Source organism: Fringilla coelebs (assembly GCF_963513975.1).
Source record: "Fringilla coelebs genome assembly, chromosome: 6".
Taxonomy (NCBI): Eukaryota; Metazoa; Chordata; class Aves; order Passeriformes; family Fringillidae; genus Fringilla; species Fringilla coelebs.
The window spans coordinates 20533784-20677962 of NC_140034.1; the positions used below are offsets into that span (position 1 = coordinate 20533784).

At 35.9% G+C, this 144179-nt stretch overlaps 1 protein-coding gene across 1 annotated transcript; it reads left to right on the forward strand.

Moving 5' to 3' along the window:
* Positions 1-267: 267 nt before the first annotated feature.
* CEP128 (centrosomal protein 128) lies at positions 268-91421 on the forward strand (the record flags this gene model as incomplete). The annotated part of the gene is made up of 23 exons (XM_084207070.1): positions 268-411; positions 1753-1839; positions 3218-3344; positions 4259-4380; positions 7568-7659; positions 8352-8424; positions 13662-13778; positions 20897-20983; positions 22446-22520; positions 23755-23890; positions 25590-25750; positions 30915-31265; positions 34060-34710; positions 38315-38479; positions 41270-41446; positions 42998-43057; positions 44732-44924; positions 66278-66327; positions 69013-69036; positions 81462-81539; positions 83344-83457; positions 87090-87195; positions 91297-91421. 23 exons carry the CDS (start codon positions 268-270, stop codon positions 91401-91403), a joined length of 3297 nt encoding a protein of 1098 aa, XP_084063196.1. The 3' UTR covers positions 91404-91421.
* Positions 91422-144179: the final 52758 nt, after the last annotated feature.

Sequence of the window (144179 nt, forward strand, 5' to 3'; positions counted from 1 at the left end):
CATATTTGCATATTTTGATTTAATTTGCTCCTAAGAGGCTCTGCCTACTGCATCCTGACCCTGCTTCATAGTGTCAACAAAGGTAATAACTGAGGAGCAGTTGGAAGATCTGCTTCAAAAGTACATCCTGCTGACCCAAACCCAAAAGGCAAATGTAATCTGAGTTTATGAAGTTGTTTTGGGAATATTGTGTAAGACTTCAGTTACAGACAGGAATTAACACACATTTACTTTTTCTGATCTTCCTGCCTAGGCTTCAAGACACTGATGGCAGATTCATCCAGTGATTCAGACAATTTATTTACGGGTCGGATTGGAAGGCGGCCTTTGAGAGCATCCCACAGCAGAGCTCAGAAGTATGGTGCTGAAGAAGTTACAGAGAAGATCCATACTTTAGCAAGCACTTTGCAGGTTGTTTACAAAATACAGCTTTTTAAGTATTTATAGTGCCTGCATTTCTGTAACGCAGGGTCAAATTTTAATTTCTGAAGTCGTGGAGTGTACTGTACAGATAGGAAACATTGCTTTCTCTGCAAACCAAAGATGGTTTTGGGAAATAATTTATACTGCTTTGGAGTTGAAAGTGTGTGGCTTGTCACACTTTTATACAGCTGCTATATCAGACAGCAGTAGAATGGTATTAGAAGCAATGATGTGTTGGGGAATACTATTTATAAAGTTAGGAAACTGAGTAAGGGCAAAACAGCTTTGTTAGATTCTCACAAAAGGCATGAAATTTTCTAGCAGAAAGTGTCAGTCTTGTCTTGGTTGTCTTTGTGGTGTGAAAAATTTCCAAATTTCTGATAAATATGTAAGTTGTCAATTCTTTCAGAAGAGAGGTTACATTTCAAATATTTTCTAGATGGGAAAAAGCACTGTGAGAAGTAATTCTAAACTTGTAAGAGAGCAAGAAAAAGTGGAGGGTGCAGAGGGAATATCTGTTTTGCAAATGGGAGGAGACATTTGGCTATGCTGACACCATTAGTGCTGGAGAATTTACTCCCATTCTTCTCTAGTTGACAGTTCTGAATACCTAGAGTGGGTGGGTGTATGTTTTATTACTTATTGTTTGAATAGCAATATTTTTGTAAAATATATGAGAAGAGAAAAATAAATATAGATAGTAAATTTAAAATTCAAAACTTCTTATCTGGAAAATAAACATCAATCTAGAAAAAATAATAAGAATACAATCTGACTACTTTTTAAAAGGGATTCTTTGGTATTCTGATTCTGTCAAACCTCTTTCTAGCTGTTCTTCTGAAATTCTGATTTTAAGCTAATTGCTTTTTGTGGACTGCTTTTCAGCAGATCTTCCATCTGATCCAGGTGTTTATCTGGTCAGAAAATACTCATGCAGTGACCTTACGTAGCATGTTCACCTTCAAAAACTTGTTATTTCTCAGATAACTATTCTGTTCTACAAGCAGCTAATGTTAAGATTGTTGGATTAAAAAGTTTTTTCTACAGAATGGCTGAAACATAAAAATACCTTTTATTTGATGCTGAGGCCTTACTGTTCTACTGAAATTATAGAATTTGGTTCGTTTTTTTTTTTCTTCTTCATTTTCCTCCCTTTAGCCATCCCTTCAGATTCTGGTTACTTGAATAGGATTTTAAATGCTTAGATCCTTTAGAAAGCATTTGTGTTTCCATTTAATCTTAGAAATCAGTAAGAATAAAGACAACAGTAGTGTTTGATTAAAGGAGGTTTCTGTTTTGACTTTTTTTTCTAAAATTTTTTTATTTAAGGATACCAACAGAAATCTAAGACACGTTGACCATTTGCTAGGACAATACAGAGAATACAACAAGGAACAAACCAAAGCAATAACAACTGTGAGCAACTTTCAGTTTATCTTAACTTTTTTGGTCTTTTTCATTCGTAGAATTCATAGCTTGGTATTGGTAAAAAAAAACAACTTGGTATTACTGGACAGGATATATAAGGAGTTAAGTAGCTCTAAACAGAAACTTTTAATATTTATTTGAGCAAACTAAACCATAATATAGTAATATGTTGTGTAATGAAACTCTGACAGGTTTTGTGGGCTCATTACTTCTCTGGTTTATAAACATCCTGTAGATTATGTTATGGTACTATTCAAGTACAAGATGTGTAGCTGAAATAGAGTATTAAGGAACATCTTTCTTTTGCAGGAAGAAGTGGTAAGATAAAAGCTGAATTACAGCAGGGAATGAGATTGTGATCATACTGGTGTAGCTTTTTTTCCTGTAATTCTACAATAGTTTCTGGATCTGTTGACCAGCTTGCTCTAAATTGCAGAAAGGACGAAAATTCTAAAATTAGTCTTCTCATTTTAGAAACTCAAACTTCTACAAGCTTGAAAACAGGTGTCTTAGAGAAAACAAACAAATTAGTGCTGCTAGGGCAAGAGAGATTTACAATTTGGTTACAAACAAGCTGCAGCAGGTGCTGCCTTAAAACAGATACATATGAAATTTAGAGTATTTTACATGTGAAGGTAGAGACAGTGAAGAAGCAAATGTGTAGAAAAGAAAGCTTGTTTTCTTCAGAGAAATAGATCCAACACTATATAATTCTGCGGGAGTAAAGCATCTATTTAACCATTGTTTACAAGCTTCTCGCTTGGAAAAAGAGAACCTTTAGAAATTGATGTTTTGTGGATTGTAAAATAAAGGTGTAACAAGGCAAGTGGCTAAGAACCAAAGTTAACAAATGCAATTGTAAAAAAAACGAGATGTAAGTTTGAAAAATGAAGAACTAATTTTTGAATATAGCTAGTTCTCTACTCTTAAATTGAGAATGGCTTCCTTTTCCTGAAAGTAAAACTTCTAAAAATAGGGGTTTCTGTAAAGCTGCTTAGGGAAATTTGATAGCCTTGTAAAATTGATTCCAGGTAGGGCTGGCGGAAGAATTCCAATAAAAAATAATTTCTTTGAAGTTATTTTCTGAATTTTGCGGAACTGTTAATGAGCATTGCTGACAAATAGGTCTTATTTTGGTTGTAGAAGATAAACTTTTGTGTTTTCATGATGGTGCACCATGTGGTGCACCACTGTTTTAAGAAACTTGATATTTGAAGCTGCCAATGTTAGAAGCATGTTTTGCTATAATTACAGGAATGTGATATATGAGATATTGAAGAAAAGCTGTTATTAATTCATAGCTGTACTTGGCTTAAAAATAGCTTAGTTTGTGTTCATATTTCAATAAATTATAACTTTTCTACAGTTAAAAGAAACACTGGAGCAATCTATAGGTCAATTGAGGAGCCAGCGACTAGCACGAAACTCTGGAATGAGAAGTGCGTCTCTTTCAAGCTTATATCCCAGTGACCTGGATGGAGAAGAAACATCAGGTAAAATACTTGAAGGACTTGAGTACCCTTGAATTATGTCATATAGCTGTGTTATGCAAAGAGGAAATCAAGAAAAATGTGTAGAGGTAGTCTTATGGAAAGTCATCATTGATTACTTTGGAGAAACTGAATTTAGAAATTTGGGAGACCTGCATTAAGTTATGCAGTTGTTTATGTGGTAATTTTTTCCAGCTTTCTGTTTCTGTATTTTCTGCTGATATCCCAGGAGATCTAAATGAAATGTTGATTCTTTCAGCTGAGGAAATTAATTTTCCACTGCATGAGTTGTAGGTGCCTACAAGTTAAAGCTAAATCCAAAAGATATTGCAGCTTCTGAAGCTTGCTTCACAACAAAAAGGGAATTTAAATTCTAAATGCATGAGATTATGGATTTTTGGAAACAGTGGAAAAGAAAAAAACAGATATTATTTATGACACACAAAAGAGTAGGTTTTTTTCCTTGTATGTCTCACAAAATTAATTAATATTTTGGGAAAAGGTATGTTTGGGAGGAGTATTCTTTTGAGAGATAGTATTTAATATATTTTAGTAGAAAGCTCTAAAAATCTAATTTCTATGTAAAAGCTGTGAAATATAATAGTTTGAAGCTCTGATTCACGTGGAGGAAAAAGTGGTTGGTTGGGCAAATAAAATTTGAGGAAAAACTACTCCTTGGAGAAACAATTCCTCTCTCTAGAATACTTGTATGTCACGGGTAAGAAATGTTTAAAGTCAAGAAGAATCCTAAGAGTCATATGCATGATATGTAATTCAGTAGTTGTTTTGTCTGTAATGTGACCTAGAAGGATGTTGTCAAGATGAAATAAGCCTTTTTTGTGAAGCAAAATGAAAAATTTCCCATACAAAATTTTGTTTTCCTGCCTTTTTTTTTTTTTGTATCATATCTCCTGCAGGCAACCGCCACTTCCTGCCCACCTCCCCTTTCAGGGATTACGGAGACTCACAGGGCAATAAACACCGAAGGTCTCGATCTGCAAGTGTTCGATTTGTCAGTGAGGCACAGAACGTGGAGCAGGTACAGAGCACTAATGGGAGTTGCTGTTCCAAACAGGCAGTATGTTTACTCTTTGAGAGTCAGAGAATCTCAAAGACTCTTTGCTTTTACATTAAATGAGGTGATTCTGAAGATGCAGCTAAGAATGTTTCAGTTATGATTTGTGCTTTCAATGTTACCTGCTTTTTTCATTAGGCAGTTGCTTCTTGTATCTGTCATGAAGTTTCATGCAAATCATTATAGAGAAAAAGGTGCAGATGGTAGTGATATCAAAAGTAAAATATGAAAATAATCTCCCTACTTTTTAGGCTGTTTTATGACAAAAAAAAAAAATCTCTGAATAGCCTGTTTAGTCTTGAGAAGACTGAGAGGGGATTTCAGTAATGCATATTAATATCTCTAACATGAATGTCAAGAGGATGGTGCCAGACTGTTCAGTGGTGCCCAGTGACAGGACAGGAAGCAATGGCCATAAACTAAAATACAAGGATTCCACCTCAATGTGAGGAAGAGCTTTACAGTGGGTATGGCAGAGCAATGGCACAGGCTGCCCAGGGAGGTTATGGAGTCTCCCTGTCTGGAGACATTCAGAACCCACCTGGACAAGTTTCTGTGTCACCTTTTCTAGGTGACTCTCCCTTGCAGAGTGTCACCATTGAGTCAGGAATGGATGAATGAGTGACACACTCTAGATCTCTTCAGGAGGCTAATAATAATTTTATTAGAAACCCATTCCTTTTTATACACTGTTCAGACACTGGTGGACCTGATTGGTCCTTTAATCAACACACCTCACATGACTGGCTAATTAAGGAGATACCCTTTGGTAAACATATTATGGGAAAACAACTGTTCAAAACATCAGCTGCAAGATTGTTTTAATTCTTTCTCTCAGCCTTCTCAAAACTCTCCAGAACAATTCTTGGGAAATTTTATCTGGATTTCTCTCTCTGACCAGGTTGTCAGTATCCACAGCCGGGGGCTTGGATGGGGTGACCTCCAGAGGTCCCTTTCAGTCAGTTAACATTCGCCTTCGTGCTGAAGTTCAGTGAGGCTGTGGAAGGGAGTTATTCTGCCTTACTTAATGGTGTAGTAATTGCTTTTAGTTCAGTGTAGCTTGACTTGATTTTGAACCAGGTAGTTCTTCATCTTAGTTCTTGGTCTGACCTGTGAGTGGGATAATTTGAGCCTGTATTTCAGGGAGATGATTGGAGGAGAAGATGTGTGTGCCACAGGTAATTTTCATGTCCCTTAACCGGCTTCTGCTTGCAGACTTCAGAAAAAATTAATTCATTGCCTTAATGGGTAAGATTATAGTGTTCCTGTTATCCTACAGGTAGAAAGGAGATTTCACTACCTGTTTTTTGCTTTTTTCAGACAGGGTGGCTAGACTTGCTTGAGTGAATCTGTGTAGATTAATATTAAAGAAGCTGATTGTAAGGTATTCATATTCACTTTATTAAATCAGCCTCAGTTTCCATATAATTTTAAACTTAACTACAACAAGTTTTCTCAGTTGACATTTTGGGAAACGGTAGAAATTTTAGACTTTTATTTAACCCTCTTTCATTGTCTTTTCAATCTAGTTCTTCCCCCATTCCTTCCTCTCCCAAGCTAATAATCCTTGGAAGGAAATAATATTATATGGAAATCTTTCCTCCCAACCATCCAAAATCCTTAGGACTATTTTAGATTATTTTTAGATATTTTATAAATATCTTGGAAATTTTATTTAAGAGATTTCCTGCAATGCATACAGAGTTCTTCATATTAAGTAACTATGTAGGCAAATAGCTTTTGTTTTTCTAGTTTTGGTGATAACTACTGATTTATTCCTTATTCTTGCTTTTCAGTGAATGAATGTGGCTTTTTTCTTTTCATTAACTATTTTGTAAGAAGAGTATAGTGCTTTGAGGAACGATGAACTAGAAGTAGCCATTGATCATGATTATAGGCAGAAATTACACCAGAGATAAAGCTGTACTGCTTAAGTAAATTTGTGGCTTTTTCTTTTTTCTGCAACCACTGTCTCTTTATTCCCATTCTGATTTTTCCTGCTGAAGTAATTTTTCAGCCAAATGATCTTTTTAAGACATTTAAATCCCTCTCCTTCTTAGCACATACATTTTGAAAATACATGTTATTTCAAAGCCTCTCAGGTCAGGTGAGAATTTATGGTTAATCACACAGAGGGGGTAGTAATGCCTGCGTCTGAATGTTGAGGGTAGTCAGCTTGGTTGTGGAAGATCCAGGTTTAAATCTAGGACACAGAACAAAGGAATATTATAAATTAGGGTTTTTCATAACGATAGTCCTGGCCATGGAGTTGTTGACAGCAATAGTTTGCATTAGGATGGATTAACTGTCACTTTCTCTCCCATGAAGAATGAATGACCTCTTCATTTTTATTTGGTCCCTAAAACCTTGTTGATAAATTAGGAGCCTGCTGAATGGGGAAAATTGGAGGTTTTTCAGAGAAAAACTCCTTTTTCAGAAAGTACTTTTCAGAAAGTAGATGTATGGTTTTGTTTTTTGTTGGGGTTTTTTTTTCCCCCAAGGTCTGAAAAAAGATTATGTAAAGTCTTGGGCAAGGTAAAATACCTATTCTTGGTAGTTCCTGAATACATTATACTGTTCTGCTTGTTTCATTTTGAGTTCCTATGTAATCTATTTAGGGTAGCATATATAGCTGGGCAGAGCTTAGTTTTACCCATACTAGCATCTATTAACATGAAATATCTCTCTCCTGAACATTACTTGTTCAGATATTTCAATTTGCTTTGCATTAAGTTAAAGAGGTGGTAGTATAGTGTCTAAGCTCTAAACCACTGAAAAAAAACCATAGTTAGGAAACTTGGTTTAGCAAATAAAGTACTGAAAGTTAAACTACAATGAGCAAGTATTGTGAAGGGTGGATTGAAATAGAAGTTCCTAAGCCTCATCCAGTGGTCCAGGCTCAACTACATTTCATGGAGGGTTTTTTTTTTTTTGGTTTTTTTTTTGTTTTGGTTTTTTTTTCTTGTTTTGGTTTTGTTTTTTTTTTTTTTTTGTTTTTTTTTTTTTTTTTTTTTTTTTGTTTTTTGTTTGTTTTGTTATTTTTATCTGCTTTATTTTAAAAAATGTGTATATGTGTAGATATGTATTTTTGGAATATCACAGATAAAAGCATTCCTAAGCCTTGGCATAATTTGTGTACTTTCACTTACAGCTGCATTCTTTCCACCAGTCTCTTCGAGATCTCAGCAGTGAACAAGTTCGCCTGGGAGATGACATCAGTCGCGAGCTTTCAAGAAGAAATCGGTATAAACAGAACATAACTCCGTGTGGAAAAAAATTCTTAAACTCTTATTTCAAAAAATAATTTTGGGGAGAATGAGTGATTGTACAACATGTAGATGAAAGCAGGATTATGAACTGCTTGTTTTATGTCATCTTCTGCAGTATTTACAAATGTAAATAACACCTACCAATTCTAATTTGTATAATATATGGGGCTTTCCTCAACTTTTTCAAATATATGCACAAAATGACAAGGTCTAGGAGATTTCTTTTATTATAGCTTTTCTCCTAGTTTGCTCTTGTTACTGAGTCCCTTCAGGGCAAGCTCTCCTGCAGGCCATAACGTATATACTTTCTCAACATGTGGTGCTTTGTTCAATAGCAATAACAGGAGTTAGACGGTTAATTCCTAGGAGGAAAGGACTGTTCAAAAGGACTGTGTAGATGTGTTCATAATTTTTTTCTGTTGACCTGATACGTAGCTGATACTTAGATGCTCTGTTTCTTCACATGAGGATTGAGAATGCTTTCTATCATGAATTTTCCACTTGAGGCTTGTTTCTCATTATGCTATAAATTATTATGAATGGGATGTAGAACAAAATGAAGTAGCAAAATTCTTGGGGGAATTGTTGCTGCTTAAAATTATCATGGGTGTTACTTGTTACTTAGCTTCTGCACTGTAGAATATTGTCTTATGTTTTTCTATGAAGGACTGATGCTGAATTAAGGAAGACTCTAGAAGAATTGTCTGAAAAGCTCACGGAATCCCAAAGACAAGAAACGGTGAGTGTGACTAACATGGAAAGGATTATTTAAATCTAGTATTCTAAACAAGACGTGGCTTCTAGTTTAATGTATCTGTTGGTAATTGGTATGTCATACTAATATGTATATCTGAACATGATACTATTTGGGCTGCTATGGGTTGTCGAAATGTTACCCTTCAATAATGAAATCAGCAAGACAAGTTTTATATTTCAGGTTCTTGTTTTAAGTACAAGTGTTTTACAGATATGTGTATTGTGAATTTTTCTGTTTCAAAATTCACAACCTTGGAGAAAGCTGCTTTTTAACTTTGAACATTGTTTGAATGCTGTTACAGCTGTTGAAGGTACCTTTGGGAAGATACAAGCTTTCCCATGTTATGATGATAAATACTATTGTTTCTTCTTCCTCCATCCCTCCCTTCCTGTTCTTTTCAATCCTTACCATGTGTGTAGCAAAATGGAAGGAGTCTCTTTGGGCTGTACTCTTCTCTAAATGCTTCCTGACAAAATGTAGCAAAGAAGGCAGGACAGCAATGACAGTCTTTTCTTTTTTGTCTCCTGTATCTGTTGGAAGCAGACTAACTGCACTCTACCTTACTTAAATCTGAAAGAGATCTGGTACTAAGATCGAAGTCAAACACATATTGCTGTAGGAACAAGAGAAGTTGAGAATCACCCTAGGTAGTTCTTGACTTGAGTGTATGCTTTGTGTAAGCATTTACTGTGATACTAGTAGCAAAGCTGACTTTTCAGAGCAGGTGTTATATGTGCATATTTTCCTCTAGGTGATTCATCTTGCTCTAAAATTTCATGAATTGGTACTAAATGCTCTGTCAAGGGCTGTAGTGATGTGCTTGTTACTGATAACAATATTGTTGGCATGGACCACTTGTTGGTACCAGCAGACTTAATAAATATCCTTGTGTAAATTCATGTTTCTAGTTAAATTAGACATTGATTCAAGAGACACTATCTGTACCAGTCATGTTCTTGATATGATAGGGTCCATCAGGGAAGGAAGACTTGCCTTGTCATCCTTTGTAGTCTGACAAAGCAATATGATGGGATTGTCTTTGTTAGAATGTTAATTTTGATTTCTCCAGTAGCCTGGTTGGATAAAGTAAGTTTATCTGATAAAGAATTCTTGATACTTGGAAAATGCTGTGTTTTTCTTGTAGCAGACTTCTCAGTATACTTATTTTTTTTTCTCTTGCCTGAAGTTGTTCAGGAACTTTTGTCCTTAGTGCCTTTAGGCTTGGGAGTGTTTATCACCTCAAGGATTGCCATCCTTGTATTTATATTCTGCTGTATGTTTCTTGGCAATAAATTGTCAACTAGAAATCTTGATAATTTCACAGGATGAGCTTATGGTAGAAACATTCTTTTCAGTTCAGTGTCCTTAAGTAATTTTTTTTTTTTGAGACATATATCTAAATTCTTACAGTTTGGTATATTTGGGGCTGTTTGAAAATTGCCTGTATGTAGATGTGTGATGATAAAGGTCTAAGTCACTGCAGTTCTTCTGAGTCACTAGTTCAGAATTTATTTTTATAAAGGTTTATGATTCTTAGAGCCTTTTTGATGCTGCATTTTGAGTACTTTAGGATTCAAGCATCACAATCAAAGCACAATATTTTACCTGGAAAGAGAGCTTTTCCATGCCAATATAAAAAACAGATGACATTGGAGGCGGTGACTCAAGCATAGTTGGATCCCTGTTTCAAGTCAAGCATTCTTCATGGCCTTGTACCTGAGAATTTATGTGCAGTTTTGCTAAAAAGCCTTTCTGGTTCTGCAGCTCACTATATCAGAATCTCTTTCTTAGCTAGACATTTTGTGAGATTCCTTTGTTCTTGAAAAGGGTTTGGATGTTTGTTAGACAGGCATATAAGCAATGAAAAGAATATTTACTTTATGGTTATATAACATAGCCCTTTGGATATTTTGTGAGAATTGCTTGGATAGAAGCGCATCTCAAATAGCACAAGATGCTGATCTTTATACATAAAAAGCAACTTTGTCAGAGCACAGTTTAGTTAAAATTCAATAGATGCTTAAGTGAGATGGTGCTGTTATAAAATGATGGTAGACTGTCTCTGGAAGAAGGCAACAATGTCAAGTGAAATAGGTCTTAAGTGGAGTTACTGTGGTTATGATACCTCATAGAGCCAGGATTATTGTCAGATAATGAACTATCCCTCAGAAGATCTGGTATAAGGATTTTTGGTGCTGCACTGGTGACTTGTAAAAGGTGGAACACACATTATCATTTGCCATGAGGGAAAAGTTTAACAATATTTAAAGTTATATCTCTGAAAAAAGTTTGCTCTTTTGTGATTTTAATACTCCTGTTTCAAGTATACTTTGATGATAAAATGGGTCAGAACAAGAGCAGCAGCAAAAATCTGTTGAAATAGATTTCTATTAGCAGGACTTTTGCACTAGAAATAACAGTGGAAAGCTGAAAAGCAGGTCAGAAATTCAATAAGTAGGATGGTGCTTTTTGTACAGTAAGCATCCAGCATCTTCCACGAGATTATATTTAGCTGCATGACTTAAATGTCACCCTAGTTTTAAAAAGGACAGTCTGTTCTTTGTGTTTAAATGTGGGGGAGGGGAGGAACTTTTTGATAGCAGCAAAATCTATGAAAACAGATTAAGCTACCTGAAAGCTGTATGTGGAGACACAGCTCTAGTACCATCATTATTATTCAGATAGTCTGTTGCTAAAAATGCATGCTTGAAATCACATTCTAATATGTTCTGAATGCAGTAATTTAGTGCTAGTATTTCATGTCATTGTGTAGAGCCTCTATATTCTTTGTACTGCCCTTTGGGGAAGCACTTGTCTACACTAAGATTTTTGATAACATTCAAAGGTCAAGGTACATACTTTAATGGTAGAAGTGTTGATCTGAGTCAGGTCATTTGGGACAAAGGAAGACAAGTATGTTTTTAAGTTTACTTAAATATGCATGTACTATTTAATAAATTAACTGTTTCTAATTTTTTTTTAACCCCTACTGTTGTATGCCACAGGCTCTGTGACAATCTTAGGAAAGTCAGAGGCTACAAAAACAGGGAACATAATTCTTGTGGGACATTAAAGCCTTGCTGAAGTGCAAAGGCGTTACCAATACTATACCAATATACAAAGTATGGGAAACAAATCGGAGTTATAAGTAGCATCAAAATGTTTGGTGGTTTGTGTTGGTTGTGGGGTTTTGTTTTTTTTTTTTGGTTAAAGAGGATTATGTCTGTAGCTGAAATTTCCATGACAAATATTATGATTTATAATCCATCTGGTTTAGTACCTTGTTAGAAATAATACAACAGTTGTATCCTGGAGTGAGTTGAAGGAAGTCAGAGGCAAGGCAAATCACCTCATAAAGTTACTGTCTTACTCATTCTGAGTTGGTGATAATTTGTAATCAAATCTGAACTTGGTGGGAATCTAAAGCCTGTCTAGTGCTGCCTTGTGTCATGTTATCTGCTGTGCATGCTACACCCATGACAGTGAAGAAGTTACTGAACTCTCCTTTGGAATGTCATCTTTGGGGGTGATGTTATTTTTGAATCTTCCGTCAAGTCAAAATTGTATGTTTTCTTTCTTAATAGTGCACTATAATTAGGGCACTAAATTAATGCTTAACAGCACTAAAGCTATTAAGAAAGTGCTTCACTGAAAAAGGTTCATGAGAGAGCTGAGAAAGGTTGTGTCTTCAGAAGCACTTAGTCAAAATTTTTCAAAAACTGTTAAAACATTACTGTTTCATTTCTTTATGTTAGATATGTATGGGGAAAAAGATGACAGTTTATTTCCTTGGTTTCAGCGAAGATATAACAAGTTTAGTGACTGTTATTTTTTGTTCCTACTACTTATTATCATTGTTTCTGTTAGGTGGAGTATTTTATGAATTCTGAGAAGTAAAGCTAAGTGGTACCTGTCAAAACAAACATTGCGATGTGGTCTTTATCTTCTTTTATACATTAGGTTTTAGTAAGTAATTTTTCTGGATTATGGCTGCAGAGCTTTCACAACTTCATGAAAATGTGTGGTTTGATGCTGTACCAGCCATCTCCTGATGGTTTTAGGAAAAAATACAATATTCCAGACTGTAAGCTGACTGTTCATCTGGCTGCACAAACTAGAAATGTTTTCTGAGAGATGTATTCTGTTGTAAAGAAAAAGAATGTTTTGTTCATTAAGCCTTGTGAAGCCCAGATCATAAGTGTAGCCTTGACTGTGTTTCTGTTACTACATAAGTTGTGTTGCTCATGGTAACATTTTCTATGCATGCATATGCCTAGTGCTAATAGAAGTGTGCTTAATGAAGAAAGATGAGAACTTACCTCCACATACATCAAAAGCTAATAGTCGAATGGTGCTTTATTTTTTATCTTTTTTTATCTCTATATTTCTCTTTTTATCTAATTATAATTTGGTAATGGATATATTGCTTTCTAGTGTTTTAAAATAATTAGTTTTAAGGTAGGGAGGAAATTATACATAAGTATTTTTCTTACTAATCTTTTACAAAATATATTTAATTTGCTGCCTCAAGAGGGTGCTGTCTGCTAGCAGCTTGAATTGCAAAAGTGAAGAAATTCTGGTATTCTAGTCTGATTGAACTTTTATGTTCATAATCCAAGTTGCTTTAATAAACACCTGTAGTTGTTTGTATTAGTTTTTACATGGATTCACAAAATACTGGGAAAAAAGCTTAAAGTGATGTAATAATTTTGTGTTGTTACAGTCATTCTTATGTATTTAGTTCTTGTTTACTACTTTTTACTCACAGATTTTGGATCATGAAAGAGGCAAATACTGGTCTGTTTTGCAGGCTGGAGATTACCCTCTGGAAGGAAATGTCCTTCCAGAGGGTAATCAGGCTTGTGACGGGGAAGCTATGACTTCTGTATTGCAACTTCACATTAGGCTGCTCTAACCTTGATAATGAGATATTTAACCCTTGAGTAGAACCACCACTGCAGAGAAAAATATGCATACACATGAAGGAGAATACTGCCAGCAAGATAACTGTTTGGTTCCCTGCCTGAGTACTTCTGGAGTACTGACTGCTATAACTAGTTATTTTCTCTACCATTCTAAATCTGCTTTAATAAAACACAAACTATGTTCTCTTTTCATTTTGCCCCATACATAATCTGTTTACATTTTTGCCATTGATACTTTCACATATATTAAAGGGCACACTGATTTCCTACAGCATGTGTTTTTTCCTTTTGAAGGTATCAGAACGGGTCGAGAGAAGACTTCAGGAGATAGAAGAAGAGATGCGTGCTGAAAGACAGCTCGTAGAAAGGCGCCAGGACCAGCTGGGCCATGTGTCCCTTCAATTACAGGAGGTATGAAACAAAAGCTTCCCTTGGATTTAGGATTTAGTTAGGAATGTGTTGCATTTGTGAGCCTTTACCTGTCAAATTGGCAGAAGTGCTCTTATCTTGGGCACATATTTTAACTCTTGGTCCAGCTCACATTGTTTTGATGACCATATAATACCAAGCACAGTCTCAGTCCTTCATTATATTGTCCTGACAATATTTAGACCTTTTTGGTAACTGCCACAAATCTTCTAACAACTTACCCCCTATGCCCTTCCTGAAAACCTAAGCAAACAAAAGCAAGTCATTAGCTGTGTTTTTTCAATTAAAAGGTTTTATTTTCTAAAAGGTAAACTTTGCTTGCTCATGCAAATGAACACTTTAATTTATTCCAACAAGCAATCTAAAGCACTGTAGTGGCCAAAAAACTTTTTACTGCTTTTCAGTTTTATTCAACAATACCTGGTGAAATAAAAAATACTGTTTAGGAGACAAATAGAAATGTTTAGAATATAAGTTAAAATTTGAGACAACTATTAGCTTTTTTCTTCTTGTTTTAGAAAACATATGAAAAATACTTCTTTTTGATTTTACTTCTGTTTGGAAAATCTGTGTCGTAACATAGTGTGACTTTTTATTTCACTCCACTTAAGATAAAATTTGCAATGTCATCTCTATCTGTGCAATAGGATACTATAATTGAGAAGAAATATGCAATTTCTTGATTTTTACTCTTAGTGTTTGCAACATAGCTTTTTGGAAGGCTTTATACTGTGCAGTGATACTGAGGAACCTTGCTCATGGCGCTATGTATTTCAGGTAAAGCTAGAGATTGTTCAAAGATGTCATATTTTAGAGGATGATATGCTGTTTTTTAATATAGATAAAAAGTAACATTTATCAAAAGGCTTGCAATCCTTCTGCCAGCATTTCAGAAAGAGTTATTGTTTCATTTTCCTTCCAGTTTATTCCAGTTGTGCCCTAGTTGGTGAAAAGAACTAGAGTACTGAATTTCAGTTTTCATTGCTCTTTAATATGCCTATGTCCACTTCTAGATTCTTCAGTTGTGCCTTCAGGCTGGGGAAGGGATGCCTAATACAATGTATTGGTGTGATTTGATAGTGTTATCGGCAGAATGGAACATTCTTCTTTTATCCTTTTTAAGGGATGATGTCTTGTATTCTCTAAAGCGAGAATTGACACTAAAGTGATACGTTGCCACTGCCATAGTTGCCTTAGAAAGAAAACTTGAATTCAAGTGAATGGGTTCAAATGTAGTTCCGATAATTTCCATATGGTCTTACATAATAGGAAGGACCGTATTCTATGTGATTATGAGCCTCCAGGCTGGGTGCCTTTATTCTTTGGTAGCTCACCATTTGAATTTCATGCAAAAAGAAATACTAAGTACATCCTAGACCTTCTATTCCCCTAAGATGTCCAGCTGTGAATTGAGATGGTTTAACAGTTTCTTCTGTAAATTCTACTTTATTTTTGTAAGTTATTTTTCCTGAGAAGCCTCTTTCTAAAATCAGTTTAAGTTGCTGTGTTTTAGAAAGAATGTACTTGAACTGCCCTGTGTACTTTTTCATAGCCTAGTGAGAATAAAGTAAATAAATATTTTGCTACAATTGTTATTTGGATGACACGTTTCTGCATAATTTTGAGCTTGTTATTTTGTTATTCTCTTTCTTGCCCTTTGTAATTTGAATTGTGAGTTAGATAGACTCTAAACACTGACAGTGGCTTCAGCCTTGTGGTAATCATTGCACAGACACACTGTTCTATTGAACTCTACTTCTGTTTTCATTTATTTCTCCAAGATGCTTCCCCAATAACATTACTGGAAAGGAGGGCAGTGTTTGGACTGAATTTTGAAATCCTGCCATTTAATATGGCCTGAATGATTTACAGAGAAATACAATTTAAAACATTTGTGTCTGTTTAATGATATACTTTTTTCATTAGTTTGCCTGTTACACATTTCAAACCAAATCAAATTTTACTTTTGCATGTGATCAGTAGTTACTCTAATTAAGAAATTGTGTGACATTTGTGAGGATTAAATGCTATTTTTTTTCAGTGAAGTGCAATGCCGGTAACTGACCACTACGTGTCAGTGTTTTGCCATAAGAGAATCACCTTCCTAAATTGCAATTATTAAATTATATATTTTCAGGATCTAACACAACATGATGATACGTTTATTTTGGCCTTTCTCTTGTCTGTCTTTTCTTTCTCTCAGTTTTTTGTATAATGTGCAAACTTCTTATTTGTATTGTAGTATTACATATTACGTCATAATCATAGATTGATTATGAACCAGGAAGATATCTTTGTGTATACTGACCATTAAGAAAGCTTGATGCATAAAATGTTGTATCTTTAAGTTTTAAATTTGAATTTTAGTTTTGAATCTTTAACCTGTCTGTGCTGTGTGAAGTTGTAGAAAAACTATTTTCTGCACATTTTATGTCTCTCTTACCTTAGTGTGTATCAGTACATTTAATCAGCAATTACTGCAAATTAGAAAATAGCATTTAACAAACAAATTCATGCAAATTGTATATCTTAATTTTTTCTATATTCCTGATATAAGCATGTTTCTGATTAGAAAGAAGAACAAATATTCTTTTCTTGCCGGGGGCATTGACATGTATACATGAATTGCTTTAACAACTGCATTTGTTGTGTAATGAAAACTATCTTGAGATTCCTCAGTGCTTCTTTTTTTTTTGAATATAAAGACACCATCACCTCTTACTTTTTCCTTGCATTTTTACATTTGTTGTCTAAAACAAGATCAAGTATCATTCTTAAAAATGTTTTCTTTGCATTCCTTTCTGTGCATTGGGTGTCCTGGATGGCTTTACAAAATTTTCTGCTTGGCTTCCTGGATTTTGGTGAAATGTGTCCATGTGTTCATGCTTGGCGTGCTTTAGGTCAACAGAATCATCATTATTGAACCTTTTGAATCCACTGACTGGTAAGGCAGTGCCTGCAGTTATGTCTTAAGCTAGCAACTTGGGTAGGCCAGGAGGCATTTTTTAACTTTCTCTTAGTCCAGCTGTATACTTAGATTTTGTTTGCCTCCCTCTACAAATACCATGAACTGCAAGAAGCTGGTGGACAGAGAGTGGGGTAAACTGATGGTCAGAAGTGTTATTGAACATTTTTTTGCATTTTTTTGCGTATTTTTATCACTGATCTTTTTAGACAAACATAAACATGATCTGTGCTCTGAGCCACCTGAATATTTTAGTGCATTGTTGATACTTGCTCTTTGGCTCTGTGCTATGCAACCTTTGGCCAATGGTTTCTGTTTTGACTGTAGTTTGAATCTGACTCTTGCCTGGAGCATGAATAAGTCTCATAGATATCTGTCACTGAAATAGCTAGGTAGTCCCTTTTTAACTGCTTGGCTGGTATGTTTAGGGAACATACTTGGAGTCATGTTCATCACTAGTGTAGCTAGTTAAGGAAAGTATTTTCATTCAGATTAGGATGTGGTACATTTTTGCCTTGCTCTAAATTATAGCTTGCGGCTGTTCTGCTTGTATGTTTGTGATAGTAGGAAAAACTCACTGATCAGTCTCACTTTGAAAGAGCAAGTTTCAGTTTGTGGTCTGTACACAGCTTTCAAAAAGTCTGGTTTTATTTAAAAAGAAAAAACAATACAGCAAAACCAAACTGAGACCAAAACCTAAACCCTAAGAAACGTAGGCTTAAGTTGCTGTGAAAGTTATGATTTGCTCTTGGAAGGTTATCATATGTTGGAAAGATTGAGAACTTGAGTTGTTTCACAATCATCCCCGTAGTTTTCCTCATGTATAAGAAAAAGTAATCTATGAAGCAGTAAGTTATGATTTTGAAGTTTTGGGGTTCAATAGATGCTCTGTGTATGTGGAAGAGGTATGTTCAGTTGGGATATACCAGTTATATTTGTATTCTAATGCTGTCTTATGCTAGTGAGCTCTTTATAAAGACTGTAGGAGTTGCCCTCCTTAGTCATCTAGCCTGACCACCTAGCAGGCAGTGGAACGTGGAGCTGGTCCTTCCCAAAGCCATGCTGTGAAGACCTCCATACAGGGAAGTTCTCTGTCTCCTTGTGGCCTCCTTCAAGGTCTCATCAACCTCACCAGTCTCTTCCAGACTAACCTGTACACTAATGCTTTCAGAGGAGGATCTTGGTAGGAGAATCCTGTTGACTGTAGGCCTGTTCCCATTCCTTGGTGCTTCAGCTCCTCTGGGCAGTGTCTGTCTGCTGTTTGGGAGCCATCAGGGAGGAGTTTGTGCTTGAACTGCTGTCCTTAGCATCCTTTTTCCTACTTCCCATATTTGACTTCTTCAACCCCTTCTTTGGGGACAACAAATGAAATCAAAGAATCAGTTGGATCTTTACATGTTTTGTGGGTTGTTTTTTTTTTTCTTTTACCCCTCCCAAGAGGAAGCTTGTATAGTGATCTTTAGTGGAGAAAAAACAAATGTGGCCCAAAAAGAGGATTATATTAAAAAGAGTACAGAAAAGAGGCAAAACACAGAATTAACTTTTACCTGTACACTTTCTGAATTGTTTGCAACAGCTGATGTTTGTCTGGCTGTGTATGACCAGATGTTTCCATTTCCTTATGACATTTTGACTAACTGCTTACCTGGCATCTGCTGGTACAATGCATGTTTCACAGTCCAAGCAGTGCATGTAATATGTTTCAGTTATTGTAACATTACTTCTTTTTTGCAGTATTTTAACTCTGGGGTATCTATCTATATCTCTCTCTATATATGAGCTGTTATTTTCCTTAAAATGAAATGGCTATGGGCTATTTTTGCAATATGCAGAAAATAAAATGGAAGGTTATATTTATAGTATCAGTTACAGTAAAGGATGCATTTCTGTGTGAAATTATTTCTATTTAATAGCCTGAATATCACTCAGGGAAGTTGAAATGGCATATTTATTTCCACGGTTTCTTCTGGGAATTAGGATGTGCTACTGATGCAGAGATATTTTTTGCTTTCAGCAGGAATAATGTTTGAAAATTTTACTAGTATTCCTTAATCCAGCCCAGCTGTAATATTTTCTTTATTATTCTGACCTCTCTAGCCAAATCTGTACATGAAAATGTGCACATTTGGTACTATGTTAACTTAGTGCCAAAAATAAAGTTGGTCTAAAGTTGACTGTCTGTAGCAAAGCTTCTAATTTTGCTAGTAAATTTTGCTGATGGTTGATTGCAGTTAATAGACATCATATATTCCAAGTAGGCTGTTCTGGACCGATACTTCTGGTCATTAAAAATAAATAAAGAAAAAAAACACAAGCCAAAACAAAAACCCTATGAACTTGGGTAATGCAAAACCAGCATTAGCTGAAGAGATGATCTTAGGCTTTTGTTCATGTTGCTTTTTGGGACTTCTTTCAGGAGCCTTTTTGAGTAAAATATGTGCAGTGTTGAGTTTTATAGTTGACTGGAATGATAGATTTAAATCTCTCTTGAATACTTAGGAAAGCACCTTAAATGTGTTACATTCTTCTATCATCTGATTAGGGATCAGATGACTAAAAGTATAACTCTTTATGTGGCATAATATTTTCAGTGGCATAGTTATGATTAATGTCTTTCATGGTCTCAGATTTTTATGTAAGCTGTTCAGGCAGAAGAGTAATCCAAACTGTACAGAAACCCTTAAGTTTTCTGAAGTGAGGGTTTAAGAGGAAGGTAAGTATATAAAGCCATTTATTTTCTTCAGAAGGCTGCTTTTAAAACCAAAACTTCTAAAGCTGAATGCCTGGCTTCACTGCAGTTGATTAATATCTGTTTTCATACACTGAAATTGCTCTTCAGTGTACAGTGAAGAGCAAATGTTCAAAAACTGAATGAAATGGCACAATTTATAGGGACCGATTTCAAGGAAGATAAGAGGAGATTTTCCTATAAATGTAAAATGAAAATGCTGCTTGGGAATGACAGACTGGGAAAAAGAAATTTCTTTCTGGAAAGGCTATGCATTTTCATTGCTGTTCTATTGTTGTTTTAGCAAGTAATTATGAAAGGAATAGACGTACTTATGCTTCAAGATATGGGATGGAAGTAAAAGATTTGTGCTCAGGTACCTAATTAATTGATCTGTGACTAGTGTGAAAAATCCTTGGTCATGTTGCACAGATAAAAACTGTGATTTATCAACAGTTACAGAAATTCATGGCAAATTATCAGTATATGGCTACTGATCTCTTTCAGCTGATGTTTCTAAGTGATATTTAAAATGACCTGATGATTTTACTGTGGCTTGAGATATCTAAACTTGGGTTGTTTATGTTGCAAATATTACATGTCACTAATATCTGTCATGTCTAGTACTTCCTTTGCAGTGATTGGCTTTGTTTGCAAAGTGTTGGTTTGCAGAGGGACTAAGATTTTGTAATTAATATTTAATGCACTTTGATTTCTGTAAGATAGTTTAGAAAGTGTCCACATGTGATTTTAGATACCTCACTCTGAGAGGGAATGGGAAAAGTCCCCATAGATTTGTTTTATTTTTTGTTATTGTTGTCAAGGAAGAGCACATCAATGTTGATAATTTTTGATCAGGAAAGTTTCAGTTGATTCAGTTGTAGTTCTACGGCTTTAAGCATCTGTCCAGATTCAGGAAAAAAATAACCTTTTCCTTTTTTTTTTCTTTTGACTTCTCACACAACCTTATGGTAGTGTTTTCTTTACTACAGTGCATTGAATTTCTTAACATGCACACTTTATATTAGAGAATATATTCTTTTTCTCTGATATGTGCACAGCTAATCTGTAGGGGATCTCTTGAGCCTTTTAGACCTTAATCTAAAGGTGTTTGGGGTCAACTTGAGAGTCTGGAGCTCTATACATCGGAAGGATGTTAGTGCTGCTTTAGACTTTGTGTTTGTCCCTGTTCTCTGCATGGGTGTGTTTATGTATGCATGAACTTATATTTATCTTTTCATAACAATATACATTGGCTTTACGTGGAAATATTGGATGCAGACAGAAAGCATTTGTCTAGATCTTCTTTCTTAAATGTATCAGCAGATTCTTTATTTTGACAGCCTTGGAATGATAGCTTCTGTAAATTTTGTGATGAAGTTTGCAATATATTTTTTTCCTCTAAAGGTTTTAAGGAAGCAAGATGTTAAAGCAGATGAAACAGAAGAACTCATGAGAAATAAACTTGTGAAATATGAAAGCGAAAAGCACCAGGTAAGATGTAATTTTTTTCCTTTTTGTTTGGTTTTAAATGAGAGTATAGTGTCATCTGTTACAGTATATGCTTCCTTTTTCTGAGAAACCAGCAAAGCAAAACTTTCTATGCTCTTTAAGAATTCAAAGTGTGGGATTTTTTTCTGCATCAGAGGCACTGTGAATATAGCTATGCTCAGCTTGTGTCTCTCCTTCAAAGCTCTTCAGTTATAGTACGTTACTTCTAATGACTCTTCCATCCTGCCAGGCAGACAGATTTATAACTTGAGCATAATCCTTGATTTCTTTCTCTGTTTTGTCTCTGAATTTGTATGTAGTCTACTGTTGCTCAGAGCAGCTTTTCTTCATCCCTGCAACTAACTCATGCTGGTTTTTTTGCACCATAGTTGTTATTAATTACTCTTACTAAACTGTTGCCATATTTCATTCTTTCTTTTCATAGGAAACAAAATTTCTTGTATTTCTAATCTAGCAGGATGCTAGGGTTGAATTACACTTTCCCTGTTTGTTTTTTCCACTTGCATGAAGTTTAGCATCTTTCAAAGATATACCCCTTTATGCTAAGCCTTTACGTAGTGTAGTGTTTTACGTTATGTTGTTCTCTTCATTCCCTTAATGTTGGTCCTGTTTACTTTGCCCATTTGCCAGGCTTTCAACATCCTCCTTGAGATTGCTATCTCAACAATAACAATTTCTGCTGTCAAAACCTCTATTTATTTCCAAGTGGATCTTTGAACTATTTATGGAAAAAGTCAAAAAATATTTTGAAGCTTTTGCTTTAGTTTCTTTTTTTTTTTCATGGTCATCGGTTTGATGACTATTTCTGATTACACATTTTGAATACTATGGTTTTAGGAAAACTTTCAGTTTTATGAAATTTAGGGCACTTCAATTTTTTAGTCATCATGTTTCCAGAATAATTCAAATACACCATCTTGCACAACACAGAAGCCCCACAGATTTTACCAATTACAGTTCTACCAATGTGTGTCATCTTTAACACTTCTAAGAATAAACTATTTACCAAAGGTCACCTAAAATACTAAGTCATTTTTAATTTTGAGCTTGAAAGTATGTTTCAAATCCAGGGACAATGTTTTTGAAACTTTGTTAAAACTTATCTTCCATTTTTTTGCTTTTAACCCAGTAAAAATTTGGTTTTGTGATTTCGTTTTGGATAATATAAATTATTTTGTATCTTTATGTGATGTAGAATATTGCACAAAAATTATAGACTGTAAGTAAAATTCTCTTCATGTAATTTAAATAAATATTGCAGGGATTTAGTACAAATGAAGGTTTGCTTAAAATTTTGAACAAATAAAAATACTGTGTATATTATACCAAATTTTAAATAAATGCTCATATGAAAGATTTTGTGTCAAAATTAAATGTTAAAATACACTTTTATATTATGATGCCTACATTGCTTTTCTTTCTTCATCATCTTCTGAAATGAAAGCTTGAGCAGGAATTGGAGCAGTCCCAGAAAAAGTTGAGTGAATCTGAAGGCAGTAGAGAAGCTCTTTTGCATCAGGTAACTGATTTAGTGTGGTAAAAATCCTAAGGTTTTCATATTAAGTTATGTGTGAGTCTTTTTGTTTAATATTCTTATCTCATACTCTGATAAAATTGTTTTATGAAGGAAGACATGAGGTATAGGAAGACAGGTTTAAGTGTGTATGTGGACTGAGCTCGTTATGTTTTTTTTCTTTCCAAACTTTTATGTGTACATGTTCATATGTATTAATTATAGTAGTGATAGTAATGGTATGTTTTCAGTACATAAACACATTTTGTGAAATTTCCTTTCATGATACGCTTTAGAACTTTTCCTATATTAGTAATCATTGTTCTGCAAAGCTTATGCTATAATTGGTGAAATGAGATAAATCAATGACCTAGAAGTATTTGCTACAATGTAACATGCAATAAAAGTAAATAAATACCTGAAAAAGTATCTAAAGTGTGCTTTAAATAATAGCTATTAGTGCATGTATTATTAAACTTAAAATTTGTAGGAATTTGGATTATAACTTTAGAAAAAAGTCCTTTCTCCTAAATATTTTTCCTTTACAGGGGCTGAAATAAAAAGACTGAAATAACTAGGGAGGGGGCAATTGACATTCTCATCTTTTAACATTACTTGCTTGTCTTGTGTATCTAGCAGAAGCTTGAGTTAGCTACATTACTGTTCTGAATTTAAATCATTGTGAATGGCATATAGAGTAATACGAATTAGAGGTATTTTTCTTCAATTCAACTTTAGCATGTTTGATTTTCTCTATTTTCCTACATGTTGTCATCTTTGTAAGTGCTATACTATATATGATAGAAAGGAAAAGTGTGAAGACCCCTGTGTTTCTTATGAATAAATACATTGTATTTTTAAGGAGCACAATTTAAATAAAACATACTGTTTATTAAATGTGGATAGACATTTTCACTAGATATGAAAAAAGACAATTGCAGCATAAAATATGGTAGCATTTTGTTTGGTCTAGAGAAATTAGTGCTCACCTGTGGTCAACATAAATTAAAAGGTTTCCTTTAATTTTGAATAATCAATTTGTGGCCTCTAAGGAAGTAGTTTGTCTTTTTATTTACCATCTGCAGTACTCTCAACATGTATTGATAAATTTTTTTTGTGTATAATATTTTTCTTTTTAGCGTTTAATAGAAGTATGGTATTTATGGTTTTTGTTCTGTTTTTCATTCAACTTTTGATGTATATATCCTTTTATATATACACTTTTGTGCATATATTTTAGATTGAGGACCTTCGTTCTCAGCTTTTGAGAGCAGAAGAAGACCGTGTAGAATTGCAACATCAAATCTCATATGCTGCTATGCATCACCGCCAGAGCTATCAGGAGGCACAAGATGATGACAGGAGAATTAGAGCAGGTACAACTAATATTTTGCACTGGAGACCTGCAAGCTAGTTAGTAGGCATGGAGATTAATTTTGTCTCAGAGTTGCAGTCTAATTCTTCTATTGTTTTGACAAAACCAGCCAATTAATTCCTCAGATTTAAGTTAATATGTATTGGCACCTAAATACTAACAGACGAATAGCAATGACAGTTAATTTATGATAAAATATTTTGATTTGCATGGTTAAAAAATGAGACAATTTTAGCAAACTGAATAATGTTTTTACAGAAGAAAAATGTGTATTATTTTTAAGTAATAATTTTCCAGAAACATGCATTTCAGTCCATTTGCAGTTTGCATTCTGCCATCTTGAAAATCGTAAGAGTCATTGATTAAGTAGTTAATGAGGCTGATGACTTTCTGGTAAAATTTCTAAGCAACATGTTCCTGAGGGGTTAAGAAAATTTTTCCATATGATACAGTCAAGGCTTCTGTTTGCACTATGTTAGAGTTTTAGAGTTGAAATAGTTTTATGTAGAAGACAGATACTTTAAACAATTTCAATATATAATTGCATATTAAATTACCATTTTAGCAAGGTCTTCAATTAATTGCTAGTTATCTATCTGTATTTAAACTTTTCAAACATAATCGAATAGGCATTAGAGAAAGTCTTTATCTTTCTCCTTATTACCATAGCAATGTATTACTCAAGGTAATAGAGAAACAGTGACTCTATTCTAGAGTCCAGTGTCTGTGGAACTATTTAATTGGTTTGGATAATGACATATTTTTGTATTTTTGTGCTTCAGCTTCTGAATTATCTTGGTTTTTAAAATAGGACTCTCACTCTGTATTTTACAAACCTCATACAGAGCACTTGGAAATGGGCTTAGCTTCAGAACTGTAATGCAAAATAATAATTTCAATCATGTTTATGTATCTGCTTAAAAGTTAGTTTATTTGAAGCAATATGCCTTTCATATTAATAACAGCATATTTTAACTTTCCTATTGATCTTATAAATCAAAACAGATGTAAAAATACGAAGAAAATAAAAATGTACTGGAACTGTTAAAATACATGCATATATTTATATAATTTTTGCTGTTGTGTTTCACCTTGCTGTGTTATTCCTGTTTCGTTGAAGATATATGGGAAGAAGACAAGTAGAGGATTTTTTTCCTTTTGCCTCTAGTAGTTATTTATGACTTAAGACCTTTGAATTTCTGATTGAGAGAATTTATAGCTTACTCTTATCAAAATCTTTGGTTGCAGTTTCAGGATTCAGACATAAAATTTGCAGATAATGTGAATTTCAAAATGGGAGGTGTTACTCTGGGGAGATAAAACCTTGGCCTTGAAGCTGATGGCCAAATTTCATTTTCACCAGAACTTTCCCACTGTTTCTTCCATCCTATTTTATTTTATTCAGTTTTGCTGCAGCTTTGGTTGTTTTGGTTGGCTTTTTATTTGAGGGGAGCAGCTGTATGCAGGGGGAAGAGTGGGAACCCCTATAAAATGATGGAAAAGTACTGTTTTTTTCTGTTATTAAAATGTTATTAGCTTATGATACAGGTATACAATTTTTCACAGATATTTTGGTGAAAATCAGTAGTTGTAGAATAGTCTCAAGTGGAGAAACAAATTGCCAAAAATTGAGATAAAATTAATTTACCATGAGTTGGTATTTCTACTGAATGTGTTGCTCTGGTCTTGCTGTTTTACAGTAGCTGAAAGATATGAGAGAGAGAAGCAAGATCTAGAGAAACATATTTTGGAACTTAAAACAAAGCTGAGTCATAATGCTGTAATGTCAGAGGTAGAAGAACTGAAGAGATGTATAGAGCGTAAGGACAAGGAGAAAGCACAGCTTGTAATGCACATACAGGTAAGTTGGGTTTTGCTGCTTTTTGCTTGGTGGTATTTTTATTTTTTAAATAATTTCTCATCTGTTTAACATTAGGTGATGCATCAGATTAGGGATTAACCTTTAAATCTAAGAGTAACTGTCATGCTCATTATTTATTGTGTAAAGAACTTTGAAAAGTGATTTGAGTTTGCCAACTTTTTTCTCTCCCATGTAATACCAAAAAAGGTATTTGCTATTGTCCATGATTTTATGGTTTGGATTACTTCTCTTTCCCATGTGCAAAGAAAAGTCGATCTGATTTTATCAGCACTTACCATTAATAATGGTTTTTGGAACTGCTTTTATAAGGTAGTACTTACTTGCTTATTCCCCATTCCATCATTCCTCAGAACTAAAGTTCAACTTTTAATGCCGCTGGCTGGGCTACGGGGTGTACCCAGGAGCTGCATCAAAGCCGGATAGCTCAGCTCTGAGGGGGGCTAATCAGCCCAAGCTGTGCCCCCAGCCTATGCCTTAGCAAGCCTTTAGTGATATACAGCTCAGTGATTATCAGCTCATGAGTGATTTCAGCTCTTTAGGCTTGCTAGGCTTGGCTGGGGCACTCAGCAGGCGCTCGGAAGACCGGGAAAGAGAGGAGAGCGCTGTATGAGGTTCCAAGACGATGTCTTTATTGATCTTCTTCGTAGCTCTTCCACGGAGTGTCTCGAAGGGTCTCAGGGACAGCGGCTCCGACGAGCCGGGCAGAAACAGGGGTTTATATAGGGTTAGGGAGGATTGAGAATTGTCCAATGGTAAGGGTTAAAGGAAAGTGACCTATAGCTTTACAGAGAGATAAGTCAGGGTCCGAGAGCGGGAGAGAGGGGCTCCTTTTGTCCAGTCATCCTGACTCAGCATTCTGTCTCTGAATGCCAAGGCAGGTTCGCAGGGCCTGTGCCTGCTACAAACTTTAAAAATTGAGGTACCTTGTTCTATGAGAGATTGTAGTAGTGTAACAAAAGTAGGTCACAATTTCCCTTTTTTTGGTAATTAAATGCAATATAATAATTTAATCATAAGTATTAGTAGTCTTCTGTATGGTAAGCATATCATAATGTTTAATGTGATTCTCTATGAGAAGGATAAGAGCAGCCTTTTGTACTGGAATTTTAGTTACAAGACTTTGACCATAACATGAGATCTAAGTAGGCAGTAGCCTTCTTATTTAAGATGGGAAATTTCTGTAGTTCTTGCTCTTGTCTTGATTTGTCACTGGTAGTAGAATGCCTGAACAGTAACAATTTTCTTCTGTCTTCTTTGACTGTCTGGAGAAAAGAGTTTGTTTGCAAAACCATGTGTGTTATTTCAGTAGTCAAGGACTTCACTTTTTGTTCAGCTTGTATTTTGGCATTCTGTAAGCAAAGGATTTTGTATGTATTTTCCTAATGAAGGTACTTATCTATGAAATGATATTGCATCACTTTGGAAATTCAATTGTAGGAATTTATTTTTTTGTCTTCATAGATTTGCAGGACTATACTCTTTGGTTTACTTCTCATACTCCTTTACCTTGTCTGCTTCTCTGCTGATTTAAATCAAACTAATACATCAAATGACATTTGGAAAAAAATGGCCTTCTCAAAATAAGTTCCTGCGTGCTTTATGAAATTTGGTCATTGAATAGGTTTAAAAAGACCTAAAGTGTTTCTGTAGAGGGTAAGATGAGCAGAACTCATTTCCTGGTGTCCATCAGCATTTGTATTCTAGCTGGTCAATAAAACCCATGACTAACTGTGAAAACATTCTGGTTTTTTGTTTTTTTCTGCCTGAGAAACTAATTATTTTGGTGACAGGAATTAATGGGGTAAGAACCCACATAAAACCAATTATTTTGAACTTCTGGTTGTAGAACATGCTTTCTTAAGGGTCAGAATGATTTTATAATACTAATTTCCTGCCCTGAAAATACTCATGCAATAGTGCTCAGTTGGGGTCATTGTCATTTCTCTGAGTTAGAAATCTTTGACTTCCCTCATTTTCTCAACAGAAAATACTTTGTACTTCTTATCTGCTTCCCACTGCCTTTCTCCTACAGGGGCAGTAACAGGAAAATAGTTAGTGTGTTTTTCTTTTAATGAGACATCAAGGAATGCAAGGATGTGAATTTCTAAACTTGTGTACTAACAAAGCATTTTGTCAAGCCTGTTCTAACAGCTGCTCCTATCAGATAGTCTGATTCCCAGTTGGAAGTGACCAGTCATGTTTGACTTGGGTGTGATTTATCTTTGTTTAGTGGGAGAATCTAACTTGGCTCTGATGTACATGTGATACTAGAAATTTCTTTTGATTTATTAAAATGTCATTGTTTGCAACAATTTGAGTTGTGTGCGTTGTACATTTAGCCTCCAACAGTTGCCATAAAATCACAGTGTGATGTAAAATGCAGAGGATGAAAAAGGTTAAAATATATTCTTAAGCTCATGTTTAGAAGTGAGTTCAATCTTAAATTAGTTTTTAAATATAATATTTATTTCAGCTACTCTAGTTTATGTAAGGGAGCGATTGTGAGATCTTCCAAATGTTTACAACTATCTTAAATACATTTTTCTGCATGAAGCCAAATAGATACGGGCTTGTTGTGGCTGACTACTAAGATTTAACTATTATGACTAAGAAATAGTGCACAAATTGCAAAGATGCAATACCCTACTTTCTCGAAAAGTGTTTTTAGACTCTCTAGAGTCTCTTTGACTTTTTTAGCCTGGGAACTTGTTTGATTTACTAATTACTCTTCATTTGGCTTTGGTGTTAGTATTCTTATAGTATTGTCCAGTACAGCAGTCAGTTTGTTAAAATATTTCAGTTTTTCTGAGGGAAAATTATTGATATGTTTAATTAATGTTAGAATTCTTCAGTAATATAAATATTTCAGTTTTATAAATAGATTCATATTCTCACTAAAATTTACTTTTACTTTTTCTACTACAAATGAAGCTATTAGCCAATTAAATGCCAATAGTGCAAGCCCTTGTAGATCAGAAAGAGTTTTGGCAACTGCAGCCATGTTAATACAGAAATACACATTTATTGTACATAACTAGGAATTCAGAAGTACAGATCAGTCCATTTGGGACTCCTGTTTGAAACAGAGTGTGGAGATACTTTCTCTATCCTCTTGCTTTACAGAGTTGGCTTCATGAAATATTGACTTGCTATGATGCTGTTTTCTACCTGATTTCAACTATTGGCTTAACTGTGCTGGCTTAACTTTTTTAAGCAAAGTGCAAACTCTTTGCTAAGGTTTATCTTATTTACACATATTGTAAAAATAAAACATTAAAAGTCACTTTATATTGGTACATCCATGTCAAAATCTGATTTTCCTCCTCATGCAAATAGTTCGTGTTGATAAATTAGTTGCAAGGTAAATATCTAAAACAAATGTTCCTCTTTTTTATTATACTGTAAATCAATAAATTGGAGGTTGATTTACTTCTACACGATAAGAGGAATGTTTACAGTTAATTGAATGTTATTTTATGTGTTTCAGATTAGACTCATATTTCATTAAAAAGTTTGTGGGAGCGGTAGTTTTGTTAATGAAGTGTGTACTCTGGGGAAATTATATATAACTAGTTTTTAATGGTGTAGCGTTGAGTACTGCATTAATTTAGTCTGACATCCTCTATGGTGTCTCCAGAAAGACATGAAATAGGAAGTGATAAAAGTATGTGTAATCACATGACTGAAAAAATGATGACCCATTTTTAGAAAGTCTGTGGAACAGTAAATGTAATATCTGATTGTATTTTATGAGGCTATTTTTAACTTCTGCTATACTCAATTTAAGTCTTTGTCTTTAAAGAAGTATTGTAATCTGTTTTCATTGGAAATTAAGCTTGTTTTGATTAAAATTTTTCTAGTTGTAGCTTATGAGCTTGTTTTGGTTATCTTTTTAGTACAGCAAATGCCATCTCAAAGAGATTGGTACAATTTACTGCCTCCTAGGAGGTGTTGGCCTGGTTTGGATGGAGGAAAAAACCCCCAAACAAACAAACTGACAAGGAGAGAGCCCTTACCAAGCAACCCAAGTCTCCCTCCTTCCCCCAGCCTTGTGGAAGTATCTGTCTAAATGGTCATTCTATATCCATCTGTAAAGTTGCCCATTCTTTCATAGATAAAATACTTTTCCCTTGTCCGTTCTGAATTGTGATCTGTTTATTTCAGGCTACATCCACTGTTTTTTTTCAGTCATTCAGAAATCTAACCCTCTTTAAAATATTTCAATCCTCTGAGGCTTGATAATATGTTTCACTGGCTATAGATCAGGTCTATCAAATTTATCTTTCATTACTGAAGAAGCTGAATGGTATGAAAGCAGTCTAAATAGTCCAAAATGCAGAATACTAATGTGAATTTCTGCGTGATGATCTCAGTAAAATACAATTTTGCTATTGGACTTTCAAAAACTGATTTCTGAGCATGTCCTTCCAGAAGATGTATGGGCACTATTATTCCTGAGTTTCTTATGAGTCTGTTCAGAGGAATATGATTTGAGAAATGCAGCATCTTATTTTTAAAAGGTGTGTTTTCAATTTAATTAATTTTTGAAAGGCTTATATATGCTTCTTACATTTTCAAGCATCTTTGCACTTTGTTCTAGAAGCATTTACCAAGCTACTGTATTCTCTTTGTATTCAGTACTATTAAATATACCTTTATTTAGCACACTTGCTTTCATAAAGGCAACCAGCATAAAACTGGGTAACAATTTGCTCATAAACTATAAATTCCACTAGTTGTGGTGAATGCTGTTTTGTCCTTTCCAGTTCTCCTTTTCCTCTCATCTGTTTATATTAATCTCCTTATATCTTACTGTTTGGTTTATTTCTTATTTGTTTAGTGTATAATATATAGCCAATGATTGATCTCAAACTTACAATACAGAAAAATAACAGGAACAACCAGAAGAGGACCAAATGCAGAAAGAATTGAATAGTATGTATTTTATGTCTTTGTTGGAATTCTTCACCATTGCAGAGGGAGACATTCTCTGGGCTAACAGGACTTTCCTTGATAGTCAAGAAGATCTTCTATGCTGTTCATATTTAATAAAAATGTGATTTAATGTTGCTGGATATTGTTTGATAAAGTTTCATACTGCATATCTTTACAGAATATTTGTATTTTGCTATGATGAATCCAGGTGTTAACATCTGACCTGGAAAACAGGGAGAAGCAGCAGGAAAAAATGCTGGACCAGCTAAAGGAGATACAGAATTGCTACAAGGCTTGTGAGAGTCAACGTAGACAAATGGAACTCCAGTCTGCTGAGTTAGCTCAACAGGTTGAAGAGAGTACCAAGGAAGCAGAACGGTACCTCAATGAATTCAAGCACTCAGAGGCACTCAGGCTGGAGATTGAGAAAAAAAGAGAAGATTTGAAGGTGAGAGCCCAGGAAACCATCCGCCAATGGAAATTGAAGTGTAAGAAACTGGATCGTGAGGTAGAAAAGCAAAATCAAACTATAAATGAACTGATGGACAAGAATAGTCAGGTAAGATTTGTTGATTTTTTTTTTTTTGTACCCTTTCCCTTTGTTTCAAAAATAAAGAGAAGGATTTTACATGCAAACTGTGACTTAAACTTCATTCCGCTTTAGGTTCTGGACCTCTTCTCTATAATTTTCAGAACTTTTTCTTTGAAAAATAAATTTGAAAATTAATTGTGTAACATTTCTGGGTTTTTTATTTGTCTTTATTTAGTGTGACAGACCACTTATTCCTCTCTTTTTCTTCCTCTAAAGTTTCTCAGGAAAAAACATGGGTTTTTTGGTTTTTGACTTAGAAGAATTCCTTTATTTGTTCAGCTGCTCACACTGTTTTAAACACAAGCACTCACATCAGTGCTAATGTTCATCATCCTCTGTCAGAATAATGGTAGAAACCACCATTCTCTTGGCAATGAGTCTGTGGGTCTCTATTTTCCAGTGGGTTGAAAGTTGCTTGTTTCTATAGTGGCTGATATAGTGCTTAACTCTATGCTGTGAGCTTTTATCTTAATTTACTTGCCTGTTGGGGCAGTCTCTGATATTGTATGGCTTTTGTTTTACAGTGCTGTACTCTCTTTTCACGTATTTTCTCATGGCATCCATCCAGTTTAGGTTACTGGATGTGATGGTCTTGAGATGGCTCCATCCTCTGCTTTGTCTTGCTTAAAGATTGGGGTTTTCAAGGGTTAAATGGGATGCAGTATGGGATGTCTATTAATCATGTATTGTTTCTGATCCAGTAGTGTGTTCTGAGATTGTTATGTGAATGCAGGCATAGTCAAAGCACAGGAGAAGTCACAATTGGGACTATTACTGAGTTGAAATTAATTAAATCTAGCAAATCTAAACTTTGATTCCTGGTGTTGCTATTTCTGTCCTATTGCCTATCATATTCCTTAGTTTGTATTATTTATTCCTCTTTCCATGCTTCAACATTTCATGGCTTTAACAATTCATTCTATAGTAATCTTGTATTTGTTAGCCTTAGCACTTGTCTGGGAAAGTAAGATTCTCAAAGATTTAAGAAGATGATCGATCTTGCCTGAGAAAATAGAGGTTGTAAAGAGAGGAAGAAAACCTGAATAATTTCAAAATCATGGGTGTATATCAAATGGACAAATAAGAAGCAAAAAGTAGAAACAAATTGTGAATAAGAAGCAGTAGCTTCCAAAAATGTTTTGGAATCACTGTTCATGTAAACACATAGGCTGGTCTTTGTAGGGGCACTTGATAACACTGTCCACATTGACATTTGCTTTGTTATGTAAGATTCCTTGATATGGATTTTATCTCTTTTTATGTGGCAAGTATATTCACATGCTAAATGCCGTGGTTAAACTTTGGCTTAAGCTCCATTTAAGAAATGCTGTCAGTATTTGTTCTTTTAAAGTTGTGACCATCCTGCCAGTAAGTTTGTGGTAATTGTCACTGGTGAAGAAAATTTATTTTAAGATATAGAAGATCAAACGAACTGTGTGTCATTATGAAGGAGAAAAAAGTACAAATGATGTTTCATGTTCTCAATATAAAGTTGGTAAACAGTTTACTTATAGGGATATAATCAATCTAGATGCAGCATTTAGTATAAACTTGAGGTAATTAGATGAACATAATTTAACTAGCTCTGAAATACAGATAATTAACATCTGAGACAAAAATCTGTAAAAACAATAAAGGAAGAAATGACAGTTTGTTGTCTTTTATTTCTGTTCGAAGACTTCAAAGGGTTGATGGAAAATTTTCAAAATTGGGTTGCAATCATAGCTTGCAATTTTGAGATTTTTGAAATATTGGCAGACTGATGTGCTATAGAAAGATTGTTTAGGTTTCATTCTTCTGGAGTTACTGGGATAATTTTATTGAAGTTTTGCTCATGTGGTTGTCCTTAATATTGTTGACAGTGGAGTTTCTGACATCTTGTGAAACATGTGTTTTTTAAAGTATGTAATGTAGCAAACATACTCAAAGTAACTTACAGGTTGTAGTTTGAAATTTTACTGGAGTTTTGATTTTGTTTGGTTTTTGGTGTTGTTTTGGGTTTTTTAAGCCAAACTCTTCAGTAGAATTACAAGATAGGTTTAGGAGTATCTTTTTGTCTGGTAGGTTTTTCTTCTGTGATTCTGTGGTAATTTTAACATGAAATATATCAATGTTGGAAAAAACACCCAAGCCCTGAAGATCCTAGGAAAACACTGGAATTTTTATTATTTTATTACATTTGATTGATTTCTGTTTGGGAGATGATGTCGTTATTTCTTAGCCTTGATGCATAAGTGAGCCAAGCTTTTAACTGCTACTAATTAATCTACTGGGCATAATTTCAAAAGTAAGTTAAACTCGGTATACTTTCTATGTAATATTTTAGAAAATAAACAAAATAAGTCAGCATATGGAAAGGACTGTAGGCACAGTGTATATGTCCAGTAGTCATCCGTGTATGCTGCTCCATTACTCTATGACCTCATTTTCTCCATCTTGCTATTTGGAGGAACCAATAAGGAAACACTTCTCAGTCTGCAAAGAGAGAGTGTGAGAAGCAGAGAATTAACCAGAACTATCCCTATTTAGAAAGCTATATTATTTAAGGACAAGTCCAAGTTTGAGATTGCACATGTTCTGTGTGTAAATTTAAAGAAACAGTAAGTCCATTTGAACTGAGTTCATAGCAAGCAAAAATTTTATTTTTTTGCATACATATGTTAATTGTTCCATAGACATTCCTGATGTCTAAGGACATCCTTCCAACAATTGTCTTTAATTACTTCAGATTAGAATGGATTTTTTTTTTTTTCTTTCCTAGGCCCTTAAAGAAAAAGATGATCTCAAAAGTCAGCTTCTCTCAGCTATAAACCAAATAGAAAACCTGCGGAAGGAGCTGAATGATGTGCTTACAAAGAGAGCCCAGCAGGAAGAACTCCTCCACTGTAAAGAGGTAAAACTGAATGAAATGGAGTCACACCAGGTATCTCTTGAAGAAGAGATCAAAGAAGTTCAAGGTACTGTAAAAAAATTGGAGAATGAGTTGAAAAAGCAAGTCTTTCTACAAAATCAAATGCAAGCTGAGAAGGAACACTTGAAGACAGAACTTGCAACTATTAACTTGTTTCATAAAAAAGACCAAGAACGACTTCTAGAAATGCAAACAGATGTAAAACATTTAAGCGCTGTACGTGTGGAACTAACAAACAGAATTGCAGAAGAGGAGAAAGCCAAAAAGGAATTACTTAAGAGCCTCTCAGACCTCCAGAAACAGCAGGAATCTGGTCATGAAGAGATGATTTCAGCTAACAGGCAGCTGAAGATGGAAAGAGAAATTCACCAACAGGAGTTGGCAGATCTTAGATCAGAGTTACAAAATGTGAAAATCAAACATGAACAAAATGTTCAAGAACTCACAAAACTCCTTAAACAAGAAAAAGATGATGCAGAGGCTCAGATTAGAACGCTAAAGGTACTTATTGTGAAGAATTCCAATGTCAGACTTTCCCCCTTCTCCCACACACCCCACACACAGCCCCTGCCAATTGAATGATGAAGGTAGTAAAGCATGGGCTTTAAAGCACTTAACACACATGTTATGGCAAGCCATTGTAAAAGTTTAAAGTTCAGGGTAAAAGTGTTACCAGTTTTAGGTCAAAATCTTAGTTCAAAAGTAGTAAAATAGATATGATCAAAATAAAGGGAAATAGATGATGCTGTAATGTTTTAATATGGCAGGTAGGTGAAGTCCCAAGTGACTGGGAAGGGGGAAGCATTGTACCATACAGTCACCCCAGGACGCCATCTTTTAAAAGAGTAGAAAGGGAGGACTGTGGGAGCTACTGGCCTGTCAGCCTTTTCTCTTTTCCTGGGAAGATCATGGAACAAAACCTTTAAGAAACTACACTAAGCTACAGGGAGGACAGGGAGATGATTTGAGGCAGTCAGCACAGCTTCACCAAGGGCAAGTCCTGTCTGATGTACCCAGTGGCCTTCTCTTATGGAGTGTCTACATCAGGGGACAAGGGAAGGGCTACAGCTGTCATTTATCTGGACTTTTGTAAAGTGTTTGACACAGTGCCCCACAACACCCTTCTCTCTAAATTGGAGAGAGATGGATTTGATGGGTGGACTCTTAGATAGATAGTAAATTGGCTGAATGGTCACATTCAGAGGGTTGTGGTCAGTGGCTGAGTTCAGATGGAGTGCTGATGTACAGCAGTGATGAGTGATGTCCCTCAGGGATCTGTGTTGGGGCTAGTGTTTAGTTATGTCATGTATCATTCATGACTTGATAATCATTCTTAAGCAATTTGTAACATAGAAACCTTTAAGTGAAGAAAGCAATAAAAAAGCCCCTAGGTGGTTTTTAGTAGAAGGATAATTAATATCAAATATTTTGACAGCAGTGCTTAACATTGGAGACCTAATTTTTAGTGTGTATATCATTATTGAAGTGGTCTGTCCAAAAGTGTTTTTTTCTTTGGCAATGACATTGAAATTAAGAGTGTACATTTGATATCAAGTGGAAAGAAGGAACGTGTATTCTGGATGCTAATAAATAAAAATAAGTTGACTGGGACTGCGTTTTTCTATGAAACAGCAAATCCTACAGTTAGGACCTTTTTAATTTTACTGATTGTGACCCTAAACAGAGTATTAAAAAAATTCACTTCCATACTTCATTTACAGTTCCATGACTTCCCCAGAATCCTAAATTGACATACATTTTTAAAGAGCAGAAGGTTTGAGGGAGATGAATTTTCTAAGATATTATAATAGGCAATTTTTTTAGAATTGTACACAATGATAATGCACAAGATTCTTTTGATTAAGAGACTGAAAATGAAACAAAATAGAGAATCATATGCATCTCTAGGAAGATCTGATGAGAACATGTCATCCTGTAGGTGATTTAGTTACTTTTTGTCTGAACTCATCGTTGCATTGCATTTGGGTTTTTTTAGCCTATTATTTTTTTTCAAGCTGCTAAGATTTTGTGTCTAGCAACCAGCTGTCTTTTACAGTAATAATTGACCTTATTTATGCCCCAGCTGTGTCTAACCTTTGTAACTGTTTTTGGAAAGGAATATAACATATCCTGTCCAAAGATAGTTAAAGCTTTAAAAATAAAGGTTGGTTGAGAGAGACTTGAGAAGTGAAGGGAAATTTAATATAGTTGTAGAATCCAAAGCCTTAAACTTAAAGAGGATGCATTTATGAGTTACTTCCAGGAAATCAAGGGTAGACAGTCCTGTGTTTAGAGAACTAACTTCTGCATAGATTGTAAAAAGAAGTGATTTTTTTATTTTAGTTGTTCTTTCCTTTCTTGCCTATTCTGTATGGTACTTTCTGCCCCACTTTTGCCTGGTTTTCTGTAGTGCAGCATTGGATTGAAAAATTATTAAGTAGTTAAGGATTTTTTGGGGTAATAGGAAGGTACCATAAAAATATTGTATGATGCAAGAGAACTGGAGAAGAACATAGTTTTCTGAGATACCAGTTAAGAAGGATCTTACTGTTTCATTACTGAGGTTCTGATGTTTAAACTTTTAATTTGGTTTCTGCTAGAACATCCTAAAGGATTCCCAACCAATGCCTCTACAATGTCTTATTATATTTAAGAGGATTGATAAGCATAGGAATTCAAGTGGTTTGCTTAATGATCCCCATTTGGCTTTGTGCTCCAAAGCTGCAGATCTGTCGCCTAATTTTAATATGTGCCCTCATTTGCTTTAAAAACATGCTTGTTTTTTTAGAATGATGACATACAAAATTTCCTACTTCCTGACAGTATGGAAATTTTTGAAGTATTAATTTTTAATCTAAACTTATATAGAGATATGTATCTGTACATATAAAATTGTGGATATGTGTATATTTCTCTTTAAATTATTTTCTATACATTTTCCAATTGTGCCATCCATTTTTTTCCTGAAGATTATGAAATGTTGAAATTGGGTTCAATAAAGATCAATTAAATTATAGTCATATCTACCATCTTGTCCGTACTGGAAGTTATTAACTTTCTCTTCTGTGTCTCAGGGGTAATATAGGTGAGGGATTTTTTTCTTGGATTCCCTCCATCTGCATAGATATTATAATGCAATTACCTTTAGTAGGAACCGAAAAGTTGATTTTTATAAGCATAATCACAGAAAATGTTTTGGGCATTGCAGGGTTGTCTTTGTGGTCTTAAGTCTTTGTAGACTGTGAATGCCAAAATTCTTTCTCAAGTTGTCCTTTGGAAGAGTTTTTGTAATCTGTTTAGTGTCTAAATTAGTGTCTAGATCTAGTGTCTAAATTAATTCATAAAACTTGTGTAATTGTGAAATAGAATTTTTGCTTTTCCTCAGAAAGAAATTTACTTCACAAGTTTATTTTTGTGTTTAACTGCATCCCGCACTTCATCTAATATGAAACTGGTTTTGAGGAATGTGTGTGTTAATTTGCTTCTTTGTTGTATTTTTAAAAATTTTCTAGATATTGTAGAGCGTTTCTCAAATCTTTCATTTTTAGTCAATTATTTTTTTCACTGGAATATACATTATTTACTCATTGTTTTGGGGCTTTCTATATCCTTACATGTTATCTTCATTTTTCTCTGCAAAGTTTCATGAGTAGCATTAATTGTACAAAGTAATAGCACTAAACCCTCACAAATCTAGAACTTAAAAATACTAGATCTTTGCTGTTGTTTCCTTGCAGATATAAATTTAGCATTGGTTCCTGAAATTAAATGAGTTTTAGACTTTCTGATTCCAAATTATTTTAGTAATGGAAAAGCTGCATAAATACTAGGCTTCTCAGGATGATGTAAGCTGATAAGTGTAGCAGAGCTGAAACGAAGAACCTGAGACTTCTATTTTCTGTTTTTAAAACACTGAATGGTTCTGAAACTCTGTGATGCCTGTTTTCCATGTTCAGATAAGTCATTGCACTTAGTAGAGCTTAATTGAATTTTTTACATTTGTCATTTGGCAATAGCGTTCCACTGATAAAAAACTTTAGAGTTTGGGTGTGTTTTAAAATAACCTATACAGTGACTTTGTAATCTTTTTTCCCTTTACCATCAGATGGAACTTTTAGAAGAGAAAAACATAGTCAAGGCTCAGTGTCGACAACTGGAAAAAATAAAAGTTGAGTGTGATAAATTGACAGAAGAATTAACCCAAAATGAGGAAGAAAATATAAAACTGAAACGGAAATGTGAGTTTGTAAAACAACAACTGGAGAAAAAGGTAAAATTAACTGATTTTAACCATGATTTGTTTCTCTGCTGATAAATACCTAAAATAAATGATGGATTATAGAAATAGGTGGTAAACCTAAAAAACCCCAGCGTGTATGTATTAAAAAATACACCCACTTGTGCTATAGTACATGGTTTGTTTATGAATGAAAGAAGACAAAAATGCTTTGACTGGATTATGAACTGTATCCCTCCAAAGATGTGCTAATATTATTTAGGACTAGAAATATAAATCCTGTTGCTTGCCTGATGTCTAACATAGGCAACTAACAAATGTTTAATCTGCTATTTCTAGTTTTCTTCATATTTTTCTTTAAGATGCAGTGGAGCTATGAATAATTTAGAGGTAATTTGAAGTAGATATGCAATGTATGCATAGTAAAGGAAGTTCTAAATAATTTTGGGGTGGAGGATTTTTGGTTTTTTGGGGTTTTCTTTTATAGTACAGAGTTAGAAAAATGTTAAATCTGGCATTTATTTAGCTTGCTAAACTATCAGGATGTGGTTTAAAAGCTCAACTTGTCAGACTAGTAAAAAGTACTTAAAATGAAAATTCAAAAATGTTTTTTTTCTATGTTGGCATTTTAGTTGTATAGTATCTATCATTAAGAAAATGTGTTTATAGGAATGTACGTGGGCTTCTGTAGTCTGTTTTGTATTAGCTCCAACCTTACCTAATATTGGGAAGACACTGAAAAAAAAAAAAAGGAAAAATACCAGAGAAGGTTTTAAGCATGCAATCCTGTGGTCTCAACTGTTGAAGGTAAAGGCAGATGGAGACTTCTATTAGCTTGCATCAATGGTTAACTTAAGAGAATAGTTGCTATTTTGATTTTGTGGATTGTCAAAAGGGATGTTAGAATGGGGGAAATAATACTACTTTTTGAGAAATCTCATGCTAGTGTACAATTGTGGCAACACAGCAGAAGCTTATTTTGTTACAGACCATTTTATTTCTTTTCCATGCTTTTTATACTTTTAATATTCTGTTCTTAATGCAAATACTAATTCAAAGGGGCATAGGTAATATAGCTAGCTTAGATTTATTTTTTTCATGAAAGTGAAGGAGCAGAGCATAATGGTTGGTTTCTTTCCTTTTCCTTCTGTGCTCTTCTGAGTCAGTGACTTTTTTTCTCCTGTAGGCTCTGGATGTAGAATGATAAAGAATGTTGGCACATTCAGAAAATCAAGCAGAGAAGAAGTAAAAAAAAATAAAGTTGTGTTCTGTTTTAGTCATGGTCTTTGGGAATGAACTTTGACATGTGTTGGAATGCATTCAGTGAATAGTGAGGTAACAGAATACAGATACTGGAAATACTACAGTGCAATCTGTAATGCTTTCAGAATACTAGTCTAGGTCAAAACTATTATTTCAACTGCCATCTTTCAGCTCCTGTCTTTATAGTACAGAAATACTGCAACCTGTCCATTTTAAAAAATCTTATGATTTCTTCAGTTTGAAATAACTGCTGTCCCCAGTATTTTTGTATTCATTAAATGAAAAAATCAGACTGCTTAACACGTACTGGTGTTTCACGTTTGCAGGCCACCTACATTAAAAACACCTGTTTTACTAGTAGAAATAAACACCTATATATACATATATATCCTGAAAGGAGATAGCAAGGTGGATGTTGGTCTTGTCTCCCAGTTAGCAAGTGATAGGACAAGAGCAAATAGCCTTAAACTGTGTCAAGAGAGATTGAGATTGGATATTAGGAAAAATTTATTCAGGCATTGGAAATGGCTGGTACATGTGGTGTTCAGGGATATGGTTTAGTGGTGGACTTGGCAGTATGGGGTTTTTAGTTGGACTCTGTGATAACTGAGTTCCAACATAAATTATTCTATGATTCCATATAAATCCCATTCATGGAACTTGGGTGTTAGGCATTACCTAACTCTGCATTGGTGTCTCATAAGAGCAGTGTATGAAGATTTTCAACAAATAGACTTCAAACAGTTTTACCTTGTCATTATGGAGGTCCACAATTAATACATTTTTAAAATCCTTGCGGTTCTCACCATTCTTGGTGCAGCTCAGAGACATTGGAATTTGCCTGTTAAAGTGTTTGCCCTTTGCTGCATTACATCCTCCTGATGTCAGCAGCAGACAGGTGTGTTTCATTTTCACTTATTCTCACAGGATAGGTGTTCCTACACCATTTATAATGCATAATTCAATATTTTGTGTAATCTAGCAGCAGTTTTGTTTGGTTTTATGGCTGCTCTATCATAGATAAAAAAGAAGAGAATCTGAATTTTAGAAACATGTAACATATTTAATAAACTTTCTGACATTAGCTGATAACGTAAAATACTTTCCTCAGTGCCACTCACTCTCCTATGAGATATTCTTTGGGTAGTTTTAGCACACTGACTACCAATAAAATTTTCCTTCTGGGATCTCTTTTCTGATGATAGAGATTATATGCCTACGACAGATTCAGGGCATAAGATAATAATGAGAGTATTTACTCTGGGCTCTTTTTCTGCTCATGAGGAGATTTGTATTAGAACATCTGTTTTTGAGTTTGAAAATAGGCTTTGTGATTGTTGGGTTTGGATTTGGTAGCATTTTCTTCATAACTGGATAATGAGAAGAACCAAGGGAGGAACTTAAAAGTGCTATTAGAAGGTATTTTTTTTTCCATGGCAAGGAGTTGAACTTAGCATGACTGAGTATGGTCTGATGATGAGATTGAATGACACATGGCTGATGACATATATTATTAATGCAATTATTTATCTTTGTTTTGTTTTTCCTTTTTCACTCCAGGAAAAACAGATCAGCAATGAAGAAGATCATTTGAGAAAGATGAGTGAGGCCAGACTGCAGTTTAAAGATCAGCTACGTCAATTAGAAATGGAACAGCAATCCATTCTCTCCATGATAGGAAGTGAAATTGATGCTGCTTGTGAAATCTTTTCTCGGGACTCCATGGAGAAATTCAAAGTAATTCTAAGTTTTAAGTATGCTGCAGGTTTTGTTCTTGATGAAAATTTGTAGTGGAGCTTGTATTCATTGTTTTCACTGTTGCATAGATAATCATTCTAGTAGAATTATGGATATTTAGCTGGTACAAAGGGACGTTGCTATGTATTAGAACAGGATACTATGAGGGACTGTCCATGCATTAATTGGTACTGCTTTTTTTTTTAATTTTTTGAGGAATAGTTCTCCTTTTGATTGTGTGAAAGGACCTTTTATTAGCCAAAATTTTGAGGTAGGTTTTGTTAGGCCATGTTCCTAGAATCGGGAAATCCTTAGGAAGAAACTAAAATGCTTTTAAAACTGGGAGAAAATGAAAGACATTATTTGTTAAAAAATCACTTGGATGCTTTGTTTTTTATGTAGAGAACTGAATACTGAAAATGGAAAAAGTTTATACCTCCCTCTTTTGAGGAGCAGGCCCTTGTATCCAGAAAACTCAGACTCAAATTTTCAGGAAACTTGTAGCTTGCGGGAACTTTTTTTGCTATTTTATTACTTCTGCAACCCCTGTCTCCCTGTAGCTTTTTTTTTGAGCATTCTCATTTGTTCCCCAGGTACAGAAACCACTCTTGATGCCTCCATATGATTCTACATGACTGATCCTCTTAAATCAACATTGTACATTTCTGAGAATAAAGAGAACAGACAGTCCTGACTCAGCTTGTTGCCACACTTACAAGTGCTTGACCTAGTAGCTTTTTAGCCTTAGCTGCAACCTAGAGTACACTCAGATTATGTCTTTTTTATTGTCTTGCTGTTTAAAAAGAAAATACTTTGTAGCTCTTGGTCATTTGACTGGGCTGTGCTGCTTTTGAAATAGATTTTTTTTTTTTTCATGATTGACACCATTTCTCCACTTAAACATGGAGTTGGGGTATTGCAGCACAAAACTAGATGAGACTTCTAAGAAAATATATTTGACAAACAAGCTTTCTCCTCTGTATCCTTACAGATAGGTCTTTTTTTAAATTAAGTTTTATAATCTACTGTAGTTGTCAGATTTTTGATCATTGAACTGTGTGATCCTGGACTTGTTCCTTACCTTGTGAAGATTTTTTGGTTTCTGGATAAGGTTTTGCAGATCCTTGTTTATACAATTCTCCTTGGTTTTTTATCACTGGCCAACTTAAACCAGTTCTGAATGCGAGTTTTTGACTAGACAGTTAATGTGAAAAAAAAAAGTTAGTTTTGTGGTCCTGGTATGAATTATTTTCTTTCTTAAAGGTAAGCATTTTCCTTTATAATATTGTTCCTCTGCCCAGTACTTCAGGTATTGCTAAGGTTTCTGAAGAGTTTCACTCTTTACTTGAAGAAGTTGCCGCTGCAACTTGGGTAAGCAGGAGGAATTTGATGGATAACTTCTCTCAACACAAATATTTAAGCACTAGGCTTAATCTTCCTTGATAAGAAATGTATTTCTTTGATGAATTTCCAGTAAGCAGAAAAGATTTTCTTCCTTCTATGCCTAATTCGCATTTTATGTCTATTTCTTTGTCCCCTGCTTTTTCATAGGCAATATCCCTTACACCAACCGTACCAAACGATCCTCATCGCTGGTTAGCAGAAACAAAGGTAATGGTCAAACCTCCTGAAATTTTACTGAGTAAGCTAATATTCAACATTTGATGGTGTGGTGGGAGGTGTCCCTACACATGTCAGGGGATTGGAACTAGCTGATCCTTCAGGTCCTTTTCAGCCCTTCCAGCTCTAACCCTATATTGCACTTGAGTGAGGGGGTGAGGCTGTGAATGGATGGATCTGATTTAGTTGGAAGTCCATTTAAAATGGCACTTCAAGGGTAAAAAGAAAAATACAAAAGCATTCCTTTGGCAATTATTCTGATATTTCCAGACTGTTATTTAAACTGATAGAATATTTTTCCAAATGCTTCTATCAACAAGAAATAGCCATCTCTATAGCAATATTATTTTCACCAAAAAAAAAAAAAGGCACTGAAGTAAGAGCAGTGATAGCCTTTAAATCTGGTTCAAATTTTTTCAGACAAGTAAAGCATGAGAATGTCGTCAGCAGGATAAGTTTCTCTTACAGCATTATCATAAGGCTAGAAATTATTTTAAATAAGGCTGGTATTTATTCAGTCTAAAAATATGTTAGATTGGATTCTCAGAAAGTAAATGATTTTTCTTTCCCTGTTGAAGCTTTCAAATCCTATAATATGGGGGCACACATGCTTGAGAATATCTTCAAGGTGATGACTATAACTCATAAATCTTGCCTTTCGTTTTGCAGCTTTCCCTCAGCTCACACACCTAGCACGCTTCTTACCCAGTATCTTTTAAAAGAAGTAAATTTCCCATGATTAAAATAGATCACAAACTGTGGAAGACAACTAGTGGTTTTGCTTCATGTAGAAAGGTCAAAGCCACAGGAGAATTGACTTAAGGAAACAAATTGCAAATGTTTGCATGTAAGAGAAGGTTGGTGGCATGTGATCTGTGTAAGACATGTGGACCAAGAAAGACTTCCACTATAGATAACAGAAATAAGATTGGAATCAAAGGAGAAATGTTATGGAGGAAGTGTTTTCTTCATTTGAAAAAGTGACACTGAAATATTATTAAAAAGAACTTTCAAAGACCACCTGATAATACTTTGCAAACCTAAGTTTGTTTAGCTACTAGAGGGAAGTTTAGAATGAATGACTGCTTAAAATGCCACTTTTATTTTCTTTTGTTTTTAAATAGACTGTGTGAAAGTTTCCATATTGTATTCCATTTCATCACTTCTAGATTTACTAAATTGATCACGGCCTTATCAATGAGATCTTTTTCTCCTCCGAGTGAACCTTAAATGTTGACTTTTAGCTGACTAGAAAGGATTGATGTCACTTTTTTAGAAAGGGGAAATATTTTTAAATTCTGCCAACTAAAATAGAAAAAGGTACTCCAAAAGGAAGGCCTATCTCTTGGTGTCTATGTGTAAACTAATCCAATGTGAATTTCCATATCACCCTAGCAAATTCATGCTTCTGTTTTAAAAGAAATAAAGTAATATAAAAGAAAATCACTTTTCACGTATAATTTTCAACCAAAATATGTCTTTTGAATCTCTTGAAAATGAACTTATGTTCTCTTAATATATCTGAATGCCCTCTATTATTATTGATCAGATAGCTACAAATGAGTAATCTGTGACACCAAACATAATTTGGTCAGTGAACATTTATGTCCTCTTATTTTTATTATAATTCTTTACTTTTTATTGTACCTTCTGTTTTAAATGTAGAGTAAGCTTCAGTGGCTGTGTGAGGAGGTAAAGGAAAGAGAAAGTAAGGAAAAAAAGCTGCGAAGCTACTTGCTGCAGAGCCGAGAACAGCTCAAGCACTTCACACAGATAAAGGAGACTGAACATCAGTCTCTCTTTAAACAGATAAAAAACCAAGAAAAACTTTTGGAAGAAGTTCACAGAGAAAAAAGAGGTATGTTACGGATTCCATTTTTACTAATAAAAGTGATAAAGAATTTAAAATTCTATTAATTATAATATCTATGGCACAGTCATTTTATCAACTAGTTATTTCAAATTGTAATGGGCTAGTGTTAACCAAGAAGAATGTTTTTTTTATGGTTTTTTGTTTTCCCTTGCTGACAAAAAAGGCAAATGCAATCAGCCACGTTTCAAACCAACACAGTGGCTGAGTAACACACGAGTTTACATCATGCACAGTGGATATAGAAATTATTACCCAGCTGTACCATCTGGGACATTGCACGACCTGGGCAAAAAGGGATTATACAAGAGTCTGAGGCAGTTTTGAGTTAGACTGCTATTGCATAGCTCACTGTGTCATGGTATGATCTTTCATTGTATTCTGTTCCCTCAGTTTTGGAAGAAATGTGTCACCTTTTAGATTTTCTTCAGAACTCTTGTTCCAGCCTTTATTCAGGACTCCATACTGATATAACTGGGCGGAATAAGTATTCTCTTTCATTATTTTGTTCGTTGTCACTTTGTGCTGATTGATGTTGAGTAAGATAAGAGGAAACTTTTAGTGAGTGTAGTTACAGCTTCTAGTAGTTGACTTATTGTAAATGTTTTGTGAATTGCAATAAAAAACAAAACTGCTTGGTTTTGGCAAGAACAAGGTTAATTCTCTTCCTAGTAACTGAAATGTGCTCTGTTCTAGATTTAATATGGATAGTAATGTTGAAAACACACTGATGATTTAGTTGTTACGCTCTAAGTCAAGGACTTTTCAGTTTTCCTTACTCTAATAGTGAGATGGTGCACAAATAGCTGCAAGGGAACATTGTCAGGCCAGGGGAACTGGCAAAGGTATATTCCATGTATTAGAATATTATTCCCAGTGTACAAACAGGAGAGTTGTCTGGGAGGAGCCAGTCGCAGCTGGAGAAGGGGCTGGACATTGCTTGGTGGTGAGCAGTGATATTGTATGTCACTTGGGGATTTTAATTTTATTTCTATCTTTTTTGACATGTGCATGTCATGACAGGGCATATGACAGTGTATGCAAGAATAATGGATTTACAATCTCCATGTGAATTTAATTGGTTTGTTTTACATGCTTGTCAGCTTAGATTTTTCTTTTTAATTTGAAAATTATGATCTTCATTATACCAAATCAGTTATTTTTCTGAAGTTGTTGCAGGTAGAGAAATAATAGAATGTATATCTGTTAATCTGAGTTTTGAGCACTGTCATTCACCAAGGGATACATTTAAATGTTTAAAAGAGGTTTTTATTTTAAAAAAAGGTGCAAGACAGAGTCTGACTGTTTTTGTATCTCGAACAAATACTCTTACATACTGAAGGAAAAGCCCAGCCTCGGTTATGAAGCAAGTAATACAAGAATGTAGACATGTAGATAGTTTAATGGATAAATGACTTGAGCATGAAAATTGGAAAAGCTACTTTCCCAGAGGGGAAAAAGAAAACACATCTAAAAGCATAAAAAAGGTGTTAAGCCAAAAGGAGAAAGCAATCCATCAAAATGATAAAAAATTTAAATTAAGGATGGAGAATGCTGGTTGGCTTTTCTTACTTAAGCATAAAAAATGGAAGTATTTACACAATACTAAGGCACCCACTAATGAAATTACAGGCAAATCCCACATACAGGAATAAAGCAAATGAAAGCAGAATGTATTTAATTGATAAAAAAGGCCCTTCACTTTTTTTTTTTAAACACCAAAGATTCCTTTAAGGTATTGCTAAATAAAATAGATATTCAGTCAAATTTGATCAAATGGATGAAAATATTTTCTGTTGCAATGATGCAGACTTTAGATGGAGCATTTTATCAGATTCTGTGAATAACCATGAATATCCATGGATGTGGTTGACTGTCCCCACTGACACAAACCACTTGTCTGAGTACCTGATATAGTCTGAAAATAGTCTATTAATTTAAGTTCACATAAATCAAAACTTATGAAAATCAGAGAAGTCATATTCTCAAGAAATTGGTTGTTAATTTCCTTTCTGTGGACCTGATAATGTAATTTACTCATGGGTTTTTTTGGGGAGGAAGAACAAAAACAGAGATTTATGGTGAACATAATCAAAGGTAGGTGGCATAAATATTTAAATTGCTTTGTTGATGAACATGTTTAAGGAAGTTTTATTAGCTTAAATAGGTCTACTAAAACTTTTAACTATGTATTTTTTTGTATTTTCCCTTCTCCAAGGCATTTGTAAATACCTGGGATATTGTAGGCTTTTGAAACCTCCTTACAAATCTCTATAGAAGTATTAACATTGTCACAGTGGTACCTGTGGTGGTATAAACTGGCTGTCCATGTGGTATAATCCTGACAAATACAAGTAAGCTAACATAGAGAATCATCCATGAGAGAACAGCGAATGAAGCAAAATACAGTTGTGAAGCACAGAGTTTCAGGATTGTTTACAGAGTAGCAGAAATTTCATAGTTATCTGGTGATGCTTCAAGATCAGCTACATTTGTCTTCCATTCTTGATAACAGTTTCATGATGGAGAGTTTAGAAATTCAGAAGTCTAGCAATATTTATAAATACAGAAGAACTGAAGAGGATATGACTTCTGATTTCAGGTTTGCAGATTGGTACTTTGGATGCAGTTCACTACTTAACAAGGTATTTATCTAGCATGCTACACAATGGGATATTTCAGTAACAGCTTGGATTCCATGTTTTATCTTGGAGTGATTTTGGTCTTAGAAGCAAATTTTTTGCACTAGGTATTCAATATGTTAAGAAAATAGACAAAGGTCTGAGGAAATAAAATGCCTAAGTTCCCGTTTCTTAACTAAGAATTTAATTTTCATTCTGGAATCACTGAGCATGCCATGGTGTTCTTAAGAACAAATTAAAAATTAGTTTAGGTAATAACAATTTTATTTTTATTATTGTTTTAATGCCATTGTCAGCAATTGTACCCAAGACCTGGCACAAATTTCTTTCATTTATTGTATTTTTATATGATCTAGCCAGACAGTGTACTCTGAAAAGCTCATCATTTAAAACAGTAATAGTCTATATTTGATCCTGGGTGGACCCAATGGTTTTATAAACTCTGCTTTACTTTAATTGCCTTTACAAGAAAATCTTGGAATATACTGACATGTATATAAACTAGACATAATATGTTATATAGTGGTGGATGTGAAGTCTGCACAGTTCTTTTGTTTCAGGATAATATACTGCTGCTTCAGAGAAGATACTGATAGTCAACAAATCATGTTTAGCAAAATAAGACTTAACATGTTTGGGAAGACCAGATCTGTTATTTTTTAATGAAACAATGTTAGTATGGCTGTAGTGATGTAAAAAGAGAAGGTGCATTGCTTGTATTTATACAACTGATTTAATTTATCTCAAAATATTCTGCGAAAACTGTTTTGCACCAAGTCCCTGGTGATGCAGGATGTATTCTGTACAAATTCTCAGTGTCTACTGAAATAATTTGTATTATTGCATATTTAGAATCTCTTATGTAGGTATAACATTTATAACTATACTGCTATATATATATTTATACTGCTGAGTAAAGCTTGGGAAGGTAACAGCTGTAGTCCTGAGCTACAGCTCAGGCTACATTAGTGATTAGTGATAGACTAATATTAGATGCTTTTGTCACAAGCACAAAACTGTTCTGGGCAAATGTGTGGTGTTTTTCTTTATGTATTAAGTTTATCACTCATGCATTTATCATTGTTCATTGTCTTATATTTGAGGATACAAAAATCAAATTTTGAAATACTTACATTTTAGCTGGTTTTAGTGGTGTTGTCAGCTCTATGAATCATACAGTTACCTCTAGTTTCACCACTTTAAACAAGTAACATTTACAAATATTTTGGGAAGTGATTCCTGAAACAAGACATCAGTTAATTTTATTTTTTTTTTCTGTTAGGTTCAGTCAGGATTATCTGTTATTCAACTGCTGTGGATAACATAAACTCAAAAGAGTCTGGTATATTAAAGTAGATTAAAATGTAGGTAAAACTTTACTTTGACCAACCCTAATCTTTCAAATTATATTTCTTTTTTTTTTCTATTTTAAAGTCAGGAAGTCAATTTTTGTTTGAGTCAGGAACACTAAAGCAGAAAGAGTAAAAAATTTAAAATAAGAAACAGTATAGTACATTGAATGTAAATATACTGGCACAGAGCAATCTCTGCGATTAAACTGAGGAAAAGAATGTGATTGGAAACCAGTGAAAATCAAAACAGTGTAAAATCTTTCTAGTATGACCTATTATGTTTCATTAAATAGTAAAATATATACGCTGTTTTGAAGACAACTTTCAGCCTGATTCTGCCCTTTCAGCTTTGATTCTTTCTTTTTTATTAAATTTCTTTTTCTCATATATTGCATGATATTCCCTTGTATGAAAAAGAGACCTTTCTGTGGCAACAAGAAACATCACAAGGTATTTTCAGATCATCTTTTATTGAACAGTGAATGGGAGCATCAACTAGAGAGAGCACTCTTTTAAGCATACATACAGGAAGGAATCTGAAGGATTTCAGGGAAACTTTTTATAGTACTTGGTTTTCATAGTGAGCTTCAAAATGCATGAAGTTGAAATATCATTACCATTGAAATAATTTATTTCTTCTTAATAGTGTTCTTGCCCTTTAAATAATGCTTGGTTTTTTTAATGTGATGGGGGAAGGAGGAGGGAGGACTTCTAAGTTATTTTAAACTTTGCCAAAATGAACCTGCGTTCAGAGTCTTAGAAGAATGGAAATAAACCCAAATCATTTAGAAATCCTGCCCTGTGGAATTTTTTTAATCGGAAGACTGGAAATATCTAACTGGACATGCATTGCTGTAATTATTTATTTGTTTTCTGGAACCATTTTCATTTGACATTATCTTTTTATGCACTCATAAAAATATGGCTGCCATTGTAAAAAAGAGAAGGTAAGAGATGGGATCAAACTGTAGCTAAGATGTTTTTAAGACTTCCTTTGATTTTTTTTTTCCTGAATCATATACTTTAGATGATTATCTGAAACTTATGTACAGTTTTTTGGTGTGGAAAGCATGATGAGTCCATTAAGTTAGTGAGTTTGTACTGCTCATTAAAAGTAAGAGACTATATTGATTAGATTTATTTCTTGGTTTACCTGCACATACCGGAAACTAAACGAAAATTAACAAAAGTAACCTGGGGATGGGGATTCAGTGTATATTAAATAATTAAAATGTATTATTAAAATTAACTTTTTTTCTTTAAACCAAGCTGAAATAGCTGGTGTTCTATGAACTAGGGGATTTTTTGGTTTTTTTTTAACAATTGTTAAAATGATGGCATTGGACTCTTTATAAGCACAGTTACAGCTTAACAGTGATTTAACACTGTATAATTAAGAGAATCCTGTAATCAACTGTACAACTTTATCAGGACTCCTTGAATTAATATGAAAGGTGCTGTCATGCTTTCAGGTTATATACTGTGTTTCTATACCAAACTGATATCACCATTTTACAGCTATTAAATTTTATAAACCCAACCAAAAAAATCCTACCCCAAGCAACACAGGCACTTCCACACTTGTCTTAAATTCAATATTTTTCTCAGAAGTATGCAACAGAAGCATGCTATCTGTCATTTAGTCTTTTTTAGGTACACAATGACATCCTGGAGAAACTCTTCAATATCTGAGAAGATGTCAGTTTATTTGAATAATATGCTGTCTTATAGGATATAAAACTGAACCAAGGGCTCTATGTTCCTCTCCTGTTGTGCATATCCCCTTGGTCAAAGCCATCCTAGTCTAAAATACAAATGAATCATGTTGGAAATTTGAACAGAAATGAAAAAAAATGCTATCTAAGATTTTGTTTAGCAAAATTTTTGAGATTAGAGAAGTATTCAAAAACTTGGCTCTTGCTCTTGCAAAGATTCAATGTCTTTCAAAATTAGTGCTTGTTGTAATGGTTTAGCCTATAATTTTTCAGGCTGTAATAAAATATGATTTTCAGTGTGGTTCATTGCTATGTTAAAAGTTTTTATATTCTTTCAGCTGACATCTAAGATCTTTTTTTTTTCCTAAAGTGAGTCCTAATGATATGGTGTATTTGGAAAATTGAAGTTTAAGTGCTATATCAGTACCAAAAAATTCCTCACTTTGAGGAGAATTGGTCACCAGTAAAACCAGTTCTTAATGTTGATTAGATAAAATAAAATAATTTTAATTACAGAATATACATTTTAAGCAAATTCTTGAAAAAAAGATCTGGTTTTGGATTTTTCTATATAAAGATTTAATTAAATAAGTGATATTTAATCTGTTTACCCATTTTTTCCTTCTAGTGGGTTAAATATGACAAATCCTTGGTTGAATATTTACTCTGATCAGCAGGTTCAAGGTAATAACTGTCTATATCTAACATCTTTTTTTTCCTTCTTGTTTTTTTTTTAAAGAAAATGGGAACCATGACTGGTAGTTTTAAATGTTTTACATATTTTGTAGTTAAAGGGGAAAATCCTTAAAAATGTTTTAGAGCCAAGCAGGACAAGCAATTAACTATACAGTTCATACAGTATTAGTGATTAGAACAATAAGCTACTAATTATTTTTACTAAATAACAGGTTCCTCTATGTAGTTTTAAAAAACTACAGACACCTAATAATGGGCATATTATTTCTGAATAATATTTCTGAATCTTCTTTAGAGTGGACAGAGAGTCTCACTGTATTTTTCTTGTCTGCATCTATTATGTCTCTAGGATAAAGTCATGACGTAGTAAAGGGCATGATTTTGAACACCTCTGCCTATTTTAAAGGACTTAAGTTGCAGGTCATTAAACACTGTTAGTAAATATTGTTGCTGTAAAGTTTTATTTGTTTGCTGAAACAGGTACAGTATCTGAGTCAGAGAGAATGTGCTTGCTCGTGGTTATGGATTAAAAAAAAGAGAGAACTGAGGGTAAAGCTTGGTCTCCTATTCTTCAGCTGGATTTCTTAATTCTACACCACCTTTCTTCTTTGAGAATCATTTTTTAAAATACATCTGTTCATATTGCAGTATTTACTTTTGAGTATTTGAGCAGTACCTTTGTGCAACATTATATATTGCTAGTATGTAAATCTGTGTTTAGTGGAAAACTTTTAAATGTAAAATTTATCACCTTTTGTTTCACAATTCTAACATTTATGATTTTGTTGTGGATATTTTTTTTGTTTGTTTGTTTTTTTGTTTTGGTATACCTGGTGAATTGAGGTGCCTACCACTAAAGAAAGGAACCAAGTGCAAACCCAAGAAAGCAGATTCATTGAAATATATATTTATGTACTCATGCATATATGTACATACTGCATCAATATTGCATGTGCTTCAGCTGCCAGGATAAAAACTTTGTCTTCCTGATTTTAATTATTTTGATGCCTCGGTTGTAGAATATTACTTTCTTGATTGGATTGAAATTCTAGGAGCAGAATTTTCTGAAAATAAGGCTGGAATGTTGTCTGTATGGGAAACTGCTTCTACTTGCAAAATCAAATGATCAGAAACAGTATACCATTTCTTGCAAGACACTATATAAAATGAAAAAATCCTAGTGAAATAATTTTGTTCTAATGCAACATGCTTAAAATCCATGGAGCACATTTTTTTTAAGGAAGAGCTCTAAGGGCAGAATTAAGTTAGGATGCTATTGAATATAATGCAATGACTTTTAATAGGTGTTTGGCACTCCACAGTTTTCCCTATCAAGTTCTTAATGCCTGTTACAAGCCAGCTTATTTTTTAGCAGAAGCACATTTAAATTGGCAGAGAACTTAGTTTTTCAGATGCCTTGCTTCTGTCAAGACATGAGCCATGAGTCATGGAATTTGGGAGTAAGTTTGTTTTGCATAGCTTCGTGTCATCCTCTTGTCTGAGGAAGAAGGGACTTTCCTCTCCAAGCTGTTGGAATGTTGAGCTGATGTTTCTCAAGTATATTAAAGGGGTTATAAGTATGTTGGGCTATGTTTTATTAAAGTGGCTTCTTACACACAAGTGGAATGTGAATATTCTACTATATACATGCTTATTTTCTTAAAAGCTGGAGAAATATTAATACTTCATCTTTGGTCAGTGAGACTTATCTACACAGACTGGTTTAATGACTACCATGGACTATTCATGTATTACAGTGAAATAGAGAAAATAAGCAACAGTAGGATAAGATCTGAACTTTAGGGTTGAAATGTTTCAACTTGTTGCAAAAACAACTCAAATTTGAAAATACAAAAATACTCTGTCCTTTCCGATATATGTAAGTTATGTACAATATTTATATAGTATAACATCTTCAGGCTGTCTTCTGGTATTGTGGGAAGATTTCATGATGAGTGGAATAAAAACTGAAGGCTTTCTAAGATTTCTTTTTTGGCCATTTCAGGAATGATTGTATTTTAAAATTTAAGGTTTTTATAGTACACTGCAACTCCTAGTTTGATCTGATTTTAAAAAACTTCAGTGCGTGACTTCTAAAATAACTCTATTAAAGTAAATATTTTGTAGTAATTTGCTGTAATGTTATCTGGAAGGAATTTTGATTTCCAAATAATTATTTACAATAAAGACTCTGTTATTACTACTAAATGATGAAAATTTCCATCCTTACTGTAATTGAGAATCAATGGTATGATTATGTGGGCCATTCAGCTGCATGATTACACATTTTTCATTCGTTAATCTGTTCTTACTATAAGAATGGCCACATAAAATGCTTTTAGTTCACAAAATCAGCGTTTCATATTTCCTGAAGTGGTAATGTACAAATACAGTGTGATTGAATTTGAGCATTCTATTTGTTGCTGCTCATTAGGTTTTTGTAATTAATTTCTTTTTGTTCATTGGGAATTTTCTTGTAGATGATTCACTAACTTGTAATAATCTAACTTACTTGAGTAGTAGTGTAACAGTATTGGACAGGTCCAGGAACCACACTGCATCCAGTTAGGAGGAAATGTCAGTACTCATAGTGTCACTAGGATCAGCTGTAATCAGGGCATTTTTACAGAGCTATATAAGCTCTGTAAATGTGTGTGGTCATTGGAAGCTGGGTAGCTTCTTTCTCCACCTGAATCACCAGTATGAATAATATTTTATAATGCTAGGTCAAGAAAAAGTAGTATCAGGTGTCTTGTACCATAAATTTGTTGCATAGGGACTGTTCTCATCTGATGTGCACCCTGAAGTATGGTGTGCAAGTTGTATGTGTACTCTGGTTCCAAGCTGATTATCTGACTTTATTCTTTTTTCTGAGCAGTGCTATTAATCTTTGTCCTGTAAGAGATGACTTTTTTTTAATTTGCTCTAGAGACTTTGTTTGCACTGCCTTATTTTAAATTGCTCTATAGACTTTGTTTGCACTGCCTTAGCACAGCAAACGAGATCCAAGAGAAAGAGTTTATTCCAGAAGAAGTTGTAATACTCATGTATTTCAGCTCAAGTAAACTGGTTTGCGAGTGTTTAAAATACACATCAAGACAGCAGAAGGACACACATTTACAGTAAACCAAGTTTTTATTAAATGGGAAAATATCTGTTACTGATCATGCTAGTGCTTTGGGACAAATGAACTTTGAGGATCAAGTGTGTAGAGGAAAAGTGCAGTTGTGTGCTGCACTGTCACATTATACTGTGTGTAAAATGTTGGTCTGGCTCTGTCAGAAAACTTGACAGAGAAAGCCAGCATGATTAATTTTAAATATTACTTTGATACTGAAGGTTGTCTATGATTTGTATTTTATTGTCATTATTAAAATAGCAGGTTGTCACACAGAAAAAAATCCGATCCTTATGTCTATTAAGGTGTTTTCAAAAAAATATGCCGGCAGCAAATGTTGTTGCAGCAAAGAACAATTATACTAGAGAAAGGGGATACAAAAAGCATACAAACTTCTGGGTAAAAGGTAGAAAAAAGTTTCTGAAAAGTTTCTAATTTTCATTTTGGTTATTTTCCTGTTTTCTGAAGAAACTTTAGAACCATATTTTCGCAGTACAAAATATATTTTAGAGCAAAGGCTTAAACCTTTACTTTTGGTCTTAGGAGCTTTAATTTTTGTAATTATATTTTGTAATACGTAATATCAAGACACAAGGGAAGAGAAATTTAGCCATCTAGTAAGATTGCTGGAGGGTATAAAAACCTTATAGAAACAGTATGAATTTTCTGCATTGGGTGTACATTAAGAGAGTAGTTTTTTGTTGTTTTCTCTGTTCTCAAGAGGCATGAGCAGATCAATGCACATTATAACCTATGTTTCTCAGTAGTTATACCCTTCAGAGGCATTTCCAGGGAAGTACCTTTACTGTTTGCTTGGTACCTCTCCATTCCTAACGTAAGAGATGATGCCCCAGCAAGTTTCTGTTTGCCAACATAGCTTATAATGTGTGCTGCAAGAGGCATCATATAAAAACATACCAAGCATTTTAACACTTTAGCAAACTTCAGTTTGTTCCTTGCATTTGCAATGCTGAGATTAAACAGATGTGCAACTACTGTGTAAATAGGTAAAGGATTAGATATATAGAATACTCAATGTATTCTCCCATTTACAATGACTTTTTTTTTGGATTTTGCCAGTCATTTTGCCATTTCTTTGATTACTATTTGAATATCTCTATCTGTCAAAATTATGTCATGTTGGAAGAATGGGATAAGCAATTCCATAATAAGCATAATTTGCAGCTCTTATCAACCTTTTAATAAGATTTGCAATGTCTTTTTATAACAAATTTTTTATAGTACATTTATTATACTGCTCATACTTTATATACATTTCTCCATGTAATCGCTGTTCTGAAATTAATGCCTTCTTACCTTTTAAATCAGTTAAAACAGCAGTGTAAATTTGGTTTTTTTTGTGATCAGTCTCCAGGAATTCTGTTGATCAGAAATAGAAAATCAAGTGTCAGTTGAAAATGACGCACACTCTGCTGCACAAGAGAAAGCAAAGAAAAAAGCTCTCATGTTGCTATTCATTTATAATATAATATATGTAATTTTCCTCTTAATATTATCTTCTCTTTTGGAGTATCGGGAAGATTTCTTCCTCAAATCTATGTATAAAAAGTTCTTGAAAAAAATTACTGGACTTATTGTACTGTAGATTTCTGCAATTGATTATGTGGAAGGAATAATAAGTTAGTGCATTTAGATAGTGTAATTTTCAAAATAGCTTTTTAGATGTTAAGCAAAATGTGCCCCTCACTGAAACTTAATGTTTACCAGCTGAGCTGGTAAGTCTCAGTTGTATATCATCAGTTACCATGGGACAGTAGAAAAACAGGATTGTCCCACCAAGGAATAAACTTAAAGCCTCTCTGCAGCTGAAAACATTACAAGTAAACATTGCTATTACAGCTTTCTTCATAACTGCCAGCTCAGTTTATTGCATCTTCCTCTGTAGCATGTGTAATAGACAGTTATATAATTTCTAATTGCATTATGTTGGATTCAATGAGACATACTGACCTCTGCATGTTCGTTTGGTTGAAGTGTTTTCTCAGAAGCTGTTTGGGTTCTAGTGATACATAGGGCCATCTAGTAGCATTTAGCAAGCCGTGAATCGCACGGAGATAGGACTCTTCTTGTGTGCTTTACTCTTCTGACAAAATATCCAAGCTGCTTAAAAGATCCCTTTTTTCCTGAGATTGGTAGAGAAACTTCATTTCTGGACCAGTATCTCTGAGCTTCCCATATTATCTGTTCTCCTATGCTGTGAACATTGTAAATTGTTGTTCTGATTGTAAATTGTAAATGTTTAGTTCTGATCTTTAAACAGCCCAATTAAGAAAGGCACTTCTAGGCTTGGGAGAATTACTCATCTCAAGTAACAAGTGACCTTGGCTAGAAATGCTTTCTGTCTTGCAGCTGTTGGGCTCCTTTGGATAACCCAGTTACTTCAATTCAAATGAGCTGCACTAGCTGCTTCAAAAGCATGGATACCCTTAATCATTGACCATTCCTTAGCTGATAGGTCCGAGATCAGTTCTGTGTGTATTTGCATTAAGATCTGCAGCTGCCTTTCAGATGTAGCCAAAAGGAAATTTGCTGATATGCATATATATTGTTGGGATGATAAACATCAAAACAAGAAAATCCTAGGATATTAAGAGAGAACTCACTGGAGCAAGTGGCATTCAATTTCCTGTTTTGTCATTTACAGATGTCATACCATAATTTTTATATAGCTACCATGCCCATAAACATATCAACATAATATTCTAAAACAAGAAATGACAAATTGTCTTTCTAGCTTGCAGTTGGTAAATGGAAACAAATTAAGTTTCAATTTCTTTCTATGTGCTCCTGGAAAATGTTATTCATTATCAGAAAGGAAATGTTTCTCCATTCAGGAGAGAGTTGTAACAATTATGTATTATATGCAGTGATAAGTGTTCAACTGCATTTTCTGTTTAAAGTGTCAGCTATTATGAGGACTTTGCTTTGAGACATTTCTAGGTTTTTTTCTTTTATATAATGCTGATTTTTTTTTCTTTCCAGGTGACTTAATAAGTTTTCTAATCAAAACTATGGAAGAAAAAGCCATTGTCAGTCTCCTTGCATAGATCTGTGCTACAGGCAGGTGTGATGATAGCTCACACACACAAATCCAATCTAATCATGAGTTATTGGGTCAAATTGCAGTTTCCCATTCATGGAGACATTTAGTATCACTGCAGACAAAAGGTAGAATTCTTATTTCTGTTTCTCTCACTCCCATTAGTGCTGCTTTCTCCGTCCCTTGTTCCATGTCTCCTCCTTGTTGGACCCCTCTATAATCATATATTACTCCAAGCCATTAATTAGAAAGAATTGGAAAAAAATTGTCAACTGCATTTTTGGTATTTGGTGTGTCCCATTTTAATTTTCATGGTAGAAGCCATGCCTTTTAGATAAACTTTTTGCTTTACTGGATCAATTTTCCATTATTTTATTCATGTTTAGGGTTTGGTGTTTTTTTTTGGTTGATCATTTGTGATATCTGAAGTTCTTGTTTTCAGACAAGAAAGTTCTTATTTCTGAATTATTAATTTAGTGTGAAATATATGTATTTAAATGGGTTTTTTAAGAAATTGTTAAATAGAGGTATAAAGAAAATTCTAGCCTGCAGTGGTTTTTTTTTTTGTCAGTAGAATCATGGCTTAGTAAAGGCTTCAATAAGAAAAGCCATGGTGGTGTCATCCTACAGCAGTGAATCGGGTTAAGGTCTGTAGTGCAAGGACACTGATATAGGAGATTTCCTATTCCTGACAATGAAAAGTGGCTGCTTGAGACAAGTTGATTAATTAATGAGTTTGCCTAAAACTAAAATTCCAGTGGTCTGACTTTATAAGCTTTTTACATGCTTTTACGTCTCTGTAGAGAACAGTTGAGCAAATAATGCAAACAAGAAGGTTTGCAACTGCAAACTGCAGTAGCTCTGCAGTTGTGGCTCACTGTGAGTTAATACCTTTATTGCTATCCCAGCTGTGTTAATTCTGATGTAACATCTCTCTGGATTCTAGAAGAGACCCTTGATTCTAATCTGTCTGTGATTTAGCTTGCTTATTTGGACACTACTTCAGAGAACAAGCAATATCTGGGTTGCCATCTCTGAATTTGTCATAGTGGCAGCTGTTTAGAGATGACACTCATAATTCTAGATAAAAAAATCTTAGTAAAGATTTTTATTGACGTACAGACTGTTCTTTGTCTATGCACAAAGATGTGCTTGGCGCTTCCAGATTAGTTTATACCGATCATGCATGGCTCAAAAGCTACATATCCAGATATGCTGCCTATGATCTGCTGCTTATAGGAGAGCCTCTATTGGGATAATAAGCCACGCATTCTTATTCTGGCCTTTTACTGTAAATAGTTCTAGTCCCTTCTTCTCTTTGTCATTCTTACCACAGTTTCTCTTCCCAGAGACACCCTTCTCAACTGACCTTGTTCTTACTTGAACTTTGCTTTTTTTCCTCTCAATTCAGTGTGTTACGATGTATGCTGCTTGGCATATTAAGGAGAAAGAATATTGGAGTAAGAGGCTAGAAAACATTTCAACTTTTTAAAAACTAACTGCCTTTACTGAAAAAATAAAATTCTGAATGCTAACTGCCAACCATAGTCTGCTTACTTCAGAAGTGAGATTGTTCAAAGGTTCTAAATACTGAGTGCTGGTCTTCAAACTTTGTTGATTGCATGCCCCATTGGTAAAGAATTCTTGAGCATGCCACCTTAATATATATATATTTATTTATGGACAATAAATACATAGAAATATACAACTTGATGATCAATAAATATACGCATCTTTGTATGTTCAGCCCCACAGAGCTAAAAGACCTGCCTTGATCACATTTTCATAATGAAACTGTCTTTGCAGCTGAATGAGACATTTTTATCACTTCAAGTTTAGCCTTCTTATTTGTCTGTATCACTAACTGTTTCCTATTGAAACATACTGCAACTTACTAAAGCATCTAGGAAGTGATGCCTGTTTTGGGAAGTTGTTCTTTAGTGATTTTTTTGTTTTTAACTCTAAGCCTTGAGGTCGCTCAGGAGCTTTGGAATCCTCTACAGCATGTCCACTGGTACATAAGTGTCATTCAAAGGAAAAAAAGAATGCTTATAGCTGCTTCAAGATGTGTTAACTACATCTATTTTCACAACCCTCCCTCATACTCCTCCTACAGTAGTTTCAATTGGGAATCAATATGGTCCTAAACAAATATAATAGCCATGCTCTCTCTCCCAGCTCATAGCTTAGGCAATTGCTAAGACATAGTGAAGTTTTGGGCTGTTGTCACCTTTTGTATTCATAAGGAAGTTCATAGGAATATTTTGCATGGATTTCAGTGCACTTTGTTTGAGATTCACGTCAGAAGATAGAGAAATATTTTCTTTAGCCATGTTCAAATGAAGCACAGAAAATTTCCCAGGAATAGAGGGGAGCCAGGAATAGAACTAAAAGATCTCATGTAAGCTTTGGGGAAAAAAACCCTTCTCATTCTTTTGATAAAGGCCTCTTAAAAAAAAGCACTTCTGGACCTATAATTTTTTGATTGGTAACCTCATAGTTTAGTTTTTTGTATATATTTTATCTCATATTCAGACAAACTATTCTAGTGCAATCATACTTGGACTGTAGAAGAGGTTACAGCAACTCGGCCAAGTATCTTGTGTACTTAAGCTGTGTATTTGAGTGTGTATATATATATGTGTGTGTGTATGTGTATATATATCTCCACCCACTCTTGAACTTCTGAATTCACTGTAAGGCAGATGCTGTAGTAGTTCAGGTAATGATAGATACAGAGAGGTTATAAAACTGATTATGAGAATTTTGGACTGATTCTTGGGACAAGTAAAAAGTTGGAAGAAGTTTTCTAGATGAAGTGTGGAAGATATTCATAAGTGAATGATCTACATCAAATACCAATCAAAGTGAAAGGGAAATAACCCAGTAACGTATCATTCATTCCTAGAAGTCTTCTAAAAGTCATGATTATAACTTGAATAGAAATTCTCTGAGAATATTAAGTCACGCTTCTCTGATGTCCCACACAGCTCTTAAATGATTACATTTCCTTTCTATAAGCTATCCTTATTTCTTTTTTTCCCCCTCAATAGTAATTAACTTCTGTGCAAATAGAGAAATATGGACAAGGGCAAATTGGGGATGTGAACCTTTAAAAGTTTTGCTACAAAATATCAGGCCTGCCTAAGCCTCAGGGAATAGGAAGAAAACAGCTCTCTTTCTTGTATAGTAGAGGGTCTCTTAGGGAATCTGAACAGTGAATTGTTTCCTTCTCTTTTAAGTTATGACACTTCTATTTCTTCTTCTGTTATGATTAGGTGTGCTGCTTCAGGTTAGGGTAAGCCAATGCATCACTGTAGGTTGAAGAATCTGCTTTGAATTTACACAGTAAAAATGCAAGTGTATCCCTAAGTTATCAAAAGAATGAATTAATTTTAAATAGGTTCAAGTCTTCTGTAAAGTATATTATTTTGAAATCTTGCCTATGTAACTTGCTAACAACTACAGTAGCTAATAAATTGCTAGGAGCTGAAGGGCAAAGAATATTTCAGAATATTCTTCCTTTTTTAAAATGGTATTCTTTTAAGTCTGGAGCTCTTTTTCAATGTGGATGAGAACTTCTGATTTAGATACAGATAAACAGCTGTTTTGGTCATGGTGATCATGAGTATTGCATTACTTGCAATGGTGGGAACTGAACTAAAATCTTTAAAGACAGTGGAATGTGTTCAGTATTAATATAACAGTTTGGTAATGAACTAGGAAAGCTCTAATCAGTATTAAAAATCACTTGAGACTTAATTTTTTTCTTTCTTTTTTAAAATTTTGCTTGGGATTACATAAGCACATTCTGAAATACCAATAGTGTATGGACCTGTTCCACACTAGTAAAAATTAATGGTCTGAGAGATACCTATTTCTCTAAAACTCTTTAAAGATGCTAATAATATGGTTATGTAGAAATTCCCTTAATGGCTTGCATGTGTGGCAAGTACTGTTACAATTAAAATAGTGTGAAGCAGGTGCCAGTACTATTTTACATCTCAGTTGCTTTAGTGCCAGGGTGATGTGTGGTGTTGGTCCTGACAGTAGGAAGCTTCAGCCTCATTGAAACATCCTTTAGTATTGAGTGTTTCTGGATTGTGACAGTTGTCTCAGTACTGTGAAGCCATTAATCACAACCTAACACAGGTACAGGGCAAAACTGCAGTTGTTCTGCCTCTACTGGCCCTGAATTAATATATATATCTTGTGAAACACTTTGCTTACACTAGTTCAGCTAGAAACATCTTGATTCATTCCCAAAATAGGGCCTTCATTTCAGATTGATTGTGTGAAGGGAAAAACTTGTAAGTGGTATGTGATTAAACTTGTCTGTGTAGATGTGAGCAAGATAAGTAATTTCTAGCTGAGAGAAACTGATATATTCAGCTGATTGAAAATTCTTCATACTTGTTGGAAACCTGCTTGGCTGCCTTGTGCATCTGCAGGAATGCTGCAGTATCTGTTCAGCAGTTTTGTGGGAAGCAAATCCAAACAATGAATGAATGCTGTAGGATGTGTATTTGAGGTGAGAATGATGGGAAATACTTGACATAAAAAAGCCTTGCAATTTTTGATCAAAGCAAGGTAATATGATCAGGGTGTCTAATTAAGTGACTTCTCAAGAGTTTGATATCCACTTATATAACTTAAAAGTTTAATGTCTAGAGTTACAAACTTTGGGAAATCCAAAACAGTTTTACTAATATATAACTGAAAGCTCTGACTTGTGTTTTGGAGAAGAGCTTTTCTTAGCTTGATGATGCAAAAATTGTGCTGACAATTTTTTTCCAAACTGCTATTCTTTTCTGGTAGTAATCTGGATTTCTTGCTCTAGTGCCACATAGTAGCTGTATTTTTTGTATTATGTGAGTTGTTCTTTATTTTCCTGTGTGATCTGTAACTGCTAGGGAGCGGTGAGAGTATTCAGTCAGACCTACCCATAGCCTGAAGATATCTAGGATTGTTTACAGCATATTACCTATGAATTCAAAATGGAATTGTTGTGTGAATGTACTCATCACTGAATCACATTTTAGGATTTTTCACTGTATGAGTAGATATCTATGGCTGTAAGAATTGACTCTGTGTGCACTTCTGTATTTGTGCATTCTCCTTGGCTAGAAAAAGATGAACATGAAAATTTGGTATTGGTCCAATTTGCAGATTTTTCTCTGGCATGTCAATCTTCTCTGAGAATGTGAAGAGGAATGTTGTCTATCATTATCTTCAATTTCTAAAATGGGAGGTCATGCAGTGTTTGGTATCAAGAAATTGATGCTCCTGTTAATATAAAGTCAATGTCCTGTTTCCCACCTTTGTTATACTCAGCACAAAGATAAAGGAGTTGAATATTTTAGTTCATAAAAGAGTTTTACCATTCTAGTTAGTTATTGGCATATTAATGGATCAGCTAGAATAAATAAGATATTACTGTTGCATTTTACTCATTTCAATCAATAAATTTCTGCTCCTAAATCTTTTTTCTGACACTTTTCATGTAAAAGTAGTAAAAATTACAACTGAGTGGTTTGTGTGTGAAAAATCTTTTCAAATAACCCTTTTTTCCTCACTTGTCTGTGTGGTATGATGGAATATATAATCTTCATCTCCAGCTTAGTGTTTGCAGTGTTTTGAAACATACTGTGGTGGTTCAGTGTCAGGAAAACTGCAAGAGATAATGATTCTGACAGAATGTTTTAAATCATAACCTATATTTTTCCTGTAAGTTTGATTAGTCACATCTAACTCACTGTAGTGTAACTTCAAGGACACTCAGTTGATCTTTACTGTTGCATAGCTCAGTGAGATACAATCTTTACATGATTTGGAATTTAGACACTGTAAATAAATAGATTTTTTATGGCTGCACAAAAGTATGATCCCTAATTTTGCAGACAATGTCCTGAGCTTGCCACTAATTTTGTGAGATTTTAAGCATCTGAAAGATATGATTTTTTAATAGTTTTAGCTTATAGTTCCTTATTGGATTGCAAGATTGATATTTAGCTAGAAATGAAAAGGGAATATATTGATTAATATCTTTGTTTCTACATCTCATTTCACTTATTGTCTTATTCCATCTATTATTAATCTTTTGAGAAGAGCCATCAATGCCTAAAGGTGCCTTTTTCAATAATGCTATTTCTTCTAGTAAATTCATAAATAGATGTGTTCTGTGTCCCATGAGAATAATGATGAATTGCTTTGAAAAATCCCCAAGTACCCTGTGGTTACATTAGACCTTGGAAAAAGATGATAGCAGGATTGTTGTAGCAACCCATGCTACTGTGCAACTTCTTTTACCAACAGAATTTTAACTGGAAAAACTCAGAGGCTGTTCATAGGATGGATGGGGCCATCAGGGCCAGTGACCATCTTTGCTCTGTTGCAGACACAGTGCATTCTCTGTCTTAACTTTATTACAACATTATTTTCTGGCTCATGACATAAAGCATAAAACTTGTATTTAAATTTGCACAAGAACTTAAATATTGGAAGTATTGTACAAATGATAAAATAAATCAATAGAGCTTTTCAGATGAAGTAAGCAAAGTTATTCTGTCATGGTAAATGATGTCCAGAGGAATGATATAATGTGCTATATATGACTTTTTGTATAGCTGTTTAGTATATATGGCTTTTTTTTTTACTTCAGCTTTGGAGAAAACGTCATTATTTTACATGGAATACTAAATGGAATCATCAGTTGAAATGCAGAACTTGATTTTTGGATATATGTTCATAAAGGATGGCTCTGTACACTACAGGTGTATATTTTGTCAGTTAGCACGACTTGAACATCTGCCTGCCCTTCCAGGGACAGAGTTTTGTGAAGTGTCCTGCAGGACAACTGATTTAGGCAGGGGTAGAATAAAGTAAATGAATTCTAGATAACACTAATTCAAGATGCAGAGCTTTCAAATCTAGAGACTGTTAGCAGAAATCAGTTCAACTTATTTTACATTTGTAGAAGATGTTTGAAAGGAACCTTGTAATAGCAACCTTTTCACTCAGAACAATTGTGTTTATACAGTAGAATCTTAATTACTACATTAGAATGAAAATAAAGCAAAGTTAAGTAATGATAGTTGAGGCTTTTTGGTCAGATGGGACATGGGGACGAATTTTTCATTTCCCACCCTTTTCTCATAACTTATTCCTTGCTCCTAAATTTTTTTAAAGCTTGTATTACAATACAAATTTCTATCAGCTTACATAGAGTATTGGAATACACACAAAGTAAACATACAGGACAGCTACTTTTAAACCCAAAATTCTTGTACTAATGTTGATGGCAGTGCATTTGGCTACAGTAACTTATGTGGCAGTTAGGTCACTGGACTGAAAAAGCATACCAAAGAACAATCCAGAAAAACATAGATGCACCAAAACGAAGTGAAGAAATGGTAATTTTACTAATTTTAACAAAGAATTTGGAAAAAGTGGCATAGAAGTTAAGAAGAAATAATAGCAAGTTGATCTTTCAGCTTGTGAAAGAATTAACTAAAATTTTTTACATGGTATCTACATCTCTTAAAGGACTGACTGGTGCTTGGAAATGAGTCTCAATCTACATGCAATCAGAAATTATTAATAAGCTATGAAAAAAGAGGGTTTGGGTGCTCATAGGGAGGTTTCATAACAAGAGGAGAAGAGATCAGAGATATAAAGGAAAGATGATTAATGTCAGTAGAATATTTTATGTAGTTACTATTGTAAGTCATTGAAGCTTATCTTTATGGCTATGTAAGTATCAGTAAAGTTTATTTCTTATGGAGGCAAACACAGGCACTTTCAATTAGCTGTTCTGTCCTAGGATGCTGAGGAAATTGACAGTCAGAATTCAGTCCTCTGACGTTGTCAAGGCAGTTTCATAATCTCATAATGCTCCTAGTTGTTAGCAAACTGGAGCATATCTGAATTCAAAGTCAGTTTCTGGCTTAGATAAAGCAATGCTCTTCTCATGCAAAACTCATGAGTGAACTTCTCATAGTTGAAATAGCCATAAGCCTGCAGCATATTTTTTTGTTTTTCCTGCTCTTTATGAGGTTGTAACTTCAAGGTCCTAGAATTCTAAATATGTTACAATTTTTAAAAAACATTATTTTAATCATAAAACTATGTCAATGAAGTGAAAGGGAAAAGCAACTCATGACATAAGCCACAGAATTCCAAAAACTTAATGTGCATATATGTGCCAATGTCTATAATTATCACACATGACGATACAAGACATTAGTATTTTATCTTGTAAAGACTGGAAGAAACTTTTCTAATATTTTGTCACAGTGAATTATTTTCATTAGCAAAATTGTTCCATTTTAGTGAGAGCAGGTAATTAGTGTGAGTCAAAATAGTCTGCAGTATTCTACAGTAATTTTTCACATATAATTGCATTGCTTTGACAGCCAGTTTTAGTTAATTTTTAGGCAGAATCTCTTTGATTTTTTTTCATTCAATTCTAAAAATGCACCAGAAGATTTATTTCAGTACAGAAAAGTTCATCTGTGAGTCTTAAAGCTCTTTTCCCCCCAGTCAAACTGTGCTCTTGAGACTGTTTTTTAGTTACCTCAACAGCCCATGCTTGGAAACAATCATATCACGACACTTTTAATCTATTATTGATCAGCTGAAAAGGAGTGTTGTGAAATCTGTAAAATAAAAAACTCAATGACTGTTTCACACAACATTTTCTCTATCAGGCCATGAGACAGGAAGTTGAAATTACAAGTTCCATTTTTCATTTTGCAGAGCTACTAGAGAAGACACACAGAAGAGAAGAAGAAATGGGAGCTCTCCAGGTATATTTTCTGCTCAATTAACTAGCTAAATTTTTTGTTAAATTTCTTTAAACTTCCATACTGTATTACAGCATTATGATTTTCTGAACTGCCTTCTAGCTTAAATTCCAATTTGGAAACACATGTAGACAATATACAGATGCAATAGGTAGTAATACTCACTGCTGAGTTTTTTCATTGGTTGGGTTAAATTCTCTGGGCTGTGTTACTTTCTTTTGTAAAAATGAATAAAACTGAAAGTAAAGTATTCCAAGTAAGTATTGAAAGCCTCTGAGGCACTAAATGTTCATAGTCACCTTTCTGAGGAAGAATGGACCAGTCAGTATTTGCTAGGACCTGATACAATTATAAATCCTTATTGTATGTCATCTAGCAGTAAAGTTGTTTGTGCTAAGCACTTTAAATTCGTGCTTAAAAACTCAGATTTACCCTAAGCTCAGCTTTGGAATAGTATTTAAGCATTGCAGTCAAAGAAAACATACTCCTTTCAATTTGAAATGGCTAAGAAAGCAAAAACAGGCTGGAATGTCTGAATTGTGAGGTTCAGGAGGCTATGAGGGAGAGTAATGTGTGCATTCTTCAGAATACAGAAAGAAAAAAAGTAATTTTTAATGACAAATTTCTACAAAAATTCCCAATATGAACATAAAAAAAGTTTACATGCAGTATGAAGAGTATCAATGAGTCAGCATTCTGTAAGTGTACTGAAAGCAGGACATTTGTGAGGGAATTGATGAAGATAAGGCTCATAAAGAAAATTACATTATGTATTGACCTGAGTTTTGACCATAGGAGTTTGTTTGAAGATAATCCTTCGCTTCTCATACAATAAATAGAAGGCATTTTGAGGGCTAGAGGTATCAAAGAAGTTAGTGTACAAACAGTTTGATCCAGTAAGAAGAGACAAGTTGCAAGACCCAAAAGTTGCACAACACACCAATCCAGCTGTTTCCTGTTCTAACAAAAATCTTGGCCTGGCTTTCTGGCAGCTCAAGTTCAACAAGGCTGAGTGCTTGTCTGCGTAAGCAGTTTACACAGGTGCATATCTAATTACATCAATGTAAAAAGATCTCCTTTCATGTGAAGCAATTCTGCATCTGCTTTCATGTGAAGTTTCATGGTTGACAAATTGTTCTAATGATATTACTTCTGATTGAATGAGGAGTAATTTTAGACTGCAGGAAGTTGCATCATAGTAGCGTCTTGCATAGCTCTATGTGCCTGCCCGATTGTCATGTTCCTGATTATTCCTTTCCCTAACTAGCAGTTCTGGTTTAGTGTGTGAGTTGTAGTGCTCTGGCTCCTGTTCTTTCATATTCAAATGCTTGATAGCAGTTTTTTCTCCCTTCAGAAATCCATGCTTTCACAGTCAAGTGGTGTATAAATTATCCATGGTAAATTTCCTAATACATTAGATGCTAGTCCAGAAAATGATCTGCTGAGATTGTAGGAGTTTATTATACTTTTAGAATTTGGCAACTCTATCATGCACTTTATTTAACGCATGAGTCATTTTGAAAACACTCTTTATTCTATCATTGGAAACATCCTCACTCCAAGACCTTTTTTTCAAAATAGTCCTCTTTGAATTAAAAAAGTTATTTGAATTGATGTTCATTATCACCAGAAATTTATGAGACATGTAAATGCCATCTTTTTTATGGTAATGAGTATGTACTTTGTTGTAGAATCTTTAAATAAATATGAGTGTTTCCCACTCCAATTTTGTGGAGGAACAAACAGAAGGAAAAATTTCTGAGTTTTCAATATAATAATTCTTGTCATAAGTTTGTTCTGGTGCATGGAAATAATCTGTATCTCAGACCTGCTTCTAAGGAAGAATAAAGACTTTAGCAGGTGGTACACTACCTTGCCTGAGAAAAAATTGAGTAATATTTGAGTAAGGTAAGAGTTCCTGTAACGTCTTAATGGTCATGTACTCTGAATGTGGACTCACCTAAACACTTGAATATATGTTTTGTCAAATAGCTTAAAATACCATTCTTAGGATAGAGTACCAGAGAACACTATCTTGATTTTACTAACTTCATATTTTTCTTAAAAATACTTCACAACAGAAAAGAATGTTGAAATATATACAGTAAATTAGCTAATTCTGGGTTCTCTGTACTCTGTGCTGGATTAAAACTGGACACAAGTTTGTTTTATTTATTTGACTAATGTCATCCTGTTATTAATAAAACATTATTCAGAGCTATTTCTAGATGAAAGAATAATGATATAGAATTTACTTTTTAGTTTTCTAAGGAAATGCGTAAAAGAAAACTAAGCCTGGTGATAAGATGATCTGAATTTCAAATCATGCTAGATTTACAGTCAGAGATGATCAGAAAAAGAAATAATTTTTTTGCGATATGTAAGAGTAAAATAAGCAATATTGAAAACCTAATGCATTAATTGAAAAAATATATTATGGAGTAATTTTTGTCAAGTCCTTTCTCACCTTGTTTCTGGGCGGTTTCTTATTTTTGGGGCAATTTTCTAAGCGGGATAGTATGGTAAAGACATCCAGTGAAGTACAACAGTTCCTACTCAGTGAGTTTTTTACAAAAAACTGTACATATGAGACCACCAAAACCCTAAATGAATCCTATTCATAATTTTTTGACTTACACTGTGTTTGTATTCTTCGCTTTTTAATGGCATTTTGTATTTTGCTTTTAGGAACGTATTATGGCCTTAGAAATGGTAAGTTTCTTAAATTAATTTTCAAGCCAATCCCAATTACATTGATGATAATTTGTCTAAATTATCAAAATATTGTTTATATTTTTTTTAAAAAAGGTTGCAGTTCTGGGTTTTTAACTGTCATTTTATTTTTAAGAGAAGATGTGATAACTGCAGCTCTCCATGTAGATTTTTACCACAGTATTTATGTACTCATTATATGAAATACAGTGTATTTCAGTGTTGTCATTTTTCTGTACAGTTCAGTCCTCATCCCATCCCTGGGAAGAGAAATGTTGTAGATTTTATTCATACAAATTGTTATAAATTATCTAATAGGCAGCCAAATTATAAAAAAAAAATTAAAGATTTATTAGATCAATAACAAAATAGAATTTAGAAAAACCCACCACAGCCAAAGAAGCGTCAACTCCAGAATTTGGCGCTGGGTGAACCTGGATCCAACTGACAGAGTGCCAGTGTCTCCTCAGTGATTCACCCCGACTGCTTCATGCAGCCAGCTTATATCCCGTTTATTCTGCCTGAGGCAGAAGTGACAGAATGTCCTTTTGTGTCCCTACACATGTAGAACTGGGACCATATAGGTACAAAAGCCAGTCCAGGTGTCCTGATGGCTGTCTGAGCTTCTTCAGGATAGCCTTCTTTCACATGTAACAGAGTGGTGCCAGTACTGGAGATGGTAAATGCAATCTGCTCCAGGTGCAGTTTCTCGGCTCAGACATTACTGGGATGTTGACACTCATGGCCCGAGAAGGTTTCATTCTTAAGCTAACGGACTTGATATTATCTTAACATTGTCCGGGAACTAATTGAATAGAAATAAGACTCTGCTCCCAGCCAGGGTGGTTAAAGACATGAGTTGGATTTTACAATAATTTATATACACACACACACATACATATATATATATATAATGAATTAACTCTAATGTATATAACACAAAACATGTTATTTTTCTAACACTTCTAATGGCTGAGGTCCCTGTGATAGATCAAATTATTTCAGTGACTACTCTGTGTGCTTACTTGTTTGGTCAGAGGGGTACAGGACAGAATCAGTTCATCTGCCCATATCCACACTGCGACTAAAAGAGTAAAGGAATGTATTTTTAACCACTAATTAAAATAATTTGATATGACATTAAGTTGGAAGAACAAAACTTTATGCCTATACATGCCATAAATGCATTTTCCAGATGTCCCAAGGTAGTAAGTCCGTCAGGTGGAATAGTTGGAATCAGTTTGTTTGCCCTGTAATTTTGGAACAATTCTTCTTTCCCTTCATGTAAGAATGTCAAATAAGATATCACAATTTGTATGTATCAGGCCCATAGTTGCTTTTCATGAGAAATCCAGAAAATTTCATCTAAAGAAACCACTACTGAGACAATATCAATGCTGCAAGTATAAACTTCTAAAATTTATTTGTGCAAATTATTGCTTTATTCTTTCTGATAGTCTCTGAATCTGTGAAAACAGTTTCTGATTTAAAGATATATTTTAAATGTATTCAATCTGTTAAATCTTTCATTCAGTCTTGAAAGGCTCTTTGGAAATCAGAGTGCTGTGCTGCAACACCTGCCTTGTGGAAGCAGGAGGCTAATGCTGACATTCAGTGTCTTGGCACTTCACATGGTGCTGTTTCAGGTGTTGACAGGACATTAATTCAATTCAGGACCTTCTCTTATTCATGCTTTACTTACATGACAACCAGTCAGGCATGTATCCATTGACATCCAGTTCTCACAAAGCAGGTGTTAAGCTGCCTACAAATTCCTTGTCCTTTTTGATCCCAGAGCTGTTTTGACACAGGAAGAGGACCGTTGCTTGCAAATACCCCAATGTCATGCAAATTCAGTGCATATTTTGTGACAAATGCTTCTTTCTGTTTTTTCTGGAGCTTTTCTCCTTTCTATACTTCCAATGTCTCTAGCTTTAGAAAGGAAGATTTGTAAGTTATTGTTCAAATAGAAGAAAAGGATGACCTATTTATCATACTATCCCACTGTTCTCTCTTTCTCTACAATCTACTCACTTACAACTCCTGCACTTGCCAGTAAAATTGTTGTAGTGGCCATGGGATGAACTTGCCAATTTAGATAATAAAAATAAAAAAAATTGGGAAAGAAATGAGACATGAACCTTTCTGATTCCATTCAGGGCTCTGGGTGAATTAACCTTCCAGGCGCAGCTTAATGTAACTCAGTGATTTTGTGGGTTGCAGCAAACAAGGAGGTCCCTTGCCTCTCTCTGAGCCCTTTCAGCTCCTTCTCCTCACAGCAGTCTGTTTGAGCTGGAAGCTCCATCTCCTGTCTACAGTACCTGGCAGCTTCTTGGGTCTTCTATTTCCTTAGCCAGCTCCTGTTTCCAGAGGAAAGTGCTGTTATTATAAACCTCCTTCAAGATATTACACTTGATTTGATCACTCCCTTAAGGAGCCTAAGAACAAATATACCCATTTAGAAGAAGCTTTTGGATATTTTGGTTCTTTTTTTCAATCAGATCAATTTTGCTGTATGACTCGATAGATAGGTACACCACTTCTTGCTCTAGCAAGTTTTGCAGGTCAGGAGCAGAAGTTGGAAGGTAAGGAAGAACAAGATTTGTTAGACAGACTCACTAGTGGATATAAAAGGAGCTGAAGAACATAGATGTTCTCTGGAACAAACCTTCAAGTCTTGAGAAGTGCCAGGAGGACTAACAAGTATAGGCAAAACTGAGATTTTGAGTATCTACAGATTATGTGTTTTGTTTGGCTTTTTTATGTGGTTTAATGCTGTTAATTGAAGTTAATTTAATTATTTAATAGCTATTTAATAGGTATTAACAAGTAAATATCCTAATAACTTTAGTAATAAATTATTTAGTCTGACATTTTGAGAGAATGAATTTGATTCATCTTTCAATTAAATGAGTTATTTTATTCTTGAGTATACTTTGGGGATTTGGCTCTGTATTATTTATAGAGAAAGGTGTATGATTTTTTGGGGGTAAAAATCTGCATTGTGTTCTCAGATGAGGCTACAATGGAAAGCATATTTATTTCTCATAAAGATGTCAGGATGCATTTTGTAGGTGCACACTGCTACTGTGCTATGCTTGGGATTTTAGTGGGTTTCTATAAAGTATATACTGTTCTTTGTGAGCATAAGCTGCAAGTCATGTTCCTCTGCCTTACTAGTACTAGTCTGACATAGAAGACTGCAAAATTTAATTTGAAATCAACCACATCCTGAAGTTATTCCAGTGAACATATGCATGCTATATCCTTTGATCAATAAAACAGCTTGTTGCTTTCGGTAGAGAGCCCAGAGTGAGGTTACCACTTTCTTAGAATACTTGGATCAGACTTTTCTGGATACAATTCAGCTTTTTGTTACAATGTCCATAAATCTAGGTTAATGTCAGTAATGCTGTAAGTATTCAGCAAAATTGTTATTTAATATGAATTTTTGGTTCAGTATGAACATTTATGCATTTTGTTGTAATGCATTTTTATGTTCAAGAAAGTAAGGTTTTGAATACCCGTAAAACAAATTTCTGTCTGCATCTACCTAGCAATGTAAAAGCTATTAGATTATTCTCCTGTAGTAGCAGGCTCAAATTTGCATCAGTTTTATGGTTTATCATCCAATTTAAAAGAAGAATTGGAAGGATAACAATACCAAATGCATTTTGTAGAGAGATTATGTGGCTGCCTGACACCATGCATTTTTATGTGCTTGTTCTCCCTTTCTGTCTCTCTCTGTGTGCCTTCCATCAATAAGTAAGTCTTGCTTTTAGCTCTTGAGATTATTTCATGATTTTCATACTTTGTTTGTATGAATGTTAAGGAAGCACTGAATGGAAGGGTTAATACTTTCTTTTCCTCTTGCTTTGATTCTGTAGTGTCTTGCCAAAACTACCATTACATCAAAGGCTTTCTGGTCCTCCCAGAACACAGCCATTCTTTGATCTTAAAAAAATGACCAGGAGCAGTTTGAGATCCTCTGTCCTGCCTGCCTCGCCCTTTCCTTTCCTTTCATCGGGGAGCCAGTGTGTCACTTCCCTTTGCTGGGCTTCCCAGAGCCTTTCCTCTGCTCATTGCCACCAAGTAACTTCTGTGTCCTGTTTTCCTCCTAAGGCTCAGTTTTCCCTTTCCTTCTTCCTTGATGTTGTCTTCTCACCCTACATATTTATTGCTCTTGTTTAATACCTAGCTACTTGTCCATCCTCTGCCCCCTACTATTTGGTGCTTCACTTGCTCTTTCAGGTTTTTTCTAATGCAATCACCTTTTGTTTTCTAGCCCTCAGAGTGAAAAACATTTCCTGTGTTCAGACAGAACCTCCTGTGTTTCAGTTTGTGCCCACTGCTTGTCTCTGGGCAGCACTGAAAGGAGCCTGGCTCTCTTTTCTTTACACCTTTTCTTCATATCCTTGTGCACATTGATGAGACCTCCCAGAGCCTTTTTTTCTCCACACTAAACAATCCCAGCTTTCTCAGCTTTTCCTCAGAGGAGAGATGCTCCAGTCCCTTAAAATTTTGTTGTCCTTTGCTGGACTGGCTCTTGTATGTCTCTTTTGTACAGAAGAACCCTGAACTGGACCCAGCACTCCAAATGTTGGATGACTAGAGGAGAGGGATCACCTCACTTGACTTGCTGGCAGTGCTCCTAGTGGAACCCCTACATGCTCTGAGCTCCTTTCGAAATTAGGAAAATGTGTTCCACATGTTGCAAATATTGAACATTTTTGCCAAAGTTTAATAAACCCAAGTCCTTTGGTTTTTAATTAGAGAAAGTAAAAATCTCAGGGAAAATGCTTATTGCAAAAGACTTCAGTTATCTAAAATTATTTATTTCAGTTGAACTAGGAGTAGTAGTATACAGTGTTCTCAATTATTTTTTTTTAATGTAGTGGATATATGCATGTAAATGTAATATTAAAGAGAGAACCTATGAGTTCCTTCCACAGGATCCTCATGAGAAATCAGAGAATCATAGAATCACTGAGGTTGGAAAAGACCTCCAAAACCCTCATGTCCAACCTTTGACTAAACACCACCTTGTCAACCATACTATAGCACCAAGTGCCATGTCCAGTCCTTTCTTGAACACTTCCAGGGATGGTGGCTCCACTCCCTCCCTGGGCAGCCTGTTCTAATGCCCTTTCATTGAAGAAATTTTTCCTAATGTTCAACTTGGACAGCAGCTTGAGCAGCTGGAGACCATTTATTCTTGTCCTGTCTCTTGCCTGGGGAAAGAGACCAACCCCCACCTGGCTACAGCCTCCTTTTAGTCAGTTGTAAAGAGTGGTAACGTCCCCTGAGTCTTCTTTTCTCAATGATGAACAACCCAGCTCCCTCAGCTGCTTCTTTTATGAATTATGTTAGCCTTTCATCTGTGGAATATGTATCTGAGTTCTTCCGCAGAATGTAACTTGATAAGACATAGATTTGTGCTTTATTTTTCTTGGTTTGGTTTGTATATCACAAAATAAGTTAAATTTTGTTTGACAGCAGACTGTTGACTAGATGTTTCTAATGTGCTGCTAGGTCCTTCATTTTAGTTTTAAGTGCTTTCTATTTGATCTAGTTATAACCATAGGTGTAACTGATGCCTGCACTCCTATTGATGCCACCACAGGTTTTTTTTCTTTCACTATTGTGAAGCTTTTTATTAAAATAGGGAAATCCATAAGGGAAACTCCTAATTCTTTTCCTACTTGGACACTGATTTGCTGTGAATCCTTGTTTAAATCACTTTCTATTTTAATTTTTCTCACCTGAAAAACTGAATGATGTTTCTTCTTTCCCATGAAGGCTGTGTTAATTGAATTTTTGCAATGCTTTCTGGAAGGTTTGATGAAATACTGTTAGCATACAAAACTTTAACATAAATTACATGTAAAGATTTTTAGCCTGCAATGCTTCATAATGTTAAAGATGGGCAACAAGGAAGTCTTTGCACCTTTTTAGAATGTGTTCCCACTAACATTGCAATACTTTACACACTCTACTTCTTGTGTTGTATTTCTTTTAGTTCCTAGGAATTATATCTGGATGTCTCTAACCCAAATCTTAGCAAACAATAAAGAATGGATTGTCAAAAACTACTCCTATGGACCCCCAGAGTACTTGGAGCACTGACTGATGATTCACAGAAAGCTGGCTTGCCAAAAGACAACAGTTTCCTCTATGTTTCCAGCTGCTAGTATGCATCAAACAACTGCAAATTCATAAAATAGTTTCCTAATATTTTCCCATGTAAGCATTCCCCTAGTTAGCTCATGTGCTCATGAATGAGAGAAAAGACAGTCCATGTCATTGCTAACAGGAAAGGAAGCATTCATGAAGTTCCTTTAATTAAAATGTGGTCCACCCCATGCAAAAACATCTGGAAATTGCATGTTCAAGTAGTTTGACACTGGCAATGCTTTGTTAGCAAAGGTCATTTGTTTTCCATTAGTGTAGTTTTTGCTTTAAAAAATCTTACTTGTTAAAGCTCTCATGGAACAATGTAATGCAGAAAAAAAAGCCAATTGAGCATTCAAATTGTAATTTGATAAAGTTACATGTGTTGCCTACCTTTGTATAGGTAATTTTACTTCTTGATGTGCTGAAATCGTCAAAACAGTGTTATAATTGAAGTCAGTATATACGTGGAATATAAAGATATAAAATACATTTTTTTGTTTTCTCTGGAAGTTCCCTCTCTGCATATGATGTACTATTCACAGAATGTCCCAGCTATTGTGGAGTTTGCCTGGTGTATAAAAGTCAGCAGAGCATCTCAGGCCTCTCAAGCAGAACGACCTGCTTAAAAGAAAAGTATTTATCAGTGGAGAGCTCAAGATTGAAGCTGATAGTGCATAGTTTTACAGATCTTAACAGGGAAAGCAAAGGATACTTTTAAACATGCTGTGTGCATCCTGTTCTTGCTATTTAGGTATTCAATACACTAAGGTCGTTTAAAAATAAGTCATTTTAGGTCACCTCTAACACTGTATTTTCCGTTTGAATTGTAACTGCCTGCTGGCATCCATTGCAGCCAGTTAAAATGACATTGCATTTAATCTTTTTATGGTTATTCTTTGAGGATTAGCTAACTGCTACTTAAATCAACTCTTATTTAAAAAAAAATATCTGTGCAATACAGATAGCCATTTGTTTTTACCTACTTCAGAAAAGAAAGGAGCACTGTACTTGAAAGTCAATGAAGTTTGGTTTTTGGTTTATGTTTATGTGTTTTCAATATATTGACTATAAAGGCAAACCTCAGGAGTACTATATACAAACCTGCTTTGATTTATTTGCATTTAGCATTGCAGCTTTGAGACTAAAAATAAAAAGTGTCTGATTTTGATTTAGATCTGTCCCTTGAGACAATGTGAAACCATCTATTACCAAGAACACATCAGTATAGGAGGATTAACTGTTCACATGCAGTTTAAACATCAAAGTGTTTGTATGAAGTATGGAAACTAAGTAATTTGTTTTGTCATTCTCTGTGAAAAATAGAACGCCGCTTTTAAAAGTAAATAGTCTTTATTTTAAAAACAGAAAGATTAGTAGTACTCAGTCTATCGAAGAGCATGCTGTTAAGTAAAATGCTATTAATACTGCCTCAGTACAGTGGGTGTTTTTTTCTCTTATCAGTACCATCAGTGCACTGGGTCAGTACCTGCTGTTGCTTGTTATACACAAGCAGACAGATGTGATTGCTGTCTTTAGGATTATTTTTATGCATTGTGGCACATGGCTTTCTGATTTCTGGGAAAAAATTTAACAGTACTTAATTGGCCTCTATATCAGGTGCTTCTAACATCCTTTTCCACATTTTATCTGTGTGGCTAAATCTATCTTTTTAATAGAATAGAGTGTAGCCATTAATGATACAAGTATGGCATTTGAACCATTTTGAGGAGGTTGCTGTGATTTTCATTAATTACCAGACCACTTCAGTGGACCAGCTAAAAGCTCTTTCATCATCTTTTCCTCACATTCTTCAATGTATTTCTTCATTGCCACCTTCCTTACTGAACCTCTCTTAACAACAAAATTTGCCTTTTTTCTGTTTTTGTTTGCTCATCACTGCTGTTCTTTTCATTTGTTTTATGGAAGAGACATGTTTCTGTCCCTGAAAGTGTTAGTGTGTGAGTTTTCCTATTCAAGTTCCTCAGACTGCTCAGAAGACTGTGAGAATTTTACAATATAAAAACAACCCTTCTGGTCAAAACCAAAGGTCAGTCTAGCCCAGCTATTGACATTGCAACAATGACCAAAGTAAAATGCTTAGGGAAGACTGTATGAACAGGACTAACATGTATTTTGTTTCCCATTCATTCATTCTGATTCCAGCTGTTCAAAGTTCAAAGGCTTCCAGACTTAGATGTAGTTTCTGTGAATTTGGAACCATTCTATAGTCTTCCTCATTCATGAACTTGCCCAGTTTTCTGCTTAAAGCCGTATAAAATTTTCTGTCTTTATGTGACTTCTGATTTTACACAGATTGGTAATTAGTCTTCTCAGGCGTCTCTCTTACTAGCTGAAGAGTCCTATTCTTTAGAGTATTGTGTTTATCCTTTCTCACTTGGAAGCAGCACACCATGGCTTTGGAAATTCTTGTTCAACTTCTCTGACTTTTCCGTATTTTCCTTTTGAAATAAAAATCTACATCTGCACTCAGCAGTCGAGATGCAATTGGATTAATGATCTGGGACAGTTATGTTCTCTGGCTTTTTTTTATCCTTTCCTGATTATATTGAATGTTGATTTTAGTTTTCTGATTGGCACTGAGCACTGCATTAGCAGATGCTTGGTAATATGCATCACTACCCCATGATTGCGTCCTGAGCAGCAATGGTTACCTTAGAGCCCATAATTTTGAACGTGAAGTTAGATTTAAACTTTAGGAGTCTAAAACACCTTTCCAAGTAGCCTGTACCATTCTTTATCCACATGATTCTCAACAAAATCGAAAAACCAAAGAGTAAATATGCATCTAACCCAAAGGCTGGTCTTCTGCTTTCAGGATTATATTAATTACATAACTAATAAAGATTAGCTGAGAAACAGCTAATTTTTTTTTTCCACTACAAAAAGTGCATTAAATCAAGGGAATATATTTAGGAGACACTTTGGAAGAACATATGATTAACATCTTCCTTTAATCCATTTATAGATAGTGTTGACATGAGGTCTTGGCATTGAAATTAGAGAAGGAATTGAAAAATGAATGGCTTAAGGCATAGGCTTATACCTAGAGCCTGAGTTGTTTTTTTTTAATGAGAACAGATAAGAGGTCATCTGTATTAAATCAAGGTGGGTAAATAGATAGATATCTCTATACATAATATCTTTCCCTACATATAATTGCAGAAAAAGAAGATTGAGTCTCGTATCCTCTATCTAATTTAGTTTATTGGTACTGAATATTGATTACAAGTTCTGTCCAAGTTAGCTGCAAATGAATCCCATTGTTTATAAAATTTGACCTTTGTTTGTTATGAATATTTCTTAAAGCCTTAAAACCAGAATGTTTGGAACTAACAACAAGGCAGAAATCACTGCTTTTAAACAGATGGTGTGTCTTCGTTTAGGTTACCTTGTTCATTTCTGATTGTCCTCTCCTCACTCCTAGTCTCCATCTTTTTAAAGTTGATGCCACTTGTGCAAAGAAGCTCCCATTGATTTTTCTTTCCTGTTGTGACTGAAACTTTTAGTCTCAGGGATCTAAAGGGAAGGTTTTTCATGGTGGTCAGAGATTTTCCAGAACTAGTAACAGAACTTTTGTACTTAAGAGCAAGGTAACTTGGTTTGCACAGGCTTTACAACATAATATTTGATTTCAGGATTGATGGATTTTATTTGTTTTAAGATTTTGCTTTAAAGTATCAAGGCAGTAATATGGTTAATGAAGCCCATTACTGATAGATTGAATACCAGACCAGCAGAACCTTATCCAAAGAAGTGTGATTTTGAGAATTGTGGAACAAATACTAACTGTTGTTCAGAAAGTACAAACAGTTCTGGTTTTACTTGCTCTTTGGCAAGGTCAGCCTTTGAGAAGCTGCAGAGGCATCTGACCTGTGGGACATGACTGTTCTTTATGCATGATCAACCAACTTCATCTGCACACAAAACCAAAACCATTATATTTATTTCCTTCAGTTCTTCGCAGTTTGTAACAGACTACATTTTTTATGTGATGAGTGTGAATGTGAAATCTTGTTGTTGAGGCCAACCCTAACTCTTCCTAGAGCGGTAATTCATTTTTCTGTAGTACATACCATATGCCTTGATTGTTCTATATTTAGCTAAGTGTTCACTATATATACTTTCATTAAAAAAAGAAAAAAAAAATCATCGACTCACAGAATTATACTGAATTTGAAGGGACCTACAAGGATCATTGAGTCTTACTCCTCTCCTGTCCCTGTTCAGCACTATCCCCAAGAGTTACCCCATATGCCCAAGAGCATTGTCCCAACTCTTGAATTCTGGCAGGCTTGGTGCTGTGACCACTTTCCCTGGGGAGCCTGATACAGTGCCCCACCACCCTCTGGGTGAAGAACCTTCTCTATCCAACTTAAATCTTCCCTGACACAACTTCAGGCCATTTCTTCAGGTCCTGTTTCTGTCTGCACCACAGAGAAGAGATCAGTGCCTGCACCTACTCTTCCTCTCATGAGGAAGTTGTAACGGCAGTGAGGTCTCCCCTCCGTCTCCTCCAGACTGAGCAGACCAGGTATCCTCAGTCACTCCTTACATGGCTTCCCCTCAAGGTCCTTCACCATCTTCATTGCCCTCCTCAGGATGCTCTCTAACAGTTTAATGCATTTCTTATGGTGTAGTGACCAAAACTGCGCTCAGGACTCAAGGGGGTCATAAAAGGAAATCAGATTTGATAATAAGAGGACTTTCCTGTCATGAAATCAAGATGGCTGTGAGCAATGGCAGTGTTGTCTTTCAGGTGTTTTTCAATACCTCCTAGCATAATCTTTTCCATAACTTTACCAGGCACTAAGTGAAACTGACAGTCCTGTAATTGCTGGGGTCCTCTTTCTTGCCCTTCTTTAAAATTGTGACAAGGTTCACCGGCTTCCAGTAATCTGGAGCCACTCCAGATCCCCAGGACTACTCAAAAAATATCAAGAGAGATTTTGTGGTGATGTCACTTGGCTCTTTGAGAAGTCTTGAATGAATGCCTTCACGCCCCATAGACCTGTAGGGATCCAACTGAAGCAGCAAATCCCACACAAGTTCAGGGTCGGCTGGGAGTTGATCATTCTCACAGTCATGGTCCTTCTGCTCAGGGCACTGTGATCCCCTTGGCTGATCATCCATGTTGAAGACAGAGGCAAAGAATGCATTAAATGCCGTTGCCTCGTCTCTGTCCCTGTGTGACCATCCTCATCCTGTAAAGGGATGAGGGTTTTCTTGCACTGCCTGTTGCCATGAATACATTTTTAAGAACTCTTTTTATTGTCCTCCACATTTCTGGCCAGCTTCAACTCCAGTAGAGCTTTGGCTCCATGAATTTTCTCCCTACAGTGAGAAGCTGTACAGTGACTCTGTATTCTTCCCATATCAGTAATGTCTCTTATTCCAGTCCGTGGAGACAGCAGACTTCCCTGTGAGCTGGATCCAGTCTGCATAAGAAGGCCCTCCAATTGCTTTAGAAGGGTATTTCCTATTACCAGTACCCTTCATTTTCCTGTTAACAGAGGTCTTGGTGCATAGTACAGGTGGTGTTGTTTTAGGAGGCCACGCTATCCCAGAAAGGCCTTCACCCACCTCATCAGTAGTCAAGCCTTCTGGTTCTAGAGCCTCACATGTATTGTAAAGGGTGCCAGTCCTGCCTGTTGAATTCTGAGAAGGTGAAGGAACCTTCCTTGTCGTGACCTGCTTCCAGCCTTCATCTTTTAACAGACCCTTGGCTAGTGGTCCTTTGACTAATTACCCTGCAGGGTCCTGAATCCATCTGCTTCTCCACTATAATGGAGGTTCATGACTCCTCAGAGTCTTGAGACTCTGCGACTCTGAAAATAATCAGTCTCTCTTTTAAATAATCAGTCTCTCTTTTGCTTGTTTGCTCAAACACTTTGTAGCCTGTTCGCTTCCTCCTGTAGCTGGTGACCAGCTCCTCAAGCACAGCTCACCTTCTGCAAAAGAATGGTCAGCCCCAGCCTCATGAAGAGGCACTCATGGCAGCTCTGAGCTCCATCTCCCATCAGCAGGGCTGGCTGGCTGGCTGGCTGGCTGGAGCCTCTGACATGGCTGCTTCAGTGAGTCCCACAGCTATTTATGATTGAGCTTTAGGGCAAGTCAACACCTAACTGAGGAAGCTTGAACTGGTATACTAATAAGACTGGGGTTTGTAGTATGTGAGAGGGCTGAAAGAATGGTTTCATTTTTAATGTTTTAACTTGTTTTCTGTTCTTTAGAGTACCCGAGTGGCTTTAAACCACCTGGAGTCTGTGCCTGAGAAACTGAGCCTGTTAGAAGATTGCAGAGATACTGGAGTAAGAAAGATTTCATTTGACTCTCTCAGTACTTCTGAAATATTTTGGTTTATTAATAATCTCTATGAATGTACAGATAAGTTGTTTAATAAGATGTTTACAGTTGCATAGACAGAAACATACTGAAAATTATTTTCATGTTTATATGGATCTTTTTGAAGTTATAAATTTAGTTCTGATAATTAATACTGCTTCATAATGTAGGCAAACATTGATAGCTGGGGATAACAGGTCATGTGTTAACTACTGTTTCAGAATATTTTTATGGAGTGGTAAATTCTGATATAACATGTTAAAAAATGAAAATTTTATAATTAAATGAATTATGCCAGTTGTTTCAATATTTAACTTAATGAGTAAAGATGGATGATCTTTACAACTTTTTGTTTTGTTTTGACATAATGACAGTACTTGTTACTTATTTTTGGAGTACCACTATCCAATCAAGATGTGTTTGGACACAGTAGGACATATTAACAGTAGTGGTGACACACTGTCACCACTAAGGCTCAGATTAGATTTTCAGTGGCTAATTGGCTAAACCCCTGTACCACAGTTATTTTTCCATTTATGAAATGGGTGGTTTAATAGAAAAGAATTTGTAACTTCCTTCACAATATAAATTTTAAATCAATATTAAACCATAGATCAACAAATACATAATGATTGGCATTTTATTTGATATGTAAAATTTCTTAATCTGTGGTTGTCATAAACATTTCAAAACATATTTGTTTGGAGCATTGTTTATTTTGTATTCCTGCATGAGGTCATCAGTTAATAATTCTACACCATTTTATTGCTGTCCTCATCAACAGATTTGGTGATGCAAGTACTGTTAAAATGTTTGGGTTTTTTATGAACAATATTGTTGAGATGTATAGTTTTAATTTCACATTCCAAGTATCCCCAGAAGAGCTTTCTTTGCTCTGACAGAGGTTTATGTTTACCTTCTGTTTCTACTAAAAGAAAAATTTTGTTCTCAACAGGCATCTGCAATCTCCTTCACACTTGTCCTCTCTCACTTAACACTGCTATGAAATTACACTGTAATTTTCTGGTTTGCTCTAGTTATAACTTTGCCAATATTTGTGAGATTGGAATGCATAATCTTTGGTTTCATGTGGGCTTTGTCCTTCTCCATCATGCCTAATTTTTAAAATATGGTTTTCTGAAGATGAGCCCCTATCAACAAACAGTGTTTTGTTTGAGAAATAATTTATTATTCAAGAGGGCTAAGCTTTATGCCTTAGCTTTGAGAACGACATTAGTTTGGAGCTTCATTACTGTTTCTATTTCCAAATAACATATTGGATTTTTTTGTACAATAGCTAGCAAGTTCTTCCTTCAATGTTTTCATAGGAAGGGAGAACGCAAGAGGAAGTAAATTTTGATAAACCTCTCAGGTTGTCTAGGAGGTTGGTTAACTCAAGTGAATAATTTTGTCCATCTCCTTAGATCCGTTTTTTCTTCAAGCGCTTGTTTCCGTAGTGTTAATTTTCCACCATTACAGAATTTTTCTTAGAAGGTATGATACTGCTGAAGTTTGGAAAGTGTTACAAGAAATCATTCAACAGTTAAGGATAAGGCCATTTTCATTTTGATTCGTGCATATTTTAACATTATTTTTCTGTACAGAACATTATGTTTTTATATGATGCCTGTAGTTCAGCCTCTGAAAGTTAGTTCTGAATTCGTTCTTGCTGTGGTGAAAATCCTTGCTGATACCTGTGTTTACAGTAGTCAGAATTTCTAGCTACTTTTTACATTATGAAATCATCTAAATCTTTACATTCATTTCTAGGAGTCCCATTGCCGAAGGGAGATGATTGAGGAGAGGTATATGAGGTATAAAGACATAGTGACTTCTTTGCAGCAGCAGCTGGAAGATTCAAAGCACAGAGTTGGGCAAGTCAAGGTATGTGTGTGTACTCCACTTCTGTGTCCCAATTACTTTCAGTCAGGATCATAACCTTACCTTATTAAGTCCTAGTACAAACACAGACTGAAATCATGCATGAATGTTTCTGTTTCATAATAGCTGGCATGGCTGATGGCATGGCAGGTATATTGACATGGCATAAAATTTGATGAATTCAAGGTTGCTTTCATTGTATCCATGTCATGGATACTTTCCAAAAAATCTTTCAGCTTTCACAGAAAGGTATCTTACTGTGTCTTACTACTCTGAAGTGTTTATCTCCTTTGTCAAATTGCTGTCTACAGCAATTTTTTAATTGTTCAATTTTCTCTTGTCCTTTCAAGTAAAAGATATAGATAGAAACCTGTTTCCCCTACAAAAATGTTGACTAATTTATAAATTACATGTATTAATTCTTTAGTAGTTGATATTTGCCTTTATTGGAAACAATTCTGTATGATGTCTCTTTCATACATAAATTAAATCCAGGCAAACAGAAGGGAAGTGATTTGCTAAAGGTCCCTCACTGGATTTACAGCAGTGCTGAGCATGAATAGGAGTTAGTAACTCCCTAGAATACAAATCCAGTGCTCTTCTTTAGAAACTTTGCCTGTAATGAGTTCAACTTTCCAATTATTAACATGCTTTCTTTCCCTTACTAGCTTGTTCATTGTCATATCACTGTCATTGTGGTAGCAGCTTACTTCAGCAGAACTACGATCTCCTATGCAAGTGTTTGAAATAAGTGATCAGACCTGAAGAATCATACTAGTATTTCTGCTACATGTCTCAATCAAATCTCTTGGCAATGCATCATACCTTTGTCTCTAAGCAATTGAGCTCAAATCGAGGATCACGCACTCAATGAAAAAGATGTTTGTGTTCCCCAACTTATATGTAACCATCCTCCTTCTATAAAATGAGGACATACTTAGAGAATGTCTTTTTAAAAGTTGAAAAGGTAAAATAAATACAGAATGTTTTAGCTTAGGAAGTTGCTGTTGTGAGAAGGTACTAAGTTACTTGAAAAAGCTATCTTGCTCTTCTGTAAGAAAGGATTGAAAGGAGGAAACAGGCACAATCAGTATGTTGCTAGTGATAATCTTCAGTATCTTGAATTTCTCTTCCCTCCATACAAGCGTTACTAAAACAGTAGCTACTGAAATTTGGAAAACATTGAAAAGCTAAGTGGAATGCAATCAGCTGACGGTAGAACATAACATTGCACTAAGCTGACTGAACTTACTGAGCTTGTGTGATTTGAACTCAATAATCAGAATCCAGTACAAAGCTGATTCCACAACAATTCTCTTTCTTTAGACAACCGAGAGCATTTAATGGTTTCCATTTAGTCAGGCCTAATTGGGTTTTTGCATGGCATACAGTACTCTTTGCTGTCACGGCTGTTGCAAATAGAACAGAATGTTCAAAACCAAGTAACAGACGGGTGCTAATCTGATTTCAGTGATCAGGCTAGCTTAGACTAAAAAAAACCTTTTTAATGCTTGCCTTTCTTACCCTCCTTTGAAACTAACTCAAATGCCTTTTTAAAATTTATTTATTTATTTTACTGTTAGTCAGTTGGGAGTCTCTAAAATTGATTGCTGGAAGAGTGTAGGTTTGAGGACACCAGAGTTGATTCTTTCTGATATTTTTGGTTCATGCTGTATACACAGAGCCCTTGCTATACAAAGTAGATGGATACTTGATAGGTGATAAGAAAATCCATGTTTCTTATAAATATTTTACATTGATCATTTTAGATGAAATTACTTCTGAAATTAATCTTTTTCCTCTGTTATGTTTTTCTTTCTAGCCTTTCTTATAATACACTTGTTTCAGCTTGCTTGTCGACATTGATCTCAGACAGACATTCTCTAATCTTGTGTCTGTCTTTTTTCATTTTGAAGAGGAAAAATTAAACCAAAGTTGAATGCTCCTCTAAAAGCAGGTCTTTTTCTTTCTTTCTTATGATTTCTTTTTTCCCCACTCCATCTTCCTACTCTTCTGTAGTCTTGTCAGATAGCTTGAAAATACCTGTTGCTTAGAAGCCCAGAAAATCATAATTTTTATTTGGATGTTTTAAAATGGAAGATTTCCAGTAATAAAAGTAGGCCATAGGCTGGCAGAATATCATCAGGTACAACAGTCTTGATTTTTCAACTAAGAACTGGCCAAATAATAGTAGTAGATAAAGATGAAATTGGGGAAAAACCTCATAAATATAACATATTAAAAGAAAATAGCAACAGAAGCAAAATCAAAGCAGAAAGCCAGAGGAAGACTAGACATAAATATTTTGATGTAGAGATACAAATATTTTAGGAGAGTTTCCCTGCCACAGATGATTGACCATTTACTCAAACAGAGCAGATTTAATTGTCCATGAAGCACATGAGAAAAGGCACATTCTATACATTAATATTTCTGTAAAAAGAAAGCCATTTTGTATTGCAGGTACTGGTAGAGGCACCTTTTTTGTTTAAAAGCTCTTCTTTTAAAGCATTTCTGAAAGCAGAATGGAAAGACAAAAACGTTTTTTATTCTTTAAAAATTGTTATTGTGCTATGAACACTTTAGGTATTAAGTCTCTCATCAGCACATAAGGGGATTAATATGTATAATTCCCATTAGTCTTAACAGGAGTAAATCCTTCTTCAGTGATGGAACAAAAGTTTATTGTATCTCTAAATTAATGTAAATTTTTTTTTGTTTAGTTTTCAAATCTTATGTATCAACATAAAATGAAGTATCAGCATAAATGATAAATTGCAAGATGTTTTAACAAAATTCCCTGAGGCTTTTTATGATAAGAATTCAGCAGTAAAATTGTGTGTTTTATGAATTGATGCATTTATTCATTATTACTTCTTCTCATTTCAAGAAACTGAGTAATTTGGATACCAAGCCAAGCTTTTAATCTTATTTTGGATGGTATTGTAACTGGGGACTACTTGCTGCAGAGCTAATAGAGATTTTTCAGGGATTTTTGTTTAAATGACCTTTTTAAATTTATCTTCTCTTTTTAGCTTATAGACCAAATGACTTTCCTCACCAAGAAGCTATGCTCTGTGGGTTTAGCCATAAGTAGTAACATTGTACTATGGTTTATTTAATGGTTTAACAAAAAATTCAAAAGCACCTTAAGGTGTTTTGATATGAGAAATCAATGAACTTTAAGTTTCCTCAGTGGCAGAGAAAATAGATTTGTATTTATTACTACTTGTGGAACTTCAGTGAATTAGAATGAACCATTCATTGATGAGGAAGTCATTATTCACTGATGTCTGCCCTGCTGATATGGTACGTTCTGAACTGTGGATGTGATGTGAATAGGAAAGAGCATTTTTACATCACGCTGTAGTGGCAAAGACTTGCAGTGCTGCCAGTGCTTTTCTCAAGACAAAGCAGTTTTTTGCAGACATTTTATAGTGGTGAAGTGGGGATAAAACTCGTAAGCAAATTAATTTGAACCTGAGTGCAATACTGAGAATTCAGAGAATTCAAATCAGTCTTTTCCAGTGTGTGTGAAAGCACAGCATGTGCCTGTATGTGTGCTACTACTTTTTGTTGAAGTTCGCAGCTGCTTGATAGTAACAGATAAAATTATTTTTATTTGGTTCCCATAGGATGTGAAAATGGATGCTGAAATTTCTGATGTAGAAGTGGCTGCTCATTCTAGCTGGCGAACTCAAAACAGCTTTTTGTGCAGCTCACCGCTTTCAAGTTCAGGTTGTAAGTATAATATCACAGAAAAAAAATCTACTGGTAACACAATTTTTCTTCTAAAATTTTTTTTCCTGGATAAGTGAGATGCTACTTTTCAAAAATGAAGTGCTGGAACTATCTTAAGTATCCTTCTGTGTTTTAGTTTTAGATGCTGGATGGATATCTTTGACTAGGAAGTACTTCATTACATCCACTGACAGTTTGGTTTTTTTTGACTGGAACATTCAATATATTTTGTTTATCTATTACAAAGAAAAGGGCTGCCCTTGAATTCTGAATCTCTGCTTAACGAGTCATACCTCTGTAAGCTGTGTAGACCCTCTGGTCTTCTGAGGGATCAGAGAGATGTCCTCAAACATGGGCTCTTTCCAAGGTTTTTTATGTGTGCCAGTTAGTCCCATGCTTGTGTAGCATTTTCTCAGTGAAAGTTGAATTCACTAATTCTACTTCAACAGTGTTTTTAACTGGTTTTTTCTCTACCCTCTTGTGTGTATACAACTTGTGTTCATGTGAAGTTATGGGATTGCAGAGCTGGGAAATGCTCAATAAAACATAGAGGGTGTATTAGGTCTTGATTGGATACGTAGGCACGCCTCTCCATGAGTGTCAAAAGTAACTTAAAAACCAGGTTTTTAAGGGGGTTTTAAGCATATCAGTACATGGATATCAAAATACTTCTCTTCAGAAGGGTATCATCTTCCATTTATTTTCAATAATAGCCGGTTTGTGTACTGGGAAACTATTTAGAAAGTTGTATTCTATTGAAGCCTATTTCAGGCTTCATTGCACTTTGAAAGTGTTGCATCTTTCTATGAGTGCTGTGGTACATTACTGCTGACCAGTAAGTCTTGAGCTGGTTTGATGAGGTTAAAGGTAATTGGTTTCTCTTCCTTTCAGAATCTATGGGTTTGGGTTAGTACCTTTTTGCAGAGCATATTGAATAACAGTAGTAGGAGTAAGGCATAGGAGCTAATACCTCTTTATCATCTGTACTACAGGAACACTTTACCTTGACTCAGAGTTGATTTTTCTGTTTTCCCAAACCTCATCCCTGTCAAAGTCTTGCAAATCAAAGTACAGCTGAACCTGTTTTGGGAATAGAAAAGAAGTAACTGATGCCTCACAGAATGTTCAGATAAATGGCCTCCAGCAGTTCCTTCCAGTCCCAAGAATTCCAGAAGTGGTCACTGCAAAAATTTACTGAAATTTAAAAATGCAGCATAAATGTTTCTAAAATATTACAACATCTTTATACTGCTTAACCTAAATTAAACAAGCTATGACTTTGTTGCTTTAAAACTTTTAAAATAAATTTTAGGCAGTTTTAAGAGAAATAGGATCCATGTGATCTGAATACCAATCTGATGAAACAGTTGTGCATATTTATTCTCTGATTCAACTGTTTTTTACCAGCACTAAGTACTAAATTTTCTGGAAATAAAAAAATAAATGATTAACAAAAGACAGTGGTGATTCAATTCACTACTTAATGCTTATGGCACTGAAATATGTGGATTACTCCACAGGCTTTGGTTTTTGACTGATTGTCATTTTATGCTGAAACTGATTTCTACCAGTCAAATGTGTATTCTGAAGTTGTTGTTATAGTTCTTGAGGACAGTGAAAATTCTGCTGTGGTATTAGCATTAAGGAGATTTTTCAGGGAGTGGCAAATGAAAAGTCAGCTACTTCAGTCATGATAGTCACAAAAATATAATGAACTTTAAATTTCACTAATGATATTAATTAATTTTCATTTGAGACTTTGACAGTGAAGTATAATTTGACATCTTTGCTCCCAAAGCTACTGTAGCTTTTAATAAATCTTCCTATACATGTCATCATCTATTTTCTGTGATTAATTATCTCCTTCTTCAGAAACAGAGGGATGGAAATTTTTTTCTTTCATTTGCCTTTTGGAGCAGTTTGCGAGGCTTTGTGATTTATATTTTCCCATTCCATCTCTCTTCAACTCATGAAGCCTTACAGACTATAGATTCAATAACTAATACTAGAAGCTTCCTTCCCAGTGTGGGTCTCCTATGACTTGTGGAGAACACCCAGAAGGAAAGCAGACTCATTAGATGTAATTTAACTTATTTGTGAGGGACATTGTGGGACTTAAGTTTAAAATTGGTTGACGAAAGAAGGACAGATAGTATGGGAAAATAAATAAGGGAACAACAATCTGTTTCTATATATATATGTGTGTGTATATATATATATGTATATATATATATATTTACTAAAAATTTGACAATGCAGCAAGCAGTTAAAAGGAAAGTAATTAACATCAACATTGTGTTTTGTTTCTGGTATAATTTCTGCAATGATAACAGCTTTTCCATTACAAACATATTTTAAAATATGTTGAGGGAACACGCTTTTATTTCTGCACCCATTTTCTTAGAAATTAAGAAGTCGAAATGAGAAAATAATTTACTCAAGGAAACATTCACTAGATGTGGTTTGCAGTTCTTATTATTATCAGACCAAAATGGTTGGTCCAGACAGTCACTACTAGTTGTTATCTAAAGAATAATCCTCAGAAACTGTTTTTATGGCCACTCAAAATTTTCCTGAAATTTTGAGTACAAAAGTCCTTTAGTTACACATGCTTTGCATTAGCTGTGTGAATTGAGTCCTGCCTTTTTCTTTGCATATTTCATCACTTTGAGGTTTTAACCTGGATGGTTTCCCAGAAACCATATGTCTTAGAGGCTTTCTATTGTTGTTGGGAATTTATGTTCCAGGGCTTCATAAGTGTGATGGACAACACTCTTGTGTCAGCATGGTATGTAGTAGGACTGATACCAGAGCTGAATAAAACCGAGTTGTCCTAAATGTAGCCTTTATTGTCAGAACAATTAACTTTTGCACTGTATTGCAGCTGCCTGTCTTTATCCCTCTATTTTTCGTAAGTTCTTAAGACTATTTTTATTAGCATTTATAAATGATGTAATGTACTTACAAGTAAAAAGACATTGCAACATCACTATTCTGTGGGCATCCTTCTAGAACAAAACCCAGGGCTGCTTAAACATAAGAACTTGGAATGACTGGAAACTTGACATCATCACTTAGAAAAATGCAAATTGAATTAGTTAAGCAATAAATTTGCTTTATGATTTTTTGCCTTACTTTGAATACTGTCCACAGGAGGTACCACTGACATAGTGTACAGCAGCAGAGCTTTGAACCAATTCTGAAAACTTTATGCTGAATACTTTGAACTCACTGTTATACCAATGTTCCAAACACAGAGATTTCATTCTTCTGAAAGTGAAAACTTCTCACCCCTCCTAACCAAACTGTTAAATTGCTCCTTGTTAAATAACTTTTGGTTATGTACTGCTTCAATTTTAGTGGATTGTTAAAATTGCACTCTGAATATTCAGTAGGACCGCTTTTCTTGCATGCTTGTGCTATAAAGAAGGCCATTAGAGGAAGGGTATGTTGTATAAGCTGCTAGGCACTTCCCTAATTTCAACCTTTTGCTAAATGTTTGGATATTTCACTTTTTTCTTCAGCATTTTATGATAAGATGTTTTGTCAATTCATATTGTTTGGATTTTGAGGCAATATATTTAGAAATAAGCACTATATGTGTACCCTGCTGTGAAGGTATATGCACAGTATGACATTGTATGAGCACCTGTTCAGCGTCACTTGGTGACTTAAGTCCACGCTGTTGGTAAACATATTCCTTCACAGAGTTTTTGAGAGGTTTATCTTATCTAATTTAAACAAAATTCTGAAAAAATAAATGGAAAAAATATCTTAGTGAAAGAATCATATTTTTTTAAACAGAATCTACATTTCTTGTGTATAAGAAAGCTCATGGCTATACCTGTATTATAGAGTATTAAAAGCTATTTCTCTAGAAAACAGAAAATATTCTCTTCTCAATTATGACTATTAAATATTTATTACTTGCTGAATAAATTATAATATCATATAATGAAATACATGTTTTAAATAAAAACTAATAGCCACTCAAACAAATCCAAGAATCATAGGTTTGAAAAGGCCTCTCAGATCATTGAGTCTGATTTAATGTATGATTCTGAAGATGCTTAATCACCTGTTTTTGTGACTTTTTTCTAGCACTTATGAAAGGGATGGTTCCTTTGGATACAAGTGGCACCAAGGAAGATTCTACTAAAGTTGCTCTTAGTGAAATGAAGCTGCAAGCAGAAGGAGGAAAGCAGTAGAATATTTTACGAAACCACACCAGTTTTCTCTGTGGTAAATTCCATTCCACTTTTTTTTTGGTTTTGAACAGTAGTAATTCCATCTGCTGTAGGAGTGATGCACCCTTAATGATTCGACAGTTGCCAAACACTCAAATGAAAGAGCACCAAGACTAATTCTAATGAACTCTTTTGATAATTTAGGTGACTTGCACACCAAAGGCTTTCTAAGATTTTGCTGTTCTCTTGTATTTGTTTCTTCTGTCCTCTTAGACTAAATTTGTTGTATTCCTGAAATACTGTGAAGTGAAATACCTGTGAGATTAATCTTTGCTATGAGCTTATTTACCCCTATACAGGAATTGTTCTGACACTTGTTTTTTTATTATGTTTAATAACATTATTAATAATGAAAAAAGTATTCAGAAATTGCCTATGATAGAGAGTAATTATACAGTGTTGTACAGACACATTAGTGATCTTAGGTCCCTCAGTTTGAAAAAATCATTTAAGAAAGAAGTGACAAAAAAAAAAATTTCTCAAAGCAATTAAAAATTCACATCTTGGTTTCAGGTTCAGCATATATGTATTATAAGTTGTTTAGAATTATTCATTTGGCCAGAACAGTTTTATTAGATGGCCTCAATTAGGCACTTTAAAGAATCTGAATCTCACCCATCTGTATCAAGAGTGTTGAAAGGCACTTCTTTGTGGCTGTGAAAATTTTAAAAGCAATGTTTAATGTTCATTTATTTATTCTGTTTTGTTCTCTATTAGAGAAAATGTGTTATATTGATTGTAAAATACTATGGAAATACAATCTTGCACATTGGTATTTGTTCAGATATCACTATACTAAACAAATTGGACACAATTTTGCATTACAGTGGTCTCAAAGAGCAAATCAAAGAAGAATTTTCTGTCTAAGAATTCTGCTGTCTAAAGGAATGCAAGTGTTTCTGATGGTTCTTGTTTCATTCTCCTCTCAGCTGCTTCTGGCTGGATCACTGCTAGTGTGCCTTAAAAGATTTGCCAAAGCTACCAGGGTACTGTAGGAACATTAACACCATTCAACCAATTTTTGCAGAATTCTGTCATATTTAGGAAGCCTATTTCTTCTCTGAAACACTGTTATTTTTTAGCACTGTGGGTGTCTCAGGTGTAATTCACAGGCCATGATGTGCCATCTCAAAAGAGGACTCTTTTTTTTTTTCCCAATACTCTGATGAAGTGTTCTGTAGTCCCAGTGGGTGCTCTGGACAGTGCACTTCTTGACAATTACCTTGTGTTGAACCTGTTTCAAACAGAACAACATGCTGAGAACATCAAAATCAGACACAGAAATTAGAAAAAGATTGAGTTTATTCTCTGTTCATTTTCCATGAACTTAAATTGCTTAAAACTTAAAAAAAAATCTGACATGGTTAAAAAGTTTTCTTTACCTTTTGTTGTGTATTATGCTGTGCATGGTAGTGCTGGCATTGGCTTTTTGCAGACTTCTGGCACATCTCCTCATTCAGAGGGTCAAGAAAACAAAACAGGCACCTCCATCTGTTCTGATCTCAATGGTCATGACAGGAACAAGAACAAAAATCAACAAATAAACTTCTGCTCTCTACAAAGAGCGTGGCTGTCATGAAACAGTGTTTAGTTCAGGCCACAGCTACTATAAACTAAACTTACTTTAAGTGGATCCAACATTTGTAATTTATTTTTTTTATTAGATCAGAGCAGAGGTGGAAATATGGCATTTAAAATACTTTAACTGGTTTGGTCTGCTGAAACTTAAAAAATTGTAAAATGAAATGTTACCAGCTTGCAGACTTTATGGTACCTACAAATTATGGCCAAAACATAGACAGTAAATCATGTTCTCAAAACACCTTATGTGGTAGTGAGGTCTGGTGCATGGCTTGCTGATGGATAAATGTATACCCTAACTGTTTCACCAAAGTTGAAATGTTTTTGTGACATGAAAGTAGGTAAATAAATGGGCCTTTGAGAGTCTTAGCTGAGAAGTAATCCCAGAAATATCATGTCCTCTCTTTTTCCTAAGGAATTTGTGATAATCATACCATTTTATGTATTTATACATTTTTTCCTGACTTGTAACTTAGAAATCTGAAATATGTATTCTTAAAACAGGACCACTACTGCTTTATATTGTTAGAAAAACAAAGGATAAGCAGTCTGATCTCCCTCACTATTTCATCAAGTATTGAATTGACTTCTGTGCTATATAGGACAGAAATTACTACTGGGTGGACAATTTTGGCTTTAAAACTTTAAGTATGTTCAGTGCTTAGTATATTTGCCTTTGTCTGTGTGACTGGGTTTTCATCAGTTTTCTATTCTTTTATAAAATTTTCTAAAAGGGGTGGAAGAACAGAAGAGATGTCAAACCATACACACATACACACACACAAAAATTCTTACTGAGTAGACTTAGGGACTCCAAAGCCAGGAAATTCTTTCTTAAATTTACCCTCTTGGCATGGCAGTCTCGATAGCATGTAATATTTGTCTCTCTTCCACCTTTAATAGAGGTTCATATTACAAAGTGAATTTTGTTTCCTCTTTAGCCTTCCTTCTTTGCTGAAGGCTAAAGTTCCGTTCATGACATTATGTGAAACTGTCCCTTTGTGGTTTAAGAAATAATATTTTTTCCATGTTAGTCTGAAATAATACTCTTCTGCACAGTTTCAGTTTTTAAAGTAGAAAAGCAGAAAATTTTTAAATATAACCTTTTGTATATTTCACATCTTAAAAATTGCTGTCCCTTCTGGTAGCCAGATTTTTTTATACTTTAACACTTTAATAACCTGTTACTCAATTCTTACCCAAAACAATACTTTTCAATAATCAAAAATGTGGTATCGCATACACAAAAAATGATGGTTTACATTTTTCTTCTGTTTAGCATTTGGTAAATCAGGCAAATTTTTATGTATGTACTGAGTACATACAGATTTAATAATCTAGTATCAGGCTTTTTCTTTTTTTTTAATGCTATACTGAAATACAGTGCTTCAGTACTGTGCTTTCAAAAATGCATTGGCCCTCTATTTTAGCATCAAATAGCTGTCACAGGAATAAGCTATTTTATGTATTTTATGCCCTTCAGTTCCTAATGTTTTACAGCAGACTTGAGAGTACTTAATTACTTTTGAGATTATATTTACTAAATAGACAAAATAATTTATTTTTATTGTGTAATTATGTCATCCTAAGAAGAAATGTCAAAATGAAAATAAAAAATAAAATTTTACAGTGCAAAACAAAGCAATTTTCTTACATTTACTTCCAAATTTTTGATGGAAACTGGTCTTCAGTGATGGTGAAAGTACTCCTTGGATATTCAAAGCTTGGCCTCATTTGTACTAACTATGATAGATAAGTAAATAAACAAAATATATGAAAAACCTATGGAACAAAGAAACGACGATTCTAAAATCCATTTCTGAGCTAAGGAATCTATATATCAGTTCATCTCTGGCTTGCAAGGCATAGTCTCTGCACTGGGTAGCACTGAATGGTTTTTCATGAATGAAAATGCCAGTATTACTCTGAAGGGAACTCAATAGGTATTTTTGTTACACTGATTATAATTTTTATGGCTGAGTGTGAGAAGTCTGCAACCTGGATGTGTTCTCATATCTAGAACATGCAGAAAATTTTTTTCATAATTTTTTGTGGCCCTGCTTGTTACAGTAGAATTTTACAGTACTCATGTTAAACTCCTTGTGTCTGCAGTGTGTTAGTAACAAATTTATCTCTCTCTTGGCCTTTGTCACACCACAGAAGTAATTGATACTGAAGTTAATGTGAGCTGCAGGTCAATATCTGACGACACAGCCTTGTCAAAAATGGATGTGCAGGAGGACATCACACAAAGTCCTGTGATTTTGATGTAATTGTAGAATATAGAAGCAGTTGTAGAGGAAAACTAACAGTAGAAGGGATAGAAAGCAATTAATGATTAAATTAAATTTTCAGAAGACTTATATTCTTGTTGCCTTAGCTTAAAAACTGCCTTATAGCTAGTATTTGCATCTGAATGAAAATGATCCCTAAATCAAATTCCATCTTGGATAATTTTTTTTCAATGCTTGAGTACTTTCTACTCTAGCACAACTCAACTCTTTACTGTAAGCATGTCTGGGCTGCTGTGAATATGAACTTATTTGCTTTTCTATGTAAATAACTAAATTAGATTTTAAATCTGAACAATATTTTAGTGCTCTGTATGAGAGTACAACATGGCAGAAGCCAATAACCAAGTCATTCAAAGATCTGCAATGCTTCTGGGAATGTTCACAGCAAAAATGAAGGACATTGCTGTGGTTAAAATTCAGCAATATCCAACTTTTATCATTTGTGCTAACAACAGTAGCTCTCCTGTTTCTAAAGCTAAAGTTGCACTTCTGTCATTTTTCTGGCTGAAATAGTGAGATTTTTTTTTTTTCTTTCCCCCTAATAATGACAAAATCTGTAGTGTGAGAATATGTTTTTAAATTTCTAGTCTTTTTGTTTGGGAATCTACCGGGTACTATTTGGAACTAAATATTTTTGGAACACAGTTGTTGACATGTTTTTTTTCAATTATTACATTTAAAAACACAAACTACAGAGATATCTCTTTTAGGATAATTTTGCTGTCTGTTTTTAGGGACATGGCTCCTTGATAGGTGTTTTGTGTGAGTAAGTATAACAGTTGTTCTTGAGTAGTCTGTTATTTTCATCTCTCTTCAGACCAAAGTTGTTTTGATGTTAGACTGCTTTTCTCATCTGCCATCTACAGTGCACTACTGTGTCAGAAGACATATCATCATTTCTTCACCTTCTCACTGTCAATAATGTTGGTAGTTTATGTTCCCATGGAATTACATTAGTGTTGATGGCAGTTTTTTCTTATAAGCTCTTTTCATACAAACTCTGACACTTTTATTTGTTTACTAAAATAAAAGCTACATAGGAAATGGACTAACATCAGGTCACATGCTGTATAATTTTAAAGATTATTCCACAGGCCAAAGTAAATATCTCTTACTACATTTGTCTAGATTTTTCTGATTGCCAGCATTGATTTTACTATCAGTTTGTAGAAGGAAATGGTAAAGGATAGACTTTGAGGCAATAACCCTGAAATATTATTGATTCAAGGTGAAAAATGAGACTACAACAAATTTAGGATATCTGAGTGCTTAGTCTAGAACCTAAAATACTCATGTTAAAAAGTGTATTTCTTCAGTGTGTTACTATCAAATCATTTTCCTTATAAACAGTTGTTGACACCTCAAATATTTTTGAAAAATATTTTACTACTGAAATTTGCTAAATTTGATCAAAAGGATTTCTGTGTCACTCACACAGATAAACAAGCATGGAGCTGGGAAACAGCCCAATTTATGTTTCTGACATGAGGCTCTTCACAGAAACCAGCAGTGATTCAGTTTTGTACTTAGTGTAGAAAATGATAAAGATGAACTGTGTTTTGCTGGTGGCCAAGAGCACAGTTGGCATCTGTGGCTGTTTGGTGTAGGGAGCTCACATGCAACTTTTTTGTTGAGGCTTTCACTGCCGGGTGCAGCATTGACAGCACCATTTCACTCAAACAGCTGCAGCCATGAAGACATCATGGAGCTGGCAGAACTTTTGTTACATGTTTTCACTAACAGAATGTCAACAAGTCGATCAGAAACCTTGGAGTTGTTTGTTTTGTCTTCACTGGAGCAGTCTCCAGTGCAGTCATAAAGCTGGAAGATGCAGAAACCTTTGTTTAGTGTGAGCTACATCAGCAGGGAGGCTCACTAGCCATGGAATGTGAATCTGTTAGTATGTTGTCCATTGATCAATTAGTGGTCTACAAATTAAGGAAAAACTAATCTGAAAAGTTTTTAAAAGTGAGACAAATTATTCTTATATGGTAGTCAAAAAATCTCTGCAAGTATGAAAAAATGAAGTACCAAAGTCAAGAAACACTTCATTTTTCCAGTATGTGAGTAATTGCTTAAATTTCAGTAGAGTGACAAACCAAAATGAAGCTCCTGAATATGTTAATGAACAGACATCAACCCACTTCGTATCCTCTCTTAACATGTGAGACTTGCTCACTTTGATTTAGACTTAACTAAGTTCCATACTTTTAGGGTAAGTCTGTTATGTGTGCTATGCACTGAGTAGCAAAGTTGAAATAATTCCACTGGAGGCAGCTGATGTGCTACAGAAGGAATACTGGCTCTTGCAGTGTATTTTAACAAATAGCTGAAAAGTTCAAATTTCTGCTGTGGTATTACATTACCAGAAGAAAGCAACAAATAGAAAAATACTTGAATTGTAGCTGAGGGTGTCAATACAATAACAGTGTGTTACTGAGGTTTTGGAGGTGTATCACTTTTAAGGCTGACATTTCTATATGTGCTTATTAGCAAATGCTGATATTCTGTTTTTATTTTCTTTTCCCTTGGGGTATATGAGAAGAAAATATGTTATTTGGTTTTGATTTCTGGAATGTGTTTTGCTATTGCATGCTGCCAATTTCTGTTTAATTTGGGGTTAGCTAAAAAGAACAACCACCTAATTCTGATACTTCATTACAAGCACTCCTAATTAAGTTAGTTGATACATGAGTCACTTTCCTTCAGATCTTTTGTTTTAATTTCATTTGAATGAAATACAGTTGTTTTTTACAGTTAGTGTCCTAAAACTGGAGCAAAATTATTCTTGTGAACTAGCATTTTGGTTGGGACATTCCAAAACTAAGATTGCCAAGGCAATTCATACATGTGACACTGAATAGATTACATCATATTTCCCAGTCAACTATTGTCAATGCAGTATAGTATAAAGTAACAACAAAGAATCTGCAGAATTTCAACAAATAATATGGATGTGAAATGTTTCTGTGTTGGCGTGAAGTCAAAGAGGTCTGTTGAATACTTCTAAACCTTATTGTATTGGTTAGCATGATAGAAATAGGCATAGTGGAATGAAATTCCTCAACATTGAATTATTTCTTGAGATAAAGTCCTTGAGGGTTTAGCAAGGAGTCCAGCTTTTTGTACATGTTGAGGTTCACCTTAGTGTAGTAACCAGAACTATTGCAGTTTCATTCAGACTTGATTTCTGAAATGTAAAGGTGTGTTCAGACTTCTCGTAGCTGTGTAGGCATAAGGTATATCCTGTCCACATAATTATGTCTCTTTCTTATAGACATTGACATATAGAAATATATTCATGCAGTGTACAGTTTTATTGCTCAAAAAGAAAGATTGTCTTTTCTGTTTGGAAATCCTGACTGCAGTAAAGCTAGCAGAGGCCTGGTATGTAGTATCAGTGGAGTTACAATTTTGTGCTGAGTTTTAGAAAAGGGGAGAGAAATATTTTCTTTGTCTATTTTTTCATTGCATTCTGAAGGCCTGCAATATGTGTTGGTTTGATGAACAACAAATGCTTGCCAAAAAAGACATGATCTTATAACAATCATATGTTAACAAACTCCAAAACACTTGGAATAATTTGACACTATCTCATTTTTATATTTTAATTTTTTTTCAGAACCTAAGAAATGAGATTTTCAGTTCATTTAGCTTCCTGTATTTTTTTTCAAGAAGACTAAATCAAAGTTAGTTACATAATGAAAACCATAGTACTTCTGAATATCATCAATCCAAGCTTATGAAATTTGAAAAATTCTGAAGCAGCTCTTTGTTCCACTTTTATGTAGTCCACTACATCTTTTTCAAAGTAATGAAGCCATCTCCAAGGAGAGATGGTTCATATGTTAATATGTATCAATCGTATTTCACACTCATGACTAAATGTTTTGTTTCATATCAGTTTTTCCACTGATCTAGTAATTCAATGAGTACCCAAAATGGGGATTTTTATGTGTGTAGGGAGAAGCTAATTATGTCTTACATCTAAATTCCAGTACTGTTGGTATTCTTTCTTAACAAAAGACTCACAAAATAAAACCAATTTTGACTTTTTTGTCGTATGATATTTTAGTTCCAGGATAGCTTCACAAGGTATTTGCACTCCACTTTTTCCATTATCTGCCATCTTCAAGGAGGAAAAAAGTTCTACTTGACTATCATGAGAAGTGTGTAATGAATTAAAAAGAAAAATCTAGAATCTTAGAATCATTTAGGTTGGAAAGGACCCTTTAGATCAAGTTCAGCCAAACTACTGCCTGACTATTACTTCCTGTAAATTGCATGGATACACCTAAAAGTAAGTCTTCAGGTTCCATTTTCAGAACACCTCATGCAGGTTTAGGAACAATATATTGTAGATCTATGAAAGGAGGAACTGTTAACATGTTGGTTTGATGCACCAGTCCTTACCGACCTGTGAAATTGGAGATGCTTGCACGTGAGCTGTCACTCATGTCACACCAGAACACCAATTTTATTGTTGAGTTGCTGCTCTGATTTCAGAATGCCTGTGCCTGATTTATACCAATATGAAGCCAGAATGAAATCTCACGCATAAAGCCTAAGTACCCATCAAAGTACTAAGTGCTGAGATCTTGTCAAGTGATTGCAGTATGAAGTATATGAAAGATGTCTTTTGTGCTCTGAGTATGTTGCTGCAAGCTGAAAGCTTGGCACAGTCTGCAGGTATGTTTAAGTTTGGTTAAGGCTCTACTAGGAAAGTTCATATGTTAATTTAACATCAACATTTGTACCTACTTTCTGCAATTAGACTGTAAAATGTTAGCCAATGAGGCAGTAACAAAAATATCAAGCTACATTGCGCTTTTGCTGACTTGGGACTTACTCCAAGCGATTCCTGAAGGCAGGGTTCCGAGTCTTCATTGCATCTCAGGAGATAGTTGGTACCTTTGCAGGATCAAAGTTGCTAGCTGTACTTGTAATTTAAAGTATAACATAAAAACTTGTCATTTTTGTAAACTAACATAATAAATTATTTTTCCAAGCAATGCATAGCATCTGTATTCATTTACCTAACATTGCCAAACTTATGTAAAGGCCTGTTTTATGTAATTGATCTTTTTTAGTTTTATGAAATATAGATTTGTGATATGGAATTATGTTGCCCCGTTTTCTTCTTGTCTCTAGGAGTGATTGGATTTTTTATTTTGTTTTCTTTCTCCTACTGTAATATTTGTTTAAAAACTAAGATGATAACTACTTATTCTCATAATGAAACTTTCTTCAAAAGTTTGTATTCAAAATACTTATTTAGGTCAGATTTGTATGCCATTAAGGAGCCAAAAATCTGGCAATGTATTATGGTGTTACAGTAGGAGTGGGTCTTTACACTGGTCATTATTGACAGTGTTTGCAGAGTTACCCTTAATTAGGAGAGGCTGTCGTGCCTATAGTGTCTTAGGGAGTGTGAACAAGATTCACCTGATTGAGCTTGAGTGTGGACAGAACACATGCCTCCATCTAAATGAACCTGCTTTGTAGTCAACAGGATCTGTAGCATCCTTCATGTCAGCCCAAAGTAAGCTGTCAGGGTTTGATCAAATTGCAGTGAACTGCTCTAACCAACTAATTTAAATCTCCATTTAGGAAAGAGGAGAATCAGGCATCTGCCTTAGATGCTTATTGCTTGCAGTGTAGGCACCATGTCCACCCATAGAGTGGGATCTATCCATGTGTGGTTTATCTGGATTCCAGGGTAAATTCTTCATTACCTTAAATAAAAGACACCCCTGGAGGCAGTGAAGTGGGATGCAGTTAAACAAGCAAAGGGATTGAACCATGACAGTATTTAATGAAACAAAAAATCATTGTTGCTGGGAAGTTCCACACAGCTAAATTTCTATGGAAGCATTTAATGGAAAACAAAGCTTTGTGTTGTATTTTAAAATACAAAGTAAAACCAAACCAAACCAAAAGGTATTGCATAATTGCATATAATGAAATTTTCTTATGCTGATTTCTCTCAACGAGCTGGCCAAAATATAGTTTCTTTATATACTGAGAAATCAGTTATTGAAAACCTGTAATTATTTTACTAATTTCATTTTCCTCAATTACATATTCCCTTGCCTTTTGAAATTAAGAGATTTTGCATGTATTTTACATAGTTTCCTGATCTGCAATTGTTTTATGACAAACTTACTTTTCTTTGTACAGTTGTTTTGACTGATGATAACAGAGTTGTTTCTTTCACACATTGCACAACACTTTTCCCTCCTTCTTAAATTTGCTATTCCAGAGGCTCTACCACCATTGCCTTGGCCCTGACAATTGAGCTCTTGTGATGTAGGTAAATACCCTACAGGCTCCTTTGCAATTGAAAACAAGTAGTTTATTCTAATTTCCTTTTGGATACCTTCTGAATGTGATCCTTAAGTAGAATTTTAAAAGCAGTACGTACTACTGTCTGGAAAACTGCCTGAAAACTACTGCTGGAAGCATCAATGGTTCTACAGGAGACAGGATGAGGACAGATCAGTCAACATCTCTAATGCTCTTGGCAATGGACACCACTACAGCTCAAACAACACCTCTCAATGGGTAAGGAAAGTAGGTTGATAAAAAGAGTGGACAAATTGGTTTCATAGGAATTCTAGTTGTAGTCTCAGAAATATGCTGTGACCTCAAATAAAAGACCCAGCTGGCCCTCAGTTAGTGTGGACTTCAACTTATGCTTGTTTTATAAGCCAGGAACCCACTGAACTATCAAGTGATTGTTCTTCCTGACCTGACCCTGTGTACCTCCTGGTGACTCAAATTCTGATAGAAACTGAACCAGAGTACAAGATTGGGTCTACAAAAGATTCCCCAAAACTGGTGAATAAGAGCAACAGACAATGCTGAAAATTACAATATGGATTTTATCTCAGGAGCTGAGAATTTTGAAACAGTCTGTGTATAGCAAAGTGCAAGCACAGTCAATTTTATATAGTATATTTTCAATTGTCAGTTTTGTGACAAAACTTCCAAACAGGCAGTGATACCTCTAACACTGAATCTAGCATAGACTTGCAACCAACAACAGTGATAGAGGGTAGCTTATGATTTCCTTACAGTCCCTTGGAAAAAACTATACTATGACTTTGCTAAGAGATGGTCCCAAAAATTCTGCGGAATATGGAAATGCAGTGTTATTTCTCTTAGTTTATTGTAAGCTCTGTTTTGTGGTAAAAATAGAATAAACTCAACTTTTAAGACATGCATCAAATACAGGTGGATAGATAAACACCAAAATAGCAAAATTTGCTAGCATAATGTAGGGTAGGAGAATATATTTTCAGATTTTGTAGCAGGTTTTTAGTAATTTTATCAGAGTTCCTGAGAGTTGTTCTCTTGACATCCCTTCTGTTGATCTTGCCCTCAGGGCATATGCAACCTTCCATTCCCAAATCCTTTTGTCTTGTAATCCCCATGCAGTGAGTCACATTTGCTTTATTTGTTTGAGGCTGATGGGGTCAGGAACCTTTGATAAAAGGCAGGAAGATGACTTCTCCGGAGGAGTAACTGAATGTGCTTAGGCAGAAAAAACTTCAGTATGTGAGATGGGGCACTTGGACAGGAAGAACTCAGCATTAGGTGAAAATAGGACATTGCAGAGGAGAACAAATAACAAAGCCATACCTGGGCGGTGATTGAAATTAATTACTGGGGACCTAGGAGGCACTGTGAATCATTGGCTGCATCTTAGAAAATCATCATGTTGTTGATCTAAGTCCAATTGTGAAAGAAAGGCTCATTTGTGAGCAGGAGAAAATTTTTTTACAGGTACTTTTAATCTTCCTCTGTTTTGCCTAAACATTTGTTAGGATCCACCGCTGAGGCAGGGAACAGTTTTTTGTTAATAGATCCATTGGACTGCATTAGAGTGAAATGACACTGAATGACCTCTGTGTGTGTGCATACATCTATATATATCCATATATCTGTATCTATGTATTTTGGGGCAATTTGGTATCAGTGGAAGGGAGGTATGTAGCCATTTTGGTTATTGTCTATAGTACTATAACAATACAAGAGTATAAAGATAGCACATAAGGAAAAGAGAAAATTAGAAAGAAAGGACAAGAGTGAGAGGAACCCCTGGGTCCACAAAATACTGGATTGATGCAATTTAGATGTCTGTAGATCAAAGTGATGGTCACTGTCTTGACCCTTCGGGAGTGGGGGGAGCCTGTAAAAGAAGTAGTTCAATGGGTTTAAAAGTTCAGTACATTCAGGTTCAGGTAGGAACACCCAAGTACCTGCCTTGGTAGGGGAGTTTTATACTGTCTGATGCAGCACTATGGATCATGCTTAATTCTCTGGTGGAAGGCCCCAGAAGTGAGTTGGGGGCGCTTGAGGGGTCTTTGGTCTCTTCTAAGACCTGATGGCTTTTCTCATACCTGCATAGTTGAGCCAGTTGTGCCTTCTGAGAAGGGATGAACACCTTCAGACTTCTTTGTACATGTCCCTGAGAGGGGGGAGGGAAATTTTCCACCTGAGTCCCATGGGGAGGGAAGTTTTGTACCTGAGCCTCATGGGGAAGGAGGACATTGGCATGATGAAAAGCATTTTCCCACCTCGTAGGATCTGCTGCTTATCAACCTTTTCACTTACCTGGCTCAAATCCCAGCTTGTTGCTAAACAAAGGTTGAGGTTCGTTGTGATCATCCTCCATTGTTGTGGTGGGAGGCACCCTCTCTGCACCTGGGCTGTTCCTTTGCAGATCTGAGGTTTTGCCACAACACACAAAAACTCTCCTCCCCTTTGGTTGGGGGGTGCAAACCTGGCCTTAGCAAAGCACCTGCTGCTTTTGCAAACATCCAATTGTTTAAGTCATTTAACCTTTAACATTTCTCTCACAATGACAGAAGCCTTCTGCTCAGCAGGACTATTTACATGCACCTGTCCACTAATTTCTTTGTTCCTGTTCATTCCTTGGCAGCTATTCTGGTTTGTCCCCTAATTCTCCTTCCTGTTTCCTGTTTCTAGCTCCAGCCTCTGTCCTTGGAGGAAGCAGCTACTCTGGTCTTCTACCAGAAGGCTGTTAATTAGTCACAAGTTGGCTGGAGATTTTTCTTCTTGATATCACATCCTTGCTTTACGTGCACATAATTATCCAGTAAGGAAGTTTCTTCCTAGTCCTTCCTAGGGCAAATGATATCTTCCATCTCCTTTGGGGTCTTTCCAGTTAAGACTTACGAAGGAAACCTTTCTTGCTCATTTCCAGCCATTCCACATATTCCATTACTGCCAAGTTGAAGTATTTTGAGGCTCTGGCTGCAGATGTCACTGGCTGGCAGTAACCCCTGATTTAGCCAACTTTTCCCATACTTTATTGGCAAGCACAGAGCTCAGAGGAGACTGCCTAACATGCAAATGCTCTGTTAAAAAGGAAAAGTACCTGAGTGCAAATTAAGGCAGTATTTTTTGGGCTGTGTAAACCCAGGAAGAGTAGTACCATTTCAAACAAAATTTCATCTAATCTAGAATTCTGTCTCCAGATATCAAGAAAGCATTGAGAATTTTGATAATATATGATGTGGGTTTTTAAGGGTATGTTTCCAACATGTAACAATTTTCATTTCATGGAATTCTTGAACCTGTGGTGATAGTCTCCTAGTTAATGATAGCCTTGAGGTTTCTTTTTGCTGCCATGAATTTGTTCTGATCCTTTTAGAACTTGTATGAGTTTTATCATCTGTAAGATTCTTTAGCAGAGTTCTGTGACATAATCATGCAGTGTGGATGTGGTTAGCTTTCTGAATATGCCTCCTGCAAATTTCCAATTCAAGTGACCTAGTTCTTAGTGCAATAAGAGAATTATGTCTTCTGAAGACCCTTCTTTTATTATGAAAAGCGCTCTTCAAAAATAATGTGGAAAACCAGAGATTTAAGTTGTTTCTTTTGTCATCATTGTCTGCTGTGGCTGCCTGGTATATGTTGCAAGTGCTTTAGCAGCAAGGATCCCATCTGGATGGGAATTTTTTAACAAGGAAAAAAGATCTGTTGGAGTTGTGAGCTACTCAACAGAGGTTGGAATTTTGTAGTTTTATTCTACAGCATTTTGAAGACAACAAATGAAACAGATTCTGTGAACTTTGATGGAGGTTATGTCCCTTAGGCACAACCTAGTTTCAAGAGAACACTTTTTTCTGAGAAACCAAGGCTGTTCTACTGAACAGATAAGACTGGCTAATAAAAGAAATGGGACTAGCTCGTTTTGATGGTCAAAGGGGATGGATGGACAGACAATATCTGGGGCATAGCAAAACTGTTTTCTTCAAAGTGGAGTTTCTGAATGAAGTTGGAAAGAATCAATGTTCCCTGTTCTGTCACGTAGCCTAGACTAATCAGGTATAGACTAATAACTGTAACTATGTTTTTTTTATCTCACAGTAGAGGATTATGATTTCATATTGGATTGGTTTTTTTATACTGAAATTCAAAGCCCATGTAATCTTTTGTTGGATCTCAGCAGACTGCTCTAACACAGGATCATTAACAATCATAGAATTATTAAAGTTGGAAAAGGTCTCCAAGATCATCAAGTCCAACCTTGTTCAATCCTATTCAGAATGTACCATGTTCGCAGGTGTTTCTGCAGTCTTCTAGACAGTAAATATCATATTTACCGTGATTTAAGATAGAAAGTTTAATTCACAGCTTTTCAGAGCTAATTTGCTAATTTCAAAACTGGGAGCAAGTGTTTGTTACGCCATATTACTCTATAGCAAAGGGCCATCTAGTCCTGTCTCCCAACATGGGTAAGGAATAAATTGCTAGGCAAGAGTTTAGGCAAGTATCTGGCATTGCCTTCTCAAACTATTCTCCCAGCTTCTGGCAAACTGTATCTCAGAAACCTCCTGAACAGAAACTTGCAATTTTGTTCTGTTTTTCTGGTTAAACGTGTGTGGGGAGGCTGCTGCTTTTCTGCAGCTAGGAAGGAAACTTCTTCCCTTTTAGATGTGAGAAAGGAATTAGCTTTTGTGAGATAGTACAGAGTGCACACAAACCTAATTTTTTTTTCAGGCACACACAAAACTTAATCTGTAGAATAGCAGCCACTGCTGCACATAACCGGGCTCTTAAATCTGTTCTCATCTCTGCCTATCTGGAAGTGTTTTCTGGAAGAATCCATGTTTTTTCAAACTTAATGGTTCTGGGGAAGTCCATTGTTTTGTGGAATATAGGAGGGTTTCTCCTTAATTCCTAAGACCAGTGGAGTCTTGACCTACTTGTAGCCAGGCATGTGCTACAGGCAGCAGAGAGGTTATGGCAGGGAGGGGCTGTTCTCCAGTGAAGTCTCTGCTGACAGCGGTGTCTGCCGCGGTGCCAGAAGGACTGATGTGGGTGACTCAACAGGGGTTGTTCCATTTGTTTCGGTACTGAAACAATGTCACAGCAGGATGCTGGAAGCTACATGGGGGATGAGATGTAAAAGCCTACTTTTCAATGCTCCATTACTCTATTTAGTGTTTGCTTGCCTTCTCTATTGTGTATTTGGTGAAGTTTTAATTATTTTTTATTATATTGTTAATGCTACATGCCAAACACTGGGAATGCAATGGAGATGGTTGGTAAATAAAATAATTAGTATTATGCTCGAGAATAATGGCCCCTTGCACAGTGAATGGCATGAGTGAGCTGGTACTTCTGCAAAATGTTTTACTATTCATAGTCATTCTGTACCTTTTCTTTCTGTGTGCCAAATCTGTAATTAAACCTTCCCTCTTGTTTCTTATGGTAGATAAGGAGTTATATCTACTTTGAATTTTAATTTTAATTTCCAGATATGAAGAGTGGCCAAAGCTGCAAACTTGTGGCTAAACCAGAAAGAGTCCTGGTCCCCAGTTATCTTTCAGATAATTGCATTATCTGAAAGACTCTGTAGTAATCTATTTAGGTATTTATGGGTAAAGGTCTTTATCTGCACTAAAAATGACATTAAATAATCTAACAAGTTGTTTTTGTTAGTAAACTAAACAGAAAGAGAGCACAGTGGTGCTTTTTTCATCACAAAATGTAAGATATCATTCTACAGTCTCCAGTTTTGAATTTTTTGAAATTGGCAGGTGCCTTGAATTGTGTCTGTAGATTTTGCTTTGCTCAGTTTGTGTAAGTGAACAATTGGGAGTAATAGCCATGTCAAGCACAGAGAATTAGATATCAGTTGAGGGAATAAATCAACACAGGAAGACCTTGAAAGCAAATGAATCAGTTATGGAAGGAAAAAAAAACCTTCAAAAGGCAGGAGCCTGTGATTGTTTACAGCTGTCAGGAAACATCGATACTGCTCCCAACCTTCTTTGCTATTTAAGGAAAGAAAAGAAATATGAAGAATTTAATTTTAATTATGTAAAATAACATGCCAGGGAAGTAGGCCATGCTAGGGAAGTAGGCCATGCCAGGGCCTACTCTGTATCTAATATTTTACATAATTTGCTTGCTGTCCTGGCTCAGAGCTGCTATACATGCCTGTCATGTGAACTGCAGTTCCCCAAGGCTTTGGAATTATTCAGGTTTGTGCCACAGCACTCTGCTGCTGTTGCTTTAAACCTGATTAATGAATTGGAAGTTGAGTTGATTTAGTACTTCAGGTTCCAGCATAAAATTAATGGTTGCAGAAACTTGTTGAGTTTTTTTTTCTTTAGTAAATATTGCCTTATTCTCCCTGTTGTCTTTGAAGAAAGGCAGAGAAGAACAGTAGGTTAAAATTCAATATAACTGTTTCATTAAGCTGTGGAAACTCAGATGCCAATGAGGGGACAGAAATTGAGTGTAAATTATGCCGCCCCAAAAAAAAATTCCAGGCAATGTTGGAACAGGTACTTCAGCTGCAAACACATGCAAAATTGCTTCTCATTTGTTCACCTTCCAGCTAGGAAAACATTCTCTTCCCACTTAACAACAGCAACAGCAAAAATATACAAACAAACAAAAAAATCAAGGGAATGATCAAGGTCTGCCCAAGTAAGAGCAAATACCTTTCCTGTCCTCCTTGGGGCTGCCTGGCATGACAGTAATTGAGTGTCCCGCTACCCTGAGAACAGGAAGGGTGCCTGGGGAGGCAGCACACCCCAATTGCCATGCCAAAGTGCTACAGAGCACTACTGTGTTTGCTGTGCCCCCAGCTCAGAGAGGAAGTTTTGTTTCATCTGTTCTGGCAACTTCACAGTTTCCTTTGTAAGCTCCTGAAACTGAGCTGTGGTTGTGTCACATGAGATGCAAAGGGCAGGAGAAACTGGGTTGGGATCAGCAGCACAAAAATCTGAAAACACAAGTGAATCTAAGGCACTACCAAATATTTAAATCATAGGATCATGAAGATTGGAAAAAATCCTGCCCTTTGCATGCGTGCAGCAGATGAAAATCAGCTGTCAGAAAACAAAAGCTGCTCCAAGAGCACCAAAAGTGTGCCATTGGGATAAACTACCAAGAGGTCCATTGGCCTCCTCCTGGGAAAGCTGTCCATGCTTAAACCTACCCTACACTGATATGCAGGCAAGGACAAGAAACTACAAAGCTACTGGCTCTGGAAAACAAAACCCTTTTCTACCCCTTTCTACCCTTGCCTCTCCCTGTTGCTGAAAGGAAAAGGCAACAGTGTGTGTGTAATGTTCTTCGTGGTGCAAATTAATAAAAAGGCTACATTACTGGGTCAAACTCCATGTTGCTTTTCAAGTATTGCATTATGGATTTTAGAGCTTCTGCTAGTGCAGTATTAATGTGTTCTAAATCTTGGGTTGGTCATACAGATTTAGCACATCTAGTGAAGGAACTAAACAAACCCAAATAATCCCATGGGTTTATGTGGGACAATGTCTCAGCTTCAGATGTTTCAAACTCTGGGTGTTAATTTCCTTTAATATGGTCTCCAAAGGTCTGCAGTTCAAAGGCAAAAAAAAGCTGAGCATTTGCAGTTAAATAGCACTTTGTACTGTTTATTCTATTAGTGATAGTGATCCACATGCTTGTAGCATTCTTTCTATCAGAGTTTGACATTTGTATGTCTATTGTTGGACTGGCTGATAGTTACAAAAGGCTGTTGCTTCAGTCATTGCTTCAAACACTGGATTGAAGCCTGGCCCTCTTGGACATTTTAAGTAGCTGGTTTATTTGTCTTTCCAAAGCAATTTATCTAAATAGGCCAACACAGTCAAATTACATGGGATTCTAAATACATTCCACTGACCAGTCTGACATCTTAATTAGAACTTTTAAAAAGTAATGATTACCTTTTGGCTCCCAAAATTTCACTAACCTCTCTTAAAAATTGGCCAGTGAATATCACAAGCAGCCACACAAAACTATTTGTTTTTTAAAGTTGATCAGACTTTCCATTGGCACATATCCTGGCCAAAGGAAAAAAAAAAAGAAGGCTGTGAGAAGAAATACAATTTCTGCTGGTTCAAAAACACAAAACCAGGGAATAACTGGTAGTTCAAGTTGTAATCTTGATCTTGCATAAAACCTTTTTTATCCACCTTTGTCTGCTTTATAAAACCATTTATTTTCCAATATAGAGTAACATGCTTGTGTTGCATAATATTGTGAATAATTTAAAATACCACAATGATTGCATTGGCTTTCCCATGCTGCTTCCAAGTTTTTTTGCTGCAGGGACTGTGTAAGAGGAGCTATTGCTGTTAAGTGTCATTTAGAGTTTTTCTATATTCATTTATAAATTATCTCATGTGTCTCAAAGTGGACTATCATCTTTGAATGAAGGAGAATAAATATCTACTCAGAGACAGACTTTGGAGTGTATGAAAGACAAACAGCATCAGAGTTCAGACATGAGGATTTAACAAGATGCTAGCTAACATTACTACTTCCTTTAATTTTCTGTGGGTTTTTAAAGTGAAATAAGTTTTAGACATTTACAAACTTCTTGAATGCAGAGTCAACTAATTTACACCAATCTTTCAAATAAAACAAACACTACCACCCCACCTCTCCCTAATTTCAGTTGTCAGAATTGCAAATGGTCCTCTTAGTGTTTTCCAGGTGCTTGTCTAGATACTGCACTGGAGAGATTGATGGTTTCTTTTAAGATAATTGTACCTGACCACAACTTGCATCAAAAATCCACTAGTCAAAGTAAAGTGAATATAGTTTTCTAGAGATTAAAATAAATTTGTTAAATATTAATTCAGTTATCAGTTCTGGTATAAGAACATGAGAAAAAGGCTCCATTCAATTGAAATTAAATTAGAAGTTTCATTCCACATGCCAAATGCAAAGCAGCCTCTGAGAGACACCAGCAGCAGGAACTGAGCCTTGAGACAACTTCAAACTATATTCTTGACCACTTTCATTCAAGTGACCAAAATGAACCTAGTCTGACATGAAATTCCACAAAAAGCAGACAGCTGAGATGTGGGAGCTTCAGAACACACGGCTTTGATCTACAGATCCACTTGTATTGTTTGCTAGTGCAGACAGCCTTTGTGACTTTGTGAAGTTTCAGCTTTCTGTGAGCACTTTGTTTAAAGCAGTTGGCAGTATTTACTGTTTTCTTGAATATCACTTTCACCTCCACAGGTACTTACAAACTATCTGAAGGAAAATAGCTGGATAAGCACATCCTATGATGTGTGAGCAGATGGATCACAGGCTGGGCACAAAGGGTTACAGTGAATGGGGTGACACCAGACTGGTGACTGGTTACTAGTGGCGTTTCACAGGGCTCCATCCTTGGCCCTGTGCTCTTCAACATCTTTGTAAATGACTTGGATGCACAACTGGAGGAGATACTAAGCAAGTTTGTAGATGATACAAAGCTGGGAGGAGTTGTTGACTCCCTAGAAGGCAAGGAGGCTCTGCAGAGAGACCTCAACTAATTAGAGGGTTGGGCAGTCAGCAAAATTAAATGGAGTTCATCAAGGGAAAGTGATGGATTCTGCATCTGGGATGGGGCAACCCTGGATGCACAGACAGACTGGGGAATGAGAGATTGGAGAGCAGCACCATGGATCCTGGTCACTGGCAAGTAGAACCTGAGCCAGCAGTGCCCTGGCAGCCAGGAGGGCCAGCATTGTCCTGGGGTACATGAGGTACACCGTGGCCAGCCAGGCAAGGGAGGGGATTGTCCTACTCTGCTCTGCTCTGCACTGGGGCAGCCTCACCTCAAGTGCTGGGGGCAGTTTTGGGCACCACAATAAAGGAAAGACATTAAACTATTAGGGAGCATCCAAAAGAGAGTGACAATGGTGAAGGGCCTTGTAGGAAGCTGTACAAGGAGTGACTGAGGTCACTTGATCTGTCCAGCCTGGAGGAGACTGAGGGGAAACCTCATTGCAGTTACAGCTTCCTCACAAGGGGAAGAGGAGGGGCAAGCACTGATCTCTTCTCTGGGTAACCAGAGGGAATGGCCTGAAGCTGTGCTGAGGGAGGTTTAGGTTGGATATTAGGAAAAGGTTCTTCACCCAGAGGGTGGTTGGGCACTGGAAGAGGCTCTGCAGGGAAGTGGTCACAGCTCCAAACCTGAAAGAGCTCAAGAGACATTTGGACAGTGCTCTTGGGCATGCGATGTGATTCTTAGGACTGTTGCTGTGCTGGACCAGGAGTTTTCCTCAATGATACTTATGTATCTCTTCTAACTCAGAATATTCAGTGATTCTGTGATTCTGATAAAATAATGAGCTTCAGAAGTTTGCCACTGTGTGTGTAGAGACCGTAATACAAGTCAGTTACTGTATTCCTTACCTGCTTGCTGCAATTCTGTGGACATACTACTTTTAGTACTGAAGATTCATGCTACATTTCCATTATCCCAGCTAGCATTATGTCTAGTATTTTCCATTAAAATTTCAGATTATTCTGCAGTTGAAGACAGTATGATTTGAGTCTTATGATAGATTATACAACATACAGAAGAAAAAAAGGTTAGTACCATGTATCTCTGTGATTTCTGCCTTGTACTTTAGTTGAGCCAAAAAAGAAACTGGTGAAGAGCCAGGTTCTTAAGCAGAACACTCACTGATTTGGGCTGGAATGGGTTCTCATCCTGCCTTATTCAATACAGTCAGTCTTATCTGCTTTAGTCTCTCTGTATGAAGAGAGTAGAGGAATGCAGTCAAATCATGGCAATCTGCCATCCTGAAGCCATTGCTAGTAAAGCATGGGCAAAAATTGACAAAGGGATGGATGGATGGATGGATGGATGGATGGATGGATGGATGGATGGATGGATGGATGGATGGACGTCCAGCAAGCCGAATAAAGCTATCAAACACTGAGGAATGCATATAGGAATCTGCATGAAACAGAGCAGAAAGAATTAGGAGGGTGAGAGACTTGTCAACAGCAGAACTGTTGGCAAGATGGCTGCAAAAGGCTAGTTGAAGAGACAGTGAAATAAGAATTCATCAAATGCAAAGCAAGAATATGATGCCAAATGAGAGAAGACAGAGGATTTGTGAGGACAGACATTCAGCTTGATCACCTAAGAATGTCTGCCCTGTGTACATCCATAGTCTTGTGTTTGTGCAGTAGTTCTGGAAGCTGCGCTTCTTGCTAAGAAAGTTGGAGCTGGTTGGGATTTCTAGGAGAGAAATGTGGAGATGAAAACTATGATACCAAAGTGAAAAGTCCTTGCTAATGCCAAGAAAATATATGTGAGACAACAGGTAGAAAAAATTCACATTATCAGTGATAGAAAAGGGAGTAAGAGTAACAGAGCTAAAAAAATAGGAGTGAAAATTGAAGTTGAGTAAGATGCAGAGAAAAAAGAAGGAAGATATTTGAGATCTAATATAATACATGGCCCAGTATCTCAGTCAAAAACCAAACAGAGCATGCTGAAATTTAATTAAGGAAGAAATATTGATTTTATTAGGAAGAGCAAAAAGAACAATTAGATTGTTTTTTATCTTCCTAAAGGAGTGAAGAGTCAAGTACACTGAGATATTAAAAAACCACTGCAAACATGATTTTGTTTATTGGCAAACAGGTAAGTGATAATGCAAGATTATGACTAATTGATCAAAACAGTTTGCTGTTTGTGGAAAGTTTTGTGGGAAACAACATCCAGAGTTGTCCTGGGAATGAGAACCCAAGTGTTTTACACACTAAAATACCTTCTCTCATGCTCCTGAACAAGCAACCTTCTTCAGAAACACCCTTAATGAAGGACAATGCTTTGCTAGCCAGAATGACAGGATTTTCAACTTATCCAGGGTATATATAAATCTGTATTTCTGCAGCAGGACTTCCTCCCAAGCAAGGTAACTCAAAGCTTGTCTTAGTGTACTTTCGGAGTAGAACAGCCTTGCCCAAAGCTGTTGTGTTGCTGGTAAAAGAAGAGCAGCATTTATTAACTGAATTGTTCATCTTCCATGGCATATTTTAAGAAAAAAACAAGACTGGGCCAAAACTTTACTGACAGTAGGAGCATACCAATTTTCACAGTAGAGAATGTGTAAGAGAAGAAAACAGTATCCTTCCAAGCATTAAAGATTTTTTTGTTTAAACATTTTCTTTGGGAATTCCAAATACCTTTGGAATTTTGTCAGCTTAATCTAACCAAGCAGTGGATGCTTGCACAGGTACTGAACAAACACTGTGCTAGAGATAACTGCACATTTTTAGCACCAGTAAGCACAAAGAATTAGAATTTCCAAGCTGAACAAATGTTAGTTTTCCAGTTGAGTGAATAAAACTTGATGTGCTTAATCCAAACTGATTAGGCAGTGCTTGAGCTTGTACTTTGTGTAACTTTATTAAGGTGTTTCTGTTGGCAAATGTTTTAAATACCCACTAGTTTGTTTCTGAGATGCTGGATAATAATTGACATTTGAAAAGAAGGGAGAGGAGTCTAGGAAATCTAGGTAGGAAGCAGAAACTTCCACTCTTCAACAAAATTAGAAATTAAATGAGTTAGAAACTTAAACCCTCTGCATTCAAAAGGAAAGCAAGATAGGGATCAAAGTTCAGTTTCTAGATGTCACATTAGGGTGAAATTTCATCACAGTAAAGTACATTCCAAAATTAGCATCAATTTCAGGAAGGAAAGGCAACTAGGATTCTCTTTCTTTATCTTGACTATACCTACTTGAGCCATTGAGGAGCCTTTCTATCTCAGTTTTTGATTTGTGTAAATCAATAAGAATGGAACCCTGACAGTTCTCACGCGCAGGATCTAGTGCACCAGGTTCCCTCTTTGACCATACAGGCAGGATTTTGGAAGTCTCACAACAGTAATATTAAGTTCAGTTTTTCATGCTGCAACCTAGAAGCTATTATAAGATTTTCTTCTCAAATTATGAGATTTTCTTCTCTTCACATTTTGGCTATCTTAAAAACTTCACTATTTTTTACCTTGAAACCTTCTAAAATTCAGACATACCATCCCAGTTCCATTCTTGCTGATCACTCTATAATATTAATATACGTCTTGGGTTTATGTTTTTTAAAAAACCCTGTAAAAAAATTCACAGCTCTAAGTAACTAATATCTATAGTGGAACAGTCAATCCTTTAGAATGAGTGATTCAGTTTGCAGAATTGGTATAGCTGACTTTAGATGCCTTCACATAATATTAGCAAGACTTTAATTCATTATTCGTAGCTTGAGGTATTCTGAATATTGTTATCAGTTCTGCTTTATTTTTGGACTGCAGTATAAATGGCAAGGGTTTTTTGCCTTATGGAGTAGTTAGTTTCGAGAAGGACACTGAAGGTGGTTGAAAAAATGGCTGCATATGGTTTGAATCAGAAACAGCCATCTGAAGGGAGAAGTAATAAGCAAATCAGCCAGCCAGCTAAACAACAGAATATAATTCCTGCTAAATCTTTGGCACAGAAGTGCCCTCCCAGTGCCCCAAAGCATCTGGGAAATGAGTATGACATTCAAAGCCTGACAGATGGTGAGAGGATCCTGCGTGTACTCAGACCATGCCAGCTGAGGATACCTGGTCTTTCATGGTCCGAACTGCACTTGAATGCAAAAAAAAATTTCAATCTTCTTAAAATTGAGACCATCCAGATAAAAACAAAGTCTGGTAAATCTAGTTTTGCTGGTTTTGATGAGAAACAGAACAGGTTAGATATTGGAACAGAACACTAGAGGCTTCAGAGTGAAAATTGAAAACTTTTCTCTGTGAAACTGGAATGTTTTCTGATCCATACTCTTCCTTAAATGATCTCAGGTTAGCAACTGTGTGTTAGTGAGATATTAACTCTTTCTGAGACAGATTTTTAATGGAGGATTCTGCTAGTCCTATTTCTTCTGGAGAGCAAACCAAGGTCCCTTGGGGCAGGAAACAAATTTAAGTAGTGTTCCAAGAAGTTTGGCTCCCTGGAACATGGTTGAATGGGGTAAAAAATACATGTCTGCACTGAACAGCCAAGCAGCCTTTCAGACAGCTGGCACTTCTACAAGGTGGGAGTCTCCACTGCAATATTAGTTTCAAATTGGCATAAAACATGTCACTTTCCCATTCTTAGGGACAAAGCTCATATTAAACAAGAGGCTACATGACATATGTACCTATTTTACTCCAAGTTTTTTTTGGTTTTTGAAAATTGTTTCCAACATTGATGTCTTCAGCATGGCAGTTTTCATGGTATTTTTTAACTTACATGAGTTGATGATTTTGCTTGGTTGGTTGGGGTTTTTTGGATAACATTTTATTTTTCTGAATTTACTAATTATGTGTATCAACTTTCTACTTGGCCATGTTGGTATAATTCTGCTTTGTCCTGGGCTTCCTAATAGTCAGTGTGCATTCACCACGTGCCTCTTTAGGCACGTTTGGATAGACACCCTACTGCTTGAAAGGTTCTACCTGTCTTAGACGCTCCTTCCAGCAGTTTTTAAAAGAAAAATTCTTGGTCTTTTGTGTTTTTTACTTTTGAAAGAGAATGCAATTGTGTAGATTTTTTGAATTTGTTTTCTTGTGTTTTCTTTGGTGGGTGTTTTTTTCCGTTTCATGGAAACTGAATCTAAGCATGTTAAGGCTGATGCTACAATTCGATTATAGAGATTTTAAATGTGGTTCTGAGCACTACTCTGCAACAACTGAAGGGCATCTTTTGTTGTGGGATCCTTAATCATTCCCCCATTAACCATTTGTGGATTGTATGTCCAAACATAGGAGCAGAGTCAGAAGTGTGATATCCATTCCATATACCTGGAGTGTGTTCAAATCTAGAGCTGCCCTTTGCAAACATGACCAGTTGTTACTGTTGAGGCAGCAACTGACTTCTTTCAAAGAGCTGATCTGTCTTTTACCATTCATAAGTGATGCAACTCCATATCTACAGGAAAGAAAGGGCTTTGCTTCAAGCTACAGATACAGAAAAGAAAGACTTCAAATATTTCCTTAACCTGGAGAAAAATAACTGGGGAGCACTTCTGATTTCTATTCCCAACCCACCTTTGAAAGCTTGAGTATTTTACCAGCTCTGCCACCAAAATCACTGGTATGGATTGCTGTAAAAATCAGGCTACCTTCTGGACACTATGAACTCAATACTGAACCTGAAAAGGTTGTAAGTTAAGAAGCAAATGTTCCTTTCCCATTATTATAATTTCTTATTGGTTATAATCTGAAAATATCGTACATTTCCCTTCTAGTGTGTGTACCTTTCATCTAATTGCATTTACTTTCTTTACCAGAATGTTTATGAACTGTTACAGCTTCTAACTAGCTCTGATTAAAGGCATGTTTCCTCTGTACATGTGTACTTTTCAGCATAAATTTGGGAACTGGAGGTGTCATCATGGCCCTGCCTGAGCAAGTTATACTCAACATCCCCAGTTTTACATCAATAGAGCTACTAAAAAAATTGATATTTGACTGATTGTGCCACAGTCAAGATTGTAGGCTGAATATGACAATTAAATAGAATGAAAAATCATCGCTGATAACTCTTAACTAAGATGAAGAGGTATTGGTAGGGTGTAGAGATATTTGTTGTTTTACGTTCCATGCAGAACATGTCCTAAGTGATTTCAGTAGTACTTTTCTACTTTTTTCCAATACAATCTGTTTTTAAGATCAGAAAAAATTGCTTCAGTAATTTTGTAACAGAAAAAGTGCAAACTCAGAGTCAAGGAGACTAATATTAGTATGGCAGAATCTAGATAGTTTTGTTTGCATTCTACAGAAGAACTTGGTATTACAGCTTTTGCTATCCAGATGTATTTCTAATGAACAAGAGTCTGGAGACCAGTCTCTCTTCTTAATTTTCTTTGTGTGGAGAGGCTTTAAATGAAATTACAGCCTGCTTTCTTGCAGCCTGTAACTTGCAGGCCAACCTCCATTACCTTATATACTACCTAAACTCAAGACAGAAACAATAGTTGAAACTCTGAAGCTGAAAATAACTTTTACTGTGTAGCTGGTAGAACACATCCTGCTTATGAGCATTGTGTTTAATTTGCATTGTTTCATACCCTGTAATGGAAAGGAGTCCATAAGATCCTGGAATCTGGACCACAGTGTCTGCTTCCATTGTTGTAGAATTCAGTCCTGTGGAGACAAATGCAGTTGTCATCTTTGCTTTAGTATTAAACAGTTCTCCATAATGACATTTCAGAGCTGCAGGCACAGTTTTGAGCTGTGACTGCAAATTGTTACTTGGCTGGTAAAAATCAGAAGGGAGGTGTTAGAGCTATTGTCTGAAGTTTATTTTTGAATGCCTTCCATCTAAAAGGCAAGATGCCAATTTCCTTTGGGTTCTTTTTTTTCTGGGTTTCCCTTGGCTTCCCTAATGGATAACTCTTTTCTGATGCTAACAAAAATCTTCAGCATGTCTTTGTTTTGAAGTTTTCACTCTCATTTAAGGCATGGTGTAGGGTCTCCAGCAACACACGAGTTTCACAAACATAATTATATATGCTGTAGGAAGGGATCTGATTGTGCTCACTGATGAATTTCTGTTGAGGGAAGAAGAACTTATGCTAAATATCTCAGATTTAGCACATGCCTTTAACGTCACGTACCTGCAGCCGCTATAGGTATTTATCCAGACCTTGACATGACTGATCACAGTTCATTTTTGAATATCACTATTCATTTCTTCCTGAATATTCACAGGGAGCAATAGTGCACAGCTGCCCCAGTGGGAGTAATTGACTTTAAATATGAAGTTCACGAAAATATTTTGTCTGGCTGCTTCTCTGTCTTCTCATCTTCTGTGCAGTACGTGCTTTCTTAGGCTAAACTTTTGTAGTGCAATACTGCCCTAGGAAAGATCTGTGTCACGTTGTGAATACAGTCAGTCCTGGTACCGGCAGAGACCTCAGAAGGATATTATGTCCATGTGCTAAATACTAATATAACAATATGTTGATAGCTAGGAATATTTTTTCCCTACTATTTAGCCTAAATTTGTTCATAAAGGAACAAAAAGTTTAGTGTATTATTTCAAATTTAGGTGAAGAAATACAGATATGTCTATATTTGGAACCTTTAGCTCTTTTAAGTAGGAAACACCTTTTCTTACTAATGCAGTCAGATTGTTTGATGAAGTAATCTTAGCTTCCTTGCTTTCACTTTCACCCTGCAGATGTTATTAGGTTCAGTATCAATCTGTTGGCTTAACTGCTGTGTGTTAGTAGTGCCCAGTCTGATAAAATGTTAATGACTGACATTTTTAATGGCATCCAAGGATTTCAAACTGTCTTCTGCAAAAGATTACTTTACTAGTCAATCTATTCTTCATCTCCTTTAACACCTGACAAGGAGTTAAAGACATCAATCAATTACAGAAATTACAGTATAAGAACATGTGAACAGCCATTCCTTGTCTGAGCAGTGATCTATGTAATTTATCAGCCTGTCCATGACACTGCCCAGCAGAAAAGGCCTGGAGAAGAATGTATTGAGTGAACCCTGTATTCAATTTCCCTTAAGCAGGGGTTTAGAAACTGCATCCAGAACACTTCTAGCAATGATAATACTTTCCATTATTCTGATTCCTGAACCCTTTTCATTTATTTATTTAGCGCTCAATTCAAATTGTCATGGATTCCCCATCATAATTATTTGTTGAGTGAAAAGTGGTTCCTTGTTTTTTTGCATTAAAACCTTCTGCCAGATCACCCATTTTACTTCCCTAGCCTGGAAAGCTGTGAAGAGCAGCTGATCTGCTCTTCACAACTTTCTGAAGGATCCTACCCAGATCCCATTAGCAGAGGGACAGAAGATCAAGAACACCCATGACTACCAGGCTTCATGCATTGCAATATCACTTGCAAGTGTCGAGGCCCCTTTGTGCCAGCAGCGGTACAGACTTCTGAGAGAGAGTACCGTGCAAGGAATTGATACTCTAAACAGAAGAAGCTGTCAAAGTGGAATAATGAAAAAACAGGGTTCCAATTCTTTCTATCTCTTCGGAAAGAGCTAGAAAGTCACAATTATGCTGCTGCTGCCTAGAGACAGTAGGCTGGGAAATACCCTTGGTTCACCATCCTCCCACTTTTACACAACTTTCTTCAGCTACTTTACACATTTCCTGCTTGGATTCATATCAGGAAAAGAAGCAGAAATTATGCAAAAGAGTCAAAATATGAATGGTCATCAGAAAAGTGGTTCCCTTGTTATGTCCTGAATGTTATTGCACCAGGATCTCTGAGACAGGGATGTTCAGAAACCACCTGCTCCTCCCTGCACAGAACCACAATTAGTGCAGAGCATAGACTCCAAGATGACAAGTATTGATTGCTGCTCAGGGAAGCAAGCAGCTGCAATGGGCAGGAGAAGGTAGAGAAAGTTCCAGATGAAGTATTCTATTAAGATTTGTAACCACAACAACCTTATGGCCACCCCTGTTATGCTGATGCTCCCTTGTGTAACACTGCTGTCAATAAAGGTGCATTCAGACACTGAATACTAATTTGTGATGCCAAGTATGAAGCTGGGCATCCTAAAATTTGAAGGAAATGTAAGAACAAGCATTTATCCCAGAATTTGCAGATCTAAATTTGTAGCATGACTGCACCAGTGAATGTCTTATAACCAAACCAGAAACAGTACATGTAGACAATGACAAGAGAAGGTAAGTACAGGCAATTCCATACTGATATTTTCTGAGAATATTCTCCCAGCAACCAGGAGTCTGCACATCCCTCCAAGACTTTGATGAAGTTTTTTCTGTTGTACATTCCCTTTTTGAACCTGCAGAACCTTTGTCTTCTATGGCCATAGGTTAAACAGCACAGTAATCAAGTACCTCCTTCTGATACTTTCTAGCCCTTATCTTGCTGTTCTCTAGTTATTGTATTGAAAAGTTTACTAAAAATTCTTCCCCATTTTACTATTTTTCTTTTAAACCACTATTAGAATTCCGATTAAACGGTCTCAGTTTCAGATTGTGGAACCTTAGTGTTTTTCTGGTTTGGGCTCCCTACAATTCTACTACATGTCCTTTTTTGATATCTCCTCCAATTCTCCTTCTTTTGGGGAGAGGTCAGACCTACTCACAATTTTCACAATACCAATGAGTCAGGGAGTTATGCAGTGGAATAATCCTCTTATGACTGCTGGTGTTCCACAGTCTTTTTCTGACTGTTACAAATTATTCAGATTATGTTTTCATCAAACTATTTAGTAAATCCTCAACATTTTCATCCTGCCTTGAATTAGTTAGCCTGGAGCAAGGGTTTATATGTGAAGTTCAGGTTGTTTTTCCCCATATGCATTTATCTAAGCTGAATTTCTACTGTCATTTCTTTGCCAAGACACTCATTATCATGAGGCTTTTCTGAAACTGTCTTTCGCCTTTATTGCCTTGAATAGTTTAGTGTCAGCACCATTCTTTGTCACCTCAGTATTCTTCCCCCTTTAATTCATTTATGAATACACTGAGGACCTCAGGTCCCAGCACAAAATCCTGTGGGACTCCACTGTCTTTTTGTTCTTTGGCTCTGTTTCTGATCCCCTAAAGAGTTCTTTATCCATCCTACGACATTCCCATGTTGTTTAGATTATTTAAGAGTCTTTGGGTGAGGAACATTACTGAATGCCTTTTGAAAATACAAGTAGACCATATCAAAGGGATATTCCTTGTCCACATTTTAATTGCTTCCTCAGAGAAATTAAATAAATTTGCAAGGCACAAATTTTCTGTAAAAAAACCCACAAGAAACAAATAGTGTTGACTCTTCTCTATTCGTATTCATCCGCATGTCCATTAATTTCAATATGTAGGATAAATTCCACTAACATTTCAGAGGGCAGGGAGGCTCATTGGTGAGATTCTCGTTGGGTGTCTCTGAAACTTCTGAAAAAGAATCAGTGTCATGTTGGCCATCCTCTAGTACCGAAGCAGTTTGAGGTACAAGATGCAATGTACCACAATTAGTGCCTCCCTTCTCCATCTGGAGTTACCTTAGTGCTTTAGGGTGAACAGAAGTTGATGATAGCTTATAATTAATTTCTTATGCCTTTTGCAAGTTTCTTACCATGATTTTTTTTTCTTCTTCTTCTTTTTGACTCACCTTACTGTGCTATTTTTTCACTTAGCATGCTGCCACTGAAATTTTCTAAAGGGGTGCTTTCACACTTTAAAAGCTGATTTTATTCTGCTTTCTTCTGGCACTTTCTGAGACTTTCTTTATGTGCAGTACTGCTTTGTCCTGAAAATCCAATAAATAGTGGCTATTCCAATCTGCGGTTGGAAGCTGCTGATAGGAGGAGTGGCTGTAGAACAGAACAAAGTAAAAAGAAAGAAGCAGGGAAGAGGAAGGGAATATATTTCTAGTGACCAAGCATCTTGATGTGGCTCTATAGGACAGCAGGAAAATGTTACCTATGCTCCAGCAATGGAATTTGGATGGACTCATGATATTGCTAAAAGGCATACAGGATGTTTACTGTAGAGTAGAAAATTGAACTCAGATCTTTAAGGTCCAGGACTGTCAAACAGCCAAAGCACCAGATGGATCTCTCTTGCTCTTTTAATAAGTGCCATTGCTGGGATGATCTTAGTCCTATTAGTCAGCATTTTCACTAGAACACTGGCTTGAATAATGTTACAAATGAACTATGAAGAAAGGAAAATAAAAACAGAGAGATCAGGATCGGTGGCTTTCAAGGAGCATGCTTAAACATTCAGCTTAAACATTTGCTTCAAGAGGCAGTTGTGGGAAAAGAGGATTAAATAGGGGAAGTATAAGAGATGCAACTGGGATGTGTACAGCTTCCCTTGAGAAAGAAAACTGAAAAAATGTGTGGGAATATGTGGGGAAGAAAAAGTGCTTTATTCTGCTGGCTTACAATGTCAGAGAAAAAAGGCCCATGTCAATATTTTTGTTTATTCTGAGGATCTAATTTTGCTAGATGCAAATAACAGAAAAACAGACATAGAATGAAGGGAACAAAATGTCAGCATGCTCACCTAAAGAATTAATTTTATTTTAATGGAATTTAAGAATAGTATTTCTGTATGTGAAATTATGGAGCATTATAAAACATCAACTAATGAAAAATGTTTACTGGGAGATGTATTTGTTCTTACCTATGGTTCTGTGTATGGTTCTTTCCTGTGGTTATGGTATCTGCTGATTAAAAAGTGGGGTGCAGAAATAGATACCTCTGCTCCTGCTTCAGGCTTAGATTAGTTTGCAACCTCTGGCATGTTACTTTGTATGTCCCAGCTGTAGAAATAATTGGAATTTATAATACAAGCTGGAATATTTTTGCTGTATGTGCTTGTAACCATCTTACAAGCACATGATGACTGGTGTCATAAGTCCTCAGCATGTTCAGATTTCAGTATATGTTGTTGATTTTTAGTTCCCTCTTTTTCAGTGGTAAGTCTATATGAAGATAAGCTATCTGGACTGACTTTGACTGTTGTGGCTCATTTCCCCGGTAACTGGAAACTACCAATTACTATTTTGTATTTAAAGCAGTTTCTTATATACATTTCTGTTAATTCTGGCTTAAATAATATGGGTGGTGTGCTTACTTTTAATTAAAAGTTAAAAAAAGGACTTTAGAATTGTATGCTATTATAAGTGTTTTGAAGTTATACACATTAAACATTTTGTTTTAATATAAAACATTTAAAAATGCCTCATACCCACTGTTCAATTTTGGATCTACTTGTCTTGGGCCCTGCTGAAGTACAATGTAGGAATGGATAGGAAGTTTAGATACAACTCTCAGATAGACAGAATTGTCTTTAAACCCTTGCTGCTTGTGCCATCTCTGCCTCTGCATAAGACTCTTTAGAGGAGAAAGGAAGATGAAAGAGAAAAAAAGAAGGTACTTCAGGTAATTTAAATATTTGCACTTTTGCACTACAAATATGAATACCATTTTTAGTTGTTGCCATAACTTGAAAATGAATAGTCAGTTGTAAAATAGCATTTATTTTGTATTGAAGACAGCTGAGCTAGATCTTTTTCTTTACAACTCAAATCTCAGAAGCACCTTTTTTTAAAAGAGTTTATTCCTGTTTTTGTAGTTTTATTGTGACATTCTGTGTGCTACCAAATTTAGCGTAGTGAATTTGTAGTTACAATCCTCTTTAAAAATTGCCAATCCTCAAGCCATCAGAAGCAAAGAAAATAATTTTACAGTACCTGGCAACATAATGTATTCAGTTTAGCTTCCATAATTTTCTTACCCTGAAACTTTTAAACACGAAGCATTTGTTAAATATGCCCCTGGCATGAACAAAGTGATAAGGTAATACTGTGAAATGCTGGGACCTTCCAGGTTTTCCCAGATAAAATATTGGACTTTCACCTTTTTCAATGTTCAGAATAGGACTCTCTTGAATCTATTCCAGAAATGTAAAAATAAATAAAAAATCAATACTTCCTGGAATATAGTACAAAGTTTGGGAGAGCAGCAGAGATAAGATAAGCTTCCCATGTGTGAAATCCTTTCACCTCTGTAAAGGCTTTCCCGTGACACAAATTTCCAGTGAAAATATTATCAGGAACTGATATAATGTCCTGAATTATTTGGAGTAGATACCTCTCCTCATTTCACAAGCCCCTCTAATGGACTGTGCTATTTTGCACACTGAACCACTGACAATATGGGACTTGGAAGCAGGAGAAGCACAGTTATGTGGCTTTGAAACTCTCTGAGGGTGCCTGCTGCTTCTGACGGTCAGAGCACACCAGGATGTTATTTTTTCTTCAAAGCTCTGGACACCAGCCTCTTGGATTAAATAGACAATGGACCTACTATAGCATAGAAATTTTTAAATGGAGTAAAAGTGAGAAAAGAGACAAATTAAGACATAGAACAAAACATCTAACATAAAGGCCATGAGTTTAAAAGTATTTTGCTGCTTTCGTTTTGGATGAGCTCCCAACAGAAAAAAAAAAAGCCAAAACAACCCCAACCTAATATTTAGTCTTGTCTTTAGCTATGTAACAGGAGAATGTGTTGCATCATTGGTCTGCTGCTTCCAGGTGCTTAAAAAAGCTCAGTGGTTGCTCTCACTGAAACTTGAGTGCTGTCCAAATGTTAAAATCGGTTTCTAAAAAGCGTAGTTCGTTCTAGAAGGCCATGCCCTATGGGACATAAACCAAAGGACCCACTGCCCTACTTTGTTGCTAACATTGGCACTTCCCTCTCAGGTTTGTTGGCGAAAATCTTTCTGAGACCATTTAATAAGCTGGATCAAGGGCTGAAAAAGATAGCCTTCTTTTCTGATGGATTATTTTGAAGCAGGATCATTTCCCATTTTCAGTTTAAACCCAAATACTACAAACAGTTGTGCCATCAGTGGTGAAGGGATGCTACAGCTCTTTCTAACAGTGAGTGGTGGAGATGGAATATGTCAAACTTCATTAATTCTGGATGGAAAATTTATTCTGATCTAGGCCACCTGATCACTGGTTAGATAAAGATGTTGTACTCCTGAAAGACCACAGAGGGCATATAGGCACTAATATCCTTCATGCATTAAGTTCAACGCCTAGGAAATCTCCACAGGGAAAGGACATGTTATGATGTCTTCAGAAAAGCTGTTTGTGTTTGTAAATAATTAAAAAAAATGGAGAGACATGTAAATAATGGTCCCTCCTCTAGAGACGTCACAGTACAATTTGGGAGAAGACAAATCAATGCAATAAATAGAAAGAGAATTATAGAAAAAAAATAGTTTTGAGATCAGATCATGGTAAACTGCATCAGGTTGTTGTATTCATAGCCCATGAAAGAAGTCTGTTGTGGTTTAGGAATGGTGCTTCTCCATTTAGTGCTTCCACAGAGATTCTCCAAACGGAGCCTCTGCTCACTTGCTCACTCCCCCCTTTCCCCTGTTCCTCTCCCCTTCAGGAGGCTGGAGAGGAGGATTGAAGGCACAAAAGGTAAAGATCACCGGTTGGGACAAGGACAATTTACTGGATACAGCAATGAGATAAGAAAATGGACGATACTAACAACAAAAATACTAATAACAAAGGCAGACAAAGGACTGATGTGTGATTACCCGACCCCTCCCTCTGCCCACTGCCCCTTCCCCTGCCCCTGGCAATGATGTGTCAGAGAGTGAACAATACCAGTGCTTGGAAAAGGTGTAAACACCAATCCAGGATGTGTGGTAATGACTCTTTCCCAGTTTTGAGAGGTGGTGGTGAATGAATATGCTGAAAAACTGTGTATGCCTTATATTTCTAATTATGTTTGTTCTTATTTCTGAAAATATCCAGCATTCTTCCAGGGCAGGGAGCAGGCCCGTTGGCAAGAAGGCATGGACTAAGCTTTCAGTTCAGCTTCCTACACTGTACATCTTCTATGAATAAATAAAGCTTCCCTGGTTTAGGCTGACAACTTTCATTGAGGGAATTTATTTGAGACTGGTCCTAGTATTTGGATTTTGGTTTTTTTTAAGGTCTGTAGAACAGATGATGTTGAAGGGAAGTGTTATGAAACAGAACCCCGACTTGTCTTTCGGGGCTTGGTCTTTCCCTCCTGATCTTCACTTCAATTAGCACAGCCGGGGTGTGGCACTAAGCAGATAATCCCCCCCTTCAGCAGCACAGCTGAATGCTGTTAATCTTTCAAATTGTCTTTAATTTAACACTCTTCTTGGTTAGCTTTGCATATGCTTCATTAGTAACCAAGTACATCACTAGTGGAAGAAAAGAATAGTTTTCTTTCTGTGGCTGAGAGAATTAATCCTCGAGAAAAACGTGAAGTCCTAAGGTATGAAATGCAAGTAACTTGCTGGATTTTTTTTTTTTCTCATCTTTACTAGGCCTTTAAAGAACATTAGCATCTAACTCAAATGACTGGTGGCTTAAGAATACTGAATGGGGTGAATTTTTAATCTGTCTAGGTCTCATTATGGTTTGGGTGTCGCTGCATGTGTGGCAGCAGAAGGAGCTAGTCTGGGGTACTCGTGTACCAGGCAAGCTCCTCTTGCTTGCAGGCACACGTGCATTTGGGAAATGGCTCTGGGCAATAAACCTAGAGTAGCTGCAGTTAAGTACAAACTGCTCTGTAGTATTTGTTCCTTCTCATTCCCCTTTGTCCTTTTCTTCTTTTCCCTTTTCATATGTAGTATAGTATTTGAGCCAAACTTCAAGTACAGTAAGTACTCTGATGTATATCAGTGCTGATAATATGCTAAAAATTATGAATTATGTCTGTAAAGGCATCCTGCTTGAATGTGTAAGCCAGTGTTTGGTGTTCAGTTCTGACAGGTTCCTGGATGTACTCTGAGGACTAGTTATGCTTGAAGAATAGTTCATTACAGTCTGATTTTCTTCTGGGTTTTTTGTTTGTTTCCTTTATTGTACTGAAGCTCATCTCTGCTGAGGCAGGCTCAAAGAGACAGACTTGTCCAATGTTATAAACGGACTTCTAAGATGAAAGGTTCTTAGTCAGAAATTTCCCAGATCTGTGGTCTTTACCACAGCTGTTCTGCAAAACTCGAGTCTGATTTCTGTGTACTATAAAGCATTTTTTTGTTATTCCTTCAGCTTTTTAAAAATATTCTCAGTATGAACAAACAAAATTCCTTTCCATGGTCTCTTACTTGCTTGAGTGGCATCATTAGCCTTAGACTCCATGACAGCTTAAATCTGCTGTTTATTTTATACTTTAGACTAAGGGACTAGGGTTTTATTAAAATTTTCACCAAAAATGGAAGCAAGAACAGAAAATAATACAGATACAAATGTAGCTAACCTTTCCATTGGAATTTCCTGATTTTGAAAGTGGTTTACCAGACTTGGATCAGATTTTGAAACATTTTTGCCTCTGTATAACTTTGTATATACATGGATAACATTAGTCATTAGATAAATGTCTGCAAGAACATAACAGTGCCTTCACGATGGGTTTTTTTTTCATTTCATTTTCTAGATTTTCCTTAAGATAAAAGAAATGCTTGAAAATTCTCATAAAAATACTCCAAGCAGGATTAGCAAGGCTGAAGGAGGTCAGTAGATGGGAACTTCCCTGAGGCTCATTAATCAATAGGAGAGAAAATAATGCAGTGGACAGGGGGCCCGTGACTGTCCTGCTGTTCCCTTGCCCCTCACTTATTTCTTGCCAAGCTCTGAGTAGTGGGATGAGGGAGACTAAAAGTCCACAGGATGAATGCTACGAGGGGAGAGGAGGACTGGGGGCGCTGAAAGTGTTAAATGGAAATCTGTTCCTCCACAGGTTGGTGGTTGCATAGCATGTGGAGATCGAAGGCTCACTTTAGGGAGCTTTCAGAGACCTGGATTGCTATGTCAAAAGTTACTTTTTGCTCTTGTGAGGACAACAAAATTCATCTATCTTGTCTCAGATGGGCTGATCAATTTTCATCTGTTTTGCTTAGAAATTTTGGGAAAAATTAGCCCTTTTCCTGTCCCCAAAAAGTAATTTCACTTGCAAAGACTGGATCACTTGAAGAAGCTGACTAAAACTGAAAGGTTTTACAAATATTTTGATTATGTGCAGCAAAACATATATCACAGACCTGACTTTTACAGTGCTGCAAAATGTATTTTGTGACTTTCTTTTGCCTCAAGGCTTCCTTTAGCCCAGTTCTTCCAAAGACTGGAAGATCTCTCCCCTCTCACAGCAAGAATTGTGTAGTGAGGTCCAGTCCCCTTTTCTTTACAGCTGCTGGAGCTGTTCTTTGCTCTGACATCCTCAGATCTCAGATTGACCCTTTGGGACCAATAGTAGCAGGTGTTAATTGGAACAATCTTTTGGCTGCTATGATGCACTCTAGGGACAAATTGGGGTTTAAAAGCCATATGAATGCATGCCAGATCTGAATAGTTAAAGCAGAAAGTTTGATGCTTCACATTTCAGGCTTTGTCATGTTTCCCCCTTGCACTGATTTTTAAATGTACAAATGGAATTAACAGGGATCCTGGGCAGGAGCCATGGTGTTCATTCACTTCAGGGTACTGCAGATAGCAATAGAAATAAGAAATCATTTATTTTTCTCCTTTATTAAAAACTACTGAGAAAATAGACATCATGTATTTAGAATCAGTCTGCATCTGTGTCTTTTCAGCATAGTTCAGATAAAACAGGATTCACTTGGGCACTTTTTCAAAGACATGACTTATTCTTCACTTATTATGGTGGTTCACAGCCATTTAGGGAAAAAAACCATCCAAATTTCAGTATATGTCATCATACTCCCAGTACTCGACTGTACTTTCTGCTCTTGAATAATGAGAACTTGGTACTTGAGTTTGGCCATCCAGCATTTTTGCTTTCTCACAGAGATACAAAGGGATGTGTCTTGTATTCCATCCAATAAAGATTGGGTTTTGACTTATTTTGGGACACTGGCAGGAGACCTTCTGATGGAATGAACAGTGTTTAAATATGCAATCTGGGCTTGCCTCTTCTACCTCTAAGCAAAACCTTTTAGACTAAAGTCCCTGTGGAACCTCACCTTTGAGGCAGGCCATGAGATGACCAGTGCTGGAGACTCTTACACCCATAGGATTTCTGTCAGCCTAGGAATCTGCTAAGAATCTGTTTTTACTCTAAGGAGCAACTACATACACAGAGTAGTAGTGAATATATTAATTTTCTATGAAAAAGGTTTTTAACAACTAAGCTAAATAAATCAGAAATGTAAAACTTAACTTTTAAAAGCATTTTGTCAAGGGTTTGATAATCAACAATTTTTCACCAGAGAGCTTTGTGAAAATTTTTATGTTTGTGTATTTTGGGAGTCTGGGGTTTTTTTTGAACAAAACACAGAAAATGTTGATACAAAAGATTAAAAAAATTGCTACTGAAATTAAATTTCCACAAAAAGTAATGTTGCCATTTCTCTTTTAATCTGAATTTAGTGTAAGCATAAATTCACCACTTTGGATTTTTTTGTTTTGTTTTGTTTCCCCACAGATATAAATGACCAAATAAGAACAAGAACTATTATCTTCTACCATGTAGTGTTTCTGATTTTCCTGCTTTTTGAAAAAACAGCATTTCCCTATTGGATAGTTCAGGATAGGAATATGAGGCTTTACTGGAGACAACAGCACATTCAATACAGCATCAGAAAGCAAAAGAAAAGGAAGTAAATCTGCACAGTTTTAAAATTACTTCAATCTTAACCTTCCCCACCTTTTAATTTCTTTTCTGTGTGTCTACCATGTGTAGTAACTTTTTCTGATGGATTTTATATGGTTGAGTACTCTAAAGAAGATCTCACAATGTGCTCTAAGCCTTTTTCTAAGCCTTTGTAATGTCCACAACTTTTGATCCTGTCTTAGAAGAAGCAGTTGTGACCATTTGATGATAAATCATTTACTGGCATTCAAGGGTCCACTGGGCTCTGTTCCCACTCTTTTATCTTCAAAAACTTTCTGCACAGAAATATTTTTTTCTCACTAGAAGTTCAATGCCTTTGGTGGCATTTTAATTTTATTCTTTCTTTTTTTTTTTTTACTCCCCCTTGTAACAAATATGTTGCTGAGTTGATGTTGCAGATTGCAGGGACAGAGAGTTAAAAATGCTTACTACTGGGTGGATTTGCAGGCCCTGATCTGTTAAGCAGGCAGCAATGACTTTAATGTCACTGGGGTTACAAAATCTTGGCATCAGGCTACCAGCGAGACTTTGCCCATCCCACCCTGTCCCCTATTTCCAAGGTGAACTTTGGTTTGCAGAATTTGATTACCTCGTAACTGCAGAACAAAACCAGCCTTTCAACCATTTCACCATTTACATTTGCTTAATTGTGTTAAGTTAGCACACTTTTTTTTTTTTAAATTTTGCTTTTAATGCGTACTATGAACTCATGATTCTCATAAATCCTGAGATATTGGGAAAGTAAAATCCCCAGAGGACAGTGGTGACCTATGATTTATGATAATTTTTCATGGGTCAGTTCTTGTTTGTCTTGAGGTGGTCATTTCTGCAGGCTTGTGTTGAAGGCCACTGTGAGCTGGGGCTGTGGGTAAGAATCAACAGATCTGATGGGCACAGAGACTAGAGACTGGTCTCCCTTTCATTCCCTCTTCACTGCTGCTGTCCCAAGAGGAGTAGGGGAAGCAGTCAGGTTTCTCTGGCCCAGTGATGCTCTCTTTGCACACCTCCCATGCTGGATGTTTTCCTGCCTCATGTTTGTACCAGCCTTACACACGGAGATTGCAGCAGGGGAGAGGGAGAAGGGAACCTGCCTTTGGTGTGTTGCAGCAAGTCCTGACCAACATGGGGCTTTGGTGAAGCAGCTGGTATAGATTAGAAGAGCCCTGGGATTGCTTTCATCTATGGAAGGGCAGGGCTGGTGAAAAACTGCCCCCAGGATAGGAGAAATGCATTGGTTTTTCATGGATCTCATCCTCAGCCTCCTCCTTAGTTACATCTAATGAACAATGGTACAGCTGGGAATGTGGCCACACACAGCTTGGAGAGTTTCTTTTTGTAACTAGATCTTGGGAAAGATTTCCCTTCAATAGAGAATTTCATGGATTTCCTTTGTGTGAGTTGCGAAAATAAACAAACAAACCACGTCCTGCAGTTGGAATGTTTGGGACACCATGAAATGAATTTGATTTCCCTGTCTGATGGTGTACTAGGGGCACTGATTGTAACAGATGCCCTGATGGAATCTGTGTACCTAAATCTGGAATTTAGGTTCTTCCAGTCAAGTATCTGGAATTAAAGTATATACTAAGTATGTGATATTATTTCTAATACATTTTTATTTTTAATGTTTACGCTTATATATCTAAAATATTTCTTAAATTAAAAAGAATTTGGCCACTACGTTAGAGAGCTAACTTAGTGGTTCCTGGCACCTGTTTTTAGGAGATTACCAGCTGTTTACCATTTATTGTCCACAGTAACTGCAACTGCTCCGACCTCAGTGTGTTTCCCACAGCTTTCCTGAACTGGCTGAGCCAGTTCTGCAATACTGAAGTGGCACTGACAAATGTCCTTACTTGATTATCACACCTTGGTCAGGCTTAGCAGGTTTGCATATTTGTATTTCTTTTACCGGATTAGCAAGAATTTATGATAATTGAATTTGGTGTCCATCCCTGAAGTTTCTTTCTTTAGAATGACTTTGTCAGCTGGTCTGGTAACACAAATGTAGTATTTTCTTTAACATGTATAGTGTAGAATTGCATGCTCCCACTCCTAGGTGTGACAAAATAGTTACGTCCACAGAAGATGCACAAAAGAACAGTGTTTTGAATATTTACTAAATATGAATTGTGCCAAATAGTGCTCCATCTTTTGCAGTCATGGAGGTTATTCTAGTCTAATAAAATGCCCTTAGTAAAGACTGAAAAAAGAGGAAGACCGAGATTTGGGTATGTGTAGGGAAGTTAAGTGTAACAATTCATGGGATTAACTCAGTTTTGCCTGAGACCCTTCAGTTTTTTATGTTACATTTTTTCTCTCTGTCAAACTGGCACACAAGGATTTTATGTAACCTGTCAATAACCAGCAGTATAGGGCTATGGAGCAGGAAGCCTTGAAGAAAGTCACAGGATGGATGCATTAGAAAAGAGGAAGGACACAAAGAGGATGAGGTTTCATGAGAAGGACCACAACCCAAAAGGGGGTACTGCGAACACATGTGCTTATTTTTGAAGATGTTTTTCCAGAACATCTCTGAAAAGCATCAGAAACACTCCAGAGACGTGAGACTGGGTGGCACCATGCAGGTGATAGTAGGGAGTAAAATGTAGTATTGCTTCTTTCAGCATCCATATCCCATTGGATCAGCTTAAATATCTATCTGTAATTTTAAATAAGGGCATAGGAGCTCATCACAGATGGCTGAATCCCAGTGCAGAGCTATATTACCTTTTCCTTTTCATGTATACCCAGGTCTGGTCACATCTCTTTCCAGAGTGAAGAAAACATCCAGAAACAACAACATTGTCATGTATAGCCTTTGCAGGATGTCTGAAAGAATTTCCAGATGTTAGTTGACCTTCCTCTGTTTCCCATGGTTTGGTATAAAGCATGATTTTCCAATGCTTTCTCACTTCACTTTGCAGTCAGGCCAGTGAGAAGATTACACCTTCAACTTCCTGCTTTAAAATTAATTTTTTTTTAATGTTTGGAAGGCGAGGTGATGTGGAGAACTGAAGTTGAGAGCTTTCCTCAGAAGCTTGCAAATCATACTGGATACCAAGATCACAATGTGCAAATGAAATACTTCAGGGGTGACTGGGGAGTACCAGACAACACAGAAGGATTAGCTGTTCATTTGCAAACACGTGCATACACACTAGCACCAAGCATGAACTTCAGTGACACAAGTAATTTTAGACCCTAATTTATCTCTACTGCAGTTCAGGGTTATCAAGTCTTAAAGGTGTTGTTGGGAAAATTCAATCACCACTGTGGTTTGAAATTCTCATACACATAGTAAAAATGAATCCTGTATCTATAGATAGCCACAAATGCATCATATGTGCTGTAATGCGTTCTTTTGCTGACTTACTAGTTTTCTGACTGGTTTTGAATGGTTGAGCAGTCCCTTTCTAATGTTTTTAGATTTCATGATAGAGAGGGTGCCTTCTCCCTGACAATTCCACTGTGGTCTATGACCATGTTAGAGCTGTTTTAAAGCAGCTGGTCTCCAAAAAGATGTACTGATCCCAAACTGAGGCATTTAATAAAGACTAAGTGTGATTGCAGTGATGCTTTAGAAGTTAATGTCACACTTGAAAGAAAAGCTGAAGGGGAAGACCCTTCAAGGGGGGTCTGCTCTTGCTGTTCTTAATACTTTGAGCAGCACGAACTCCCTGAAGTACCCAGTATGTCTCCTCCATGGTTCTTATGGAGACTGAAACACAAAGCCCTGCTTCCTAAATTTATGTCCAAGTTGCAGTCACTCCTGTTTTCTCCTCCAGTGATTTAACCTTGTGGACTACACCTACTTCTCCAGTGTGAGAGTTGAATGTTTGAGGCAAAATCCTTTAAAATGAGTGCGAGTCGTTCTTCTGGCTCTTATCAGGCTTTCTGTTCTTTGGTGTTATGGTAACGTATGACCCTCGGTTGACTTGTAATTTTACACTTGAGGAACAAAGAGAGTGATAGAATGAAGCTGATGTTTCATTCCAGTAATAAGCTGACTGAATTGGGAAGGATTTACTGCAGCTGGCCAGAGCTAATGGCTGTGAGTATTGTAGTGGCTGAGCGTTCCCTCTCATGTGCGTGGAAATTCTGAGGAAAAACTGACTCCACCAAGACCAAAACATATTTACTAGTGGGAATTAAAGGGACCATGTGATCCAAGGATGTCTGTCTCTGGGCTGGGAATGCTTACAGACAAGAGATGAGGAGCCAACTTATGGGAAGTTTGGGTCAGGACACACAAGCTGCTGCTGAAAGGGCCTGTCTACAGTTGTCTTCTGCACATCCAAACAGGGGATCTCCTCTAAGAGAGAGATTCTTTTTCCTCATTACATTTTCCCATTGCTGGTCTTCAAATTCTTTGATTAGGTGAGCAAAATGGGGGCCTACTTACATGTGATGATCAGTTTAATCCTTTCTGAAATGGATTCGGGGCTGGGAATTCCCACTGAAAACTCCCTACAGTGTGAGTGCTGTGTCCTTCTTCTTCCAGCATGGTGGGATCCCTTTATGTGTATAGAAGGCTGGAGTAACTTAAAAGCTGCCTTGAAGCTTAATAAAACAACATTAAACATGAAAGACTCTGGTCTTCAACTTCATCCACTGTAGGTTCTCTATAATCAACAGTGATTATACAGCAGTGCATTTTTTTTCCTTACAGGTGAAAATGTTAACTATGCTGAGGCTGTAGATGTTCTTTGTAGATTTTGAGGTAAATTAACGTGTTTGACATGTATGTCCATGTATAGTTAAGTTACAGTATCACCTAGTAGTGACTGATCTTTTTGTCTGAGACACACGATGGAGAAAGTCTCAGTGCTTGCACATTTACAAGTAATATAATTATTTTTGTGTTTATTGTAGCTTTGCTTTTTTTCTGTCTCAGATCAAAGTGGTAAAATTGAAGCATCACCCTATCTGTTTTTTTAAGTGAGGGATGGAGAAGTAAGAGGCAGAAAGGCACATGAATGCACATAAGCATATAGGGATGAATATCCATGTACCATGACAGAGAAACACATTGGATGTGTGGGAATTTAAGAACACCAAATATTCTATAAAGCATGTCTATTCTCCATGCAGTACTACATCTAGGTGGCACATGAATACTTGAAGTATAGAAATCTCCTCTAGGTGACTTGTTGCTCCTTTGGTACTTTTACACAAGTAAAAGTTCCAAAGCAGGCAGCTCCAGTAGTTGTGCAGATATGCTTCATTAATGAATAGACGTAGTTTTGTCACTGCCTGAATCTGAGACAAATGAATATTTGGATGAGGACAGCTTGCATGATTCAGATAACATTCTGAAATGCTACTTTGAATTTTGAATGTTAGCTTTCATTGAAAGTGGTATTATGTTATAGTTCTTTCCCATCCTCAGAATTTCCCATAAACAAGAATCTTGCTTAAAGCCAAATTCAACTCTCATAACCTCCAGAGATTAATTTGGCTCATTGTGCTATGGGCAATTACTGTTATATGGATTTTTAATCTGGTTTCTTCCTCTACAATTTTTTTTTGGGGTTGGACTCTTGGGCACACTCTCTTTAGTATTCTATTGTTATAATTCAGCTGTAGCTACCCTTGGATGCTTTTATTTCTGATTCTCATGGATTTAATTCAGAAAAAAAATACTTGGTATACTATGACGAATTTTGTCACTAGACCTATTAGATATTAACTCATGTGTGCCAATAATGCTGTGGAGTAATTTTAAAAAATTGCTACATGCAATATAAAAATTAACTTCAGAACTAAGTAAAAACCAATCTCTATAGTTACATAACCCTGGATACGTTTTCTTTTAGAAAGCTCAGAAAGAAATCTGACTCGTGCCTCTATTTAGAGCTCATTAGAGGTTCATATTTAGTTCTACCCATGTGGTTCTTCCTTGTTTTTTATATTTAACATTAATATTTTAATTGCCAATAGCTGAGCAAGAAAAAGCTACTACAATCTGAGTATTCTCATTAGAATTTCTCTTCTATGCAGTAATCTATTAATTTTAAACTTGAAAGAAGGAAACAAATTAGTCTGGTGAAGTAGCACACTTCTTTGATTGCAGTAAGGTAATTCCTTCCTTTTCGCAGAAAATCTTCTGACTAAAAGACCTACTAAAGAAACAAATGCCTCTATCAAAGTTATCCTTAGGATTCCCTGCTTTCCTCAGTTCTTACCCTCAATTGTTACCATCAGTTGTGAAGAAAAGTCATTTAGACAGATAAAGTTGGCACTTCTTCTATCAGAGCAGAATTTGGTTTTTAATTTTGAACAAGGACCCTCTGTTGGAGAGATAATTAGAGTAAGCATTCTGTCATCCCAGTGGACTGTCTTTCACATTGTCTTGTGGAATGATGTGAGTTCAGTTTTTTATAGAATATACTTGGAAATTCCAGGTATATTTTGTTTCCCATTTTGCTGCTAATGGCTGCAGAGTTGATACGCACTGTATTTTTTCACAGAACTATTTACTTTTCTTTTGTCGTTGATCTAATCTTGAAAACAAAACTATTTTTGCACTGAGAGTGGATGTTTTAACCAGCATTTCATTTTCTGTTTCTAACTTCTTGCTTAGTCCATTCTGTGTAATTTTGTTTCCCCACATCCTCAGCAAATACTCAGCATATCTTCTACACAAGAGCTTTTCCTTGAGAACTGCCTTGAACGCATTTTTTCTTCCTTTTTTTTTGTTATTGTTGACTCCCCACTGAGCAGGGACATTTACAGCACAGAAGTAGCTAGTACAGGAGGGCAAAGTCTGCCTCCTGAGATATCAATGACGTGGGGATAGCAGGGTCTAAGTATATTTTTATGGTTTCAACCTTCCTCTAAAGATAGAACACTTTCTCTCTCAGTTGGAGAGATTGAGTAGCTGCATCTGCTCCTAATCATGCAGGTGGTTATAGCCCTGCCATTGCATAGCATTTTCTCCTTTGCTTTGCTTTAATTTTCCAACTCTGATTGTCTCTGCTTGTCACTGCTTGAAACAAAAGACATTTAATGATGTGATGCCACTTGAAGTAGACAAGGGACACCTGTCTCTAGTTTGATCTTCCTCCAGTACTTCATAATGGAAGACATAGGCAGTTCATTATAAAATCTAAATTAATGCTTTATCTGTAAATATGCTGAGAGGATATATGAAGCTGAACAAGGAAATGAGAATCTTTAGGAAATACCATCTAAAGACTTCTGGCCTCTTCTTTGGCTTCCCCAAATGCTGTATAAGCAACATCAGTGGCAGACCAGCGAGTGGATTGCCCTGAGTGTGTGGACACCAGCTGACAGGAGTGGGGAGGTCAGTCTGCTGGTGTTCCTGAGCGTGCAGATGCTGTGTTACTGTGCTGCTGAACTCCAGCTCCACTCAGGGCTTTGTTCTGTTTGGAACTGCTAGGTCAGCCATGTGCGCCTATTTAGGGTTGTATATTGTGCTAGATATACTGAGGGGAATAAAGAGAAAAGCATACAGGATCTATCTCAGCCTAGAATCAATGGCAAATGCTTCTGGAACTGAACTGTGGCACTAAATATGAGAAGAAAACTTCAGATTTTCAGCACAGATGCTCTGTAACCACACTGAAAGCAGATTTGCAAGAAAGAACTCAAGTAAAAAGCTGTGTTGTTATAATTTTAAAATGTTCAGAGAGTGGGTCTGTAACGTCACTTATCTACCATGTTCAAATATTTTTTCTAAAGGGAAAATTATTTTAATGGTGAAATATGATAGTTCTTTCATAATTTATTCTCTGAACCTGGCTTGTGTCTATGCCTAATATGTTTTTCAATGGAATAGAGAAAGTTAAAGTTGGCCTAAAGTACTTACAGAAGACCAAAAAATGAAAATAAACAACAGAGATGGCAGTTTTGTAACTCTTTATACTTAGGTTTTTTTTCCAAACTAACATTAAATGTTGGAGTTCAGACTTAGTGGCTGTTTAATGCAGTCTGATACTTTTAAATTTGGTATTTGTCAAACTCACACTGCAGAATTGTTGCATAATTCCACTTTTTCATAATTAAAATAAATTAATTCTGAAGCCTTTTAACACCAAATATAGTTCTGCTGTTTATCCTCATCTTCAAAAGATGAGCAATATGATACTCCCTCCCTCACGTGTGTGCTAAAGAAGATGTGAGCATCAATGCTGAAAGGCATCTTCTAGCAAACACAGTTGCTGTTGTCTTTTCAAGGCCACCTAAGGAGGTGGATAAGTTTGCAGCTGTAAGATTTATGTGTCAGGAAGGTTTGCCTAAAACAATCAGTGAAAATCTCCAAAGTAAGTTAGAGCTGGGGAAATTCTCACTTGTTAGGGCACTTAGTCTACTCTGGTATTCTGCGTACCTTCAGGGAGCAAACCCGGGAAAGGTTTAGCATGAAAACAAAACATCCCAAAGAGCCATTTGCTTTTCTTTAGTTTCCACAAGAAAAGACAAGAGAGGTCCCACCCTTAAACAAGATTGAGAGCCAGACCTCATTTTGAAGATTATTTGGCAAAAGAAACACGGACAAGAAAGTTTCCCGCAGCTAGTTCATTTGAATGGTGACCTTTATCTTTCTCCAAATGAAACTGAAAACCCTTCCTACGCTGCATGACCTCCAGTGAGATTAATCAGTTGCATCATGATGAGATGATGTTATATATCATCCGTTTCTGCTGTGTCCTTTTCCCATATGTGAGTTCCATCTTAAGAAATTTTCTTCTTTATCTCTCTGTGTTCCATCTCTCCCGTTTTTACTCCTTAATACCTTTTTTTTTCACTATACCTCATCTGTCCTCTCACTGCCTAGAAGTGAGACAATGAGAAGAAAGCTATAGGCGCAACAAAGGAATGAATGTGCTTTTGGTTTTAGACCAGTTTCATAATCTTTTGCAGTTTAATGAGTTACCTCTGCTGCAGAGGACCTCTGAGGTAACTTTGCCAAAACTGCAACGGTTATAATGGACTCCGAATGAAATGAATTTCAAAACTGGCACAGAAAGCACAGCTTTACATGTGTTCCTCCTAGGAATGGATCAGAGAAGGATTTTTTAGTTGCAGTTGGTTAGAATGTTGGCTAGGAAAACATTAACTCTCCATTAAGAATGAATAAATTTTTAGTATGAAGTAGCATGCCAGATTCAAGTCCGAAATGTGATCTTTTTCCTGCATTCTCTCTCTTAATCTAGATTTTTAGTCCATTCTTATTTCCAGTAGCTGTTTCCCTTGGAAAACATTGTGCTTGAAAAAGCTCTGTTTGTGTAAAGATCTCTGATTTCAGCTATTATTTCTGATAGTTAACTAGGATATAAAATTCTCAACGTTAAACATACCATGTAGAACAGAAGCACAGCATATATAATTTGAAAACAAACATTAAAAGATACAACTTATGGGAAATATTGAAACTGATACTTACTGGTAATATCATTGTGATTAACCCTTTGTGATGTCCTTTGTGATCCCTCTTGAAGGGATGTTAACAGTGTAAGGATTTTTACTGCACACTGGCTCTTCTTGACTGACAAAATTGCTTTCTGTTCAATTGATTTTTTTTTTCTTAATTGTCATTTTGATACTTTTTCTTGCAGATCAGGTCCTTTTTTGCTTGTTACATGAAGGCCTCCTCTGCCTTTGCAACAGCTGTTACAGAATCTGCCCTCTAGTTATGACAAATTTCTGAATCTAGTTCTGGGCAGGTGGGGGAGAGAGATTTCTTACCTGAATCAATGCTTTCACCAGATTGACACAAGAAAGAGCAGGACAGTGGGTGAGCACTCTGCCTTTGTTACCCTTGCTGGACAAGGGCTGTCCATCTGCTTGCAGAGTGCACAGTCCAGTAAAGCCCTAATTCCACAGGAGACTTTTTGGCACTAAGATGAGTGGTTAATAGTAAATCTGCCACAGAGCATGATGCAGCCTTGGTAGTGAGACAAATGGAAAATGTCTCTTCAGTCTCAGGTTTATAGGCTGCAGATTTAAGCTGAATTCAACTCTGAACCACGATGTCCAAGCAGGAATATTTCAGCAGATCAAAAGATTGGTGAGTCACAAACAAGCCACGTGGAACTGAAGTTATTGTATAGAAAAATTATTTTCTAAGGATTGGAAAAAATCCTGAGAAATTTTGAGGTGTATAGAGAGATTTAAATTATAGATAAGGTAACAGCAAAAAAACCCCACTTTCAGGTTTTCTTTAGTTGTGAAGTTTGTGTCTGCTAGGGTCCTTCAAAATGTTTAATGATGGCCAAGAGCACAGGGAGTGCTGTGCATCATGATGAGATTTACAGGAAAATGGGATCTCAGTGCAGGCGCCAGCTGGAAAAACCTGAAGAGCTCCAAAGAGCTGCCATCACAAGTACCCTTAAAATGCAAGGTGAACTCATTGACTGGAGGCTTCTAGCACCTTTTAGGTTGTTGACCCTTCCTGGTGCTGTAAGAATTTGTTATTATAATTTTCAAAAGGAAGCTGTTTAAAAGCTGTTTCTGCTGTGAAAACATTTGGTCACTTCCAAGGCTCTGCGGTAGACAGCACAAATGGGTGGAAGGGCTGGGGCCCCTCTTTCTGCAATACTTTGTGGACAGAAGAAGAAAAATATCTCGCAGACTGATTTAATCCTTTTTATATCTTTCTTGTCCCTCAGGAATACACTCATATGCACAGAGAACTGAGTACAGAGCTCTAATGGGACACAAGTTAGTTTCAGGACATACAGTAATCGACAACCTATAGAAGGGAATGCATTTTGACCTTTTTCATACCCATTTCCAAGATTACATCTCTCCTGATGAGCAGTGGTGTTAATGTTTCTTATACTTTTTTGTTGTTTTTTCAGGAGATGCTCTTATTTATAGTGTGAACACTTATAGTTTAGCAGCAGAGAGGCAGCAGCCTCAGTGTGACACAGCTTTACCCTCACAAAGGCAGAAATGCTGAGTCTTGCTATTCAAAAGTCTTTAAAATGAAAATTGCTTAATGTAGAAGTAGCAGTGCTAGCAACCTGAGCTGTGCTTTTATTAATATATGTGCACCTCCTTTTGGCAGAGATTACACTGCATTTAAAAACTGCTGCAGATGCTTTTTGGGGGATCTAAACATGTCCGTGTGGGTGGTGTTTTTTTTTTTTAAACGGCAGCAGGAGATTTCAGTCATGCTGCAGATTTCACTCTTGAAAGAATTCACAAAAGGTGGCATCCTTAATCTGCTGAAAAGCTATAAAAAGATAGGCTTAACTGGTCTTGTGTTGGGGAATATATAAAAGGATTTCCATCTAGCAAGCAAACAAAGGTACATCAGAATGAAAAGAAAATTCACATCTAAGGAAGAACTGGAAAAAAATTGCAGTTTTCATCTCTTTAAATTAGACATTGGATGAGAGCCTGAAAATTGAGTTTCTAGAAGGATTAGGAAGTAAACATCTTCACTTTTCAGTCTATTACAAGATTATATCAGAGCTTCTGATGAGTTGTTAAGGTGATGAAATACCTAAAGCTCAAGGCACCAAACTTCTGCTGATGACTGTATTTGGTAGCTGTTAATCTAGCTTCTTATTGCAGATTTAAAAACAAATGAAGTGTTCTGACTTAATCCTCTCTCCGTGAAACCAGAGGTTCAGAGATTTTTTTGGTTTACATCTCTCAATAGTTCTGTATCATCTTTCCATCTTCATGTGTCCGCTTGTCTGGGACAAATACATGAATAAAGAATTAATGCTCTCGCGCTTCACCCACCCCACTCAGTTCAGTTTTGCATCTTACTCAATAACAACAATTGTGCAATTTTAAACAATGATCCATCAAGTTCATTCTGAATGCCTGGGGCTTCACAGAAAGGCAGCAGCCATGTCACATCTCTGTGCCTTTAGTTCACAGTTCAGTATTGTGGCTTTGAAATGCAGAACTGGATTTCATCCCTGGTCTTTGGTGATCTGCTGAAATAATAATGCATAAATGTTGTTAACCCTCTAGTAATGGGTAGAATTATAGAAGCTGAATGCATGAGTGTTTTCTTCCAAGACTTCACAGCAATCTATCTCAGATATTTTCTAATATGTGCTTGAAAAAGCATATTGAAAAATTGGATGTGGTAGCTGTTGGGAAAAGTTTCTCCTTTGCACTCCCTTAGTATTTCATACACACTTTTCAGTAAGGACATTTCTAAATTAACATTTTCACAGAGAGAAAGGAGTAAGAGATAGAGCCAGCCAGAGTAATTTTAATTTAGATTTCTTGATAGACATCTCCAAAAGCTCACATTCCTCGCAGTAGGACAATACTACTGCTTCTGTCAAATTCATGTTCATGTGCCTCAGGTTTTGGGTGGGAAGAGGCAAAGATGGGCCGTAACAAGGTCTGGTACGCACTGATAGTTGCAGTGACTGGACAGAGGAGTGGGTGGTAGGAGACAGGACATGACAAAATGACCCTCAACTCTCTATTTGAACACTCGCTTTGAGAACTTACTCCATCAGTCACCCAACCTGAGCCCCAGATTGTGACCTATTCAGACTGCTGTAGAGGTTTAGGAGACCCTCTTGATCCTCTTTACATGAAGGCTGTTCCAGTTTTATACCCCATCTTTAATATTTTTGTTTCTACTTTATGTGAATCAGAATGCCTTCATTGTTCATAGGTGCACTGGTTCTAAATCCTGAAAATCTCATGATGTGGTATAGCCCTAAGCCCCATAGAGGTTATTTAAGTTGGAATAATTCATCACTAAATTCTTTCCAACTCTTGGTGAGACGTGGAATTGCTGGCTTCTGAACGAGCTGAGAAATCAGAACCACAGAATATCCTGATGTGGAAAGGACCCACAAAGATCATTGAGTCCAACTCCTGGCCCTGCACAGAACAGCCCCAAGACTCAGACCATGTGCCCAAGAGTATTTTCCAAATGCTTCTTGAGCTCTGTCAGGCTGGTGCTGTGATCACTTTCCCTGGGGAGCCTGTTCTAGTGCCCAACCACCCTCTAGGTAAAGAACTTTTTCCTAATACCCAACCTAGACCTCCCCTGACTCCATTTCATGCAATTCTCTTGAGTTCTGTCACTGGTCACCAGAGAGAAGGGATCAGTGCCTGCCCCTCCACTTCCCTCATGAGAAGCTGTAGACTGCAGTAAGGTCTCCCCTCTGTCTTCTCCTTGCATACAAGAGGATAGAAGGGAAGTGTCTTTTCACTGTGTATAATTTCTTGAATTCTGTTCCCTTAATGCAATTTTTCTTTTAAATTCAAAGCAGTGCAAGATTGAGAATCAATACACTTTACCTTTAGTGATCTTGATGGTACTAGAGTTAGATGTTGGAAAGATATCCTGAAAATTTCTGTCCCTCAGATGTTTTCTCTCTCTGCCAGTTTGCCAAATCCAGACACAACATAAAAAGAGTGACTGGAGATGATACTGTTTTCCTTTTGGCTTCTTATGTGGCCAGATGACCCAGCAAGAATTGAACTGCAGATAAATGGTGCTAATACACATTTAGAAATGTGCATGGGTAGCTCAATCTGAATCAGCATTTTTAGCACTTTCTGTGACACTCCTGAGTCACAGGAGCAATAGAAGCTTACAGGAAAGCACTGTGGGAGGAAAGAAAGCTGGTGAGAGAGTCGTAATAAAAGAGCTGTGACACCTGTTTAATGTAGAAGCAGTGGCAATAACATAGTTTTATGCAACTGCTTCTTCTTCATCTTCTCCTTTGACACCTTTGTTCCTTTCTTCCCGTTGTCCTAGCCCAAAAAACACACACTTTTTTCTTTTATAGGGAAGTTTGTTTTGTTTCTTCCTTTCAATTCTTTTATTAATTATATTTAGGAAAATTGTTCATATCACACATTCTCTGTAGGCTTCTCCTTTATGTGTCCAGCCAGATGTGAGATGAAATTAGCCTTCATGGGTTGTAAAGCACTTTTAGAGCTAAATTTGGGGCTGGGAAGGAGTGTGGTATTTATGCAATGTAAACAAGCAGTAGAAGTCAACAAGGCAGAAAGGATGATTGGGAAGTTGGACACATGTCTAAACTAGCAGCCCAGGAGATCATTTAGGGTAAGAGTGAAGTATGCAGCAGCTGCTGGTTGTGGCAAAGGAGGCTTGGATGCATATAGCCTATAGCCTCTCTGAGGGGTGCACTCGAAAACCACCTTAGATTTAGTCAGAGACAAAAAATCTAGTATAAAAGAAGTATAGTTACATTATCATTACAATTTTATAATGAGCTCTGTTCTCAGATGTGAGGTTGATTTTTTTTTTTTTTTTTTTTTTTTTTAAGATCAAGCTGCTTGATCTACCTCTTCCCCATGCTACTTTTCCATGAAGGAGGTGGTAGCTTATGTCCTTCTCACTTTAAAAATGCTTTGAAACTAACAGTAGTGAGGCAAAAAAATGCC